At 45.5% G+C, this 138,474-nt stretch overlaps 3 protein-coding genes across 7 annotated transcripts; 2 read left to right on the top strand and 1 right to left on the bottom strand.

Moving 5' to 3' along the window:
- Positions 1 to 20,501: 20,501 nt before the first annotated feature.
- Positions 20,502 to 25,255, top strand: LOC311112831 (stonin-1-like; the record flags this gene model as incomplete). The annotated part of the gene is made up of 6 exons (XM_084155965.1): positions 20,502 to 21,710; positions 21,843 to 22,040; positions 22,379 to 22,519; positions 22,682 to 23,201; positions 23,582 to 23,784; positions 24,246 to 25,255. The coding sequence occupies 6 exons, from the start codon at positions 20,502 to 20,504 to the stop codon at positions 24,309 to 24,311; spliced, it is 2,337 nt and encodes a 778-aa protein (XP_084012091.1). The 3' UTR covers positions 24,312 to 25,255.
- A 404-nt stretch (positions 25,256 to 25,659) lies between these two features.
- On the top strand, positions 25,660 to 52,163 carry gtf2a1l (general transcription factor IIA, 1-like; the record flags this gene model as incomplete). The annotated part of the gene is made up of 12 exons (XM_084157721.1): positions 25,660 to 25,683; positions 25,906 to 26,007; positions 26,415 to 26,544; positions 27,373 to 27,422; positions 41,352 to 41,439; positions 41,723 to 42,258; positions 42,459 to 42,623; positions 42,904 to 43,071; positions 43,322 to 43,439; positions 43,708 to 43,841; positions 51,791 to 51,880; positions 52,056 to 52,163. The coding sequence occupies 12 exons, from the start codon at positions 25,660 to 25,662 to the stop codon at positions 52,161 to 52,163; spliced, it is 1,713 nt and encodes a 570-aa protein (XP_084013847.1).
- A 2,793-nt stretch (positions 52,164 to 54,956) lies between these two features.
- LOC311131275 (lutropin-choriogonadotropic hormone receptor-like) lies at positions 54,957 to 82,836 on the bottom strand. 5 transcript variants are annotated; one of them, XM_084164157.1, is made up of 14 exons: positions 82,529 to 82,836; positions 82,138 to 82,209; positions 68,336 to 68,410; positions 67,708 to 67,782; positions 66,486 to 66,566; positions 62,321 to 62,398; positions 61,886 to 61,954; positions 61,198 to 61,272; positions 60,218 to 60,406; positions 60,050 to 60,115; positions 59,648 to 59,872; positions 59,024 to 59,135; positions 57,235 to 57,492; positions 54,957 to 56,907 (listed from the first exon to the last, which is right to left on the bottom strand). In XM_084164157.1, exons 1-14 carry the CDS (start codon positions 82,732 to 82,734, stop codon positions 56,341 to 56,343), a joined length of 2,148 nt encoding a protein of 715 aa, XP_084020283.1. In that variant the 5' UTR covers positions 82,735 to 82,836; the 3' UTR covers positions 54,957 to 56,340. The 5 variants fall into 5 exon arrangements, with proteins under 5 accessions (XP_084020283.1, XP_084020284.1, XP_084020286.1 ...); XM_084164158.1 differs by lacking the exon at positions 61,886 to 61,954; XM_084164160.1 differs by lacking the exon at positions 66,486 to 66,566.
- Between the last annotated feature and the right edge of the window lie 55,638 nt (positions 82,837 to 138,474).

Genomic DNA, 138,474 nt, shown 5'->3' with positions numbered 1-138,474 from the left:
GTTATCGGCGTGCTAGCAGAGCTACGGTAGTCTACCCCTTGACCCCTTGTCTGGCAGTGTAGTGACTTCTCTAACAAACAGTTCACAATTAACAGCAGGGTTGTGTTCATTAGGGCACACTGTAGCTAAACTTTTAGCAATGGAAAATGAAAGTCCAGTTAGTACGTTGCTGTTTCACCCAGTTTTGGAACATTCTCTTCCATTTTGTACCTCCTGAAAACAACCCTGGACTCTTAATGCTTGTGTGTTCTAGTGACATTTATAGTGTGGCCATTTAAAAGGATAAATCTTATCCTGTGCATCGTTTTTACCAGTTTAGACTGATTTTAATCGGTTTGGACTAGTGTCTGACCGGTGTTGGCCAGTGTCTGACCGGTACTAACCACTTCATTTCAGCCACCAAGTGGACCTTTTATATGATGAGAATTCCAGGTGTTTGTCAACATGCCCTATACTACGGAAACCTGTGTCTTCACAATGTAATCTGACAGTCCAACAGAATGTCCATATGAATGCATATGTGAAAGAAATGAGCTAGCTCAATATTCTTTGTTTTGTGTTAATACTACTAGTAATGGCGCACCACAAATTCAAACTTCAGACTTCTTCAGTATATAGTTTTGACAGGCTACTGATTTATGAAGGTAACTTCCAATGTTATAGGGCAAAATGTTCCCAATCCCAAAGAATTCTACTAATGCTAGCAGCCAGAATCAAACACTCTTTCACTCACACACAAGCACCCATTTACTCAATGATAAAGTTCCAGAATGATCCAGGCTTCTGTTGCCAACTGTACAGGTTCTTCTTCAGCAGAGATAAACTGTAACCCCGATCACGTTCAGTGTAGTCAGTCTGCCCTTGGCCTGCTCTGCTGTGACTGTTCTCATCCAAATACTCCTGCTCTCTGTCCTCTTTCTCTGTGACTGAATGTTGTCATCCAAGCACACTCCCCTTTCTCACTCTCTTTATCTGTCTCTCTGTTTGCTTTGTGTTAGTTTTGGGTCCCAAGTGGCTCAATAACCTCCAAACTTGTCTTTTTAGGCTGTAGGTTGGCCTTAACCCCATAGCCATCCTCTCTGTGAAAGGTGTTATGTTGGCCTCTGTTTAATTCAACTCAAAGGGCTTTATTGGCATGGGAAATTGCAAGTGAAATCGATAAAAGTGAAATAAACAATCAGAAATTAACAGTAAACATTACACTCACAAAAGTAACAATATTTTATGGGACAGACTGGAGGCAAACCACTTCAGTCTCTGTTGTTTTATATCTGGTTTAATACTGAGGAGTGACTTCCGTCTGGCCACTCTACCATAAAGGCCTGATTGGTGGAGTGCTGCAGTGATGGTTGTCCTTCTGGAAGGTTCTCCCATCGGATTCTTGGTCACCTCCCTGACCATGGCCCTTCTCCCCTGCTTGCTCAGTTAGGCCGGGCGGCCAGCTCTAGGAATAGTCTTGGTGGTTCCAAACTTCTTTCATTTAAGAATGATGGAGGCCACTGTGTTCTTGGGGACCTTCAATTTTTTGGTATCCTTCCCCTGATCTGTGCCTCGACACAATCCTGTCTTGGAGCTCTATGGACAATTCCTTTGACCTCATGGCTTTGTTTTTGCTCTGACATGCACTGTCAACTGTGGGACCTTATATAGACAGGTGTGTGCCTTTCCAAATCATGTCCAATCAATTGAATTTACCACAGGTGGGCTCCAAGTTGTAGAAACATCTCAAGGGAGAACATGATGCACCTGAGCTCAAATTCGAGTCTCATACCAAAGGGTCTGAATACTTATGTAAATAAGGTATTTCAGTTTTTATTATTAATACATTTGCAAAAATGTCTAAAAACCTGTTTTTGCTTTGTCATGATGGGGTATTGTGTAGATTGATGAGGAAAACAATTAATTTAATACGTTTTAGAATAAGGCTGAAACGTAACAAAATATGGAAAAAGGGATGGGGTCTGAATACTTTCCGAATGCACTGTAACTCCCTAGGTGTTGAATGTTTATCCTTTTAAGATAGGAAAAGAGACCCTTAAATCAAATCAAATTCTATTTGTCACATGCGCCGAATACAACACCTTACCGTGAAATGCTTACTTACAAGCCCTTAACCAACAATGCAGTTTTAAGAAAAATAAGAGGTTAAGAAAAATATTTACTAAATAAACTAAAGTAAAAAATAAAAGAGCAACAATAAAATAACAATAACGAGGCTATATAATAATATGCCATTTAGCAGACGCTTTTATCCAAAGCGACTTACAGTCATGCGTGCATACATTTTTTTTTTGTGTATGGGTGGTCCCGGGGATCGAACCCACTACCTTGGCGTTATAAGCGCCGTGCTCTACCAGCTGAGCTACAGAGGACCACATATACAGGGGGTACCAAGTCAATGTGCGGGGGTACAGGTTAGTTGAGGTAATTTAGGTAATATGTACATGTAGGTAGGGGTAAAGTGACTATGCATTGATAATAAACAGCGACTTGGACCACACCCACTCCACTGCATAGCAGGCTAGTGATTGCTTTGCAACACTTGCAGTTAGCCACAGATTCCTTCCAAACCACTCATTGTTGAATTTGCAATTTGCAATTTGCAACTTGTGTAATGTTTGTATCCAATGGCTGATGAGCAAGGTTTGAAAAGGATTTGCCAGTAGATTGTTGACATGATTCATGACGATGACTGCTTATCTAGCTAAGATTTTGAAAGTATGGTGTTGACATGATCAGTCCAATCAAAGCTACGGTAGATATAACGTGATTTGACATCATTTTTCTGTGGCCAATGACCTTGAGCCTTCTTGGATGGACACTAATGTAACTCTATGGCAGCACCCAGGGGGCTTGATTTTTCGAGCTCTCCCCGTAGATTTTGCGGTGACGTAGGGTCCCCACGAGTGACAGAACACTGAGCCAATCAGGGCGCAACTAGAGAACATTACCACACTCTCAGTATTTTCCGCTGGCTGCCCCACCACCACAGAAAGCACTGAGCTAGGTGGAAACACCTGCATTTTGGTGCTGCCTTACTCAAGAAAGCAAAAAAGAGAACGTAGATGTGTTCGAATACCCATAGTAACATACTGTATACTACATACTTTTAGTGCATTTTAGTGTACTGTGAACGAACGATATCCTTTCAGTTGAGCATACTAGCGCTACGCCTGTCTACCAGAAGTTGATGCTGTTGTTATGCAGCCTCTTGCTAGCATAACAAATTACTACCTAGACATTTTACGAGTTCGGGTGTGTTCATAAATTCAATCTGGAGTGGCAGAGTATGCTCTGGGCGTTTTTTGCGGACGTTTACTGACAGGCCATATTCAACTGGTGTTTAGCGTTCGTAATTTCATCAGTTATTCTGCGCTTTGGCACACTCAGACGAGGGTGCTCTGAAATCGGAGTAGATAGCCAGAGCGAATTTATGTCCATTTAGAACGCACGACTATACCACTTAGATAAGAATGACGTGAATAATCAAGTCAATAAACGTTTGGTAGTTAGTTAGATGTCATATAGTTAATATACTGGCAAGTTCGATGTATTAGTAGCCAACTAACGTTAGCTAGGTAGCTAGCTAAAATACCGATACCTAGTACTGCTGTAATGCTATGCGGTGCGTAAGGATAGCGTAGCCAACAAATTGTCAGCCAACATAACGTGTAGCGTAAATTATTTCAAAAGGCATTACTTTATTACATTGCTTAACATTTGTCATAATTAGTTAACGCAATGAATTTGTATCTTCTCTAGTCGGACTTCGCCACCGTATTTTCCGCCATTTTCTTCAAATCTGAAAAAGTTGTGAAGCCACGCCCATTCTTATTCAATGAGGTTTAACGGCGGTTGGCATCCAATTTGTTGCATTAACGCCACCTACTAGACTGGAGTACAACTCCCTTATATTTTGCTTGAAAAATAAAATAAAATAAAGAAATACCTTACCAATTCAAAATTATTATTAATAATTAACCCCACCCTTCTCCACTATTTAAATATATTCATTCCTACCTCATGCCCTCAACCTGAAATGATGGGACATCACCACTTAACACTCCCTGTAACTCTCTGATGTCAAGTCTCGCACACCCAAATACCTCTCTGCAGCTGCCACCACAACCTCAATTTTCTTAGACTTACGTTCCATCCCTGCAGTACAATTAATAACCATTTCTATAAACGCTAAAAATCCAATCTTACTGAAACATATCACTTGTTGGCCTATCCCTCTGTACTGGTACATATCTACTTCTCTCTCTCTCTCTCTATCTCTCTCTCTCTCTCTCTCTCTCTCTCTCTCTCTCTCTCTCTCTCCCCCCCCCCCCCCCCCCACCCCTCTTCCTCTACTTTCTTCACTGCCTCAGCATATGACAACTTCTTCTCTTCTCTACTCTTACCCTGGAACCCTCAACCTGCTTCTGTCACACTGGACATTTCTGATCCCCAGCCCCATGGCCACCCCTACAATTAGCACACACCACCACTTTCCCCACTGCTTCACACTCCTTTGTCTCATGCCCTTCTGCACACTTCTCACACCTTGGAATCTCCCTCCTACATACTGCTGCCACATGCCCATAAGTTTGACACCTGTAACATCTTAAGGTATTTGGCACATATGCTTGCACTGGATAACTTATATATCCTAACTTTCTCAGGCAAAGACTCAACTTCAAAACTCAAAAGAACAGACAATGACTCTTCTGTTTCCCCACTTTCGCCACCCTGTTTACGTCGCACCAAACGACGAGCATCACACACAGGGGGAATCATCTCCTTCAGTTGGTCAACTTTTACATTCACTGCTACTCCAGTAATCACTCCTCTCAATTGCGCCCTTTTCTTAAGAGCGAAACAATTCACAATTCTTTCCCCCATTTGTTTAACTCTGAGCGCCTTCTCCCTCTGCCCAACAGAAACACAAACAATTATCACTAGACCACTTCTGGTTACCCTCACCGATTCCACTTTACCCAACGCTCTTTTCACCCATCTTGAAACCACAATTGGATCAGCCAAAAGGCAAGGATCCATTTTTTCCACAAACTTCTCTCCTACGGTCACAGACTCATCTTTATCCTGACCCGCTGTGCAATCCTCGGGCTCCGAGTACTTCACCACACCTTCCACCTCCGATACATCACCCTCATTCACTTCCATTTCTCCTCCTGTCTTCAGCTCACTTTGCTTACATTTCCTACCACGCTTCTTTAACAAACCTTCTCCCTTTTCCCGCCATTTTTAACTTGACTCAAACTCACAATCTTCCTCCATCTCTCTCTTAGACCTCCTCTGCCTCTCTTTTTCCCTCCATTCCTCCTCATTCATCCAAGTATACGTCTCCTTATGATAATACTGCATTTCTCCAAACCTATATCTGTTTCTTGCCTTCTCTAAGGACTCCATTTTCCCCCTCCTTTCCCTTCCCGCGTCTATTCTATCCTCGGCCTTGACCTCTTCATTGCTCTCCTCTTCTGATCCGCTGTCCTCCTCTCCTGAATCACCATCGTCTTCTGATCCCTCATCCGAGCTGTTATCCTCACTATCATTGGGATTTTAAAAAATAATAATTTTGGGGGGGTAGATCAGCTTAATATTGCAGATAGATTGTACATACATACATACATACATACATACATACATACATATACATATAATTTTTAAAAATATATATATTCCCCTTTATTACTTTCCAACCCCGCCACCCTTTCCCCACTTGGAGTGAACTAGTGAACAACAACGCCTAGGCCTCTACTTCCAGCCCATACCCACTATCTACATTTTATGGACACAGTCAATTTTACAGTAATTACATTTTGTTTGTTCTTTCTCCTGAACTTCTTCTACTCTCAACCTCTCCGATCATTTTCATGATGTCCATCCGGTTTGCTTCTATATGCCATATCTTTCTAACTGTGCTCCTTCACAAAAGCTCCCAACCTACAACCCATACACTTATTATGGACACAGCATGCCTACATTATTAGTTATCTTGTTATTGTTTGTTGTTAGTTGTTATTAGTCCCATCCTTCAATTCCATTCAACACCTCCCATCTATCTTTTCACACCATCCATATAGGATTTCTATTTGCCATATATATTTCAACTGTACTGTGATGACTTACAAAAGTTCTGAACCCTTCTATTCTCATTGTTTCTACAGATTGTGAATTGAAAATAAACATTTTTGCTAATAGTATTATTATGTTATTGATCGATTGACTATGACTTTTCAGATCACCCAGTAGTGCTATCTGCAGGGTTAGCTCCAGGTAAATATTGCAATCCTTTAGCCATTCCTGGACCTGTGTCCAAAAACAAGCTACAAATGGACAGTACCAAAACAAATGATCTAATGATTCTGCCAAAACAAAAGATCTAATGATTCTGTCTCTTCGCAGCAAAATCTGCAGAGCTGGGAAGATTGTATCCCCCATATAAATAACATTCTATTGGTAGCAAGAATTTTATATAATAATTTAAATTGAAAGATTCTAAGTTTTGAATCCGGTGTTGTTTTGCGTATCAGTTCATAAACACTATGCCATGGGATCGGTATGTCAAAAATCTCTTCCCAACTATTTTGCAATCTATATGGGACGGCTGTCAATCCTTTGGTCCTTAAATGAAACTGATATACCTTTTTATTTATCACAGTTTTCCTTAACCAATTATGTTCTTTAATGCAAGGCCGACAGACAAGTTCCTTACTTTCTTCTCCTTCCACTTTCCTCTTATATCATTGGTAGGCTGCAATTATTTGGTTATAATTTTGGGTAGAGCAGACATTTCCATATGTTTTTGTTAGCTGCATGTGCGACAACTCCACCAGTCCTACCAATGATATAATTTACAAAGATTATACCTTTTTTAAACATTTTGTCAAAAAAAAGACGGTTTTTTGTCAATTAGTATATTTGAGTTTAACCACAATATTTGTTGCATTATTCGTTCTGTCATTTCTGGAGGATTAAATTGAAATTGCAACCAACTTTCTATGGCTTGTTTTAGAAATAGTGATATTATTTCCTTTTCAAATAACTGAAAGTGAGTGGTTGTAATCTGAATAAAGGGAAAAAGGCCATTCTTGAACATTGGGTGAGACAATCTTACTAATTTGCTAGAGAACCAGTTCGGATTTAAGTATAACTTTTGTATGACTGAAGCTTTTAGTGATAGGTCTAATGCTTTAATATTTAATAATTTCTGTCCTCCGAATTCATATTCATTATATAAATAGGCTCGTTTAATTTTGTCTGGCTTGCCGTTCCAAATAAAATGTAATATTTTTTTCTCATATAATTTAAAAAACTGTTCGCTAGGCGTAGGCAAGACCATAAGCAAATAGGTAAACTGGGATAATACTAAAGAGTTAATCAGGGTGATGTTTCCACAAATTGACAGGCACCCACCTTTCCATGGTAGCAAGATCTTATCTATTTTTGCTAACTTTCTATTATAATTTATTGAAGTGAGATCATTTATTTCCTTTGGGATATGTATTCCGAGTATATCCACATCACAATCAGACCATTTTATTGGTAAACTACATGGCAATGTAAAATTTTTATTTTTTATTGATCCAATACGTAATGTAGTACATTTGTCATAATTTGGTTGTAATCCAGAGCGGTTAGAAAATTTATCTAGATCCTCTATGAGGCTGTGGAGTGATTCTAGTTGTGGATTTAAAAGAAAACATGAATCATCAGCATACAATGACACCTTTGTTTTTAAGACCTGGATTTCTAATCCCCTGATATTATTGTTGGATCTGATTTTAATAGCTAACATCTCGATGGCCACAATAAATAGATATGCCGATAGTGGACAACCTTGTTTCACTCCTCTTGACAGTTTAAAACTTTCTGAGAAATAGCCATTATTTACTATTATACACCTAGGGTTACTATACATGATTTTGACCCATTTTATAAGAGATTCACCAAAATTGAAATGCTCCAGGCATTTATATATAAACCCCAGTCGTACTTTATCAAATACCTTTTCGAAGTCTGCTATGAATAGCAGGCCTGGTTTCTCCGATTTTCCATAATGTTCTATTGTTTCCAATACTTGCCTTATATTATCTCCAATGTATCTTCCATGTAAAAAACCTGTCTGATTAGAATGAATAATATCGGACAATACCTTTTTAATTCTATACATTTTGCTAGAATTTTTGCATCACAACACTGAAGTGTAAGGGGCCTCCAATTTTTTTAATGGACTGTATCTTTATATTTTCCACTTGTATCCTGTTTCAGTAATAATGAGATCTTCTTCTTGAGTGTCAGATAATCTACCATTTACATAGGAGTGGTTAAAACATGCTAATAGCGGTCCTCTTAGTATATCAAAAAAGGTTTGGTATACTTCGACTGGTATGCCATCCAACCCTGGAGTTTTCCCAGACTTAAAGTCTTTAATTGCATCCAGAAGTTCCTCCTCTGTAATTTCACCTTCACATATGAGTCTTTCTGTTTGGCTGTTAATTTTACATTATCAATAGAAAAAAAATCTCTACAATTAGCTTCAGTTAGAGGAGATGGAGGCGACTGAAACAAAAACATATGCTTAAAGTACCTTGTTTCCTCCTTCAAAATATCATTTGGTGAATCATGGGTTACTCCGTCAATTGTAACCAATTTCATTAAATTCTTTTTGGTATCATTCCTATGTTGAAGATTAAAAAAGTATTTGGTGCATTTTTCCCCATATTCCATCCAGTTTGCTTTATTTTTATAATATATTACACTTGATCTTTCTTGAATAAGTTTCTCCATTTCTTTTTGTTTTTCCTCTAATTTATTCTGAGCCTCTATGTTACAGTTTTTATTGCCATCTATCTGTTCTGTTAGACTTTCTATTTCCTTTGTTAGTATAAACTCTTTTGACCTAAATTGCTTTTGTTTTCGAGATGAGTACTGAATTGCATGGCCTCTAAAGGCACATTTAAAGGTGTCCCATACAATAAGGCGATTTGCTGTACCTATGTTATGTCGGAAAAAGTCAGTTATAAATTCCTTTTTTCTAATTATAAATAAATTATCATCCAATAGGCTTTGATTAAATTTCCAATATCCTCGCCCATGTGGAAATTCAGTAAGAGTAATGTATATGCCTATTATATGATGGTCCGACCGCATTCTGTCCCCTATCAACACTTTTTTTTACTTTTGGTGCCAACGAGAATGAGATAAGAAAGAAGTCAAGACGACTAGCTTGATTCAGTCTCCGCCATGTATATCTCACTAGATCAGGATATTTAAGCCTCCATATATCTACTAGTTCTAATGTATCCATGACATTCACGATTTCCTTAAGAACATGTGGGTGATTGTTTGTGGTGTGATTTCCTTTACGGTCCATTGAGCTATTTAAAACAGTATTATAATCCCCCACCATAATAATATTGTTTTGAATTGCTTGCAGGGTTGATAATTTATTATATATATTGTCAAAGAAGTGTGGATCATCATTATTTGGTCAGTAAATGTTAATGAGCCATATCTGTTTATTGTCCAATAACATATTTAAAATAATCCATCTACCTTGCGTATCTATTTGGACAATTTGCACATTCGGATCGAAATTACTATTAATTAATATCATCACCCCTTTTGAATTTCTTTGCCCATGGGAGAAGTATATTTCGCCCCCCCCATTCCTTTTTCCACACAACTTCATCTAGAATTGTTGAATGAGTTTCCTGTAAACAATAGATATTATATTCCTTCTCTTTGAGCCATGTAAATATTGTTATTCTTTTGTTATTATCAGCTAAGCCATTACAATTATAACTGGCTATACTTATTTCACCATACACCATAATGAGATACAAGTTTCAAGTCTATTTATCATTATATATGTTTGTAAATTTACCATTAAAAAAAAAAACTTAATGATTGAGATATTTGCATTGCTACTAAGTATCCCTTCAATTGTTCTCCACTAATTCCCCCGCTAAAGCCCCTCCCCATCCCAAGTTGAGCCATCATCCCAGTGATCGGCATCCCACCCACATCCCTCCGCATCCCCAGGGCCCCGAAAGGCCAGGACCCATCCATCGAAAACAGCACACAGTGCCACGCACAAAACAGAAGCAGTCATTGGGACTCACTCCCTTTCCAACTGCTCGTCTTTTCGCTGAAGACGCCATGCTCCCCGCCGAGTAGGCCGGTGTAAACACAAGTGTCTTCTGGTCGTCCCTAGTTACCACAGCCACCCTCCAACCTCCAAACACGACCTACCAGCTGTAGGCTATATCAATGAATTGCTAAGCCAAATTCTGCGTTTCAATCTAAACTCCCACCTATGAAAACTTTTCCTCTTCTTCTCGAGCAGACCCCCCCCATCCCCCCAACCACGCCTATTTTCGGAAGAATTGCATTATGGACCCTAAAAGCACGGAAATAGCTTGTATACTTCGTATTTTGGCGAATGTAGTATGACATCCGGGAACTTTTGGCATACTAACTCTATCAATACTATGACCAAAAAGCATACTACATACTCAATATACGTCACAAATAGTGCAGTTAGTATGAGTATTCGAACACAACTCATTTTTGTATACGGCTTTATTAACGCAATTATATATATATATATATATATATATATATATATATATATATATATATATATTTATGTTACATTATTTGCAAACTGATATGTGACACGTATTAATGCAAAAACAGGCAACAACAACAAACATTTTACCTGCACTGAATGACGGGTCGCCACTGTGAACATCTGCCAGACTATAACTCAAATCTCTGTCTCTTGCTCTCTTCAGATTTTCTTATTTGGTCATAATTTTAAAACTAGCCTCTCCAGTCTCCATAGCCTGTAATTAGGCCTATCCTACTGATGTACCCTAGTTGACGGGGCTGGGGCTTGGGAAGAGGTTCATTGACAGACACCCTTCGTTGTCCTCATCCAATTTCTCATGAGTTAATCCCATGGAAAGGAAAAAATATTCAGATACGAAAATGTGCTTTATTAGGCTACTTTTGTATTACTGTTGTATGAAGTTAGAGGACAAAATATTGTATTTATAAAGCTTCCAATCAGACTTCTGACAACAAAATGTAGCTATCCAGCTGATTGCAGTGGAAACAATGTAACGCAACAATGTAATATTTAAGGAGGCTAATGTCTGTTTGCACTAGCAACATTGTAGCCTAATGTCAAAGTTGCGTCAATTCAAATCTGGCATTAGGAACAAAAGAGGTCAACACGACTTCTAAGATATACTAGTTACTTTAATTAATGCAAAAACCTTCAATGGTAAATATGATGTTTCGTATATACGGGCTCCCCGATATGCCTCGCAGGGCACTCAGAGAACTAAATCCATTGTTTCAGATTGTTCTTCAAATACTCTTACAGAGAGAGAGTTTCCCACCTCTCTGCTGGCCAATCAGAGTAGAGACTTGAGCGTGGTTTAGACTTACTCAGCCAATCCGTTGACGCACAGGCTAGTCCCCCGCCTCTTAGCGCATCCCTGTTTCCAGGCATACGTTTATCATAACAACCTGTCATAGTGAGAAGAGCCAGCTCCCTTAGACACCATTCCTACGTCCAAGGATGGTTCACAGATCACAAAGGGGCAGTGTTCGTATCTGTGAGAAATACAAGTCTTATCTCATCCTAGCCCCTAACGTTCCTTACATGAATCACAGCCTGTTATGTGAAACAATTTATATCAGTATAGTACAAACCCATGTTTATCATTAATGCATTCCTTCTAAGCCAGGGGTGTCAAACATACGGCCCGCGGGCCGGATCAGGCCCGCAAACGGGTTTAATCCGGCCCGCGAGATGATAAAAAAAAAAAAAAAATAAAAAAAAAAATGTTTTTTTAAGTATAAAAATGCGCTGCAATTTTTCAATAAAATAAACTGCTGTTCCAATTGCGTCCACTGGATGGCGCAATAGCAATTGTGTTAAGCAAGCAAACTGTTTATACCGGGGCAGAGCAAGTAGGTCAAGCACGTGCAGCCAATGAGCTACTTTGTTTTGCCCGCGATATTTATTACGGCTTCTACTTTTAACATTATGTGCTTTGGCACCCTCATTGCCCCAATATGTCTCTGTCAAAAAAGAGAAAAGTGGACGCAGAGTGCAGAGTGTTCCAAGAAAAATGGTCATCCTATTTAATCACGGAATTGAATGGGAAAGCTGTATGTTTGGTGTGTTCAGAGCATGTTGCAGTGCTGAAAGAATATAACCTTCGTCGCCACTATGTGAGTCTTCATGCCGACAGATATGACAACTTTCAAGGACAGCGGAGATGAAAGAAGGTGAATGAACTGTTGGCGGGTCTGAAGAAACAGCAGTCTGTGTTTACTCACAGCCGAGACATCAGTGACGCTGCAGTGAAAGCTAGCTACCTCATTGCTAATGAAATCACAGTGGCTTCAAAACCATTTAGTGAGGGTGAATTTGTAAAAACATGCATTATGAAGGCAGCGGAGATTGTGTGCCCTGAAAAGCGGCAGGCTTTTGCAAATATCAGCCTGACAAGAAACACAGTTGCAGACAGGATTTCCGATCTTTCAGTGGATTTGGACAGCCAGTTGAAGCAAAAAGTAAAGTCATTTATTGCGTTTTCGGTTGCAATTGATGAAAGCACGGACATTACAGATGTTGCACAACTGGCCATTTTTTCATCCGCGGAGTTGATGACACATTGACCGTCACCGAGGAGTTCGTGGAGTTGGTGCCGATGACAGATACAACGACAGCAGCTGATATTTTTACCACACTCGTCGGCGCGCTGGACAGGGTCGGAGTGGACTGGTCCCGCGCTGTCAGCCTGGCTACAGATGGTGCGCCCTCAATGATCGGGAAAAAAGCAGGCGTTGTGACAAAGTTCAGAGAGAAAGTGCAATCTGCAAATGGAGGACGTGATTTTTTGACTTTTCACTGTATTTTGCACCAGGAGGCTTTGTGTTGCAAGTCATTAAAGATGGATAACGTCATGAAGGTGGTCATCCAAACTGTTAATTTCATCCGATCCAGAAGCCTGAATCATCGTCAGTTTGACAGCCTTCTCAGAGAGAAAGACCACATCTATGGCCTGCCATACCACACTGAGGTAAGATGGTTAAGCCGAGGTGCTGTGCTGAGGCGTTTCTTTGATTTACGAGAAGAAATTGAACAGTTCATGGAAGAAAAGGGCAAACCAGTGTTAGAATTTCATTCCGCAGAATGGATGCCGGACCTTGCATTTATGGTGGATGTTACAGAGCACCTGAATAACTTGAACAAACAGCTGCAAGGGCGCAACAAAGTTGTCACGCAGTATTATGACAGCATACGTTCTTTCAAGTTGAAGCTGTCATTGTGGGAGACGCAACTTGCCGGTGGTGATGCAGCTCACTTCCCCTGTCTGAAAAATGTGTGCGCGACCCAACATGTGGCAGACATGAAGCGGTTCAAAGATAAAATAACTGGACTGTTACGGGAGTTTGAGCAACGCTTTCAGATTTATGTTTATATGTTTTTATGTTGATGTGCTATTGTTTTTAATTGATTTTATTTTATTTGTATATTTAACCTATTCTTGACTCTGTGGTTCTTGCACTTGTTTGGGGAACAGGATTTCATTATTTTTATCTACATTTCTGCCTGAGAAATGACACCCTGATATAGTTCTGTGATCTGTGAAACAGTTCTGTTAATCACTGAGGCATTGTGTGTTTGTGTGTTCTTTTTCTTTAGAATTTTCAAATAAACTTGACGTGTTTTATGATTAATAGTGATGTTGTGCTTGTACTATTTTGGACACACTGTCCTCAGGCTCCAGCTTTATGTTGTATGTTGATCGTATTAAAACAAAGAAAACAATCTGAAGTTGTTGTTTTTAAGTTATATATACCATGATTTTTCCGGTCCGGCCCACTTGGGAATAGATTTTCCTCCATGTGGCCCCTGAGCTAAAATGAGTTTGACACCCCTGTTCTAAGCTATTCATCCCATCAATTAGGAGAATAATAAATCCCCCATACTAATGTTTTATTGTTTGTGTAATTGTAGCCAAACCATAAACGTTGTCTACTTCTCAGGCCACTTCTAACATTGGCAAAAACAAACTCCCTGTCACGTCAAAAGCTTCGTCATCGTTCGGTCAGATGAGATGTGCATCCTCCGTCCGTCCTTTCCTTCACACGCTTCACTATTCATTTAGCAGGGACGTCCGTTAGTCTGGAGGGGGAAAAGGCGATAGGAAATCCGCAGCTTTCTTGCCATTTTGAGAGAAAACTGTCATCCTTGCATATTGGGATTTATGCTGTTTTAACTGAAAAATAAGAATCTTGACCTGATTGTTGTTCTTTCGGGATTTGTGGAGAACGTGAGTATTTTGGATTTTGTTGCAAGTTTCCCCTAGAAAGTCAACTGACAACTTCCATCTCATTGCTCTGTCAAAGCAACCTAAAAGAAACAAGCAAGGCTACACAATAGCCGATTACTGTTTTGGGGACAACTTCTGTTAACTGCACTGTGCAAAGTTGTCTATTCTGTTCTATTCACGGCAAATCGAATCTTGAACATTGACTTTTCTTGAACAAACTTCGAGTAGAATTTGCTTTATAACTGAATCAGTAGCCTATAAATTAACAATTTACCTCATTCTCAGTCATATTATTTGCCTTAAAACTACTACAAAACTCATAGGTCGAATGACAAAACAACGAAAGCACAGGTAGGATAATTCTCTTTTCGTGACATTGCATTGCAAAACAGCATCGTTCCTGCCCTGATGTTGAGGCTAGTTTGCTCCGGCGGTAATGAGTCATGGACGATCACAACACGGTTGAATTGTTAGAGACCGCTGCACAGTCTGTGTTGTAACAATACATGGAAAAACAACGATTGTCTCTATGCCATGTTTCACAGAAAAATGGGATGCGGTAGGCCTGCAGGCAACATTTTCTCGTGTAATTATAGCTAATCTGTCAATTTTAAAACCACTAGGTCAGCGGTCACTCAAGTAGGCGTTCTTGTACACTGGACAGACTGACTTGGTTTATCTCACTCAAAAGCAAAAAGTCAGTTATAGCAGAGACAGCTTTAAATAGGTTGGGTCCACACGTGCCTGCTTAACATTTATAGGTTGATCAATATAATGGTAGTTGTATAACAGTTAGTTAATTGACAGATGACATGAAGGAAAATATTCCAACTAAATAAAGGGGCAATCTGCAGTTGCTACATACATTTTTAGATTTTTAAAGTAATGATACCCATTGAGATGTTGAAAAATATAACTTATAGATGACTCATGTGCTTAGTTCAACTGTTGTACCCCATCAGAACCCAAAATATGAGCTGGTTTTACTCCTTTGTTTGTAAATGTAAACAAAAACTCAATACATGGTTCAAACTATATTGTTGATATCATGGTTGGTCAGTCCTTGTATCCATAGCTCTGTTAATGTGGTCCTCTGTAGCTCAATTGGTAGAGCGTGGCGCTTGTAACGCCAGGGTAGTGGGTTCGATCCCCGGGACCACCAATACGTAAAAATGTATGCACACATGACTGTAAGTCGCTTTGGATAAAAGCGTCTGCTAAATGGCATATTATTATTATTATTATTAATGAGTTTGAGAGTGGTTACATTTCTCCAGCCCCTCCCTCAGCTGTGTATGAAATCAGGGGTGGGGAGGATGCTTTGTTATTGTTCGAAATGCAGATTGGCCCTTTAATCAAGTAATTGATTTGTTCTAATCAAGCCATGCTGATTTAAGTTGCCAGGGGGACATCTAGAGGACAGTGTCAGCACAGGGTCAACACAGAGCTATAAAGGCATTATCAAGATCTATAGATCATAGTGTTGTTATCAACACTCTGTTTACATTTGGTGATCATCGGGATGGGAAAGAGATCATAAGAATAGCCACAACTTCACACAAAACATATGCACGCACACACAGACACACAGACACAGACACAGCACAGCAGCACTCACAAGGGTCTTGAATCTCTTTAGTCACAGCAGGGAGTCTTTGATTCCAGATTAAATGGGATATTCTGCTATAAAGAATTCTGTCTGAAAGTTCTGGAGCAAAACGATACGCTCAAACACTCAGAAAACAGTAGTCTAATAGACATTCATGTAAATTCCACTGAACAAGTTAAATAAGGTCACGATTATGTAAATTCCACTGTCTGAACAAGTTAAATAAGGTCACGATGATGTAAATTCCACTGTCTGAACAAGTTAAATAAGGTCACGATGATGTAAATTCCACTGTCTGAACAAGTTAAATAAGGTCACGATGACGTAAATTCCACTGAACAAGTTAAATAAGGTCACGATGACGTAAATTCCACTGAACAAGTTAAATAAGGTCACGATGATGTAATTACCACTGTCTGAGCAAGTTAAATAAGGTCTCGATGACTTAAATTCAACTGTCTGAACAAGTTAAATAAGGTCACGATGACAACCTTTTAAAGGGGCAATCTGAGATTCGACCTGCCACTTGTTTTGGTAAACAGCTGAGTGATGGGGCTGGAGAAATGTAACCACACTCAAATAATGCATATACAGAGCAATGGATGCAAGTGAGAAAATAAATCGGTCCGTGACTCAACTCACCTCAACTCACCTCACCTCCGCAGGATGCGTGTGACATAGTTTAACAGACTACACAACCAGACGGTTCTTTATGTAACAAGGGAAGTCATATTGAGATGTATCTCTTTTCTAAATGTCGCTTGTTTGTCACTTACTCAAATCATTGTCTTGTAGCTATTTGAAAAGAGTCTGTTGGGAAACACATTACCTGAAGTTAAAAAGTCCCATAGCCATCGTGTAGGAGCTTCGGTCTCCCGAGTGGCGCAGTGGTCTAAGGCAATGCATCGCAGTGCTAGCTGTGCCACTAGAGATCCTGGTTCGAATCCAGGCTCTGTCGTAGCTGGCCGCGACTGGGAGACCCATGGGGCGGCGCACAATTGGCCCAGCGTCGTCCAGGGTATGGGAGGGAACGGCCGGCAGGGATGTAGCTCAGTTGGTAGAGCATGGCGTTTGCAATGCCAGGGTTGTGGGTTTGTTTCCCACTGGGGGGGCCAGTATGAAAAATTAAATAAAAAAATAATGTATGCATTCACTACCTGTAAGTCGCTCTGGATAAGAGCGTCTGCTAAATGACTAAAATGTAAATGTAAAAATGTGTTGGCCTCTCTCTTTATCTTGATTCACAGGGGCAGGAGCACTGTCGCTCTCATTTCAAGTCATTATAAAAGGATGATTGATATCATGTGAGACAAACATTACTGGAGCGCGAGCTATCATATGATGCAAACATTATGATCAGATGCTTCTTATTTAGTTATCAGACCACTGAGCATGCTTGCCCTTACAAAAGAGGTTCGTACAGTAAAGGTGGTTTCCCAGAGATTAACCTTAGTCCTGGACTAAAAAGTGAATTAGGATTAGGCTTAATCTGTGTCTGGGGAAATAGCCATCTAAAAGTTCAGGTTTCAATCATAACTCCGCTAACATGAGCAACCAGAAATGAGTGACATCTACAGTACAGTGTAATCAATGTGATCTATATTGTTTGTGAACCCAGTGACAGTGAGTTGTGTGGGAGCAGCAGAGTGGGCTGCTATTTCCTGTGTGCATGTTGCTCTGTCCCTTAGGAATGTCTTTCTTCTGCCTCTGTAGATTTAGTAACCTTTCCCCCTGCTACTAGCCTGGGCCTGAATCCGTTTGTACTCTCATGCCAACTCCAGCTAGCGTGACAATCCATCTGGGACAAGGCTATTTCTCTTTGGAACAGGCTGCTGGAGGTGGCCGTACTGTCTGGAAGTGAACTCGCCTGCAGGAGTTTGCCAGTATTGGCCTGGAGCAAGGTTCAGTTAGCCTCAATACAAGGGTCTTCTTCCCTAAACGCCACTTTCTGTCATTTCAACAGGCCTGAATCAATGGGATTAATTGAAATAACCATTAAACAGCAGGGACAATGGCAGAATGTGGTATTAAGGCTGAAGCACTGTTGAAACCATTCCTCAGTTAGCCTGTAATCCACAAGGTTCTATCTTTCTTGGAACACTGCTAGATCAAACCACAGTTGAGTCCATAAGGAGGGAGAAGCTGAGGGTGAACCCTAACAGACATACCTGCCATATCAAACTTTCTTGGTCCTCATTAGAATGACCCAGCTCTCTAGGCCTTGACAGCCCGATTATCATGCTGGGCCCAGTATGTATCAAACGTCTCAGAGTAGAAGTGCTGATATAGGATCAGGTTTCCCCCTGTCCATGTAATCTTATTCATTATGATCTAAAAGGCAAAACTGATCCTAGATCAGCATTCCTACTCTGAGACACTCCCCTGAGCTCCCTCCATAGTTATTTATAGCATGAAAGGAAGTTTGCCAGTGCCACTGGTTGTCTTCATACATACTGTAGGCTATAACCCATTGGCTGTGGTAAATGTAATGGTGGGGGTAGGGAGTTGGTAAGGAGGCAGAAATTGCAGAATAACTACTGTGCTTTGTTTATTTTTCATAAGTTAGGCCTGTTTCTCTGTGGTGAGGTCGGTGGCTGTGACAGATACAGATTGAAACCGGTGCTCTGCTTCTGTTGACTGGGAATCAATTGCTAGATGGTATGATGATTACAGCGCGTCTGCTCTCCGTTGTGCTGGGGTGGAGGTAGTCTCGCATTGCAAGACATTACACCATACAGTATTCTCTAACATGGGAACCTATAACAGCTAGTGTCGAGGCTATGGTGGAGGGCATGGATGACATCAGAGCTCAGGTTAATGTACTAGCCTATATTTCCAATAGCCTGGTCCCAGATCTGTTAGTGATGTCTTGCAAAAAATATCTGGGAACAGGCTATATTTCCACAGATCTACCAAATGAATCAACTGCTACCACATAATAGACTATGCAGTAATAATTTTATTCGATTTGGCCACCAGCCTGCTCTTTCTCTAGCAGTTAGCCTGGGGATGAGGTTTACAGTATATGATGTGTAACTCATTAAGTCATATGAGTTAAATAGGGACAAGCATTATGCTTGGATGTAATTGTTCCATTGAACCACAGTAATGTCTGTGCCCCATATCTCAGCAGCTGTTCCAGTGTTCCACAGCCTAGTTATCACAGATGGCTTCATACTGATGGCAAATAAAGAGAGGTGATTGGTTCTCTGCTTGAGTGCCATTGACACATTTCCTGAATGCTGCAAAAACTGACTAGAGAGCAGAGCAGTGTTGTCGTATTCATCAGAAAACGTTTTGCAACACAAAACTAAAATAGGTATTTCTTATTGGACAAGTCCAAGGAAACCTTCCCTGTTTCAGTCTGTTTTCTTCCATTTGGCGTAATGAACACTACCCAGGCTTTGTGTTCCCCTCCAACCAACCCCTCCAATTCAGTTCCATTCCATCTCCCACATTTCCTACTAGAACATGGTATTTTCATCCATCTATCTATGTAGAATTTCCAAAACCCTACATTTTATTCCAACTCCAATGTATTCCACTTTTCACCACCTTTTGAATAGGAGGGAGCTGACGTCTGAAGTTCAACCTAAATTGAAATCGACCCCAATTCCTCTGGTAGTTGCTGACAGAGCAGAGCTGCACCTCTCTGCCTTTTCATTCAACAAGGCTGCAGCTGTAGCGTTTAGCCAGATGTGACTCAGCGGTGTCCACTAGCATATTCAGTGTTTCTATGTTTATCCTCCTCAATTCCAGAACGCATGGCTTGTGTGTGTGGCTGGTGACAAGACACAGACACTGCAAAGAGCAAGATGTTAATTTCTTCTCCTCTCTAACTTTATTTATTCCTAGCACAAAGACAGTATTGTTTTCTTGTGTTGGGCTAAATATTACCACATGGAGCTATTTGCTGAATTGCCACAAATAAAAGAAACGAGCCAACACACCAGCTATTAAATAATTAAACCAACAGTCATGTGGGAAATATCATGTCGCCGATTGGCTGAGGGAACATCATCTAACTGCACTGTGTTGCCAGATCCAAAATCCCACTAAAATCTACTAAAAGTAGGGGGCACTCTGGGGTTGTTTATTGGTGTAAATGAGAGATGCCATATATCTTTCATAGCAAATGCACCAATATATAATACCTGTCAGAGGAGGCTGGTGGGAGGAGCTATTGGAGGACAGGCTCATTGTAATGGCTGGAATGGAATTAATGGAACGGTATAAAACACATCAAACATATGGAAACCATATGTTTTACTCCGTTCCATTTATTTCATTCCAGCCATTACAATGAGCCCGTCCTCCTATAGCTCCTCCCACCAGCCTCCACTGATACCTGTAGATTCTACAGAAAAACATTGTATGCTATTACTCTGTGTGTTCTAGTCTATGACTATGTTCTGTTCAGCTTTTCAGCTGGGAAGGCATCTGTGGCGCAGTCTGATGATAACGTCAACAACAGAAGCAGGAAGTACTGACTTGAACCTGGATGCCAAAAAACCACAGCCATGTGCTCCATGAACAATCCAAACTGGGTGACCTTCGAGGATGAGGGTACTATATCTACGACCCCTTCTTTGGCCTCCTTGAAGATCCCAGGGAGTGGGACAAAGTTGGCCTCAACACCCCTGAAGTCACCAGGGGCAAAGACAGGGTCACTCCCTTCCTTTGCCTCTACAGCCCTGAAGACACCCCCAGGTAGTGTGACAATGACAGGGTTAAAAACAGTCCCCCGTCCCAATGGCCTAAAGCTGGTACTCCCCCCAGTGGGAGATCCATCCTGGAGCTTCAGCAGTTCCCTTGAATTCAGCTCCCCTCCAATGCACTTTAACATCAACGGAAGTTCCTGTGTGCCCTGCAACACTCCTCTCTGCACTCCGGTGAGGGAGGCTCCTCCTAGCGGTGCATTACCTTTCCATTGCAGGTGCTGGGATCAGCACGACTTCTTCCGTAGTTTCTCCAGTTCATCCTCTGCCTCTGCCACCATACCTTCTTCTTCTTCTCCTCCCCCAGGCCTAGACCAGGCCACCCCCACTGGCACCACCCCACATCCCCAGAGTGACATCTCTGTCTCCGATGGCCCCGGTCCCTTCCCTTCCTTCCAGGGGGACCCGGGACATTTCAACCAGTTCTGGGAGGGGGCTGGTGGGCATAGCATGGACTCTGGGAGCTCCTCTTCTGACTCTGAGTCTGGAGGTTCTAGTCTGCCTCGCTTCTTCATCAAGCCGAATGACGGCAACGAGCGTCCTCGACCAGACGACTTCCAGAGCTCCTACTCCTACATCTGCCACAAACTGGAGGGCCTGCGGGCTGAGGAAGACCATGATACAGAGGAAGGAGTAGTGGTGGATAGAGGGGAGAGGAGAGGAGTGAGAGACAGGGAGGACGTCAGGGAGGGACCATCGGCAGCCTTCGTCTCTCACAGTCTGTTCCGTAGCGAGAAGAGAGACGGCTGGTCTTTAATGCTGAGGATCCCGGAGAAGAAAAACCGAATGTCGTCCCGACAGTGGGGCCCCATTTACCTGCGTCTGCTGTCTGGAGGGGTGCTCCAGATGTACTATGAGAAAGGACTGGAGAAGCCCTTCAAAGAGTTCCAGCTGCAGCCTCACTGCAGGTTGTCAGATCTCAAGCTGGAGAGCAACGGAGAGCCTCGCAAGATCCAGACAGTGAAGGTGGAATACGTGTCTTACACAGAGAAGAAGCGCTACCACCCTAAGGTAAGAGGGGCAGACACAATTTGTTTTTAAATCACGTTTAAAAAACACCTTTTTATTATTGTTATAGATATCATCGTATTGTTTTACTGTGTGTTGCGATTTTAAATACATCAAGTCTGATTTGATTTGAAGCAGGAGGTGTCCCACGAGGCCGAGGTGGAGCAGCTGCTGAAGTTTGGAACCACGGAACACTGCGACATGGAGGACCTGTTAGAGACCATGGAGGAGGAGATTCTCAGGCTGGCTCCGCCCCTGTCGCAAAAACGGCCCTACGAGGAACAGGAAATGACACTGCAGATCACAGACCACCTCTGGGTGCAGCTGGACAAAGTACATTCACTTCATCTTTCACTACCATACAACTACTGTAAGATAGCACACACATTCTCTTCAGGAAATGTACCTTTGTTAGTGTAGTTCATTGGTATTTCAGCATTATTACAGGTATTACAGGTCATTATTAAAAACTGATGAATGACTTGCTGTTACTTATTATATAAAACATTGATAGCCTAAATAAGAAGGTTATACATTTCTATGAATGTCTTTTTGCTAAAATCTTTCACAAAAAGTATTCCTTACCTCCTATTTTGACATATTGCTCCTTGGGGATCATTTTTTGCCACTCGACCTCTCAATGACTAAAATCTTAAAATACATTTTTCAAGGATGGTGTGGTGATGGACAGGGCAGCCATGACGAGGATCTACTGCCTGGCGTTCCTCAACGGACCAGGGGAGTGCTTCCTGGCTCTCAACGACCTGGGGCTCCTCCGCTTCGACGCCAGCTACGGCTCTGGCTCTGAGGAGGTTGGGTATTAGTTTCTTAACACACATATCAACACAAACATACAATTTAACTTGCATATCAAAAGACAACACGATTAGTAGAATCATCCAGGATGACACAAATAAGTCAAGACTTAGGTCTATTTCCATTCTGGTCCTCTAATTTCCATTGTGGTCTTTTAGGACGACCTCCTGGAGGGCTGGATGGAGATCAGCGACTGCCACTTCCACAAGTGCATCAATGGCTTGGAGTTCCACAGGTCCCGGCTGCTCAAGTTCTCTCCTCCGGACGCCTGTAGAGTAGAGCTGATGCGCTACAAGACGTTAGCCCTGGGATGTACAGAGTTACCGTTCTCCGTCAAAGCCGTGGTGACTGTCCAAGGGGCCTACGTGGAACTCCAAGCCTTTCTCAACATGTCAGCCGCCTTCCCGTCATTTACCGGAGTGTCGGAGACTGAACCGCTCTGCGAGAATGTTCTGATCCGTGTGCCGGTACCGGCGGACTGGGTCAAGGTGTCGCACACTGTGACGTTGCTACGACGGAAGTCACTGACAGCCAGGATGAACCGGAACGTGTGTCTGGGGTCGGTCAGTGCTGTGGAGTCACAGCCGGTCATGCAGGTTACTGTGGGGACAGTCAAGTATGAGAATGTGTACTCAGCCATGGTGTGGAGGATTGACAGACTGCCTGCTAAGAACATGGGTAAGGACTAAGAGGAAGAGTCTGGCTGTCTTTGATGATCGATTGATGATGGAGGTCTATTGATAATCTATTTTTGTATGGAATGCTGGCTTATTCTGACTTGGCTTTATTTTACATGTTACATTTACAACTTACTGAAATATGTTTCAATATAAGCTATGTTCAAATGTAACTTATGTTCCCTAATCAGTTTAGCTAAAATACATAAACTCTTTATAGTATTATGGTTTTTTATACTACAGCTTGGCTAAATAAATACTAAATTCTGTTGTTTGCATTGTGCCAGAGGATGGAGACCTGTATCTTTCAGATTCTGCTCATAGTGCTCCCCCAAGTGCTAGGAATTGTTAACTACACATGATCCCTTTTCCCTCTCACAGCAGTAGAAACTCCCCAAACCTTCTCCTGTAAGTTAGAGCTCGGTTCGGATCAGGAGATCCCCACTGACTGGTATCCGTTTGTCACGATGGAGTGTGAGATGGTGGGTGCCGTGGTCTCACAGACCAGAGTGACGTCACTGGGCACAGACAGTGACGTTCAGCCTCAGAAACATGTCACCAGTAGGACCCACTATCATTGTCAGGTAAGGCCTGAGATATTATTATATTAGATAACAAGTTTAATATCTATAATGTTTTGTATTTATAATGCTGTTTAATATCTATAATGCTGCTGTTGATCTTATTTTTGGTCGTTTCTATTTTGATCTATTTTTGTTAGTTCCCAAGCAGAATCTAGCTTTGCGATTAATAAGGGTACTGGGTATATATTTCAGCCAACACAAAATGTTGTCTGAAATTCCGTAGTTATTACTGTGACACCAGCTGACAAAGCTGGTCCCATACTGCATGTGCTGTCATGTAGCAAACTCTTCTATCGTTCTCCTGCCCCACTGGGCACACACTGGTTGAATCAACGTTGTTTCCACGTCATTTCAATGAAATGATGTTGAACCAACGCGGGAATAGATGTTGAATTGATGTCTGTGGCCATAGTGGTTATTCCATAATGAAACTGAACCGTATCGGTCTGTCCTTTTTATAGGTGGAAATTGAGAAGAAGTGGATTGAGACAGAAGCACAGAGGCAATCAGGCTGCACAACACAGTAATGATGATCATCAAGGAAGTCTTACAGGATCAAGTCTCACATTACCATACTCCCAAGTCTCATTCTTCGTGAGGAAGCCTTGAATCGAGACACAGGATGCCTTGATCCAAGACATTTTGCCAACCGAACTCATCCTCCCTGTTTCAATACAAGGACATAACCTACATTTGGCTGATGAAAACTTGTTTTTATATTGTGTGTTCTTTATGTACATCTTATCACCTATAAGCCTGACATTCCATAATATTGTTTGGCCCTGTTGTAACCCTGTGTATGGTTATTAACATGTTGTAACCTAGCCTGGGTGCCAGACATGACAATTCTGTAAGGAGTTGGCAAGAGAGCAGAAAAAGACTGGCAGCCAGGCTAGGTGTAACCTTACATGGTAGAATAGAAGTAGGCTACAACAAACTAATATATTACTATTGGAGGAACGAAGAACCCAACACAAAGCCCTACCATCACAATGCACTTTACAGTTCTCTCAGAAGATTATTCATTGTGAAATGACAGGAGGTTGCAGAAGCTCTCTTTATAAAAGAGGAAATAACTTGTAACCTTGTAGACTTGCATTTAACACACTCACAGGGCCGGTTTCCCGGTCACAGATTAGGCTAAACCTTGTCCTGGACAAAAAAGCACTTTCAATGGAGATTGTCATTGTGATTGCATTTTAGTCCAGGACAAGGCTCAATCTGTGTCTGAGAAACTGCCCCATTGTGTTTAGGCCTATTTCCAATAACTATTTGGAATGTATTTTCAATGAAGGAAAAATTGGGTTGATCCCCTAATTTGTTGTTTAGCTAGCTGACCATGGCCTTTTTGCACAACTAAGCATGTGCACTCATCTCTTATTTTCCCATAGGTCAATATCATTGATTTATGGTTATATAACCCTAGGGATGCAGGAATGGTCTGCATTCACACAAATAAAACGATATAACTAAAAGTATTAAACGTATTGTATGTGTATATGACTTCAGTGCTAGTTATAAGTAAAACAAATTAAAGAAATTTGTTTTTTATTCATGCGTTCGTGTGAAGAGGGGAGGGGTAGAACAAATGTAGAGGTCAAATGTCACACACCTGTGTTGGCGTGGACAGTCTGCAGTTTGAAGTAGCTAGCTAGCTGTTTGTAGTTCATTAAACCAAGGTCTGCTGTATCAATGTACATCTAGGAAAGAAAGACCAAAACCACAGATGTGTTCATATTGAAATAGATCATTCCCGTCAATATTTTCCGTTTGTGTGCTGTCATCTGCCTAACTAACTAACTAGCTAGCTAGCTATCTTGCTTACCTCGCGCTAGCTTGCCAGACCAAGGCAGCCGATCATCTTAGACCTTCAAAATGCTATCAAATTCAAGTAATGTGGTAAGGAACAAGTAGCCCAGAAACGGATCATTATGTTGTTGTTTTGGTTAGTTAGTACCTTGATCATTTGTCACAACATAGCCATGTCACTAACTTTACTCTTCTTGATTGCCAAACGGTCAATTAGCCAAATAGCTAACGTTAGCAACAACTAGTTAACTACATACTGTTAACTAGCTAACTAATGGTGCTTCCTTGTATCCTCCTTGAAACCCCCTCCAGCCGAAGCTCTACCTGTCCATCATAGATGATGTGATTGAGAGCATGCGGGAGCTGTTTCTGGATGAAGGACTGGAGGACCGTGTCCTTGATGACCTGAGGCAGGTGAGTGGGACTTTACCTGGACCAAGGATTTTAAAAAGCGCGATCTTCTCCCCTAGTACATATCGACTCAATATCGCCATCCTTTGGGATACTTCTCCCATTTCGCCAAGCTGACGTTAGTCCTCCCTGACTGGAATTACTTCACTTTGTCACGCACAGTGGACTAAACTGCCATCTTCACAAAAAATAACTGCAATCATGGAAGTATATAAATACTGCAGAATATACAGTATCACATTGAAGTGTGTAGTTTTGAAGACCTACATGTTGAAATCAAGAAAAGAGCATAGGCCCTACTGCAGTAATACTATTGCTGTGTAACTGGAACTGCAATCATATTTGATATGGCTTATGTTATGTCAAATCAACTAACTAGCGAACCAACATTTTATTTATTTAATCTGTAGCTCTGGGAGTCAAAGATTCTGCAGTCCAAAGCAGTGGATGGCTTGGCCCTCATGAAGAACACCATCAGCTCATCCAACTTTGTGCTGCAGCTCCCTCCAAACTATGGACAGACTTTTACAAAACCTGCAGGTAGTAAGTTGGTCATGTTTTTATGTCCAAGGGTACTTTCAAATTATCTCCTTCCTCCCAAAGTGTGCACTTGTTCACTTCGCTTCACTGGAAATATGGTGGAAACTCCCTCCCATGCCTCCACCAATCCAATGCTTTTAGATTTGTTGGAAGAAGTGTAACAGTGTAAACTTCAGGAAAATTAGGTATTATTGGGACGCACCCAAAGACTTCACTGCACCCATTGCTATCCAGGCCTATGTCACAAATCAATGAGTTGATCCACCATATAGGGTAATGGTTGCATTTTCTACACTGTGAGTGTTATGATTCGTTTCTCGGGTATCAAAGAATCAAGGATGCAAGGATATACTTAGACACTTTGTAGACAGTTAATGCAAATGTTTAATGATCGGTACCGTGTTCATTACAACAATGAACAGAGCTTTGCCCTTGGTGTTACGAACTAACTTGAACAAAGAAGACACTCTACCTTATATACCCTTTATTACCCTCTTCCTGGCATACATCTGGTAAGTCTCCATGGGCACTCCCTGTCTTTGATGTTCATCACCCTTACCCCAAGTCAGTATCCTGTCCATCAATCATGCTGTCCTAAACATCAGTAATCTACTTTGACATAATGGAATGTAGACTTTCTGTCTCCTAACCACTTATCTAGTAACTCTAACCTGTTCCCCACAATACTATGACATGACATCATTACACTATAAAAACATCATATCAGTGAGTTAATCAGGCCAATTGATTATTGAATGCAGATCGCTATGCTACATATTTAATTGATTAGCCTAATCATTCCTTCCCTCTTTCTTCTTTCATCCCCAGCCTCTATGGTGATCCCTGCAGGTCAACACATCCAGAGTTTCACAGCTAAGGCAAGTTACACAAAACTGTCCTACATTTGAAGTACTTAACTTTTGTTGTGCATAATATCTGCAAACCGCTTTTTGGAAGAAGAGCTTACTGGTAGCCTGTAGACAAAATAGCTTACTGGTAGCCTGTAGACAAAATAGCTTACTGGTAGCCTGTAGACAAAATAGCTTACTGGTAGCCTGTAGACAAAAGAGCTTACTGGTAGCCTGTAGACAAAATAGCTTACTGGTAGCCTGTAGACAAAATAGCTTACTGGTAGCCTGTAGACAAAATAGCTTACTGGTAGCCTGTAGACAAAATAGCTTACTGGTAGCCTGTAGACAAAATAGCTTACTGGTAGCCTGTAGACAAAATAGCTTGCTGGTAGCCTGTAGACAAAATAGCTTACTGGTAGCCTGTAGACAAAATAGCTTACTGGTAGCCTGTAGACAAAATAGCTTACTGGTAGCCTGTAGACAAAATAGCTTGCTGGTAGCCTGTAGACAAAATAGCTTACTGGTAGCCTGTAGACAAAATAGCTTACTGGTAGCCTGTAGACAAAATAGCTTGCTGGTAGCCTGTAGACAAAATAGCTTGCTGGTAGAGGTAGATTTAAATTTTTCTCTAGAGCATCCTGTTGGTGGGCGGCCTGGGTTGTCAGTCTCTAGAGCATCCTGTTGGTGGGCAGCCTGGGTTGTCAGTCTCTAGAGCATCCTGTTGTTGGGCAGCCTGGGTTGTCAGTCTCTAGAGCATCCTGTTGGTGGGCGGCCTGGGTTGTCAGTCTCTATAGCATCCTGTAGGTGTTATTGCGGGTGTAGTGAAATGCTTGTGCTTCTAACGCGACAGTGCAGTAATATCTAACAAGTAATATCTAACAATTTCACAACATATTGGTGGGCGGCCTGGGTTGTCAGTCTCTAGAGCAGGGTTTCCAAAACTCGGTCCTCATGACCCCAAGGGGTGCACGTTTTGGTTTTTGCCCTAGCACTACACAGCTAATTCAAAGAATATAAATGAATCATCAAGATTTGATAATTTCATCAGCTGTGTAGTGTTAGGGCAAAAACCAAAACGTGCACCATTTGGGGTCATGAGGACCGAGTTTGGGAAACGCTGCTTTAGAGCATCCTGTTTGTGGGAAGCCAGGGTTTTCCTTCTCCCATCTGCCTCTCCTTTTCAGAGGGGTCTAATTTCATTTGTTAAGTAGCTACCTACAGCACATTTGAGTACATCAGAACAGTCCCAGTTGTTTGACTTTAGCAGGCCTAGTGGCAGGAATCATGTTGTAGGAGTCATATTGAGCTGAACAGAGTCAAGAGTCCTCCTGTGTTGTAGGAGTCATATTGAGCTGAACAGAGTCAAGAGTCCTCCTGTGTTGTAGAAGTCATATTGAGCTGAACAGAGTCAAGAGTCCTCCTGTGTTGTAGAAGTCATATTGAGGTGAACAGAGTCAAGAGTCCTCCTGTGTTGTAGGAGTCATATTGAGCTGAACAGAGTCAAGAGTCCTCCTGTGTTGTAGGAGTCATATTGAGCTGAACAGGAGACTTTCTTACCTGTATGATGACCTACTACAGTAACTCTGTTTTTTGTAAGTCGCTCTGGATAAGAGCGTCTGCTAAATAACTTAAATGTGAATGTTTTATGAAATGAGTCAGGCTAATTGTTATGAGTTTTTAACACTAGAAGGGCCGAGGCAGTCATTTTGACTGCATATTTATTTAAAATGGAAATATCTGCCAAAGATATAAAGTCATGCCCCCCTCCGTCCTTAAGGTTTCCTAAATAAGTCTATTTAACACACATTGTTAGAATGTCTATAACAAACTGAGTCTGTTATAAGCTGTTTTAAGAGGACCTGTTGTTTTTAGACTTCTATATCTATATCTAGCGTTCACCTGGTCAGTCGGTCATGGAAAGAGCAGTAATGTTTTGTACACTCCGTTTTTTTTTTTACACACCTGATATGGTTCATATATAGAATGAAGGCCGGCACCAATGATCAGAGCCATTACATTTTACATTTATAGTCATTTAGCAGACGCTCTTATCCAGAGCGACTTACAGGAGCAATTAGGGTTAAGTGCCTTGCTCAAGGGCACATCGACAGATTTTTCACCTAGTTGGCTCTGGGATTAGAACCAGTGACCTTTCGGTTACTGGCACAACGCTCTTAACCACTAAGCTACCTGCCGCCCTGCCAGGCCGGCACCAATGATCAGAGCCAGGCCGACACCAATGATCAGAGCCAGGCCGGCACCAATGATCAGAGCCAGGCCGGCACCAATGATTGTTTTGTGGCAGTAAGTAAGCTGTTTTGAGTTTGGACACACATACTTGTTCAAGGGTTTTTCTTTATTTTTACAATTTTTTACATGGTAGAATAAAAGTGAAGATATAAACTATGAAATAACACATATGGAATCATGTAGTAACCAAAAAAGTGTTAAACAAATAAAAATATATTTTATATTTGAGATTCTTCAAATAGCCACCCTTTGCCTTGATGACAGCTTTGCACACTCTTGGCATTCTCTCATCCAGCTTCATGAGGTAGTCACTTGGAATGCATTTCAATTAACAGGTGTGCCTTCTTAAAAGTGAATTTGTGGAATTTATTTCCTTCTTAATGCGTTTGAGCCAATCAGTTGTGTTGTGACAAGGTAGTTGGTAAAAGACCAAGTCCATATTATGGCATGAACAGCTCAAATAAGCAGAGGTCAGTCAATACGGAACATTTCAAGAACTTTGAACGTTTCTTCAAGTGCAGTCGCGAAAACCATCAAGCACTATGATGAAACGGGGTCTCATGAGGACCGCCACAGGAAAGGACGAGCCAGAGTTACCTCTGCTGCAGAGGATAAGTTCATTACAGTTACTCGTCTCAGAAATTGCAGCCCAAATAAATGCTTAACAGAGTTCAAGTCACAGACACGTCTCAGCATCAACTGTTCAGAGGGGACTGTGTGAATCAGGCCTTCATGGTCGAATTGCTGCAAAGAAACCACTACTAAAGGACACCAATAAGAAGAAGAGACCTGCTTGGGCCAAGAAACATGAGCAATGGACGTTAGACCGGTGGAAACTTGTCCTTTGGTCTGGAGTCCAAATTTGAGATTTTTAGTTCAAACCGCGGTGTCTTGGTGAGACGGGGTGTGGGTGAACGGATGATCTCCGCATGTGTAGTTCCCACCGTAAAGAATGGAGGAGGAGGTGTTATGGTGTGGGAGTGCTTTGCTGGTGAGTCAGTGATTTATTTAGAATTCAAGGCACACTTAACCAGCATGGCTACCACAGCATTCTGCAGTGATAGGCCATCCCATCTGGTTTGGGCTTAGTGGGACTATAATTTGTTTTTCAACAGGACAATGACACAACACACCTCCAGGCTGTGTAAGGGCTATTTGACCAAGAAGGAGAGTGATGGAGTGCTGCATCAGATGACCTGGCCTCCACAATCCCCCGACCTCAACCTAATTGAGATGGTTTGGGATGAGTTTGACCGCAGAGTGAAGGAAAAGCAGCCAACAAGTGCTAAGCATATGTGGGAACTCCTTCAAGACGTTGCTACGACGGAAGTCACTGATAGCCAGGATGAACCGGAACGTGTGTCTGGGTTCGGTCAGTGCTGTGGAGTCACAGCCGGTCATGCAGGTTACCGTGGGGACAGTCATGTATGAGAATGTGTACTCAGCCATGTTGTGGAGGATTGACAGACTGCCTGCTAAGTACATGGGTAAAGACTAAGAGGAAGAGTCTGGCTGTCTTTGATGATCGATTGATGATGGAGGTCTATTGATAATCTCTTTTTGTATGGAATGCTGGCTTATTCTGACTTGGCTTAATTTTACATGTTACATTTACAACTTACTGAAATATGTTTCAATATAGGCTATGTTTAAATGTAACTTATGTTCCCTAATCAGTTTAGCTAAAATACATAACCTCTTTATATTATTATGGTTTGTTATACTACAGCTTGGCTAAATAAATACTAAATTACGCTGTTTGCAGAGGATGGAGACCTGTATCTTTCAGATTCTGCTCATAGTGCTCCCCCAAGTGGTAGAAATTGTTAATTACACATGATCCCTTTTCCCTCTCACAGCAGTAGAAACTCCCCAAACCTTCTCCTGTAAGTTAGAGCTCGGTTCGGATCAGGAGATCCCCACTGACTGGTATCCGTTTGTCACGATGGAGTGTGAGATGGTGGGTGCCGTGGTCTCACAGATGGGATGAGTTGGACCGCAGAGTGAAGGAAAAGTAGCCAACAAGTGCTCAGCAAATGTGGGAACTCCTTCAAGACTGTTGGAAAAGCATTCCAGGTGAAGCTGGTTGAGAGAATGCCAAGAGTGTGCAAAGCTGTCATCAAGGCAAAGGGTGGCTATTTGTTTAACACTTTTTTTGGTTACTACATGATTCCATATGTGTTATTTCATAGTTTTGATGTCTTCACTTATATTCTACAATGTAGAAAATAGTAAAAATAAAGAAAATGAATGAGTAGGTGTGTCCAAACTTTTGACTGGTATTGTATGTAGAATGATGTTTTCTCATGTGAGTATTAGTCAGCCTCTAGTTTCCTAGGCCTGAACCCAGGACTCCCAGGAAAACAGTGGCAAGTGATGCTGACATGTCTCTCGAGTGGCGCAGTGGTCTAAGGCACTGCATCGCAGTGCTAGCTGTGCCACTAGAGATCCTGGTTCGATTTCAGGCTCTGTCGTAGCCGGTCGTGACCGGGAGACCCATGGGGCGGCGCACAATTAGCCCAGCGTCATCCAGGGTAGGGGAGGGAATGGCCGGCAGGGATGTAGCTCAGTTGGTAGAGCATGGCGTTTGCAACTCCAGGGTTGTGGGTTCGATTCCCACGGGGGGCCAGTATGTATAACTGTAAGTCACTCTGGATAAGAGCGTCTGCTAAATGACTAAAAATGTAAAATGTAACCCAGCAGTCCCATTATTTGTGAAAGAGCAGAGGTCAAAAAGACTTGTAGTTTTTTTTGTGGCTTTCCTTTGCAAATTACTATGAATTAAGACATATTTCCTAAAACGTGTCAATACTAAACATCATATTAAGGTGTGGGACATTCATTGTTTGACAAGAAATAACTAGCAGGTCTATTACGCTCCAGCAGCTAGAATTTGTCCGTCCACAATTCACCTGTGGGAACATGGCGACTCTCAATACCAGACAACAGAAAGAGCTGGCCGCCACTATCCAGGAGATTGTTTGTGTACCTCTGCCCTCGACTTACCATTAAAACAGGTAAATTAATAATTGGCACTGCTCACTGCTGAAGTGGATACTTATTTAACCAAAGTGGAAAGTCTGGAGAAGACAGTCGATGTGACAGAGGTGTGACTCCGTGACCTGGAAAGTGGAAGTTCAGTTGAAAGGGATAATCAAACTCCTAAAAGAGAAAACAGAATCACTCAAGTCATTCCTGTAAATTCTATGTATTTGTATTTATTATGGATCCCCATTAGTTGCTGCCAAGGCAGCAGCTACTCTTCCTGCAGTCCAGCAAAATTAAGGCAGTTCATACAATTTTTAAAACATTACAATACTTTCACAGATTTCACAATACACAGTCCCAGCTGTTCTATAAGGTGTTTTTTAAATCTAATTTTACAACTTGCATCAGTTACTTGATGTGGAATAGAGTTACATGTAGTCATGGCTCTATGTAGTACTGTGTGCCTCACATAGTCTGTTCTGGACTTGGGGACTGTGAAGAGACCTTTGGTGGCATGTCTTGTGTGGGGTATGCATGGGTGACCGAGCTGTGCGCCAGTAGCTCAAACAGACAGCTCGGTGCACCCAACATGTCAACACCTCTCATAAATACAAGTAGTGATGAAGTCAATCTCTCCTCCACTTTGAGCCAGGAGAGATAAACATGCATATTATTAATGTTAGCTCTCTTTGTACATCCAAGGGCCAGCCGTGCTACCCTGTTCTGGGCCAATTGTAATTTTCCTAAGTCCCTCTTTGTGGCACCTGACCACACGACTGAATAGTAGTCCAGTTGTGACAATACCAGGGCCTGTAGGACCTGCCTTGTTGATAGTGTTGTTAAGAAGGCAGAGCAGCGCTTTATTATGGACATACTTCTCCCCATCTTAGGTACTGTTGTATTAATATGTTTTGACCATGATAGTTTACAATCCAGGGTTACTCCAAGCAGTTTAGACACCTCAACTTGCTCAATTTACACATCATTTATTACAATATTTAGTTGAGGTTTAGGGTTTAGTGAATGATTTGTCCCAAAAACATTGCTTTTAGTTTTAGAAATATTTAGGACTAACTTATTCCTTGCCACTCACTCTGAAACTAACTGCAACTCTTTGTTAAGTGTTTCAGTCATTTCAGTCGCTATAGTAGCTGACATTTATAGTGTTGAGTCATCCGCACACATAGACACTCTGGCTTTACTCAAAGCCAGTGGCATGTCATTAGTAAATATTGAATAAAGTAATGGGCCTAGACAGCTGCCCTGGGGAATTCCTGATTCTACCTGGATTATGTTGGAGAGGCTTCCATTAAAGAACACCCTCTGTGTTCTATTAGACAGGTAACTCTGTATCCACAATATAGCAGGTGAAGTAAAGCCATAACACATACGTTTTTCCAGCAGCAGACTATGATCGATAATGTCAAAAGCCACACTGAAGTCTAACTAAACAGCCCCCACAATCTTTTTATCATCTACCCAGAAAGTATACCTCTATTGATATCACATACATTATCAAGCATTTCATACATGTTATCCAGATACTGACTGTTAGCACTTGGTGGTCTATAGCAGCTTCCCACCAGAATGGGCTTTAGGTGAGGCAGATGAACCTGTAGCCATATTACTTCAACAGTATTTAACATGAGATCCTCTCTAATCTTCACAGGAATGTGGTTCTGAATATAAACAGCAACACCTCCACCATTGGCATTTCTATATTTTCTGTAAATGTTATAACCTTGTATTGCTACCACTGTATCATCAAATGTATTTTCTAAGTGAGTTTCAGAGATGGTCAGAATATGAATGTCATCTGTTACTAGCAAATTATTGATTTCATGAACCTTTCTTAAGCTACATATGTTAACGTGGGCTATTTTGAGCACTTTTCTTCTGGGATGCTTACTTGTTTTTATTGCTTTACTGGTAAGCTTAGCAGCAGTAGATGTGCTCATGTTCTTTATGTTAGTGCAGGGTGAGCTGCACACAGTGGCCTTCCTCCTCGGGCACACCGGCTCAGTGCTAACAGTATAAATCTGATTCTTAGGCACATGATTACAGCATACAATAGCTGTAGGATCAGCAGAGGCATTCAGGGCAGTTAGAGGGACATAAATTAAGTTACTTATATTGTGTCTACCGACGTCCCTGGTGTAATGTACATTTGCTGAAGCATTTTGACAACTCTGCATCACAATGGTAGGGATTAGCTGAGTTGGGCTTGAAACTGGTGTGGAAGGGGGCAACCCAACTTCCTTCATGAGCAATCTTTTCTATGAACTGTTCGGGCAGGCTGGATTCCATTTCACCTGATTAACATTGCACACAACACAGGTTAACTCCTTAGTGGCTTTCACTGTATGATTGTACGGATCCACAGCTTTGAAGTCAAGCAGCGAATTGCTCACCTTGCAGCAGAATCTGACCTATGCAGGGAAGAGAATCAGCATCTACCCAGACTTCAGTGCCGAACTGCTGAAACAGAGGGAGACCTACAGTGTCTTTGGAAAGTATTCAGACCCCTTGACTTTTTCCACATTTTGTTACGTTACAGCCTTGTTCTAAAATTGATTAAATGAATACAAATTCAATCTACACACAATACCCCATAATGACAAAGCAAAACAGGTTTTTAGACATTGTTGATAATTTATAAAAATATAACTTAAATATGACATTTACATAAGTATTCAGACTCTTTACTCAGTACTTTGTTGAAGCACCTTTGGCAGCGATTACAGCCTCGAGTCTTCTTGGGTATGACACTACAAGCTTGGCACACCTGTATTTGGGGAGTTTCTCCCATTCTTCTCTGCAGATCCTCTCAAGCTCTTTCAGGTTGGATGGGCACAGCTATTTTCAGGTCTCTCCAGAGATGTTAGATCGGGTTCAAGTCCGGGCTCTGGCTGGGCCACTAAAGGACATTCAGAGACTTGTCCCGAAGCCACTCCTGCTTTGTCTTGGCTGTGTGCTTAGGGTCATTGTCCTGTTGGAAGGTGAACCTTCACCCCAGTCTGAGGTCCTGAGCGCTCTGGAGTAGGTTTTCATCAAGGATCTCTCTGTACTTTGCTCCGTTCATCTTTGCCTCGATCCTGACTAGTCTCCCAGTCCCTGCAGCTGAAAAACATCCCACAGCATGATGCTGCCACCAACATGCTTCACCGTAGGGATGGTGCCAGGTTTCCTCCATATATGGCGCTTGGCATTCAGGCCAAAGAGTTCAATCTTGGTTTCATCAGACCAGAGAATCTTGTTTCTCACTGTCTGAGTCTCTTTAGGTGCCTTTTGGCAAACTCCAAGTGGGCTGTCATGTGCCTTTTACTGAGGAGTGACTTTCATCTGGCCACTCTACCATAAAGGCTTGATTGGTGGAGTGCTGCAGTGATGGGTGTCCTTCTGGAAGGTTCTCCCATCTCCACAGAGGAACTCTGGAGCTCTGTCAGAGTCACCATCGGATTATTGGTCACCTCCCTGACCAAGGCCCTTCTCCCCCGATTGCTCCGTTAGGCTGGGCGGCCAGCTCTAGGAAGATTCTTGGTGGTTCCAAACTTCTTCCATTTAAGAATGATGGAGGCCAATGTGTTCTTGGGGACCTTCAATGCTGCAGAAATGTGTTGGTCAATTTTGAGTCTAATAGCAAAAGGTCTGAATACTTATGTACATTTGCAAAAATGTCTAAACCTGTTTTCGCTTTGTCATTATGGGGTATTGTGTGTAGATTGCTGGAGGGTTTTCTATTTTTTTTAAATCCATTTTCGAATAAGGCTGTAACGTAACAAAATGTGGAAAAAGTCAAGGGGTCTGAATACTTTCCGAAGGCACTGTACAAAGAGGTCAGATCCCAGCTACTCATGCTCTCAAGCTAAACCTGAGATGCGGCTTCATCCACCCGGCAAAACTCCTTTTGACCTTCCAGAACACAACACACACGTTTTCCACTGCCAATGAAGCTCAAGACTTCTTCGAGAAGCACATCAAACCCAACACACAAGGGGACAAGCCGACTAATGGAACCCCACGACTGGCTCATTATTCAGGTATTCTATTCATGCACAATCATGCAGCCTAGCCTATGGCTATGATGCTGCCCTCAGCATAAGACGATGAGGACACCCCTCGTGTTTGGGTACCAGGAACAATATTACTATTATTGCTGAGCTTTGAACTTGTTATAATTCTATTGCCTAAGGTACAATACATTTACACAGTGTTTAAACCATGCAAATGAATGAACAATGGACAATATGTGGATCCTACAGCTATCCTATTTTTGACTGTTTAGTCATTAGGCTTGCATATGTCATCTTTTGTTTTCATTTTCATTTGTTTTTCTTCATACCTACCCTTACTGGTCCAGTCTGCTAACTTCATTACCCACCCTTACTGGTCCAGTCTGCTAACTTCGTTACCCACCCTTACTGGTCCGGTCCGCTAACTTCGTTACCCACCCTTACTGGTCCGGTCCGCTAACTTCGTTACCCACCCTTACTGGTCCAGTCCGCTAACTTCGTTACCCACCCTTACTGGTCCGGTCCGCTAGCTTCGTTACCCATCCCTTACTGGTCCAGTCTGGCGAGAGGGCGGGGGCTGGGGGAACCGGGGAAAGAGGACTGAGGGGAACCGGAGAGAAGGCTTGGGGCTGGAGGGAACCGGAACTGGGGAGAGAGGGCTGTGGCCTGGGGAGGGAAGGGGGAGGGGGAACGGTTTATAGAGGGACTTCTGGGTTGGGAGCGACCAATGGGTGGGTTTCCCTGTGGATTGTGCTTTTTATTTTACATTCATAGGCTAATCAACACTGAAGATAACAATTACATGTTAGAAAACAATGGCAACTAGCTATTCTCTCATGGAATTCGAAAGGGCTTAATATTCGTATCAAACGTTTCAGCTGTCTTGATATTCTAGTAAGAAACCAAATTGATATAGCAATTCTCCCAAAACACACCTGCTGCAAAAGGATACACATATAATAGAAAAGCATTTGAACAAACTGGCTGCTTTTTCATCAGCCCCAAACCAAACTAAGGGTGCAATCATAATGATACATCAGAAACTCTAAATCACCGTCCTTGGTATAGACGAAGACCAAGTAGGCAGAATCACTTTCCTTAAATGTATCCATAATGGAAAGGAAATTGGGTCCTACTTTAAATGACATGCAGCTTATAAAGGCTTCATATACACTACGTAAATGTGTTACAAATAATCTATAACTGTATGTCATGCTTTATAGAGGGTTCATAAATGTGACAACCACCCATGTAAAATGTGACATAACCCACTATGTCAAATAGGACATAAACCTGTGCTTTATAAAAGGTGGAGTAAGCACCGCTAAATAAAGGCCTTATAAATCACATTAAATTGGGCTTCACAAAGCATTTATAACCCTGTCATGCGTCTTGGTAGAGCATTGCAACACCAGGATATTGGGTTCGATTCCCGGGACCACCCATACGTAAAAATGTGTTCACGCATGACTAAGTCGCTTTGGATAAAAGCGTCTGCTAAATTGTATATATTATATTTCACTAAAACATTTCTAGGCTGTCCCAACCTCTTTCCCTCTTGGGTGCATAGCCAATATTGGACCTGACCTCAACTTCCCCCAGAATGCTGTGAAGCAGGATGACACACACTCATGCACAGCTAAATATTTTGGTAGGGCCTTTTTAAAACGTTGCAATTGGCATGCTGACTGCAGTAATGTCCACCAGAGCTGTTGTCAGTACATTGAATGATCATTCATTTACATTTACATCATTTAGCAGACGCTCTTATCCAGAGCGACTTACAAATTGGTGCATTCACCCTATAGCCAGTGGGTTAACCACTTTACAATAATATATATTATTTTTTTTTTTGGGGGGGGAGGGGGTTGAAGGATTACTTTATCCTATCCCAGGTATTCCTTAAAGAGGTGGGGTTTCAAATGTCTCCGGAAGGTGGTGAGTGACTCCGCTGTCCTGGCGTCGTGAGGGAGCTTGTTCCACCATTGGGGTGCCAGAGCAGCGAACAGTTTTGACTGGGCTGAGCGGGAACTATGCTTCCGCAGAGGAAGGGGAGCCAGCAGGCCAGAGGTGGATGAACGCAATGCCCTCGTTTGGGTGTAGGGACTGATCAGAGCCTGAAGGTACGGAGGTGCCGTTCCCCTCACAGCTCCATAGGCAAGCACCATGGTCTTGTAACAGATGCGAGCTTCAACTGGAAGCCAGTGGAGTGTGCGGAGGAGCGGGGTGACGTGAGAGAACTTGGGAAGGTTGAACACCAGACGGGCTGCGGCATTCTGGATGAGTTGTAGGGGTTTAATGGCACAGGCAGGGAGCCCAGCCAACAGCGAGTTGCAGTAATCCAGACGGGAGATGACAAGTGCCTGGATTAGGACCTGTGCCGCTTCCTGTGTAAGGCAGGGTCGTACTCTCCGAATGTTGTAGAGCATGAACCTGCAGGATCGGGTCACCTTCTTGATGTTAGCGGAGAACGACAGGGTGTTGTCCAGGGTCACGCCAAGGCTCTTCGCACCCTGGGAGGAGGACACAACGGAGTTGTCAACCGTGATGGCGAGATCATGGAACGGGCAGTCCTTCCCCGGGAGGAAGAGCAGCTCCGTCTTGCCAGGGTTCAGCTTGAGGTGGTGATCCGTCATCCATACTGATATGTCGGCCAGACATGCAGAGATGCGATTCGCCACCTGGTTATCAGAAGGGGGAAAGGAGAAGATTAGTTGTGTATCGTCAGCGTAGCAATGATAGGAGAGGCCATGTGAGGATATGACAGAGCCAAGTGACTTGGTGTATAGGGAGAAAAGGAGAGGGCCTAGAACTGAGCCCTGGGGGACACCAGTGGTGAGAGCACGTGGTGCGGAGACAGCTTCTCGCCACGCCACTTGGTAGGAGCGACCGGTCAGGTAGGACGCAATCCAGGAGTGAGCCGCGCCGGAGATGCCCAGCTCAGAGAGGGTGGAGAGGAGGATCTGATGGTTCACAGTATCAAAGGCAGCAGACAGGTCTAGAAGGACAAGAGCAGAGGAGAGAGAGTTAGCTTTAGCAGTGCGGAGAGCCTCCGTGACACAGAGAAGAGCAGTCTCGGTTGAATGACCAGACCTGAAACCTGACTGGTTTGGATCAAGAAGGTCATTCTGAGAGAGATAGCATTCCTCTACCATAAGCCGCCTCCAACATCGTTTTAGAGAAATTAGCAGTACGTCCAACCAGCCTCACAAAAGCAGACCACATGTAACCACGCCAGCCCAGGACCTCCACATCCGGCTTCTTCACCTGCGTGATCGTCTGAGACCAGCCACCTGGACAGCTGATGAAACCGTGGGTTTGCACAACCAAATAATTTCTGCACAAACTGTCAGAAACCATCTCCGGGAAGCTCATTTGCGTGCTCGTCGTCCTCACCAGGGTCTTGGCCTGACTGCAGTTCGGCATCGTAACCGACTTCAGTGGGCAAATGCTCACCTTCGATGGCCACTGGCACGCTGGAGAAGTGTGCTCTTCACGGATGAATCCCGGTTTCAACTGTACCAGGTATGGCGTCCTGTGGGCAAGCGGTTTGCTGATGTCAGCGTTGTGAACAGAGTACCTCATGGTGGGGTTATGGTATGGGCAGGCATAAGTTACGGACAACGAACACAATCACATTTTATCGATGGCAATTTGAATCCACAGAGATACTGTGACGAGATCCTGAGGCCCGTTGTCGTGCCATGGACGGAGACATGTTGGGCTGGGGGGAGTGAGATGTTGGGCTGGGGGGAATGTGACGGGGAGCTGGGGGTGAAGTCTGGCTTGGGGGAATGGGACGGGTAGCTGGGGGTGAAGTCTGGCTGGGGGGAATGGGACGGGTAGCTGGGGGTGACGTCTGGCTGGGGGGAATGGGACGGGTAGCTGGGGGTGACGTCTGGCTGGGGGGAATGGGACTGGGAGCTGGGGGTGACGTCGGGCGGGGGGAATGGGACGGGGAGTTGGGGGTGACGTCGGGCGGGGGGAATGGGACGGGGAGTTGAGGGTGACGTCTGGCTGGGGGGAATGGGACGGGAGCTGGGGGGAATGGGATGGGAGCTGGGGGGAATGGGACGGGGAGCTGGGGGGAATGGGACGTCGGGCTGAGGGGAATGGGACGTCGGGCGGAATGGGATGGGGAGGTGGGGGTGACGTCGGGCTGGGGGGAATGGGACGTCGGGAGCTTGGGGGAATGGGACGTCGGGAGCTGGGGGGAATGGGACGTCTGGCTGGGGGGAATGGGACATCTGGCTGGGGGGAATGGGACGTCTGGTTGGGGGGAATGGGACGTCGGGCGGAATGGGATGGGGAGGTGGGGGTGACGTCGAGCTGGGGGGAATGGGACGTCGGGCGGAATGGGATGTGGGGGTGGAGGCACATCTTTTTGTTTCTCTTTTCTTTACCAATTGTATTATTACTAGATCCTGTGTGATCAATATGATCATTTCTCTGTATGTGTTTTTAATTTTGGGTGGCAGTACATGTGGTATAAATTAAGTGTATAAATTGACATGAATATTGTAACTGTAACCCCACCCCCCAAATAAAGGAAAGGAAATATAAATGACTATCTGTGCATTTATTTGATGTCTTTTATGTGGGATCTTGCTGCAATTTCTCTTTTTCTGCGCCAAGTACAGTAAGTCATGTTTTTCATTGAGGGGAGACAATATGTGTAAAGCATCTAATTGTGTTGCAGAACAGCGGTGGGACTCTGGCCACCTTCTCTCTTCCTCCCGGGATGACCTACCCAGTCCAGATCCCTGCAGGGGTCACACTGCAGACGGCCTCTGGTAAGAAGGGCCACAGCATGCGTGAACCTCCACACACACACATGCGTTTTGACAAACTTCATTTAAAAAGAACATTAATCAGTCTCTGTTTCAACACCTATAATATACACTCCCTTGGTGCATGTTTATGGTGCATATGTAGCCACTGGTATGGTTCTGGGCAGAATTAATAATATGATATTAAAATGTCAAGTCCCCATTTAACAACTTAATGTAAAAGAAAGAATGGATACACGTTTCTAGAATAGATCCCTTTACTTATCGATTCCTCTGCCTCCCTAAGGCCAGCTTTATAAGGTCAATGTCCCAGTGATGGTGACCCAGGCTCCAGCCAGCCATCCCCAGCCCCAGCCCCAGCCCCAGCCCCAGCCCAGGCAAGGGGTGCCTGTAGTGGAGTGGAGAGATCACAGCTCAGCTTCCCAGCAGTCAGCCACAGTGGTCCCTTCTACTGTCCTGAAGAACATGGCCCTTCCGAAGACCGAACCGTTCTCCCCACGGCCTGTGGCCCCTCCCAGAGCTGTACCTCAGACCGAACCGTTCTCCTCACGGCCTGTGGCCCCTCCCAGAGCTGTACCTCAGACCGAACCGTTCTCCCCACGGCCTGTGGCCCCTCCCAGAGCTGTACCTCAGACCGAACCGTTCTCCCCACGGCCTGTGGCCCCTCCCAGAGCTGTACCTCAGACCGAACCGTTCTCCCCACGGCCTGTGGCCCCTCCCAGAGCTGTACCTCAGACCGAACCGTTCTCCCCACGGCCTGTGGCCCCTCCCAGAGCTGTACCCCAGACCACAGAGCAGAAGAACCTGATGCCTCTGGTCCAGGTGAATCACCATCTTGATATGTTTTTATTGTGGCACTTTGGGTTTTTGAAACGTGTTTTACAAAACCATAATGTATTTTTCTCCGGCCACCTAATGAGAAGCCTGTGCTTCCTCAACCTGTGGTCCAGCCCACAGTTCAGGAGAATCATCTCCTTCAGCAGCCACAGGTTCCTTCAGCTCAGGCAATCTTTTCTGTGCAGACTCCAGTGTCCTTCCTGTCCCAACCGCCATCTCACCCCCAAGAGAGCCCCTTCGACAGTGGTGATTTCACTCTGGATGGGATTGATTTCGACAGTCCACAGCCAGTAGACATGAGCCTGTCCTCGTCCCTGTCCTGCGGTTCCGCCCACATGCCAAGCCTTCAGGTAGTCAATGACTTGTGGATAATTCCGCCATATCTTCATCAAACAGTCAATAATCTCATGTTATTACAATGGCAAGGCAGTGTACTGCTATATTTCAGAAGACATAGGCTGCCTCCCAAATGGCACCCTTTTCCCTATATACTGCACTGCTTTTGACCATGGCCCATAGGGCGTTAGTCAAAAGTAGTGCACTATATAGGGAAAAGGGTGCCATTTGGGAACAAGAGACCTGAGCCAAGGTTCAACATACAGCTTATATAATCATGTCCATTTTACCCAGGTCAAGATGGAGACGATTCTGTCTGAAGGGTCAGAGTTTATGGGTCAGGGGTCAGAGTTCGAGGCCAGCGAGGTGGGGGTAGAGGAGATTGTGAAACAGGAGGATCATGGAGGAGCGGTGGCTGATATGACAACCCACTTGGAGGGTCTACCTGTGGATGCTACCAAGGTAAGACAGGAGATAGCATCTGGGACTCAGGCCCAATCCCAAATCCACCACTAGAACCTTGTAGATTTGAGAGGATTTCATACTGTAGGTTTAATCAATATGGTGAAACGCCCACCTAACCTGTCAAAGGGCAAGGTGGAGTGTTTGTTATATTGCTAACACCAGTCAAATTCTCTCAGATCTCCAGAAGTATTTAGGGCATCGGGTCTCAATTTGTAGTTCATAACACTTCCTGTTCCTTCTTCCCCAGCTGGAGATGGCCCTGCTGAAAGACTACAACTACAGCGATGCTCTGGCAGACATCATCCAGCTGGACGGGCCTGCGGACAGCAGCTCTGACGTGGAGGAGGTGGAGGAGTTGGAAGGAGGTGTGTAGCATTGTCAACAATAGTTATGCTAGCCAAGGTAAGTGATTGCCTTGTTAGCTAACGATTGCTGCGTCATTCTAATAGGCTGTGTTTAAACAGGCAGCCCAATTCTGATTTTTTTCCCAGTCAGATCAGTTCTGAAAGATGTGAAAAGAGCTGATGTGATTGGTCAAAATACCAATTAGTTGAAAAAATATGAGAATTGGGCTGCCTTTGTAAATGCAGCCATAGAGGAGTTTGCTGATGCATAAACAAAGTGTGGTTACAGGTGCGATGGGAGAGAATGAGTTCCTAGGCATGATGACTGCTGAGGCCCTACAGGAGGCAGAGGGCAGCAGTGATGATGGCAACTCCAGCTCCAGTGGCGACAGTGTGGGGATGGATGAAATCACAGTGGAAGAGGTAAGAAATGGGTCTATAGGGAAAGAGGAGCATCCTGTCCTCATTGTTTTTTTTAAATAAGCCTAGTCCTGTCTGGTTACCTGGACACATCAAGCCTAGTCCTGTCTGGTTACCTGGACACATCAAGCCTAGTCCTGTCTGGTTACCTGGACACATCAAGCCTAGTCCTGTCTGGTTACCTGGACACAGATCAAGCCTAGTCCTGTCTGGTTACCTGGACACATCAAGCCTAGTCCTGTCTGGTTACCTGGACACAGATCAAGCCTAGTCCTGTCTGGTTACCTGGACACAGATCAAGCCTAGTCCTGTCTGGTTACCTGGACACAGATCAAGCCTAGTCCTGACTGGTTACCTGGACACAGATCAAGCCTAGTCCTGACTGGTTACCTGGACACAGATCAAGCCTAGTCCTGACTGGTTACCTGGACACAGATCAAGCCTAGTCCTGACTGGTTACCTGGACACAGATCAAGCCTAGTCCTGTCTGGTTACCTGGACACAGATCAAGCCTAGTCCTGACTGGTTACCTGGACACAGATCAAGCCTAGTCCTGTCTGGTTACCTGGACACAGATCAAGCCTAGTCCTGGACAAACAGGCACTTTAAATGGAGAATCTCTTTTGATAAGTCCCGACGCTTCTGAACCTGTACAAAAGTCTGTAGATGGTGCTGTTGCATCATTTGACACTAATCACTTAATAGTATTTGGGTCCTCCTATGCCTTATTGGCATGAACAAAACCAGAGATTAACCCTGTTTACAGTTTTTGCCCATTGCTTACACACTAAAACCGAATGCTTAGACCAAAGCCTCAATACCTAAACTTCTTGTAGCATACCTTAAACACAGTGTAACCATAGCTTAAACACAATGTCAACTTTGCACTTTGTTTGTAATTCTGTAACACACTTATTGCGAAACACTACACACGTTTTCTTACATTAGACACTTTGTTCAAAAACGAAATGACCTGTTATCATTGGGAAAACACTCTGTTCAAAATGCAAAACTCATCTGGCAATTGTATGCACTTACATACACACCTGAAAACACTTGCACAGAAAACAGAACACCAATCAGTCTTAGCCTTAGCACTACAAATAGGCCTCAGATAAGCCATTTTTAGAACTTTGCAAGCATGGAGGCAATGAGAGTCAGAGTAAGAGGAGGACAAAGAGAGAGAGGAGTCAGATGTGGAAGAGGACATGGAAGAGGACGAGGACCAGTGCGGAGACGTATATCAGATGACATCAGGGCTACTCTGGTGGACCATGTGATAAATCATGGCCTGTCCATGAGGGAGGCGGGGCAAAGAGTCCACCCTAACCTCAGTCGCTACACAGTAGCATCGATAATAAGGACATTCCGACTGGAGAACAGGTATATCTTCAAGTTTCTACTCCAGACTGTACCTACTGTATGTGTCACATGATTCTGTATGATATTACAGTATTACTGTACTAACTATACTATACAAAAATGGGTAGTGCTGTGAAGTACTGTATATGTAAAGGAATACCATTGTGATGTTGCAGTACTGTGTACAGTTTGAAAGTACAGTATGTGAAAAATAACCTAACCAATGACATCTTGTGGTGGCATTTTCTACAGAATGGTTGGACGACCTCCTCAAGGTGGAAGGGAACGGCTCTTCACTCAACAACAAGAGCTTGCCATCATTGAAATGGTACGAGAAAATAATGCAATCCGACTTCGTGAGTTGCAACAACGCATAATTGCAAATGGAAATGAATTCAACAATATCAACAGGGTCAGCATTTCTACACTAAGTCGCATCCTGCAGAAACATAACTTCAGAATGAAGCAGCTGTACAGGGTGCCATTTGAGAGGAACAGTGTCAGGGTCAAGGATCTGCGCCATGATTATGTGCAGGTATGTGTCACTTTACTTTACATACTATATAATGTGATGTGGGAATGAGGGTTTATGCTGCCACCTGCCCTGCCTGTAGCTTGTAGTTTTTGTCTATACTCACCCAACCCAGCCCCTACTTGTGTGAAAATTTAGACATTGTAGTTACTGTATGTGTTTTCAGTAACACTATTCAATATTTTCTGTTACAGACAGTTCTGGAGTTTGATGCTGCCGAACTGCCACATGAGTTCATCTACGTGGATGAGGCAGGCTTCAATCTGGCCAAAACCAGGCGTCGGGGCCGTAACGTAGTTGGACAAAGGGCTGTTGTAAATGTCCCTGGGCAGCGTGGGGGAAATATCACCGTGTGTGCTGCAATTAGTGTCCAAGGAGTCCTGCATCATCATGCCACTCTAGGTCCCTACAATACAGGACAGATCATTGCATTTCTAGATGCACTACGTGCAGTTGTGCAGACAGACCACAGCAGCCCAGGTTTGTTGTCATCTGGGATAATGTTAGTTTCCACCGGGCTGTTCTGGTCCGAGATTGGTTCAACAACCATTATCATTTCACAGTTTTATACCTGCCCCCTTACAACCCCTTTCTAAATGCAATCGAGGAATTATTTTCAGCGTGGCGGTGGAAAGTATATGATCGGCAACCACATGCCCGCATGACTCTTCTGCAAGCAATGGAAGAGGCATGTGGAGTCATTGAGGTGGGATCAATCCAAGGGTGGATTCGGCACACAAGGCAATATTTTCCCCGATGCCTAGCCCGCGAGGACATCGCCTGTGATGTTGACGAGGTCTTGTGGCCAGATCTGAACAGAAGGCGTGATCCATAAGCCCCCCCGCACCCCACCACACACACACGCACGCACGCACACACACACGCACACAAAACAAGTATATGTTTTTTCCCCCAATAGCAATTTATCCAGTAATTGTTTGTTTTTTTACTTTTGTTTTGTTGCTAAATTTGATGTTAAGAATTTCTGTAAGAATATTTGTTTTTTTGTAAACTTTTTTGTAAATACTGTTTGATTACTGCAGACATTCTACTTTTGAGTTTTACAGAAGACAATGACAATAAAATGACAATAAAAATAGAAACACAAAGACTGCAGTGTTTTATATAAAGCCCATCAGTGTGTTGCTGGTGATATGAAAGAGTAATTCAAATGTTGTTTGTGTGTATGGTTTTGTTGCAAGAATTTCATTTTTAGAAAGGAGTGTTACGTTTTGATTGCAGTGTTTCATTTTGGCATATATGTGAGTTGTTAATCTCCAAGTGCTATGTCTGATTGACTTGTGTGTTGAGTTTTGACATAATGAGCCAAATTCTGCAAAAAGTGTGTAAGCAATAGGCCAAAACTGTAAGTCAATGTACTTTAGGAGGATGTGAAGTCTGTTGGCTGTCTTTGACTGCTGAGCTGCCTCTGACATGTTGACTCTGCCTCTGACATGTTGACTCAGGCTCTGACATGTTGACTCAGGCTCTGACATGTTGACTCTGACATGTTGACTCTGCCTCTGACTTTGACTCAGGCTCTGACATGTTGACTCTGCCTCTGACATGTTGACTCTGCCTCTGACATGTTGACTCTGACATGTTGACTCTGACATGTTGACTCTGCCTCTGACATGTTGACTCTGACATGTTGACTCTGCCTCTGACTTTGACTCAGGCTCTGACATGTTGACTCTGCCTCTGACATGTTGACTCTGGCTCTGACATGTTGACTCTGGCTCTGACATGTTGACTCAGGCTCTGACATGTTGACTCTGCCTCTGACATGTTGACTCTGACATGTTGACTCTGCCTCTGACGTTGACTCTGCCTCTGACATGTTGACTAAGGCTCTGACATGTTGCCTCTGCCATGTTGCCTCTGACATGTTGCCTCTGACATGTTGACTCTGACATGTTGACTCTGCCTCTGACTTTGACTCAGGCTCTGACATGTTGACTCTGCCTCTGACATGTTGACTCTGGCTCTGACATGTTGACTCTGGCTCTGACATGTTGACTCAGGCTCTGACATGTTGACTCTGCCTCTGACATGTTGACTCTGACATGTTGACTCTGCCTCTGACGTTGACTCTGCCTCTGACATGTTGACTAAGGCTCTGACATGTTGCCTCTGCCATGTTGCCTCTGACATGTTGACTCTGCCTCTGCCATGTTGCCTCTGCCATGTTGCCTCTGCCATGTTGACTCTGCCATGTTGACTCTGCCTCTGACATGTTGCCTCTGACATGTTGCCTCTGACATGTTGCCTCTGCCTCTGATATGTTGCCTCTGACATGTTGCCTCTAACATGTTGACTCTGACATGTTGACTCTGCCTCTGACATGTTGCCTCTGACATGTTGACTCAGGCTCTGACATGTTGACTAAGGCTCTGACATGTTGACTCAGGCTCTGACATGTTCCCTCTGCCATGTTGCCTCTGACATGTTGACTCTGCCTCTGACATGTTGCCTCTGACATGTTGCCTCTGACATGTTGCCTCTGCCTCTGATATGTTGCCTCTGACATGTTGCCTCTATCATGTTGCCTCTGCCTCTGATATGTTGCCTCTTACATGTTGCCTCTTACATGTTGCCTCTGACATGTTGCCTCTGACATGTTGACTCTGCCTCTGACATGTTGCCTCTGACATGTTGACTCAGGCTCTGACATGTTGACTCAGGCTCTGACATGTTGACTCAGGCTCTGACATGTTGACTCAGGCTCTGACATGTTGTCTCAGGCTCTGACATGTTGTCTCAGGCTCTGACATGTTGACTCTGCCTCTGACATGTTGCCTCTGCCATGTTGCCTCTTACATGTTGACTCTGACATGTTGACTGTGCCTCTGACATGTTGCCTCTGACATGTTGCCTCTGACATGTTGCCTCTGACATGTTGACTCTGCCTCTGACATGTTGCCTCTGAAATGTTGACTTAGGCTCTGACATGTTGACTCAGAATCTGACATGTTGCCTCTGACATGTTGCCTCTGAAATGTTGACTCTGCCTCTGACATGTTGACTCTGCCTCTGTCATGTTGACTCTGCCTCTGTCATGTTGACTCTGCCTCTGTCATGTTGACTCTGACGTGTTGACTCTGACATGTTGACTCTGCCTCTGACATGTTGACTCTGCCTCTGACATGTTGACACTGCCTCTAGCATGTTGACTCTGCCTCTGACATGTTGCCTCTGACATGTTGACTCTGCCTCTGACATGTTGCCTCTGACATGTTGCCTCTGCCTCTGACATGTTCCCTCTGCCATGTTGCCTCTGCCATGTTGCCTCTGCCATGTTGCCTCTGACATGTTGACTCTGCCTCTGACATGTTGCCTCTGACATGTTGCCTCTATCATGTTGCCTCTATCATGTTGCCTCTGCCTCTGATATGTTGCCTCTGACATGTTGCCTCTGACATGTTGACTCAGGCTCTGACATGTTGACTCAGGCTCTGACATGTTGTCTCAAGCTCTGACATGTTGTCTCAAGCTCTGACATGTTGTCTCAGGCTCTGACATGTTGTCTCAGGCTCTGACATGTTGACTCTGCCTCTGACATGTTGCCTCTGCCATGTTGACTCTGACATGTTGACTCTGCCTCTGACATGTTGCCTCTGACATGTTGCCTCTGCCTCTGACATGTTGACTCTGACATGTTGCCTCTGACATGTTGACTCTGCCTCTGACATGTTGCCTCTGCCATGTTGACTCTGACATGTTGACTCTGCCTCTGACATGTTGCCTCTGCCTCTGACATGTTGCCTCTGACATGTTGCCTCTGACATGTTGACTCTGCCTCTGACATGTTGCCTCTGACATGTTGACTCAGGCTCTGACATGTTGACTCTGACATGTTGCCTCTGACATGTTGCCTCTGACATGTTGACTCTGCCTCTGACATGTTGACTCTGACATGTTGACTCTGCCTCTGACATGTTGACTCTGACATGTTGCCTCTGACATGTTGCCTCTGCCTCTGACATGTTGCCTCTGACATGCTGCCTCTGACATGTTGACTCAGGCTCTGACATGTTGCCTCTGACATGTTGACTCTGCCTCTGACATGTTGACTCTGCCTCTGACATGTTGACTCTGCCTCTGACATGTTGACACTGCCTCTGACATGTTGACACTGCCTCTGACATGTTGACTCTGCCTCTGACATGTTGACTCTGACATGTTGACTGCCTCTGACTTGTTGACTCTGCCTCTGACTTGTTGACTCTGCCTCTGACATGTTGACTCTGCCTCTGACATGTTGACTGCCTCTGACATGTTGCCTCTGCTTCTGACATGTTGCCTCTAACATGTTGCCTCTGGCATGTTGACTCTGGCATGTTGACTCTGCCTCTGACATGTTGATTCTGCCTCTGACATGTTGCCTCTAACATGTTGCCTCTGACATGTTGACTTTGGCTCTGACATGTTGACTGCGCCTCTGACATGTTGACTACTCCTCTGACATGTTGACTGTGCCTCTGACATGTTGACTCTGCCTCTGACATGTTGCCTTTTGACATGTTGACTCTGACATGTTCCCTCTGCCTCTGACATGTTGCCTCTGCCTCTGACATGTTGCCTCTGCCTCTGACATGTTGACTCTGCCTCTGACATGTTGACTCTGCCTCTGACATGTTGACTCTGCCTCTGACATGTTGACTGCCTCTGACATGTTGACTGCCTCTGACATGTTGCCTCTGACATGTTGACTCTGCCTCTGACATGTTGACTCTGCCTCTGACATGTTGACTGCCTCTGACATGTTGACTGCCTCTGACATGTTGACTCTGCCTCTGACATGTTGACTCTGCCTCTGACATGTTGTCTCTGACATGTTGACTCTGCCTCTGACATGTTGCCTCTGACATGTTGACTCTGCCTCTGACATATTGCCTCTGACATGTTGACTCTGCCTCTGACATGTTGACTGCCTCTGACATGTTGACTGCCTCTGACATGTTGCCTCTGCCTCTGACATGTTGACTCTGCCTCTGACATGTTGACTCTGCCTCTGACATGTTGACTCTGCCTCTGACATGTTGCCTCTGACATGTTGCCTCTGACAGGTTGCCTCTGACATGTTGCCTCTGACATGTTGCCTCTGTCATGTTGCCTCTGCCTCTGACATGTTGCCTCTGACATGTTGCCTCTGACATGTTGACTCTGCCTCTGACATATTGCCTCTGACATGTTGACTCTGCCTCTGACATATTGCCTCTGACATGTTGACTCCGCCTCTGACATATTGCCTCTGACATGTTGACTCTGCCTCTGACATGTTGCCTCTGACATGTTGACTCTGCCTCTGACATGTTGACTCTGCCTCTGACATGTTGACTGCCTCTGACATGTTGACTCTGCCTCTGACATGTTGACTCTGACATGTTGACTCTGACATGTTGACTCTGACATGTTGACTCTGCCTCTGACATGTTGACTCTGACATGTTGACTCTGACATGTTGACTCTGCCTCTGACATGTTGACTCTGCCTCTGGCATGTTGCCTCTGGCATGTTGCCTCTGACATGTTGACTTAGGCTCTGACATGTTGACTGCGCCTCTGACATGTTGACTACGCCTCTGACATGTTGACTGTGCCTCTGACACCCCACCACTATACAGAGCTGTCATTGACATCTGGGTTGAGGGTGTTTCAGATGTGGAATGAAAGGTTGAACTCTGTTCTGCTTGTTCTATAAATCAAAACAACTAAATACCTTAGTAGACATTTTTATCCAAAGCCATAAAAGTGTCTGCATTTTCAGTTCTTGATCCCACAACCTTGGTGCTAATCATGAGCATCCAGTGTCCCATATAACTCTCTCTCTCTCCCTCCCCCTCTTTCTCTCTGTCTGTCTCGCTCGCTCTCTTTCTCTCTTACATCTCTCTCCCCCTTCTTTCACTGTCCTCCCCTCTTTCTCCCCCCTCTCTCTCTCCTCCCTCTTTCTCTCTCCCCACTCTCTTCCCCCACCCCCCCTCTTTCTCTCCCCTCCTCTCTTTCTCTCCCCTCCCCCCTCTTTCTCTCCCGTCTCTCTCTCTCTCCCTCCATGATAGGATCCTTTAAACTCTGGGGATGACGTGAGTGAGCAGGACATTCCTGATCTCTTTGACACTGACAATGTGATAGTGTGTCAGTATGATAAGGTATGCTTCAGGTTCCTAGTGTTGTAGATAAGGTATGCTTCAGGTTCCTAGTGTTGTAGATAAGGTATGCTTCAGGTTCCTAGTATTGTAGATAAGGTATGTTTCAGCTTCCTAGTGTTGTAGATAAGGTGTTCATGCTTTCTAATGATATACTGTATGTTTTTTACCACTTCAGATTCACCGCAGTAAGAACCGGTGGAAGTTCTATCTGAAGGATGGGGTGATGTGTTACGGAGGAAAGGACTATGTCTTCTCTAAGGCTGTCGGGGAGGCAGAGTGGTGACTGGGTTTGTTATGTTCCAATGTCCATACTAGAATAGTTCACTGAGTCCAAGAGGAGTTTTATACAATACCTCTTGGGATGCAATGACAATACTTTTTAAGTAGCATGCTAGTGTGAATATTGGAACAGAATCTTGGTCTGTATTTCACCCATGCAGATACAGCCTTGACTTGTAGTCATAAACGTGTCCAACGAGGCAAATAAAACATGAACATATTGTGAGAATAATATCATTTGAAGTTAATGGGGGAAACCACAGTTGTTCAGTGAGCTAGAAAAAACAAGTTTGAATCTATACAGGCTTCTAATGTGAAGACAAATGTCTGGATGAGAAGTAATGTTTCCGTCCCACATAGCAACCTATTCCCTATATAGTGCACTATTTTTGACCAGCCACCACAGTGCAGTAAGGGCTTTTTGAATTGTTCATTTCGTTTATGTAACTATTTATTTATATTTTTGTATTTATGTTGTTTAATGCCATTAAAGGAGCACTGAGCACAAGTAGGTCCAAATGGAGCTTAGTAATTTGTAATGATGCTCTGTTTGTTTATGTACCAAATTCATTCATTTTAAGATGTCCGTAATGTGACTTTCTGTTCTCAGCAATGATATAAAATCTATTTCTTTTGTTTATTTTGGAGCAAAACAATGGTCTGAAATGTAAACTCAAATAACTAATTCTGTTTTCACTGCCAATGAAATATAAGCATTAAAATGAACCCTGCTGTTATTTTGTCTGAAGGTGAATTGTCATGAATGAAAATGTACATACAGAACACAGAATCCCCCGATAGACTAGGAAAAATGTCACTCAATAGCTAGGGTTCCATCCAATTAGCGACAGATTTTCATGTGAATATTCAAAAATGATCATAAAGAAATATGCGCATTTTCCCACCAGTGTTGTGGGAAGTTGTTGTGGATAAAAATCAGTGCGTGATGACGTAGTGCACACAATGTACTTTTCATGTACCGAATAAAAATCAAGTTCAATGTGTTTCCATCTCATTTTCAACTCCACCAATAGTTTTGTCACAAACTGTTTTGTTAAATACCAAATGTGCCTACTCTGGTCTTGGCACATGCGCTCTAGCCAACCAGTGGTGGAAAAAGTACCCAATTATCATACTTGAGTCTAAGTAAAGATACCTTAATAGAAAATGACTTAAGTGAAAGTCACCCAGTAAAATACTACTTGAGCAAAAGTCTAAGTATTTATTCAGTTTTAAATATACTAAAGTATCAAAAGTAAGTGTAAAAATATAAATCATTTCAAATTGCTTTTTATTTATTTTTATTTATGGATAGCCAGGGGCACATTCCAACAATCAGACATAATTTACAAACAAAGCATTTGTGTTTAGTGAGTCCACCAGAGCAGAGACAGTAGGGATGACCAGGGATGTTCTCTTGATAAGTGCATGAATTAGATCATTTTCCTGTCAAAATGTAACGAGTACTTTTGGGTGTCAGGGAAAATGTATGGAGTAAAAAGTACATTATATTCTTTAGGAATGTAGTGAAGTAAAAGTAAAGTACAGATACCCCCAAAAAACTACTTAAGCAGTATTTTTACACCATTGTAGCACACCACCTCGCAAATACTGTAGGCTAGACTACATGAGATTATGGATAAGAGCGAGAACATCTTTGTCAAACAGCAGTCAAGCATCGATCATCATGTCACCAGAATAAGACCCTCAGTATTTATTGGAAAGGAGCATCAAGATCACTGTGCACTTTCACCACCCTGTGAAGTTCATCATAACTATTTCATCTGTAGCCTAATAAACTGCATGTTTTCCCGAATCGTTTACTTCGAAATGGTATTCTATCCATATTTGCGCAGAAAGGTATTTCCACCGACATTTCTCACATAATTAATTTTACAGACACAAAGATCCCACCATGTCCAACGAACAAATAATCTGTCAGCATTTTAAAAATTGTACCGAAACTTCCTGTTTCTATGACAGCTGTCGTGATTTTATTTTTAATATACGGTATGACTAACCACATTTCCATCCAGTTATGTGAGTAATGTTCACAGGTTGGTATTCTGATAAAGCCAACCGGACAGCACGTTCTCCAGTCAGTCGCCACTGACTTTTCTACAGTAAATGTTCCATTCTGTTCCAACACAAACCTCAAGGGCTGGGCCCATGTTGACATTAGGAAGCAGAAACACCGCTGGGACTGTCCATGCTGCCCTGTTCTGGACTCTTCTCTGTTTTGGTAGAGTTTGGTTAGCGTAGCTAGCCACTTTAGCTTATGAGGTGGATCTCACGTTTCAGTGTTGGTGGAAGACAAAGGAACACTCATTGGAAGAAACTTGCAGTAAGGAGAAACTCCAGGAATACTGCTGAAACTCGACGAACAAACATTGGGGAAATAGACAGTGGGTGTTTATAGTTGGGCTTTTTCTTGAATCCAATTAGTGTGCCAGTAAGTGTGACTAAAGGGAAAAGGTTATGGGAAATGGATGCTTTACATTACCATTTGTGTCATAAATGACACCCTATATAGTGCACTATTGACCAGAGCCCCATACGGAATAGGTTGCCATTTGGGACATAGCCTATGTCTTTGCATACAGGTTCATGTGATCACACATATTAGCTGCTCAGCTTACTTAATTGAAAGCCAAACAGAACATTTAGCAAATAGCGGAAAGTCAATTTCCATTATGTACGACTCCCAAAAATACATTATTGAAATTGAGTCAATTCTGGTTAAATTCTGCATGCAACACACATTCTTGGGATAGGACAGAGTCAATGGAGACTTCAACTGGGTACAACGCATCACACAAACACAGTTTATTACAAGTTTCAATTAAACATAAGGGAAATGCATGAAAGGCTGTGTTGGTTAATGTAACAGTTAAGTTACACACCAGATAACATGTTACACCAAATGTTGAAAATAGAGGTATAAATCACAGCACTCAGGTTAGGTGAAGCAAGGCACACAGCACACAAGAGGAAGCTACTATAAAGCTACCAATGCATCAGATTTAAGGCAAATACAAACTGGCCTTCCCCTTTAAAATGTACACAAATACAAACTGGCCTTCCCCTTTAAAATGTACACAAATACAAACTGGCCTTCCCCTTTAAAATGTACACAAATACAAACTGGCCTTCCCCTTTAAAATGTACACAAGGAAAAAGACAATACAAACAATGAAAAGGTTGTGCTATACCTTGTTGGGCTCCAAACTACCACACCAAGTTACAAACAATGAAAAGGTTGTGCTATACCTTGTTGGGCTCCAAACTACCACACCAAGTTACAAACAATGAAAAGGTTGTGCTATACCTTGTTGGGCTCCAAACTACCACACCAAGTTACAAACAATGAAAAGGTTGTGCTATACCTTGTTGGGCTCCAAACTACCACACCAAGTTACAAACAATGCACTTTACTTTGTACATTATTACGCTCAACAACAATACTCTAAAACACCTTCACTCCAAACCGACGTGTCAGCTTGGAGACTGGGAGCTGCTTCCTCTCCCTGATCTGGCCTGCCCAGAGAACTCCATGTGCTTGTCTTTTAAAGGGAGGGGCACAGATGCTCAATCACCTTGTTACAGCTGAGATTAAGGCTATGGCCACATTGAGGTGTGGCTTGTGCAAGCCGGAAAACCTCATAGGAGTAGGAGCCTCTCTTGTTTCTGTAGTGTGAAGCAGCTTAATGTACAGTACAACCCCTGTACAGGGCCTGAACAAGGAGATGGATAAACAAGGATTAAATTGTATATGACAATATATATCATTGTCCGTTTTTGCCCGTCAAAAGTTTAACTCATCTCTACTTCTTGAATTGAATACTTATGAAGGCGGACATATTTTGTGTTTTTTTGACAGACAATCTGTTGTCATTCATCTGACAACGGATGACTCCCATTGAAAAACCATTGGCTCAATCTGCAATTTTCATACATAAAGGGTGCGTTCTCTGCTCAGGCTTTGCTGACGCATGCCAGATCTTACAACGTCTGCATAGGCATTTTACTTATCAGCTAACCACATATGTTATAGCGATCTGTCAGTTGACGACACAGTCGATGACGTGGCACGCAACCATTGGTTGATGCATGCAACGTCTGAGCAGGGGAAACGACCAAAATCTCAATGTGGCCGTACCCTCAGTTCTGACTGGCTGAGACTAGTCACGCGCTCCGCCTCCATTGCTGAGGAAGCATCCCTGCATCTTGATGTGGTAGGCATAGAACCTGAAAGAGTGAGGCTTTCTGGGGGATGTAGTCCGACCCTTAGGTGGTATAGTGTGTGTTGCCAGGTTCTGTGCCCTGTAGAACTCCGCTCTGGCATGGCAACAACTACAGCGACTCAACAACAAACACATATCCTTCCGAAACGCTCGAGTAAAGATGGTGTAGAGGAACGGGTTACAGAGGGAGTTGATTGGGTAGAAGAGGACGAGGAGGATCTTGGAGTGGGAGACGGTGATGAGGGGCATGCGGAGAGCCGCCGAGATGGCGAAGAAGGAGATGGGCGCCATGCAGAGGAAGTCGGTGAAGATGAGGACGGCCATGCGCTTGGCGATCTTGGCATCGCCGTGGCGGGTTGCTAGGTCGGGGTTGTGGATGGACAGGTAGATACGTACGTAGCAGTAGCAGACGATGAAGAAGGCGGTGACGTTGAGGAGGAGGAGGGCTACAACATACACCTGGGAGACTAGGGACTCGATGTCCATGGGCAGGCAGATCGACACCTGGAGGATAATACATCAAATCAATCAAATATATTTATAAAGCCCTTTTTACATCAGCAATTGTCATTAAGTTATTTTACAGTGAAAATAAAAATGCTGTGAATGTTCATCTACTATATAACACCATGGCTGTTGTGTGTAAAGTTCATGTTTGTAAACCTGGGCCTGTATTCAAAAGCATCACAGAGTAGGATAGGATCAGTGCTTAGTCCTGGACTAAAAAGCAATGGAGATTGAAAGTGTTTTATAGTCCAGGACTAGCATTCGTCTGTGTCCGGGAAACCGGACGTTAAAAGTGAATAAAAAATATTTTGAAATTCTGCTGACCTTAGTGTAGCTGCTGACCCCCAGGACAGGAAGCAGAGCAGCCAATAGGGAGAAGCACCACCCCCCAGCCATCATGATCACCACATGCCTCAGCCTCAGCCTCTTGTTGATGTGCATGGCGTTGGTGATGGTGTGCCACCGCTCTAACGTTATCATGGTCAGCGTGTAGACAGACAGCTCGCTGGCGAACACGGTCAAGAACCCCGCCACGCCACAGCCCATGCCCGTCTGCCAGTCCGTGGCATGGTTGTAGTACTCCTACAATAAAATACAACTATATTATTGGTTATAGACTAGAACTCCTAAAATAAAATACAACTTTATTGGTTATAGACTAGAACTCCTACAGTGAAATACAACGTTAGTGTTTAAATCGAAAAGAGTCATTACAGAAATACACTGAACTAAAATATAAATGCAACATGCAACAATTTCTAAGATTTTACTGAGTTACACAGTTCATATAAGGAAATCAGTCAATTGAAATAAATTCATTCGGCCCTAATCTATGGATTTCACATGACTGGGAATACAGATGCATCTGATGGTCACAGATACCTTAAAAAAAAGGTAGGGACATGGATCAGAAAACCAGTCAGTATCTGGTGTGACCACCATTTGCCTCATGCAGCAGGACACATCTCCTTCACATTGAGTTGATCAGGCTGTTGATTCAATGGCTGTGCGAAGTTGCTGGATATTGGCGGGAACTGGAACATGCTGTCGTACACATCGATCCAGAGCATCCCAAACATGCTCAATGGATGACATGTCTGGTGAGTATGCAGGTCATGGAAAAACTGGGAAATGTTTTTAGCTTCCAGGAATTGTGTACAGATCCTTGCGACATGGGGCCATGCATTATCATGCTGACACATGAGGTGATGACGGTGGATGATACTGCCAAATTCTCTAAAAAAACTTTGGAGGCGGCTTATGGTAGAAATTAACATTAAAATCTCTGGTAGAGCTAGAGGTGTCACTACAGACCCAGGTTCGATCCCAGGCTGTGTTGCAGCCGGCTGCGACTGGGAGACCGGGAGGCGCACAATTGGCTCAGCGTCGTCTGCGTTAGGGAAGGGTTTGGCCAGCCGGGATGTCTTGTCCCATCGCACTCTAGCGACTCCTTCTGGCGGGCCGGCCGCATGCACGCTGACTTCGGTCACCAGTTGTACGGTGTTTCCTCCGACACATTGGTGCGGCTGGCTTCCGGGTTAAGCGAGCAGTGTGTCAAGAAGCAGTGCGGCTTGGCAGGGTCGTGTTTCGGAGGACACATGACTTTCGACCTTCGCCTCTCCGGAGTCCGTAGGGGACAAGACTGTAACTACCAATTGGGGTAAAAAACGAAATAAAGGAAAAATCTCTGGCAACAGCTCTGGTGGACATTCCTGCAGTCAGCATGCCAATTGCACGCTCCTTCAAAATTTGAGACATCTGTGGCATTGTGTTGTGTGACAAAACTGCACATTTTAGAGTGGCTTTTTATTGTCCCCAGCACAAGGTGCACCTGTGTAATGATCATGCTGTTTAATCAGCTTCTTGATATGGCACACCTGTCAAGTGGATGAATTATCTTGGCAAAGGAGAACATTTCTGGGCTCTTTTATTTCAGCTCATGAAATGTAAATGTAAATGTAAAACATGGGACCAACACTTTACATATTGCGTTTATATTTTTCGTCAGTGTATAAACATTGGAAAGCAAGCATCACAGGGTCAGCCGCAGTGCAGCCCCTCTGGAGCAGTTTAGGAGTCGTGGTGGTAGGTGGTTGTACTACCACTCCCGTACCTTGCGGGAGTGGTAGTCCATGGCTGCGATGAGGAGGAGGTAGAGCCCCATGCAGAGGTCTGCGAAGGCCAGGTTACACATCAGGAACCGGGAGACATTAAGCTTCTGGTGGCTGGTGAGGAGAATGATAAAAAATTGAAAAAAATATCAGCAATCACTTGAATATAATTAGCAATTGAAACATTGTTTTAATTATATTTATCTTATTTAAGCAACATGTCTTAGTAGACCAAACACTGTCAGTTTACGCAAGTGGATAAGAGTTGAGCACATTCTTTCCCATTCATTCCAATTGGACTGGTTTGGAATTTATCCCTGACCAAGATGGCTGCCATTATTCCTACACTCTAAAACTACGTGCGTCTATGCCAGCCAGTCTAGTGTATTATACATCTCTATGTTCTCTCCCTTTACCTGGGTTGTGACTATATGGAATATAGCTACAACCGGAATATACTTTTTGTAGCAGGTTAGGAGATCATTTTAGCTAACCCTTTCCCTAACCTTAACCTAATTCGCCTAACCTGCTACATTCGTTCTACTAACCTGCTGTGTAAGTTTTCCTAAACTGCTACAAAGTCACTTCCTGTCGTAGCTGTAGTACACCTAGTCAGAACCCTTTACCTGGTGATCAGTACGACCAGCACGGCCATGTTCCCGGCCACAGCGAACACGGTGATGAGCCAGGTGACTGAGCGGAGGAAGGAGTACCCAAGCAGGTCCTCACAGGGGTTGAAGGCGTCGGGCTCCGGGGTGCACTGGAAAGGTCCAGGACACAGGCTCAGCTGCAGGTCTGGGTAATGGAGGTTGATGTCATACAGGTCGGTCACATGGTCTGCTGAGAGGTCCCTGGAGAAAAGGGGAAGACAACATGGATTTGAGCAGAGCGGTTGAGACCAAGAAAAGAAAAGAAAATGGGCAAACAAGAGTAAAAAACATTTTGCCAGCCTGTCAACAGCCTGTCAACAGAGACAGCTACATGTGTGCAGAACTTTCCCCTGATACATGCTGGAATAATTGTCTTACATGATTTCATCGTCGTCATCGCACAGCCTTCTGAGGTTCGGAGAGAGTGCAAGGACAACTTTTTCTCTTTGGATGGATAAGGAGAAAAACAGCAAGGTTAGAGTAGACTCTTGAATGACAACCTGTGTGTGTACCTGTGACGTGTACCCGTGTGTGATGTGTACCTACCTGTGTTTGCGTCGCCAGGTGTGGAAGGCACAGCAGTGGCTGGGATAAGTGACCTCTGCCACCTCCAGCTCTAGGAGGCTTTCCAGAGGGGGTAGAGTCTTCAGGTAGGGGGTAGAACGGGCGATCAGGACCTTCAAATGTCCCAAGCCTCGACGGGGGAGGGTGCGGAGAGCTGTGGAGGAGATGTCACTGGACAACACAAACAGTAAACAGTAAACACAAGTCAAATGTTTATTAAATGTTTTACAATACAACTTTATTGTCCATAGTTACAGCGAACATGTTGTGGGGCTCAACGGCCGAACGGTAGGGGATTGTTGTTAGGGTGTGAATCCAGCAGCCCTCCAGTTGCCAGATCAATATCTCCCTTTTTTTCCCCCAGCACCCGGCCCGAGATTCCAACAGGCGACCTTTCGGCTACAAGTCTAACTCCTTAGTCACTGGGCGACCTAACCATAACCTTTCACCCTAACACACTTTTAACACACTTTAAAAAAAATGATATTAACAAAGTCAAGCAGGATGAAAACAAACAATACCACTAGACTAGACAACCATTACAATCTCATAAATACTGAGGTAGACCTGGCCGCCAAATTGTAGATTACAGCATGTCTGTGTCAACGAGCATCAACCTTGTATTGTTGAACAAGGATGAATAATCATTATGCCTAAGAAATCCCTCCAACGCACCATAAACCACAAGGTCTCTATGATAAAATTGATCAGTAGTCAGATTTTGTGTCCATGTAATCTTTGTTAAATGTATAACTCATGTGTATGTTTGAAATTGTCAGTTATAGATAGTGAAACAGGAAATACTGGGGCTCTGTGGAGGTCAGTGTGGCAGGAAGGATGTGAAACAGGAAATACTGGGGCTCTGTGGAGGTCAGTGTGGCAGGAAGGAGGTTTATATTATAGGAATGGACTATAATATTTAAGGTGAATTTTACATTATTGTTGTCAAAGTATTCACTTACAGCACAGTTGGCCCTGAGGCCCCCTCAAAGGCATCTTCATGGATGTTCCTCAGATATCTGTTGTCTTTCAGAATCCTACATGGGAAAACAATCAAACAGATGGGATGAGGTCATGTTTGTCTTCATCACAGATTAGCACAAGCCATGACAGTTATATCCTTGCAATAACTGAGTGAAATATGGGCATTTTGCTGTTGGATTCTGTTTGACCCTTTTGTTTTCTCTTCTGTGAAACCTAATAAGTAGCCTATACTGTTTCTATGGATGCCCAACCGTTCCTCAGCTCAACTAACTAACTAACTTACTAAGCTTTGTTTGTTTAGACTCCTTGAAAGCAATTCTGGTGAGACCAAGACGCCACATTTCACCGCTACCGTCACAGTGTGGCATGTGAGTAAAATAAACAACATGGCACCCAATCAATGTTTTGTCTAACAAGACGTTTATTTACTGGTACATTGAGTTTCTTTGATTAACCCAAGCCTTCGACACCACTCTGAAATAACAGCAAAACAGGCTTAGAAAAAATCCCAACAGCAGCTCCTGCTGAGAGAGAGTATTTGTGTTTGTGTGTGTTTGTGTGTGTTTGTGTGTGTTTGTGTGTGTTTGTGTGTTTCAGGTACTTTGTTGTAAGAACTGAAACTCAGCAGCAGCGGAGGGATGTTGATTGTTTGAGGGGGATACATACAGTTTATCCAGATTTGTTCCATTGAAAGCGTGTGACCTGATTTCCTTGAATCCATTTTTTATAATTTTCCTGTAAGAAAAACATTTCTATGCATTTCATTTCAATTGGTTGTCAATATCATCTTCACCGATTTACAATTGCTTGCATACATACAGCAGAAACTGATTGAAAACCATAATCTACAAGTGCTGTCCTAAACCTGGATTAGATTACAATTATAATGGCTACTGCAACCAATTAGATGAGATTAAATGAAATCAGCTGTGAAACAATTCCTAGGCTACATGAAACACCCAGATGAGAGAATTCTCGAATCAATTATCTAAACACGTGTTGAGACTAAATTAAAGCCTACAAAACTAGTCATAGGGATCCTATAGTATGGCTGTTTGGAGTATGGCAGTAAAGAAGTAATAGTATTGTACTGATACTCACATGTACACAAGCTCCTCTGTGATACCTTGAAAGGCGTTGGCAGGTATGCTGTCGAGATGCATGTTGTCTCCCAACTCACTGCACAGAGAAGAGAAGAGAAGAGAAGAGAAGAGAAGAGAAGAGAAGAGAAGAGAAGAGAAGAGAAGAGAAGAGAAGAGAAGAGAAGAGAAGAGAAGAGAAGAGAAGAGAAGAGAAGAGAAGAGAAGAGAAGAGAAGAGAAGAGAAGAGAAGAGAAGAGAAGAGAAGAGGAGAGGAGAGGAGAGAGCGGAATGAAGCAAAGAGGAGCGAACAGATACTAAATATCAGTCCCTTGCCACTGAACATGTCATGTCACAGACCTTTTCAGTGAGGAAAATTGGATTTGAAATTGCAGGGCCACGCAACACTGGGGTTGGGTGTATATTATCTTAAAATGGGTGTAGCTATATTATCATAACATATTCTCTTAAAATATAAGGTAGACCAAAATCAACTTGTAATCCAGTTTCAGGTGGGTCAAGTTCTTGTTAGGCCTACTGCTGCTAGGTAGCTCTCTCTCTGCTCTCCCCCTCCCCTCTGTCTGTCCTTGATTGCAGGAGTGAAGTCTGGTGTGCGGGAGTCAGGGTTCCAGCTGCAGCTCATTCACCATAATCACCTCAGCCTTTAAGACCCGGTCAAACTTTCCACTCATCGTCAGATCATAGTCAAGACGACCATGTTAGTCTCGCTGCCGACTCAACCTGTTTGTTTTCGCTCTTTGTGTTTTTGGCCTGTTCTATTTACTTTTCTCCTGTGCCACAGATTATGGGAACCTGACTTCTGCCTCCGCTTCACTCCTGCCACCACCATCCTGCTCCCCACTACCGGACCTCCCTTTTGGACTCACCACGGACACTAGGACATTACGGTACCACACCTGCCCTGACCTGGATCTGTTACCCTCCCTGTAACCTGGACTTGCTCTTCCCCTATTATTGGAAACCTGGACTTTTTGAACATTGTAAATAAACCTGTTAAACCTTCTCTGGCTTGGTGTACTTGTCTGCATTTGGGTTCTAATCCAGTTAAATCATGACAGTATGATCTGACCAACATGAACCCAGCAGACAGTAGCTCGGATACCACCCCAGAGTGCACTCAAATTCGGACTGCTATAGCCAATCAGGACATTTTACTTGGCCAACATGATACCCTGTTTAAGACTATTGCTGAGAACAGTCAGGTGCTGTTTAATCAGGTTCAATTACTCACCAATCAGGTGTCTGTCCTTACTACCCAAGTTAATAATGCAACCCTCGGGCATGGCATACAAACTGCCCCTTCTCCTGCTCCACCTGTTTTTCCTGGCCCTCCAGCCCAGATCAGAGAGCCTTTTGTTCCTGCTCCAGAGCGCTATGATGGGAACATGGGAACCTGTGGTGAATTTTTGACTCAATGCTCGTTAGTGTTTGAACAACAGCCCCTCACCTACGCCTCAGAAAGAGCCCGTATTGCCTACCTTATCAACTCTACTAGCGGTTCCGCTCGTGCCTGGGGATCCGCGGTCTGGGAGAGTCAGTCGGACATTTGCAACACTTACGTGGCCTTCTCCACTGAGATGAGGAAGGTTTTTGACCACCCCGTACGGGGCAAGGAGGCTGCGAAACGGTTGTTGTCTCTTCGGCAGGGGGTTCGCAGTGTGGCGGAGATGGCAGTGGAGTTTCGGACGTTAGCGGCGTTGAGCGGTTGGAATGACGAGGCATTACAAGGAGTGTTCATCAATGCTTTGTCTGAGACTTTAAAAGATGAGTTGGTGTCATATGATGTATCGCCTACGCTGGATAAGCGCCACTCACCGCTCTCACCTCCATCGCACGACCGTTCGCTTGGAATGAAGGGGCCGAAGCAGCGTTTGAAGAACTGAAACATCGCTTCGCCTCGGCTCCCATTCTGATGCAGCCGGACCCCGACCGCCAGTTTGTCGTGGAGGTGGATGCATCCAACACTGGGGTAGGTGCGGTGTTGTCACAACGTTCACCGGAAGATAACAAACTGCATCCCTGTGCTTTCCTTTCACGGAAACTTTCTCAGGCAGAGAGGAATTATGATGTTGGCAATCGTGAACTGCTCGCCGTGAAGCTGGCTCTCGAAGAGAGCTGGAGGGGGCGGAACAACCCTTCATCGTTTGGACGGATCATAAGAATCTGGCAAACATCCAGTCAGCGAAGCAGCTCAACCCCCGTCAAGCCAGGTGGGCACTATTTTTTGGTAGATTCAATTTTTCTCTGTCTTACCGTCCTGGGTCACGCAACGTCAAACCTGACGCCCTGTCTCGTGTTTTTTCTGCTGTTGATACTGGTAGTAACCCTGAACCCATCTTGCCTCCTACCTGCAGTATTGCGGCCATTACATGTGACATCGAAGGGATTGTTAGACAGGCTCAACATCATCAAGCTGACCCTGGGAGCGGTCCTCCTAACCGGTTGTTTGTCCCTGAGTCTGTTCGCTCCCAGGTACTTCAGTGGGCTCACTCGTCTCCCCTTACCTGTCACCCTGGAGTTACTCGGACCCTTGACTTTGTGCGACGGAAGTTCTGGTGGCCCAGGATGGAGGTGGACACTCGAGCCTTCATTGCTGCTTGTACGGTATGTGCACGTAGTAAGAACTCCACCCAGGCCAGCGCTGGTCATCTAAGACCTCTGCCAATACCCAGCCGGCCCTGGTCCCATATTGCCTTGGATTTTGTCACTGGACTTCCCCCCTCGTCTGGAAAGACTGTCATTCTTACTGTTATTGATCGTTTTTCTAAGTTTGCTCATTTTTTGGCCCTACCTAAACTGCCCACTGCCAGAGAAACGGCTGATATTTTGGTTGAACATGTGTTCCGCTCTCATGGTCTACCCACGGATATTGTCTCTGACAGGGGTCCCCAGTTTGTCTCCCAGGTTTGGAAGGCTTTCTGTAAAGCTTTGGGCATTACATCCAGCCTGTCCTCTGGATATCACCCCCAGACCAACGGGCAAGCCGAGAGAGCGAACCAGGAGATGGAGACCGCTCTCCGCTGTGTCACAGGGTCTAACCCTGGGTCGTGGAGCTCCATGCTCCCCTGGGTGGAATATGCTCATAACACCTTGACTAACGCTTCCTCTGGCCGTCACCGGTCCCAGGCTCCCGGTTACTCTCCTGGTCAAGAGGTATGGCTTAAGTCACGTGACCTTCCGTTGAAAGTGGAGTCTAAGAAGATGGCGCCTCGTTTTATAGGACCGTTCAAGATACTGTCTATTGTTAACCCCTGCGCGGTTAAGCTACAGCTTCCTGCCTCCCTACGGGTTCATTCCACCTTTCATGTTTCCCAGATTAAGCCTGTGTCGGTTAGCCCTCTGTGCCCGCCCTCTCGTCCCCCTCCTCCGCCTAGGATCGTGGGTGGGGGTCCGGTCTACACTGTCCGGCGACTTCTGGATGTTCGCCGCCGGGGTCGTGGTTTCCAGTACCTGGTGGATTGGGAGGGTTATGGTCCTGAGGAACGTTCCTGGGTGCCCAGGAGCTTCATTGTGGATCCTGCTCTGGTCCGTGAGTTTCATAGGTTACATCCTGATAAACCCTGTCGGTCGCCAGGTGGCGTCCGTAGAGGGGGGGGTACTGTTAGGCCTACTGCTGCTAGGTAGCTCTCTCTCTGCTCTCCCCCTCCCCTCTGTCTGTCCTTGATTGCAGGAGTGAAGTCTGGTGTGCGGGAGTCAGGGTTCCAGCTGCAGCTCATTCACCATAATCACCTCAGCCTTTAAGACCCGGTCAAACTTTCCACTCATCGTCAGATCATAGTCAAGACGACCATGTTAGTCTCGCTGCCGACTCAACCTGTTTGTTTTCGCTCTTTGTGTTTTTGGCCTGTTCTATTTACTTTTCTCCTGTGCCACAGATTATGGGAACCTGACTTCTGCCTCCGCTTCACTCCTGCCACCACCATCCTGCTCCCCACTACCGGACCTCCCTTTTGGACTCACCACGGACACTAGGAGATTACGGTACCACACCTGCCCTGACCTGGATCTGTTACCCTCCCTGTAACCTGGACTTGCTCTTCCCCTATTATTGGAAACCTGGACTTTTTGAACATTGTAAATAAACCTGTTAAACCTTCTCTGGCTTGGTGTACTTGTCTGCATTTGGGTTCTAATCCAGTTAAATCATCACAGTTCTGGATACGTACAGGAAGAAGTTATCCAGTATCACCAAAGAGGAAATGGTGGAGAAGTCAGGAAAGTGTTTTATTCCTGTGTTACAGATACTCCTGGGAGACAGAAAAGAGGGGGAAGAGGAGGAGAGGGAGGAGAGGGGAAGAGGAGGAGAGGGGGAAGAGGATGAGAGGTGGAAAGAGAGGGAGAGGTGGGAAGAGGGTGAGAGGGGCAAAGAGGAAAATAGGGGCAGAGGAGGAGAGAGGGAAAGAGGAAATATGGGGAAAGAGGCGGAGAAGAGGGGGAAAGAGCCGGAGAGGGGGAAAGAGGGGGAAAGAGGAACAGAGGGGGAAAGAGGAACAGAGGGGGAAAGAGGAACAGAGGGGGAAAGAGGAACAGAGGGGGAAAGAGGAACAGAGGGGGAGAGGTGGAGAGGGGGAAAGAGGGGGAGAGGGAGAAAGAGAGGGGAAAGAGGTGGAGAGGGGGGAAAGAGGAGGAGAGGGGGAAAAGAGGCGGAGAGGGGGAAAAAGGAAAAGAGGGGGAAGAGGAGGAGAGGGGGAAAGAGGAGGAGAGGTGGGAAGAGGGGGAGAGGGGCAAAGAGGAAAAAAGGGGGAAAGAGGAGAGGGGGAAAGAGGTATAGGGGGGAAATAGGAAAATAAGGGGAAAGAGGGGGAGAGGGGGAACGGGGAAAGAGGGGGAGAGGGGGAAGAGGAGAAGAGGGGGAAAGGGGGGAGAGGGGGAAAGAGGAGGAGAGGGGGAGAAGGGGAAAGAGGAAAGAGGAGGAGAGGGGGAAAGAGGAAAAGAGGGGGAGAGGGGGAAAGGGGGAAAGAGGAGGGGGGGAAGAGGTGGAGAGGGGAAAAGAGAAGGAGAGGGGGAGAGGGGGAAAGAGGAGGAGAGGGGAAAAGAGGAGGAGAGGGGGAAAGAGGAATAGAGGGGGAAAGAGGAACAGAGGGGGAAAGAGGGGGAAAGAGGAGGAGAGGGGAAGGAGGAGGAGAGGGGGAAAGAGGAAAATAGGGAGAGAGGGGGAAAGAGGAGGAGAGGGGGAAAGAGGGGGAGAGGGGAATTAGGAAAAGAGGGGGAAAGGGGGGGAGAGGGGGGAAGAGGAGGTGAAGAAAGAGGTAGAGGTAAAAAACCTCTGTGACAACATTTCATCAGGTAAATAAAATGACAAAATTGAACATTGACAAACAGGTGTTGTTCCTGGAATTACAGTAGCATGGTAACTAACAATATACTGTAATTGGAATAAAAGCTTACAGGTATCTCAGCCTGGGCAGATCAGTGAAGGCCCCCTTCTCTATACTGATCAGATTTCTGATGTTCTGTATCTGTCTAAGGAATAACAGAAAGCATCACAATATGCTTTAACTTTAACATTGATTTTCATGATGAGTGCACTTGTGAATCATACCTTTAAATGTTTTTCTTACAGTAATATTATATCTAGGAATGAAGAGGATTAAGTAAGTAAGTCATATTCTGCATGCATTGTTGTGTTCAAGGCAGACTACTGGATTTAGAGAATGGCTCATTCAAGGCGGACTACTGGATTTAGATAATGGCTCATTCAAGGCAGACTAATGGATTTAGAGAATGGCTCATTCAAGGCGGACTACTGGATTTAGATAATGGCTCATTCAAGGCAGACTAATGGATTTAGATAATGGCTCATTCAAGGTTCAATGACCCCCACAAAATCTTCACATTAACCAGTGTATTACAGTAACGTCAGAACTTATCAGGGTAGAAGGAGACACAGTCTAATCCATGGCCTCCAATGGAACAAAACGTTATCTCACCAACTGAAACCTTGACAACTTTGAGATGAAAGTTCTGTAATTGGTGTGTGTCTGTGTGTGTGTGGTTGTAAGTGTGTTACACTTACATCTCAGCCAGGCTGTGGAGAGAGAGGAATGCATGGCTTCTTATGTTCCTGATGCAGTCACTCTGAGAGATCTCACTGTGGCAGAGAAAAAGACAGCATAACATAAGTTCCCATTCTAAAGGAATATCCCTTAATCATCAAATAGTGATAGAATGTGCATGGCGTAGACTGCAAATGGATCGCAAAGTGAAATGATAAGGCAAAGGTGAACAGGCTCAGAGAGGAAGAGAAGAGTTATGTAACTTATTTTAAAAACCAACGAATGCAGTGAGGACGGCTCAAGTGACATGCCCTTGACTGTTTCTGGTCTTCCTGATGATGCCCTTGCTACCCTCAACCCATCCCCCATCCCCATCTAGCGTTAACTATAACTTTTTATAGACCTCCCTACGTTTGACCTTTCCAGGCCACCGTACCTCCCACTGATCTGTAATTAACCAACACTTTCCATCTTAAACCAGAGAATAATTAAATCTAGCGACCCACTCTGCTTATATTTTCGCTCAGCCCTGTGTGTGTGTACCTTTCCTCTTAAGTCGTTGTATACCATCTTAATTACCGTTACTTTTGTGAAACGATTAAAAAGCCATTTCATTTCAGAGCGTCATCATCCTTGGAGGAGAGGCTGAGCCATGATTTCCAGCCAATATGAGTCATCCATGACAAGACAGGACCATCTGAACTCCGCCATACTGGCCAGTGTGACCTAGGACTAGATTCAATCAGATTGACATAGTAGTTGTTTTGGAGGTGTCCGAGGTGGAACTGTGTTAGAGCTGTCAAATCCACAAGTGGTTTGTTGCATTACCTTATCGCGGACACTGCCATTGGATGCAACATAACTACATCCTACTATGATCCGACAAATCCCATGCAGCCACGTTAGAAATTCATGCAGCCGCTTTACAAGTTCAAACACTCAAATTAGACTGATATATACACTACCAGTCAAAAGTTTGGACACACCTACTCATTCATGGGTTTTTCTTTATTTTTACTATTTTTTACATTGTAGAATAATAGTGAAGACATCAAAACTATGAAATGACACATATGGAATCATGTAGTAACCAAAAAAGTGTTAAACTTCTTCAAATAGCCACCCTTTGCCTTGATGACAGCTTTGCACACTCTCGATATGTCAGCTCATACCGCTGTTACACCTCCAACACCGCCAGAACATCTGCTTTGCGGATGTCGGCCAATCCTGGTTAACGCTCGATCTGATTTAATTTAGAGCCTAGTGTTGATTTTTCAGTGTAACATTTTGAGAGTTGCAAAGCAACACTGGCTCAGATGACATTTTCCCACTCAAGATTCACAGATTAAACTTCACTTCATCGATATACCACTATGTGCATAACACTCAAACATGATCAGGACAGAAAAATGTACTGGGTCACCACAAACTTGAAGACATGAGTTCAAATGAACACATTTCTTTGAGTACAGGGGTCATGTAGGCTATTTGTTGACCGTGTCACTGTGTCACTGTGTCAGAGGAGAGGAGATTGAAGTAACAGAGACATCACATCATAATGGAAACTATTGCACTCCATCAATGCCCTATCACTTGGATAAAAAATATAATCATATAACATGATGAGAGCTAGACCTGGCCCACATCCGGACCGTAATTCCAAGTGGTAACTGGGCCATGGAGTAAGTGGTAACCTTGCAGATGTGGGCCGGAATACAGCGCATTCGTAAAGTATTCAGACCCCTTGACTTTTTCCAAATTTTTCTACGTTACAGCCTTATTCTAAAATGGATTAAATTGTTTTTTTCCCTCATCAATCTACAACACAATACCCCATAATGACTAAATAAAAACAGGTTTTTAGAAATGTGTGGAAATGTATTAAACATTTAAAACTGAAATATTACATTTACATAAGTATTCAGACCCTTTACTCAGTACTTTGTTGAAGCACGTTTGGCACTGAATACAGTCTTCTTGGCTATTACACTACCAGCATGGCACACCTGTATTTGTGGGAGTTTCTCCCATTCTTCTCTGCAGATCCTCTCAAACTATGTCAGGTCGGATGGGGAGCGTCGCTGCACAGCTACAGTGGCTTGCGAAAGTATTCACCCCCCTTGGCATATTTCCTATTTTGTTGCCTTACAACCTGGAATTAAAATTGATTTTGGGGGGGTTTGTATAATTTGATTTACACAACATGTCTACGACTTTGAAGATGCAAAATATTTTTTCTTGTGAAACAAACAAGAAATAAGACACAAAAACAGAAAACTTGAGCATGCATAACTGTTCACCCCCCCCCCCCCCCCCCCCAAGTCAATACTTTGTAGAGCCACCTTTTGCAGCAATTACAGCTGCAAGTCTCTTGGGGTATGTCTCTATAAGCTTGGCACTTCTAGCCACTGGGATCTTTGCCCATTCTTCAAGGCAAAACTGCTCCAGCTCCTTCAAGTTGGATGGGTTCCGCTGGTGTACAGCAATCTTTAAGTCATACCACAGATTCTCAATTGGATTGAGGTCTGGGCTTTGACTAGGCCATTCCAAGACATTTAAATGTTTCCCCTTAAACCATTCAAGTGTTGTTTTAGCAGTATGATAAGGGTCATTGTCCTGCTGGAAGGTGAACCTCCGTCCCAGTCTCAAATCTCTGGAAGACTGAAACAGGTTTCCCTCAAGAATTTCCCTGTATTTAGCGCCATTCATCCATAAATCCAGCTCTGTGGAGTGTACGGCTTAAAGTGGTCCTATGGACAGATACTCCAATCTCTGCTGTGGAGCTTTGCAGCTCCTTCAGGGTTATCTTTGGTCTCTTTGTTGCCTCTCTGATTAATGCCCTCCTTGCCTGGTCCGTGAGTTTTGGTGGGCGACCCTCTCTTGGCAGGTTTGTTGTGGTGCCATTTTCTTTCAATTTTTTAAATAATGGATTTAATGGTGCTCCGTGGGATGTTCAACATTACTGATATTTTTTTATAACCCAACCCTGATCTGTACTTCTCCACAACTTTGTCCCTGACCTGTTTGGAGAGCTCCTTGGTCTTCATGGTGCCGCTTGCTTGGTGTTGCCCATTGCTTAATGGTGTTGCAGACTCTGGGGCCTTTCAGAACAGGTGTATATATACTGAGATCATGTGACACTTAGATTGCACACAGGTGGACCTTATTTAACTAATTATGTGACTTCTGAAGGTAATTGGTTGCACCAGATCTTATTTAGGGGCTTCATAGCAAAGGGGGTGAATACATATGCACGCACCACTTTTCCGTTATAATTTTTTTTTAGATTTTTTGAAACAAGTTATTATTTTCATTTCACTTCACCAATTTGAACTATTTTGTTTATGTCCATTACATGAAATCCAAATAAAATCTATTTAAATTACAGGTTGTAATGCAACAAAATAGGAAAAAAGGGGATGAATACTTTTGCAAGGCACTGTATATTCAGGTCTCTCCAGAGATGTTTGATCGGGTTCAAGTCCGGGCTCTGGCTGGGCCACTCAGGGACATTCAGAGACTTGTCCCAAAGTCACTCCTGCTTTATCTTGGCTGTGTGCGTAGGGTCGTTGTCCTGTTGGAAGGTGAACCTTCGCCCCAGTCTGAGGTCCTGAGCACTCTGGAGCAGGTTTTCATCAAGGATGTCTCTGTACTTTGCTCCATTCATCTTTCCCTCGATCCTGACTAGTCTTCCAGTCCCTGTCGCTGAAAAACATCCCCACAGCATGATGCTGCCACCACCATGCCTCACCGTAGTGATGGTGCCAGGTTTCCTCCAGACATGACGCTTGGCATTCAGGCCAAAGAGTTCAATCTTGGTTTCATCAGACCAGAGAATCTTGTTTCTCATGGTCTGAGAGTCCTTTAGATGCCTTTTGGCAAACTCCAAACGGGCTGTCATGTACCTTTTACTGAGGAGTGGCTTCTGTCTGGCCACTCGACCATAAAGGCCTGATTGGTGGAGTGCTGCAGAGATGATTGTCCTTCTGGAAGATTCTCCCATCGCCACAGAGGAACTCTGGAGCTCTGTCAGAGTGACCATCGGGTTCTTGGGCACCTCCCTGACCAAGGCCCTTCTCCCCCGATTGCTCAGCTCTAGGAAGAGTCTTGGTGGTTCCAAACTTCTTCCATTTAAGAATGATGGAGGCCACTGTGTTCTTGGGGACCTTCAATGCTGCAGAGATTTTTTGGTACCCTTCCCCTGATCTGTGCCTCGACACAATCCTGTCTCGAAGACAATTCCCTCAACCTCATGGCTTGGTTTTTGCTCTGACATGCACTGTCAACTGTGGGACCTGATATAGACAGGTGTGTGCCTTTCCAAATCATGTCCAATCAATTGAATTTACCACAGGTGGACTCCAATCAAGTTGTAGAAACATCTCAAGGATGATCAATGGAAATTGGATGCACCTGAGCTCAATTTCGTGTCTCATAGCAAAGGGTCTGAATACTTACGTAAATAAGGTATTTATTTCTCTTTTTTGTTTTTAATAAATGTGCTATAATTTCTAAAATTTCACTTTGGGGTATTGTTTGTAGATTGATGAGGGAAAAAAATGATTGTATCCATTTCAGAATAAGGCTGTAACGTAACAATGTGGAAAAAGGAAAGGGGTCTGAATACTTTCCGAATGCACTGTCCATGTGGTGTCTGGTCTGTGCTTACCTTGATGAGCTCATAAGCTTGGGGTGAACCTTTCTTGGAGAGTGTTCAGTGTCCAGTTCCTTAACCTCAATCGAAACCTCAACCAGTCACTAATTGAGTTATCAATAAGGGGACAGCTGCATCCCGACCAGATCAGATTAGGGTAAACGTGGTTCCCTGACCATAGGAATTGGCAAGACAGCACAAACAGATCTGGAACCAGGCAAGAGTGGATGAAATACCGTAATAGGAGTCTTGCTAATGGGCTTGTGAGCAGCTAGGGGTCCTTGACTCCAAGCCAAGCTGGGGTAAAGCTGTCAGCCCAGATGTCAGCCCAGATGAGGGAATGACTCAGTTATGAATGCAATGCATTGGGGTGGATGGGATCTGGATGTAACTGGAATGAGGTGGTTGCCCACCGCCCCCTTCCCTGTCCTTCGCTACAGCTGAAGTTATGCTCTGTGATCACCTTGCTGTCATCTCCCATCAACTCAAATCATATCAGATTTGATTTGTCACATGCTTGGTAAACAACAGGTGTAGACTAACAGTGAAATGCTTGGTAAACAACAGGTGTAGACTAACAGTGAAATGTTTACTTACGAGCCCTTCCCATCAATGCATAGAGAAAGAAAAGAAAAGTTAAACACATAATAATAAAGTAATAACAGATATACAATGAGTAGATATACAATGAGTTTGGTCCTCTGTAGCTCAGCTGGTAGAGCACGGCGCTTATAACGCCAGGGTAGTGGGTTCGATCCCCGGGACCACCCATACGTAAAAACGTATGCACGCATGACTGTAAGTCGCTTTGGATAAAAGCGTCTGCTAAATGGCATATTTATATTTTATTCATTTAATGATAACTTGGCTATATACAGTGGGGAAAAAAAGTATTTAGTCAGCCACCAATTGTGCAAGTTCTCCCACTTAAGAAGATGAGAGAGGCCTGTAATTTTCATCATAGGTACACGTCAACTATGACAGACAAATTGAGGATTTTTTTTCTCCAGAAAATCACATTGTAGGATTTTTAATGAATTTATTTGCAAATTATGGTGGAAAATAAGTATTTGGTCACCTACAAACAAGCAAGATTTCTGGCTCTCACAGACCTGTAACTTCTTCTTTAAGAGGCTCCTCTGTCCTCCACTCGTTACCTGTATTAATGGCACCTGTTTGAACTTGTTATCAGCATAAAAGACACCTGTCCACAACCTCAAACAGTCACACTCCAAACTCCACTATGGCCAAGACCAAAGAGCTGTCAAAGGACACCAGAAACAAAATTGTAGACCTGCACCAGGCTGGGAAGACTGAATCTGAAATAGGTAAGCAGCTTGGTTTGAAGAAATCAACTGTGGGAGCAATTATTAGGAAATGGAAGACATACAAGACAACTGATAATCTCCCTCGATCTGGGACTCCACGCAAGATCTCACCCTGTGGGGTCAAAATGATCACAAGAACGGTGAGCAAAAATCCCAGAACCACATGGGGGGACCTAGTGAATGACCTGCAGAGAGCTGGGACCAAAGTAACAAAGCCTACCATCAGTAACACACTACGCCGCCAGGGACTCAAATCCTGCAGTGCCAGACGTGTCCCTCTGCTTAAGCCAGTACATGTCCAGGCCCGTCTGAAGTTTGCTAGAGTGCATTTGGATGATCCAGAAGAGGATTGGGAGAATGTCATATGGTCAGATGAAACCAAAATAGAACTTTTTGGTAAAAACTCAACTCGTCGTGTTTGGAGGACAAAGAATGCTGAGTTGCATCCAAAGAACACCATACCTACTGTGAAGCATGGGGGTGGAAACATCATGCTTTGGGGCTGTTTTTCTGCAAAGGGACCAGGACGACTGATCCGTGTAAAGGAAAGAATGAATGGGGCCATGTATCGTGAGATTTTGAGTGAAAACCTCCTTCCATCAGCAAGGGCATTGAAGATGAAACGTGGCTGGGTCTTTCAGCATGACAATGATCCCAAATACACCGCCCGGGCAACGAAGGAGTGGCTTCGTAAGAAGCATTTCAAGGTCCTGGAGTGGCCTAGCCAGTCTCCAGATCTCAACCCCATAGAAAATCTTTGGAGGGAGTTGAAAGTCCGTGTTGCCCAGCGACAGCCCCAAAACATCACTGCTCTAGAGGAGATCTGCATGGAGGAATGGGCCAAAATACCAGCAACAGTGTGTGAAAACCTTGTGAAGACTTACAGAAAACGTTTGACCTGTGTCATTGCCAACAAAGGGTATATAACAAAGTATTGAGAAACTTTTGTTATTGACCAAATACTTATTTTCCACCATAATTTGCAAATAAATTCATAAAAAATCCTACAATGTGATTTTCAGGATTTTTTTTCCTCATTTTGTCTGTCATAGTTGACGTGTACCTATGATGAAAATTACAGGCCTCTCTCATCTTTTTAAGTGGGAGAACTTGCACAATTGGTGGCTGACTAAATACTTTTTTTCCCCACTGTACATGGGGTATGTCACGGTTTCGGCCGAGGCTGCTCCTCCTCCTTGTTCGGGCAGGCTTCGGCGGTCGTCGTACCCGGAGTACTAGCTGCCACCGTTCGATGTTTCATGTTTGTTTGGTTTTGTCTGTTTGTACACCTGTCCCTTGTTAGTGTTTGATTTTGTTTCCTATTTAGTTATCGTGTGTTGGGTCAGGTGTTATGTGTGATTGTTATGTCAGCTGTTGCTGTTGATGGGTTTTCTCTCTCATATTTGTTTGTGTAGAGAGTCCGCACTGCGTGCGCCTTTTCTTGTTTTTACGCACTGTTGTGTGTGTGCGTAATTTTGTTCATGCCTCCCGGTTGGGTTGGCTATCCACCTGTTTGGAGTTCTATTTTTGATTACTAAAGTCTGTTGACGAACACCCTTGTTCCTGCGCTTGATTCCCTGCACCACATCCACACTCAGCGTTCTGACAGAATCACACATCACACATGGAATCAGCAGGAGCAACCCCGCCAACAGAGACCATGGAGGACCGTCTTCGTGGGCAGGAGGACAGGATCAACCAGATCGGTCACGCCCTGGATCGGGTGATGAACACTCTCCACCGATGGGAAAGCAGCGGGGTACCCACGCCCCCACCTACCTGACCATCCCCATCGGTCAGTCCTCCTGTCCACCTTCCGGAAACCAGTGGGATTCGGCTCTCGCTCCCGAGGGCGTACGACGGCTCCGCTGCCGGGTGTCAAGGGTTCCTGCTGCAAGTGGAGCTCTACCTCGCCACCGTACACCTGGCGCCCTCGGGACACGAGAGCGTCTCCGCCCTCATCTCCTGTCTCACCGGCAAGGCGTTGGAGTGGGCCAACGCCGAATGGAGGAGAATGGACGCCGCTACCGTTACCTATGCGGAGTTCTCCCGCCGCTTCCGTGCCGTGTTTGACCATCCACCAGAAGGGAAGGCGGCGGGGGAGCGTCTGTTCTACCTCCGACAGGGGATGAGGAGCGCCCAGGATTTTGCTCTGGAATTCCGGACTCTAGCGGCAGATGCAGGGTGGAATGAGCGGGCCCTCATAGACCACTTCCGCTGCAGCCTCCGGGAGGACGTCCAGAGAGAGTTGGCGTGCAGGGATACCACGTTGTCGTTTGACCAACTGGTCGACATGGCCATTCGGCTGGACACCCTGCTCGCCACCCGTGGACGTCCCGGGTGGGGGTCGCCCATTTCACCCTCCAGCACCTCCGAGCCGAGCCCTATGGAGCTCGGGGGTGCTGGCGCTAGAGAACGGAGGAGTAGGAACCCGAGGGGGGCCGTTCCCTGCACTAACTGTGGCCGTGGAGGGCACACCGCGGCTAGGTGTTGGGGAGGGTCCCCCGGTGGGGGTGAAGGCAGGCCACGCATTGGGGGGTCCCCCCAGGTGAGTAGGCGCCCTACTTACCCAGAGCTTTCTGTCGTTCACTTAACCTTGCCTGTTTGTTTTCCACAGGTTGCACCTCGTTCCCAGCATAAGGCGCTAGTAGATTCAGGCGCAGCTGGGAATTTTGTAGATCGCCAGTTCTATGTAGAGTTAGGGATTCCTGTCCTTCCCGTTGATAAGCCTTTCCCTGTACATGCCCTAGATAGCCGTCCGTTAGGATCTGGGTTGATTAGGGAGGTCACAGCGCCCCTTAAGATGGTGACGCAGGGGGGTCATGAGGAGACGATTCAGCTCTATCTGATTGACTCTCCTGCGTATCCGGTGGTGCTGGGGCTTCCCTGGTTGATTACCCATGACCCTACGATTTCGTGGCGAGAGAAAGCTCTTAAAGGGTGGTCTGCTCAGTGTGAGAGGATGTGTCTGGGTGTTTCCATAGGGGCGACCTCGGTGGAAAGTCCGAATCTAATGCCAGCACTGCATATTCCCCCCGAGTATGAGGATTTGAAACTGGTGTTTAGTAAGACTAGGGCGGCGCAGCTGCCGCCTCATAGACAGGGGGATTGTGTGATAGATCTCCAGTCAGGAGCAGCCCTCCCGCGGAGCCATGTGTATCCCTTGTCTCAAGAGGAGAGGAAGGCAATGGAAACTTACATCGCCGAGTCTCTGAGACAGGGATACATACGGGCCTCCACTTCACCCGCTTCCTCAAGCTTCTTTTTTGTGAAGAAAAAAGATGGAGGTCTGCGCCCGTGTATTGATTACCGCGGTCTCAATCAGATTACGGTGAAGTACAGCTATCCACTTCCTCTGATTGCGACTATGACGGAGTCATTACACGGTGCTCAGTTCTTCACAAAATTGGATCTCAGGAGCGCATATAACTTGGTACGCATTAGAGAGGGCGATGAATGGAAGACGGCGTTTAGCACGACCTCCGGACATTACGAGTATCTCGTCATGCCATATGGGTTAATGAATGCTCCCTCAGTCTTCCAATCCTTCGTCGATGAGATTTTCCGGGACATGCAGGGACAGGGAGTAGTCGTGTACATAGACGATATTCTGGTGTACAGTTCTACCCGAGCAGAGCATGTAGCCCTGGTGCGCCGAGTGTTGAGGAGGCTGTTGGAGCATGACCTATATGTCAAGGCAGAGAAATGTCTGTTCTTTCAGAAGTCGGTCTCCTTTTTGGGTTATCAGTTGTCTGCGTCAGGGGTGAAGATGGAGGTTGACCGGGTGTCAGCTGTGCGTAATTGGCAGACCCCAACCACTGTGAAAGAGGTGCAACAGTTCTTGGGTTTTGCGAATTATTACCGGAGGTTTATCCGGGGTTTTGGACAGGTGGCAGCTCCCATAACGTCTCTGTTGAAGGGGGGTCCGGTGCGCTTGCGGTGGTCAGCTGAGGCGGACAGGGCTTTTGGGAAACTGAAGGACCTGTTTACCTCGGCGCCGGTGTTGGCGCATCCGGATCCCGCTTTACCTTTCCAGGTAGAGATAGACGCGTCCGAGGCCGGTATAGGGGCCGTTCTCTCACAACGGTCTGGCACACCACCTAAACTCCGCCCCTGTGCTTTTTATTCTAAGAAGCTCAGTCCGGCGGAGCGGAATTATGACGTAGGGGACAGGGAGCTGTTAGCCGTGGTACAGGCCCTAAAGGTGTGGAGGCATTGGCTTGAGGGGGCTCAACACCCTTTCCTCATTCTAACTGACCACCGTAACCTGGAATACATCCGGGCAGCTAGGAGACTGAATCCTCGCCAGGCCCGCTGGACTATGTTTCTAGCCCGGTTTGTGTTTAAAATCACTTACATCCCTGGGTCCCAGAACGAGAAGGCAGATGCCCTGTCTCGGCGGTATGACACGGAGGAGAGGTCCGTTGAGCCCACTCCCATACTACCAAAGTCTTGTCTGGTTGCACCGGTGGTATGGGAGGTCGATGCCGAGATCGAGCGGGCGTTACGCACCGACCCAAGTCCTCCACAGTGTCCAGTGGGTCGGACGTACGTTCCGCTCGAGGTACGCGATCGCCTCATTTATTGGGCTCATACGTCCCCCTCCTCTGGACATCCAGGTATCGGCCGGACAGTTCACTGCCTTAGCACTAAGTACTGGTGGCCAACGTTAGCCAGGGATGTGAGGATTTATGTCTCCTCCTGTTCGGTGTGTGCCCAGTGTAAGGCGCCCAGACATTTGCCCAGGGGTAAGCTACAACCCCTGCCCGTTCCACAACGACCCTGGTCCCACCTCTCAGTGGATTTTGTTACAGACCTTCCCCCCTCACAGGGGAATACTACCATCCTGGTCGTTGTGGATCGGTTCTCGAAGGCCTGTCGTCTCCTTCCCATGCCGGGTCTACCTACTGCCCTACAGACCGCTGAGGCTCTGTTTACCCATGTCTTCCGGCATTACGGGGTACCCGAGGATATAGTGTCTGATCGAGGCCCCCAGTTCACCTCCAGAGTGTGGAGAGCGTTTATGGAACGGTTGGGGGTTTCGGTGAGCCTTACCTCGGGTTACCACCCGGAGAGTAATGGGCAGGTTGAACGTGTTAACCAGGATGTGGGTAGGTTTCTGAGGTCTTATTGCCAGGGCCGGCCGGAGGAGTGGGCGAGATACGTTCCTTGGGCCGAGATGGCACAGAACTCTCTCCGCCACTCCTCCACCCAACTAACCCCTTTCCACTGTGTGTTAGGGTACCAGCCGGTTCTGGCACCTTGGCACGAGAGCCAGATCGAGGCCCCTGCGGTGGATGAGTGGGTGCGGCGCTCGGAGGAGACATGGAACGCTGCCCACGTTCATCTGCAGCGGGCCATCCGTCGGCAGAAGACGAGCGCCGATCTCCACCGCAGTGAGGGGCCTGTGTACGCACCTGGAGATCGAGTCTGGCTCTCGACCAGAAACCTGCCCCTCCGCCTGCCCTGCCGGAAGCTGGGTCGGCGGTTTGTGGGGCCATTTAAAGTCCTGAGGAGGTTGAACGAGGTGTGTTACAGGTTAGAACTGCCTATTGATTATAGGAATATTAACCCCTCGTTCCATGTGTCTCTCCTCAGGCCGGTGGTAGCTGGTCCACTCCAGGACTATGAGATAGAAGAGACTCCTCCGCCCCCGTTGGACATCGAGGGGGCTCCGGCGTACACTGTGAGGTCCATCCTTGATTCGAGACGCCGGATGGGGGGTCTCCAATATCTCGTGGAGTGGGAGGGGTACGGCCCGGAGGAGCGGTGCTGGGTGCCGAGGAGGGACATATTAGACCAGTCCCTGCTGACCGAGTTCCATCGGGGTCATCCTACGCGCCCTGCTCCGCGTCGTCCTGGTCGTCCCCGAGGCCGGGATCGGCGCACGGCTGGAGCCGCGCGTCAAGGGGGGGGTACTGTCATGGTTTCGGCCGAGGCTGCTCCTCCTCCTTGTTCGGGCAGGCTTCGGCGGTCGTCGTCCCCGGAGTACTAGCTGCCACCGTTCGATGTTTCAGGTTTGTTTGGTTTTGTCTGTTTGTACACCTGTCCCTTGTTAGTGTTTGATTTTGTTTCCTATTTAGTTATCGTGTGTTGGGTCAGGTGTTATGTGTGATTGTTATGTCAGCTGTTGCTGTTGATGGGTTTTCTCTCTCATATTTGTTTGTGTAGAGAGTCCGCACTGCGTGCGCCTTTTCTTGTTTTTACGCACTGTTGTGTGTGTGCGTAATTTTGTTCATGCCTCCCGGTTGGGTTGGCTATCCACCTGTTTGGAGTTCTATTTTTGATTACTAAAGTCTGTTGACGAACACCCTTGTTCCTGCGCTTGATTCCCTGCACCACATCCACACTCAGCGTTCTGACAGGGTACCAGTCCCATGTAGCTCAGTTGGTAGAGCATGGTGCTTGCAACGCCAGGGTTGTGGGTTCGATTCCCACGGGGGACCAGTATGAAAAAATATATATGTATGCACTCACTAACTGTAAGTTGCTCTGGATAAGAGCATCTGCTAAATGACTAAAATGTAAATGTACTGAGTAATGATAACTTGGCTATATACATGGGGTACCAGTACAGAGTCCATGTGCAGGGGTACGAGGTCATTGAGCTAGATATGTACATATAACTCGGAATAAAGTGACAGATAATAAACAGTAGCAGCAGCGTATGTGATGAGTCCAAAAAGTTAGTGCAAAAAGGGTCAATGCAGATAGTCTGGGTAGCTATTTGGTTAACTATTTAGCAGTCTTATGGCTTGGGGGTAGAAGCTGTTCAGGGTCTTGCTGGTTCCATACTTGGTGCTCCGGTACTGCTTGCCGTGCGGTAGCAGAGAGAACAGTCTATGACTAGGGTGGCTAAGATGAATGCACTAACTGTAAGTTGTTCTGGATAAGAATGTCTACTAAATGACTAAAATGTAAATTCACATTCACAGCTTTAGTTCGGTGTGCTAACACAGTCTTGTGTCACACAAGAAACCAGGGTTTGATATCCAATCAGTCACATTCTGAGACTTTATTGTGTGTCTATGAGATTCAAAAACAAAAGTGATGAATGAAATTCATAATGAAAACTTCAATTTGATTTCTAAATGGTAAATGGCTGTGTGATTCTATTCCTATCCACACAATGCCTCATATTCACACCAAGACCCTCTATGCTGTTAAATGTTTGTGTTTGTGTTTAAGTTAACACATATACAGATACACTACTGACATATAAGGCAAAACATACAAAATCTTACCAGATACAAATAATCTTATTCTGCTGTACAAGATCCTTATTTGTTTTTCATGATTATATCCATATGGGTTGGCTTGTGCAAGCCGGAACAGGTTTCTGTAGCATGAAGCAGTTTGATGTACAAGTACTCCCCCTGGACAGGATGTTAGTCTATCATATGAATTGACATGCTTTTAATCTCCTAAATAGTGGGTGAAAGGTAATAATACATCAGAAATAAATGTAGGCCAAACTACTTCCTCTAAAAGGATATGTGTATAGGTAACTCTTCCAAAGCTACCCATCCAAAGTGGACATCTCCTTTCCTCTTCTTAACATGCATTTTGAGTCATTTTTCATACAATCTAATATTAGATTATCACACTTTTCATAACAGCTAGCAGAATGTGTTCCACAACACAAATACGTTTATAACTGTGCTCAAATCGAGTTTAAACAGCCTCATACAACCCATGAAGCTTTGTAGATCTATAACTCTGAAAAGGCAACCCCAGAGTTAAACTAAAAACTAGTAATAGGGCTAATGGCACACTGACGATATATGTCATTGGTGAAAACGGTTTAATAAATACATTTAATTGATTGATTGACACTCACATTCTGGACACGTTGATCAGTCCCCTGAAGGCATTGCTTGAAACTTCTGTCAATGGCAGATGAGTTAGTCTTCTAAAAATAATACACAAAGAAAAAACTTGTTTTAAAACGTGTATCCTAAGGTATTATGATGAAGGCAAAGCACAATCAGTAGATACTGTACTACACACTTGGTACTATACTGATGCCAGGCCCTCATTGTAAATAGGAATTTGTTTCTTAATCGACTGGTTGAATTTAAAGGTTAAATAAATTAACAAATAATAAAATAATAAATAATCAGCTCGACAAACGTGCATTTTAACAAACAATGGATATATATTGACGCTATAATTTCCTAATATCTGCACAATTCCTCCTCAAAAACTGAATGAAATTGTAGGCTACTTACACGTTTCGAATAAATGATGGAGCGACCCGGGACCTTAGTTGCGTTTCCCTTGTGCAGCTGAGTTTCTCTCGCGTTTCTGTGGAACATGTATCGCTCTTCATTGAACATTCGCAAATGGAAGGACAAGTAAAAGTACAACAGGAGCGCACATTCAGGACACCGTACAGCGCGAGAAGAACCCACACCGTCTGCGGGGCTGGTGCCATCCTGTAGTCTATGCTACCTGGGCACTTCGTCAACCGCTCCCGCTTTCCCCCAACTGTCACTTTCTCAAGAGAAAACCAATAGAACCGTCCTCAGGCACTAACCTAGGCAGCCTACTTGACAAAGAGGAGAAGAGAGGACTGGTATCGTTTCCACCTGCTGTACTTGTACCTACTGTATCTTGTGTGCGTCACTCAGTCATTAGTCACTCAGCACTCAACAAGGTTACAGTTTGAGCCCAGTCCTGACAGGGTCACAACATAACCGCTCTACTATCCTCCCAACCCCAACTCATGGCAGTTTGAATGTGTTATGCATTACATCATGTGAACATCAGTGTGGTTTTATGAGGGGTGTATGAAACCTTGGCGAGGCAGCTGTGTGGATATATAACCCTCATGAATTCAGCCTTCAGTCCTGTCAAGCAGTGGACTTCTTCCTTAAAACCTCCTAGAGTCAGTTTAAGCTAGAGATATCCTTTATTTGCTGCATCTCAATCAACCGCATCCACCTATGGCGGCCTTCCGCATCTGCGGTGCAAGGTGGCCGAGCTACAGTGGTGTTTGCCAGACCATGAGACATCCCGAAAATCCTTCTTCTCACGAAAACGGCTGTAGCGTTGGAACGGTTTGGCCTACAAACTAATATTACCACTCTCACGAACACCATGGTGGTCTTTACTTTATGACTGCCACATGACTAGTCTAAAGTCTGTACCATAGATGTGCCAACTTCTGTTTGTAAAGTCCGAACCATTTGTCCTATAAACTAATGTGACCCCACTGTGGAAAGAGGAGATTCTCACGAACACTATGTTATTCTCCGTTTTGCACTACCACCCCCCACAACCCGTGAAGGTAACTGTACTGGTTTTAAAAACAAATGGAAGTATGGAGGTAGATTTGTGCCTACCCAAAAAAAGGGGTTAAATATGTGTACAAAATTATATACAGTACCAGTCAAAAGTTTGGACACAAGTACTACATGATTCCATGTGTTATTTGATAGTTTTGATGTCTTCACTATTATTCTACAATGTAGAAAATAGTCAAAATAAATTAAAACCCTTGAATGAGTAGGTGTGTCCAAACTTTTGACTGGTACTGTATATATAATTTCTGAGCTTTCAGATACTTCAACATTTTTTGTATATATTTTTATATACCTAAAGGGGTCCTAAAATTCTAAATCAAATAGCTAAATGATCCATGGTATGACATTCATAAGGATTACTTTTATACTATTCCAGGTATTCCTTAAAGAGGTAGGGTTTCAAGTGTCTCCGGAAGGTGGTCAGTGACTCCGCTGTCCTGGCGTCGTGAGGGAGCTTGTTCCACCATTGGGGTGCCAGAGCAGCGAATAGTTTTGACTGGGCTGAGTGGAAACTGTGCTTCCGTAGAGGTAGGGGGGCTAGCAGGCCAGAGGTGGATGAACGTAGTGCCCTCATTTGGGTGTAGGGTCTGATCAGAGCCTGAAGGTAAGGAGGTGCCGTTCCCCTCACAGCTCCGTAGGCAAGCACCATGGTTTTGTAGTAGATGCGAGCTTCAACTGAAAGCCAGTGGAGTGTGCGGAGGAGCGGGGTGACATGAGAGAACTTGGGAAGGTTGAACACCAGACGGGCTGCAGCATTCTGGATAAGTTGTAGGGGTTTAATGGCACAGGCAGGGAGCCCAGCCAACAGCGAGTTGCAGTAATCCAGACGGGAGATGACAAGTGCCTGGATTAGGACCTGTGCCGCTTTCTGTGTAAGGTAGGGTCGTACTCTGCGAATGTTGTAGAGCATGAACCTGCAGGATCGGGTCACCGCTTTGATGTTAGCGGAGAACGACAGGGTGTTGTCCAGGGACACGCCAAGGTTCTTTGCACGAATTGGAACGGCGACTGTGAGCCAGGCCTAATCGCCCAACATCAGTGCCCGACCTCATTAATGCTCTTTTGGAGTAATGGAAGCAAGTCCCCTCAGCAATGTTCCAACATCTAGTGGAAAGCTTTCTCAGAAGAGTGGAGGTTGTTATAGCAGTAAAGGGGAGACCAACTCCATATTAATGGCCATGATTTTGGAATGAGATGTTCAGCAGGTGTCCACATACTTTTGGTCATGTAGTGTATTTCCTGATCTGTCTTGTATCTCTCAGATATAGTACAGACACTTTAAAACAAACGTCCTTTTGATTTATTTTTTGACTATCTGTTTTCCCATTTATGAATTCAGTATGTTTCTATTTGCTAATAGCAGTAAGGCCAAATGCAATGTTTCATCAAATCTTTTTTTTGTATATTTTTGGGGACACTTAAAGGGGTCCTAAAATTCTAAATCAAATAGCTAAATGATCCATGGTATGACCATCTGAAAACAATTCCATACATCTTAGACACCTAAGGATTAAGAGAGGAGTTTTATGGAGCAATACCACAGTTTAACAGTTTGGAACAGATGTACAGGGCCAAAGATAAATGACAAAAGACACAGTTTAATGAAATTTGCTCAAATGTAATGAGGCAAATGTCCACAGGTTAAGCCAACCTTAAGGGCCCGGGAATATAAATAATATTATAACATTTATATTACATTATTATATTATAGGTAGAAGGGAGGGGATGAGAGGAGAGGTGGAGGGGAGGAGAGGTGGAAGGGAGGAGAGGTAGAGGGGAGGAGAGGTGGAAGGGAGGAGAGGAGAGGTAGAGGGGAGGAGAGGTGGAGGGGAGGAGAGGTGGAGGGGAGGAGAGGTAGAGGGGAGGAGAGGTGGAGGGGAGGAGAGGTGGAGAGGTGGAAGGGAGGAGAGGTGGAGGGGAGGAGAGGTGGAAGGGAGGAGAGGTGGAGGGGAGGAGAGGTGGAAGGGAGGAGAGGTGGAGGGGAGGAGAGGTGGAGTGGAGGAGAGGTGGAGGGGAGGAGAGGTGGAGAGGTGGAAGGGAGGAGAGGTGAAAGGGAGGAGAGGTGGAGGGGAGGAGAGGTGGAAGGGAGGAGAGGTGGAGGGGAGGAGAGGTGGAGGGGAGGAGAGGTGGAAGGGAGGAGAGGTGGAGGGGAGGAGAGGTGGAAGGGAGGAGAGGTTGAAGGGAGGAGAGGTGGAGGGGATGATACATGGAGGGGAGGAGAAAGCAGGAAGTCCTTAATTTTTCATCCAGTCAGAAGGCATCGTTATGCTAAGAGCCTGTCATTATGTAGAGAGAGGAAAGAGAGAGAGAGGGGGGGAGAGAGAGAGAGAGAGAGAGAGAGAGAGAGAGTGAGAGAGAGAGAGAGAGAGAGAGAGAGAGAGAGAGAGAGAGAGAGAGAGAGAGAGAGAGAGAGAGAGAGAGACAGAAGGAAGGAAGGAAGGAAGGACAGAGAGAGAGAGAGAGAGAGACAGTCACAACCTTGACCTGAGCAGGTTCACCTAGTTCTTCTGAGAGGTAAATCTAAAAGTACTGACCAATAATGCACGCCAGCCATTTAGCCCATTAGAAGGCCTTGAGTCGCTACACACACACACACACACACTGAAGGGTCTGTGTGTGTGTGTGTGTGTGCATGGCTTACGTGTCTTTTTGTAGAGCAGCACTTTTTGTGGAAGGTACTACAGCGCGCACAGACCCCCTCGTGCACTCAACTTTGTCGAGTTTCCTTGTAGGCCTATTTGGCGGGGAAACTGTGAAGCTGTATATATAGCCTGTTTCTGTTTAGGAGTCTTTTATTAAGGAATGTGAAACAATGTTGTTTCTGTTTGATCCTTTTCATTACATCATGTAGAGATTCTTTATATGGCCTAAAATAAATGTGTTCATATGGGTAGAATATTATCTATCGGTTATATAATTTTTATCAGTTGTGAAAAATAGTTGTGAAATAAAACATTTAATGTGGAAAAAATGGATCTGGTAAACGCCGACATTTCAATTAAGAAAAGACTGGATGGATGGCTTCGATAGTCCAGCAATCGAATTGCAAGTCCTTCATATGCTAATAATCCAAATATTCTGCTTAAAAAGATCTGCTATCCTCAGTATTCATTATTCTCAGAGGAGCAGCACAATGGAACCCAACAGTATCCTCTCTTGTGTGTGTAAAAAATATCCTGGAGCATGAAGGCTACATCTACAGATGGGAATGACAGACCACAAATAAGTCATTCTGGAAGTGCACAGAATATTATGCTTTCGATGTCACGCTCGTCGGGAACAGAGGAAGACCAAGGCGCAGCGTTGAATGCGAACATATTTATTTATATAATGATCACACGATCCAAAACAACAAAACGATGACGTGACAGTCAATGGTCAAACACAAACCAACACGAACAAGAAACCACAATGAATGAATGCCTAACGGCTACCTAAGTATGACTCCCAATCAGAGACAACGAGCTACAGCCGTCTCTGATTGGGAGCCACCCTGGCCAACATAGAATTACAACAACTAGCACCAACACACATGAAAACTCACACCCTGGCTCAACATACTAGAGTCCCCAGAGCCAGGGCGTGACAGTACCCCCCCCCCTAAAGGCGCGGACTCCGACCGCGCCAACCAAATACCACAGGGGAGGGACCGGGTGGGCACTCCGCCTTGGCGGCGGATCCGGCTCCGGGCATGATCCCCACTCGCTCTCTAACCCCCCAAAGTACCCCTGGTCCGGTCTGGCCCTGCTGACCGGAGCTGGACTGCACACTGGTGGAGCGGATTGCTCTAGCTCCGGCGTGAAGCAGCTGACCCGTGCTGAACCAGGCACCAGTGGAACAGGCACGGGCTGTGCCGGACTGACGATGCACACCACTGGCTTGGTGTGGGGAGCAGGAACGGCCCGAGCCGGGCTGACGAAACGCACCCCTGACTTGGTGCGGGGAGCAGGAGCGGGCCGAACCGGGCTGACGAAGCGCACCACTGACTTGGTGCGGGGAGCAGGAACGGGCCGAGCCGGGCTGACGAAGCGCACCACTGACTTGGTGCGGGGAGCAGGAACGGGCCGAGCCGGGCTGACGAAGCGCACCACCGACTTGGTGCGGGGAGCAGGAACGGGCCGAGCCGGGCTGACGAAGCGCACCACAGACTTGGTGCGGGGAGCAGGAACGGGCCGAGCTGGGCTGACGAAGCGCACCACTGACTTGGTGCGGGGAGCAGGAACGGGCCGAGCCGGGCTGACGAAGCGCACCACTGACTTGGTGCGGGGAGCAGGAACGGGCCGAGCCGGGCTGACGAAGCGCACCACTGACTTGGTGCGGGGAGCAGGAACGGGCCGAGCCGGGCTGACGAAGCGCACCACTGACTTGGTGCGGGGAGCAGGAACAGGCCGGACCGTACTGGGGACACACACCACTGGTCCTACGCAGGGATCTGGAATGGGCCGGACCGGACTGGTAACACACCCCAGTACCTCTCGCCGTGCCTCTACACCTTCCATCCCCTCTTCGACCAGTGGCCCCCGTAACCTGGCGGCCTCCTCTGCCAACCCGCTGGGCCGCTCTGCCGCGGTCTCCTGCTGGCCCGTCGTCCACGGCGTTAGCCCCCCCCTAAAAATTTTCTGGGCGTCTCTCCTACCCGTGGACCAGGTCTCCATGTCCCTCGCCAGCCTTTCGCCCTTCTGCTTCCATGTCAAGCCCTTCTCCTCCTCTCCCGGCTTGACCCAGTCGAGGAGGTGAAGGAGATCTGCTAGAGATCTCCCTGGCGATGGCTCCTGGACACGCTGCTTGGTCCAGTCTTGGTGGTTTCTTCTGTCACGCTCGTCGGGAACAGGAGTTGAATGCGAACATATTTATTTATATAATGATCACACGATCCAAAACGATGACGTGACAGTCAATGGTCAAACACAAACCAACACGAACAAGAAACCACAATGAATGAATGCCTAACGGCTACCTAAGTATGACTCCCAATCAGAGACAACGAGCTACAGCCGTCTCTGATTGGGAGCCACCCTGGCCAACGTAGAATTACAACAACTAGCACCAACACACATGAAAACTCACACCCTGGCTCAACATACTAGAGTCCCCAGAGCCAGGGCGTGACATTCGAATGCCTGAGACCGGGTTATCTCCAAGTTACCCGACCAATTTTCATACATAGGAGGCCGCTACAGTAACGGGTTGATAGCAACAATTGATAACCTTTCAGACAATTAAAAAAAGTGCTGTATCAGAAGCGTCTGTCTGTACTTTTTCAGACAGTAGAATTCTGCTCTGGCATAGAATGTTTGGTATTGTTTCCCCAACAACTTTGCTGATTGATGTGCTGTTGTGTTGTTTTTCTGCTGTTTTTTATGGTAGGGTAGATAGGTGTGTTTTCTTTCTACTAAATGTATTGGTAAGTCATTGTACCCATATGAATGAATGTATATAGGCCTAGGCTACAACATTCTGCAATTATGAACAACATTTATATAGGCTACAATATTCTGCCCATATGAAAAGCATTTATTTTAGGACATAACAACATTTGTAGCCATACATTATTTAATGAAAAGCAGTAAACATACACCTTTAATAACAGACTCATGAACACAATCATGCAATAGATAGCAATAGTTAACATGCACAACATTGTTTCACATTCTTTAATAACTCATACACACGATCATGAAATGGGCTACAGCTGGCTTCACAGTTTCACCTGGGAAACTCTATTGTAGCCTCATGGCGAGGAAAGAGTAGGGGAGAAGAAGTTGGCTTCTGCTGCAGTGTTCACTGTAAAATATTATGCGTTGTGGCGGTGCTTTGGTGTGCATGGAACACAGCCTAGCATACAGTGCATTGGGAAAGTAAACAGACCCATTGACTTCTTCCACATTTTGTTACGTTACAGCCTTATTCTATAACTGATTAAATACATTTTTCCCCTCATCAATCTACACACAATACCCCATAAGGACAAAGCGAAAACAGTTTTTAAAAGAAATTTTTGCAAATGTATTAAAAATAAAAAACAGAAATAGCTTATTTACATAAGGACGCTCCCCATCCAACCTGACAGAGCTTGAGAGGATCTGCAGAGAAGACTGGGAGAAACTCCCCAAATACAGGTGTGCCAAGCATGTAGCATCATCATTTTCATTAAGGATCTCTCTGTACTTTGCTCCGTTCATCTTTCCCTCGATCCTGACTAGTCACCCAGTCCCTGCCGCTGAAAAACATCCCCACAGCATGATGCTGCCACCACCATACTTCACCGTAGGGATGGTGCCAGGTTTCCTCCAGAAGTGACACTTGGCATTTAGGCCAAAGAGTTCAATCTTGGTTTCATCAGACCAGAGAATCTTGTTTCTCATGGTCTGAGAGTCTTTAGTTGCCTTTTGGCAAACTCCAAGTGGGCTGTCATGTGCCTTTTACTGAGGAGTGACTTCCGTCTGGCCACTCTACCATAAAGGCCTGATTGGTGGAGTGCTGCAGAGATGGTTGTCCTTCTGGAAGGTTCTCCCATCTCCACAGAGGAACTCTGGATTCTGTCATAGTGACCATCAAGGTTCTTGGTCACCTCCCTGACCAAGGCAATGCATTCTCTCCCGATTGTTCAGTTTGGCCGGGCGGCCAGCTCTAGGAAGAGTTTTGGTGGTTCCAAACTTCTTCCATTTAAGAATGCTGGAGGCCACTGTGTTCTTAGGGACCTTCAATGCTGCAGACCTTTTTTGGTACCTTTCCCCAGATCTGTGCCTCGACACAATCCTGTCTCGGAGCTCTACTGACAATTCCTTCAACCTCATGGCTTGGTTTTGCTCTGACATGCACTGTCAACTGTGTGACCTTATATAGACAGGTGTGTGCCTTTCCAAATCATGTCCAATCAATTGAATTTACCACAGATGGACTCCAATCAAGTTGTAGAAACATCTCAAGGATGATCAAAGGAAACAGGATGCACCTGAGTTCAATTTCGAGTTTCATAGCAAAGGTATTTTTTATTTTTATTTTTTATTTTTAATAAATTACCAAAATGTCTAAAAACCTGTTTTCGCTTTGTCCTTATGGGGTATTGTGTGTAGATTGATGAGGATTTTTATTTATTAAATCAATTTTAGAATAAGGCTGTAACGTAACAAAATGTGAAAAAAGTCAAGAGGTCTGAATACTTCCTGAAGGCACTGTAATCACGTATCAAATAGATTTTATCCGCAACTCTTTTGTCACAAGTGTACTATTTCTATGGTGCTTCCTACCTAACATGCTTACCATCTAACTGAATCAAACCATGCTTGTTTAACTACCCCTTACTGTACCATTGTACCAGTGGAGGCTCCTCAGAGGAGGAAGGGGAGGACCATCCTCCTCAGTGAATGTAATAAAAAAAAATAGTGAAACATTAAAAAAGTTATTATTTTTTAGATAAAACACTCCTAAATATATTCACATATCACCAAATAATTGATTAAAACACGTTGTTTTAAAATGAAGGTCTCTGTAGCTCAATTGGTAGAGCATGGCGCTTGTAACGCCAGGGTAGTGGGTTCGATCCCCGGGACCACCCATACGTAAAAATTTATGTAAGTCGCTTTGGATAAAAGCGTCTGCGAAATGGCATATTATTATTTTTATTATAAAAGCACTCTGTAGGGCCACAGGGCAACCACACTTTAACCATGCTCCAATAAACATATGGTTCTTTAAACAAAGGATTACCAATTCTCATTTTGATAAACTTATTAATAGGCCACTATTTCATCCCTCCATGAGAATATAAAATCTAGGATTGCTAGCCAAGCCGGCTGGTCGTTCGTTCGATTGGCATCGTTGCCAACCAAACCCGCTGGTCGTCCATTTTATTGTCAGGTTGGTTGTTATGCAGGGAACTCACTAATCAAATCAAATCAAACTTTATTGGTCACATACACATGTTTAGCAGATGTTATTGCTTGTGTAGCGAAATGCTTGTGCTTCTAGCTTCGACAGTGCCGTAATATCTAACAAGTAATATCTAACAATTTCACATCATAAACCCAATACACACAAATCTAAGTAAGGAATTAATTAAGAATATATACATATATGGACGAGTGATGTTAGAGCGGCATGGACTAAGATACAGTAGAATACTATAGAATACAGTATATCCATATGAGATGAGTAATGCAAGATATTTAAACATGATTAAAGTGGCTAATGTTCCATTTATTAAAGTGGCCAGTGATTTCTAGTCTATGTCTATAGGCAGCAGCCTCTAATGTGCTAGTGATGGCTGTTTAACAGTCTGATGGCCTTGAGATAGAAGCTGTTTTTCAGTCTCTCGGTCCCAGCTTTGATGCATCTGTACTGACATCGCCTGATAGCGGGGTGAACAGGCAGTGGCTCGGGTGGTTGATGTCCTTGATGATTTTTTTGGCCGTCCTGTGACATCGGGTGCTGTAGGTGTCCTGGAGGGAGGGTAGTTTGCCCCCAGTAATACGTTGTAAAGGGGGTGCACCCTCTGCTGTTTCCTGAAGTCCACGATCATCTCCTTTGTTTTGTTGACGTTGAGTGAGAGGTTATTTTCCTGGCACCACACTCCCAGAGCCCTCACCTCCTCCCTGTAGGCTGTCTCGTCATCAAGCCTACTTCTGTTGTGTCTTCTGCAAACTTGATGATTGAGTTGGAGGTGTGCTTGGCCACGCAGTCATGGGTGAACAGGGAGTACAGGAGTGGGCTGAGCACTCACCCTTGTGGGACCCAGTCACGAGAATTTCTATCTCTATTTAATCAAACTTAATGCTTTGAATAATTCCCAGAGGGTGTAAGACTCTGGTTTAATCATTAATTAAACGAAGGTCCACAACCAGCAAGAATGATCTGTATGTTTAATCGTGGAGAGCTCTGCCGCCAAAAAATACATATACAGCTTTTATACCCCTTGACACACAAAGGCACTTTGCTCCGCCCATCTTTAGGAGGCTTTTAAACAGTTTCTCAGTCCCATTCACCCTGGAATGTTTTCTCAGCAGTTTCTAACTCCCCCCTCTGTTAGTTGGTTAACACTACATTATAACTCTAACACCGTTCACACATTTATACTGTATTTGGGTGTCACGGTTTCGGCCGAGGCTGCCTCTCTCCCTTGTTCGGGCAGGCTTCGGCGTTCGTCGTCTCCGGAATTCTAGCTGCCACCGCTAGATGTTTCATGTTCGTTTGCTTTTGTCTGTTTGTTTCCACACCTGTTTCGGTTTTGACGTAATTAGTGTCCTATAAGTTTCTCGTTGTGTTTGTCTAGTGTTGTGTGTGATTGTTTCCGTCAGTGTTGTGTTTTGCTCGGTTGAGCGTATTTCTCCACTGTGCTGGAGCTTATTTTGCACTTGTGTGTGCACTGTTACATTTTGTCGCACCTGTTAGTGCGCATTTACCTTTCGCCTTCGTGCGGGTTTTGCTGTCGGGCTTAGTTGTCCTGTTGCCTGTGTTGGGCCAGTAATACAGCCTTTGGAACATTCAGTCTGCGTCCTGCGTTTGATTCCTACACTACACCTACAACACGCCCTGACAGAATCACACACCAACAATGGAATCAGCAGGAGCCGAAGCAGCCCAGACGAGACTGGAAGCCCAGGTTCGGGACCAGCAAGAGCAGCTCCTGCAGATGGGGACCGCCCTGCAGGAGGTGATTACCACACTCCGAGGCTGGGGTTCGCCTCCACCGCCGCCCGCCCTGCCAGCACCATCGGCCAGCCCGCCCATTCCAGCGCCGGAACCTCGTGGAGTCCGACTATCTCTCCCGAGGGCCTACGACGGGACCGCGGCTGGGTGTCAGGGATTCCTGCTCCAGGTAGAGCTATACCTGGCCACAGTGCACCCGGCACCTTCAGGGCATGAGAGCGTGTCCGCCCTGATCTCCTGCCTGGCCGGAAAAGCGTTGGAGTGGGCCAACGCGGAGTGGAGGAAGATCGACGCCACGACGATTACGTACACCGAGTTCTCCCGCCGCTTCAGGGCGGTGTTTGACCATCCCCCGGAGGGGAAAGCGGCGGGGGAGCGTCTGGTCTTCCTCCGGCAGGGGAGGAGAAGTGCCCAGGAATTCGCGCTCGAATTCCGTACTCTGGCGGCAGATGCAGGGTGGAATGATCGGGCCCTCATCGATCTATACCGATGCAGCCTATGAGAGGACGTCCGTCGGGAGCTGGCTTGTAGGGACACCAGCCTCACTTTCGACCAGCTGGTTGATATGTCCATCAGGCTGGATACCCTGCTGGCTACCCGCGGACGTCCTGCGGAGGGTCCGTCCATTCCACCCTCCAGCGTCTCCGAGCCTTGTCCTATGGAGCTCGGGGGCGCTGGCGCTAGAGAGAGGAGGAGTCGGCAGGCTAGGGGGTCCATCCACTGCACCAACTGTGGTCGGGGAGGACACACCGCGGCTAGGTGCTGGGGATGGCCTCCTAGGGGAGATGACGACAGGTCCCGCACTGGGGATTCCCTCCAGGTGAGTAGGCGCCCCACTCACCCAGAGCTCACTGTTGCCCATTTTTGTATGCCTGTACGTTTTCCACAGGTAGCACCTCATTCCCAGCATAAGGCGCTGGTAGATTCAGGCGCGGCTGGGAATTTTATTGATAAAAAGTTTTGTTTAGCGTTAGGGATTCCCCTCATTCCTGTTGATGTTCCTTTTCCCGTTCACGCCCTAGATAGTCGTCCGTTGGGTACGGGCTTAATCAGGGAGGTCACGGCGCCACTTAGGATGTGTGCGCAGGGGGATCATCAGGAGATGATTCAGCTGTTCCTGATTGACTCTCCTGCGTATCCGGTGGTGCTGGGCATGCCCTGGTTGAGTACCCATAACCCAGCGATTTCGTGGCAGGAGAGGGCTCTGATGGAGTGGTCTGCTCAGTGTGTGGGTAGATGTTTGGGCGTTTCCGTAGGGGCTACCTCGGTGGAGAGTCCAAACCAGGTGCCCGCATTGCACGTTCCACCTGAGTATGGGGATTTGGCTATTGCGTTTAGTAAGGCGAGGGCGACGCGGTTGCCACCCCATAGGCAGGGGGATTGTGCGATAAACCTCCAGGCAGGAGCTGCGCTCCCACGGAGCCATGTGTATCCTCTGTCTCAGGAGGAGAAGAAAGCTATGGAGATTTACATAGACGAATCGCTGAGACAAGGATACATACGGCCGTCCACTTCCCCCGCGTCCTCGAGTTTCTTTTTCGTGAAGAAAAAGGATGGTGGTTTGCGTCCGTGCATCGATTACCGTGGTCTCAATCAGATTACGGTGAAGTATAGTTATCCACTCCCGCTGATTGCGACCATGACTGAGTCGTTGCATGGGGCGCGTTTCTTCACGAAATTAGATCTCAGGAGCGCGTACAACTTGGTGCGCATCAGGGAGGGTGATGAATGGAAAACAGCCTTTAGTACCACCTCGGGCCATTACGAGTATCTGGTCATGCCATACGGGTTGATGAACGCTCCATCAGTTTTCCAATCATTTGTGGATGAGATCTTCAGGGACATGCAGGGGCAGGGGGTGGTGGTGTACATTGATGACATTCTCGTGTACTCACCTACCCGTGTCGAGCATGTGGCCCTGGTGCGCAGGGTGTTGCGGAGGCTGGTGGAGCACGACCTGTATGTGAAGGCAGAGAAGTGTCTGTTTTTCCAGGAGTCGGTCTCCTTTTTGGGTTATCAGTTGTCTGCGTCAGGGGTGAAGATGGAGGTAGACCGGGTGTCGGCCGTGCGTAATTGGCAAACACCAACCACTGTGAAGGAGGTGCAGCAGTTTTTGGGGTTTGCAAATTACTACAGGAGGTTTATCCGGGGTTTTGGACAGGTGGCAGCTCCCATCACGTCTCTGTTGAAGGGGGGTCCGGTGCGTCTGCAGTGGTCGGCCGAGGCGGACAGGGCGTTTGGGAGGCTGAAGGACCTGTTTACCTCGGCCCCGGTGCTGGCGCATCCGGATCCCTCTTTGCCGTTCCAAGTAGAGGTGGACGCGTCGGAGGCCGGTTTAGGAGCCGTGCTTTCACAACGGTCTGGCGCGCCACCTAAACTCCGCCCCTGTGCTTTTTATTCTAAGAAGCTCAGTCCGGCGGAGCGGAACTATGACGTAGGGGACAGGGAGCTGTTAGCCGTGGTACAGGCTCTAAAGGTGTGGAGGCACTGGCTTGAGGGGGCTCAACACCCTTTCCTCATTTTGACGGACCACCGTAACCTGGAGTACATCCGGGCGGCGAGGAGGCTGAACCCTCGCCAGGCAAGATGGAGTATGTTCTTGACCAGGTTTACTTTTAAGATCACGTACATCCCTGGGTCACAGAATGGCAAGGCAGATGCGCTGTCTCGGCGGTATGACGCGGAGGAGAGGTCCGTGGAGCCCACTCCCATACTGCCTGAGTCGTGTCTGGTGGCACCGGTAGTGTGGGAGGTCGATGCTGAACTCGAGCGGGCGTTACGCACCGACCCTAGTCCACCACAGTGCCCGGAGGGTCGGAAGTACGTTCCGCTCGAGGTTCGGGATCGATTGATCTATTGGGCTCACACGTCACCCTCCTCTGGACATCCGGGTATCGGCCGGACAGTGCACTGTCTTAGTGCCAAGTACTGGTGGCCCACGTTGGCAAGGGATGTGAGGGTTTATGTTTCCTCCTGCTCGGTGTGCGCCCAGTGTAAGGCGCCTAGACATCTACCTAGGGGTAAGTTGCTACCCCTGCCCGTTCCACAACGGCCATGGTCCCACCTATCAGTGGACTTTATAACAGACCTTCCCCTCTCCCAAGGGAATACTACCATCCTGGTCGTTGTGGACCGGTTCTCTAAGGCCTGTCGTTTGCTCCCCATGCCGGGTCTTCCTACGGCCCTGCAAACTGCCGAGGCACTGTTTACCCATGTGTTCCGGCACTACGGGGTACCCGAGGACATTGTGGCTGATCGGGGTCCCCAATTCACCTCCAGAGTCTGGAGAGCGTTTATGGAGCGGTTGGGGGTCTCGGTGAGCCTCACCTCGGGTTACCACCCGGAGAGCAATGGGCAGGTGGAACGCGTAAACCAGGATGTGGGTAGGTTTCTCAGAACATACTGCCAGGACCGGCCGGAGGAGTGGTCAAGGTACGTTCCCTGGGCCGAGATGGCCCAGAATTCCCTACGCCATTCCTCCACTAACCTAACTCCATTTCAATGTGTGTTAGGTTACCAGCCGGTTCTGGCACCCTGGCAGCAGAGCCAGATCGAGGCTCCTGCGGTGGATGAGTGGGCGCGGCGCTCGGAGGAGACTTGGAACGCTGCACACGTCCACCTGCAGCGGGCCCTCCGACGTCAGAAGGCGAGCGCTGTTCTCCACCGCAGTGAGGCACCGGTGTACGCACCTGGTGATCGAGTCTGGCTCTCTACCAGAAACCTGCCCCTCCGCCTGCCCTGTCGGAAACTGGGTCGGCGGTTTGTAGGGCCATTTAAAGTCCTGAGAAGGTTGAACGAGGTATGTTATAGATTACAGCTACCTGTGGAGTATAAGTGTATTAACCCCTCGTTCCATGTGTCCCTTCTCAGGCCGGTGGTAGCGGGCCCACTCCAAGAAGATGAGATCTTGGAGACTCCTCCGCCCCCGTTGGACATCGAGGGGGCACCGGCGTACTCCGTGAGATCCATCTTGGATTCGAGACGTCGGATGGGGGGTCTCCAGTATCTAGTGGAGTGGGAGGGGTACGGTCCGGAGGAGCAGTGCTGGGTGCCGAGGAGAGACGTGTTGGACCCGTCGCTCCTGACGGAGTTCCATCGGAGGCATCCGACGCGCCCTGCGCCGCGTCCCCCTGGTCGTCCCCGAGGCCGGAGTCGGCGCACGTCTGGAGCCGCGCGTCAAGGGGGGGGTACTGTCACGGTTTCGGCCGAGGCTGCCTCTCTCCCTTGTTCGGGCAGGCTTCGGCGTTCGTCGTCTCCGGAATTCTAGCTGCCACCGCTAGATGTTTCATGTTCGTTTGCTTTTGTCTGTTTGTTTCCACACCTGTTTCGGTTTTGACGTAATTAGTGTCCTATAAGTTTCTCGTTGTGTTTGTCTAGTGTTGTGTGTGATTGTTTCCGTCAGTGTTGTGTTTTGCTCGGTTGAGCGTATTTCTCCACTGTGCTGGAGCTTATTTTGCACTTGTGTGTGCACCGTTACATTTTGTCGCACCTGTTAGTGCGCATTTACCTTTCGCCTTCGTGCGGGTTTTGCTGTCGGGCTTAGTTGTCCTGTTGCCTGTGTTGGGCCAGTAATACAGCCTTTGGAACATTCAGTCTGCGTCCTGCGTTTGATTCCTACACTACACCTACAACACGCCCTGACATTGGGGTGAAATCCTTTAGTCATTATTCTTAAAATACAAATTAATCTATCAATCCACCCCTTTGACTAAATGTTTTCACATTCAGGATAAATGTATTTACAAGCATGATTATTCTCAGAGATTAGTTCTATTTATCTACTTCCAATCATAGGTCTTCTTTTTAAGATTTTCCCTATGACCTTCATACGTCAGAACCAATAAACGTTTCATCCAATTGCGGTCTTTCAGGGTCAAAGTCCTCGTTATCCCCCAAGCCTGGAGGATCGTATTTCCCACTCTCCTGGTCAGAGTCCGGAGTCGGTCCATCTCTCATCATTTGGTGAGATACTGCATTCACCAACGCCTTACTCACCAATCCTCGGACACAGGGAACAAAACAACAACCACATAATACAAGAATACCCATACAAACGCTGACTGCCCCTAAGATGGTGGCTGATATATTTTTCCATTTACCAAACATGGTATCAAACCACCCTGTCCAAGATGTACTAACTCCTGAGTTTTCAGCTCATTCTTCACCAGAGCTCTTGCAGTTAATCCTGCAAGAGCTCTGGTGACCGTCCCCTCCGGTGTGGTGTTGTTAGGGATAAATGTGCAACAATGGCTTATCATTCTATAGACACCGCCCCTTTCTGCCTGATCTAGAGCCAACCTCTTTTCCTAAGTCATGAGTGAGATGGCGGATAATTGTTCAGAGATCCCTTTTACTGCATCCCTAGTCTGGCCAATAAATCGTTGTTGGTCATAATAGATATAATTAATCCAATCCACAATTTTGTTTATTGTCACCCACCAAAAGAACGTGGTAGTAAATCCTTCCCCTAATTCTTTCATAGCTTGGTATCCATCCGATACCCCCCTTGGTATCCCAATCGCATCCATCTAAATAGGGCTATTCTCCTTCTTGTTAAAACTCCTCCTACGTCTGTTTAACCCTTTCCTTGGTTCCTGGTGACTAATTCTAATTAGCTGAATCAGTAGAACCAGGGCGCACGTATCTAGCCACCCTTTTGGTATTCTCTGCCTTATACTGCCTTTACTGGCACACGCCCACCACCCATCGGTTACAGGGGCTGTAAGGTTCAGAATTCTCTCCTGTGCTTCTGAACTTAAGTCAATCACATTACTACTATCTCCAATTGATAATTGGTAATGTCTTTGTTTCTCTTTACCCCCCATCTGGATGTTCAGTCCCGCCCGGTCTCATATCCCCATCCCCAAGTGTGTTTAAACACTTGAGTCTAGGAACAATCCGCCATGGGGGCCGAACACGAATATAATGGGATTTTATAATCCCAAATTGCTTATTGACATGTACCCCACCCATTGGCTACGTCCCTAACCTTTATTTTGAATCCTACAGTCTGCCCTTCTCTGACTCCCATTTTGTAGGCCACTCGTCCTTGACGGTCAGTATGTCGGGTCGCTTCTCTTCTCTTTTACTTCTTAACAATGGTAAGGGCATAGCGTAATTGGTGGTGGATCTTGACATTTCAAGACCATTGCCGAGACTATGATGCAGCTCAAGTCACCCCATTCCCAAAAACCGCCAACCCTCTCCTGTCCTCAGTCTTTCTGCTTGGTATTACCCCATACTCACACCCTGAGAACACACTACAGTATTGATAGGTCGGGGTAGGAGATCTTCGTTAACAGAGGTGATCCCCAGACCCTATTTGTCCAGTTATTCTCTCTAACTCTGCGTGTGTTCAGTGGTGCTTGTATGTGTTCTTACCTTTTTGCAGTGGGTAACGTGGACCCAGGTTGCTCTTTCTGCTATTCTAATGGCAAAGGCAGTGACCAATATAACCTGATAGGGCCCTTCCTGTCACGATCGTTAGACGGAGTAGACCAAGGCGCAGCGTGATGAACGAACATCTTACTTTATTTAATGAAATACACGATAAACAAAACAACAAACGATGACGTGACGTCCTAGGTTAACAACCAACACGGAAACAAACCAAACGGAACATGAAACATAGATCGGTGGCAGCTAGTACTCCGGGGACGACGACCGCCGAAGCCTGCCCGAACCAGGAGGAGGAGCAGCCTCGGCCGAAACCGTGACAGTACCCCCCCCTTGACGCGCGGCTCCAGCCGTGCGCCGACCCCGGCCTCGGGGACGACCAGGAGGACGCGGAGCAGGGCGCGCGGGATGGTCCCGGTGGAACTCCGACAGGAGAGATGGGTCTAGGATGTCCCTCCGCGGCACCCAGCACCGCTCCTCCGGGCCGTACCCCTCCCACTCCACGAGATACTGGAGACCCCCCATCCGGCGTCTTGAGTCCAAGATGGACCGAACGGTGTACGCCGGAGCCCCCTCGATGTCCAGTGGGGGCGGAGGAGTCTCCCCTATCTCATTGTCCTGGAGTGGACCAGCTACCACCGGCCTGAGAAGAGACACATGGAACGAGGGGTTAATATTCTTATACTCAACAGGTAGATGTAACCTATAACACACCTCGTTCAATCTTCTCAGGACTTTAAAGGGCCCCCACAAACCGCCGACCCAGCTTCCGGCAGGGCAGGCGGAGGGGTAGGTTTCTGGTAGAGAGCCAGACTCGATCTCCGGGTGCGTACACCGGCCCCTCACTGCGGTGGAGATCGGCGCTCGCCTTGTGACGAAGGACGGCCCGCTGCAGGTGGACGTGGGCAGCGTTCCACGTCTCTTCCGAGCGCCTCATCCAATCATCCACCGCAGGGGCCTCGATCTGGCTCTGCTGCCAAGGTGCCAGAACCGGCTGGTAACCTAACACACATTGGAAGGGGGTTAGGTTGGTAGAGGAGTGGTGGAGAGAGTTCTGGGCCATCTCGGCCCAGGGAATGTACCGTGCCCACTCCTCCGGCCGGCCCTGGCAATACGACCTCAGAAACCTACCCACATCCTGGTTGACACGTTCTACCTGCCCGTTACTCTCCGGGTGGTACCCTGAGGTAAGGCTAACCGAGACCCCCAAACGCTCCACGAACGCTCTCCAAACACGGGAGGTAAACTGGGGGCCTCGATCAGACACTATATCCTCGGGTACCCCGTAATGCCGGAAGACGTGGGTAAATAGGGCCTCAGCGGTCTGTAGGGCAGTAGGAAGACCCGACATAGGGAGAAGACGACAGGCCTTAGAGAACCGGTCCACAACGACCAGGATGGTGGTATTCCCCTGAGAGAGGGGAAGGTCTGTCACAAAATCCACCGAGAGGTGGGACCATGGTCGTTGTGGAACGGGCAGGGGTTGTAACTTACCCCTTGGGCAGGTGTCTGGGCGCCTTACACTGGGAGCACACCGAGCAGGAGGAGACATAAACCCTCACATCCCTAGCCAAAGTGGGCCACCAGTATTTAGTGCTAAGGCAATGCACTGTCCGGCCAATACCTGGATGTCCAGAGGAGGGTGACGTGTGAGCCCAGTAAATGAGTCGATCCCGAATCTCGAGCGGAACGTACTTCCGACCCTCAGGACACTGTGGAGGGCTGGGGTCGGTACGCAACGCTCGCTCGATTTCGGCATCGACCTCCCACACCACCGGTGCCACAAGGCAAGACTCCGGTAGTATGGGAGTAGGCTCAACGGACCTCTCCTCCGTGTCACACCGCCGGGACAGCGCATCTGCCTTACCATTATGGGACCCAGGGATGTACGTGATTTTAAATACGAACCTGGTGAGAAACATACTCCATCGAGCTTGGCGAGGGTTCAGTCTCCTCGCTGCCCGGATGTACTCCAGGTTCCGATGGTCAGTCAAAATGAGGAAAGGGTGTTGAGCCCCCTCAAGCCAATGCCTCCACACCTTAAGGGCTTGAACTACAGCTAACAGCTCCCTGTCCCCAACGTCATAGTTACGCTCCGCCGGCTGAGCTTTTTTGAGTAAAAAGCACAGGGGCGGAGTTTAGGTGGCGTGCCGGACCGTTGAGAGAGAACGGCCCCTATACCAGCCTCAGACGCGTCTACCTCAACCTGAAAGGGTAATGCGGGATCCGGATGCGCCAGCACCGGAGCCGACGTAAACAGGTCCTTCAGTCTCCTAAAGGCCCTGTCCGCATCAGCTGACCACTGCAGGCGCACTGGACCCCCTTTCAGAAGGGACGTGATGGGAGCTGCCACCTGTCCAAAACCCCGGATAAACCTCCGGTAGTAATTCGCAAAGCCCAAGAACTGCTGCACCTCTTTTACAGTGGTTGGGGTTTGCCAATTACGCACAGCGGACACACGATCCACCTCCATTCTCACCCCTGACGCGGACAACCGATAACCTAAAAAGGAGACCGACTCCTGGAAAAACAGACATTTCTCTGCCTTGACATATAGGTCGTGCTCCAACAGCCTCCTCAATACACGACGCACCAGGGTTATATGCTCGGCTCGGGTAGACAAGTACACCAGAATGTCATCAATGTACACGACCACCCCTTGTCCCTGCATATCCCGCAAAATGTCATCTACGAAGGATTGGAAGACTGATGGAGCATTCATCAACCCATATGGCATGACGAGATATTCGAAATGACCTGACGTGGTACTAAACGCTGTCTTCCATTTGTCGCCCTCCCTAATGCGCACCAAGTTATACGCGCTCCTGAGATCCAATTTTGTGAAAAGCCGCGCTCCATGCAATGACTCTGTCATGGTCGCAATCAGAGGGAGTGGATAACTGTATTTCACAGTAATCTGATTGAGACCACGGTAATCAATGCACGGGCGCAACCCTCCATCTTTCTTCTTCACAAAAAAGAAACTCGAGGAGGCGGGAGAAGTGGAGGGCCGAATGTATCCCTGTCTCAAAGATTCGGCTATGTAAGTCTCCATAGCTTTTCTCTCCTCTTGAGACAAAGGATACACGTGGCTCCGTGGGAGCGCTGCTCCTGCCTGGAGATCAATCGCACAATCCCCCTGTCTATGAGGAGGCAACTGCGTCGCCCTAGTTTTACTAAACACGAGAGCTAAATCCCCATATTCAGGCGGAATGTGCAGTGCGGGCACTTGGTTTGGACTTTCCACCGAAGTCGCCCCCACGGAAACACCCAGACATCGCCCCTCGCACTGAGCAGACCACCCATCGAGAGCCCTCTGTTGCCACGAAATAGCAGGGTTATGGGTGCTTAACCAGGGAATTCCCAGCACCACCGGGTACGCAGGAGAGTCGATCAGATACAGCTGTATAGTCTCTTCATGACCCCCCTGCGCACACATCCTAAGTGGTGCTGTGATCTCCCTAATCAACCCCGACGCCAACGGGCGGCTATCTAAGGCATGAACGGGAAAAGGTTTGTCAACAGGTAGGAGAGGGATCCCTAAATCTAAACAAAACTTCCGATCAACAAAATTCCCAGCTGCGCCTGAATCTACTAGCGCCTTATGCTGGGAATGAGGTGCAACCTGTGGAAAACACACAGGTATACAAAAGTGCGCAACAGAAAGCTCTGGGTAAGTGGGACGTCTACTCACCTGGGAGGCCCCCCCAGTGCGTGGCCTGTTGTCTTCTCCCCCGGAGAACCCTCCCCAGCACCTGGCCGCAGTGTGCCCTCCACGACCGCACTTGGTGCAGGAGACAGGCCCCCTCGGGCTCCTCCTCCTTCTTTCTCTAGCGCCGGCACCCCCGAGCTCCATAGGGCTCGGCTCGGAGGTGCCGGAGGGCGGAATGGACGGACCCCCCTCGGGACGTCCACGGGTGACCAGCAGGGTGTCCAGACGGATGGACATATCGACCAACTGGTCGAAGGTGAGATGGGTATCCCTGCAGGCCAACTCACGTTGAACGTCCTCCCGTAGGCTACATCGAAAATGGTCGATGAGGGCCCGTTCATTCCACCCTGCGTCCGCCGCTAGAGTCCGGAACTCTAGAGCAAACGCCTGTGCGCTCCTCCTCCCCTGTCTCAGGTGGACTAGACGCTCCCCCGCCGCTTTGCCCTCAGGTGGATGGTCGAACACGGCCTTGAAACGGCGGGAGAACTCGGCGTAGGAGATGGTGTTGGCGTCCATCTTCCTCCACTCGGCGTTAGCCCACTCCAACGCCTTGCCCGTGAGACAGGAGATGAGGGCGGAAACGCTCTCGTGTCCCGAGGGCACCGGGTGTACAGTGGCCAGGTAGAGCTCCACCTGCAGGAGGAACCCCTGACACCCGGAAGCTGTTCCGTCATACGCCCTCGGGAGCGAGAGCCGAATCCCTCTGGGTTCCGGACCTGGGACTGGTGGACCGGCCGATGGGGTTGGCAGGGTAGGTGGAGGTGTGGGTACCCCGCTGGCCTCCCATCGGTGCAGGGTATTGATGACGTCCTGTAGAGCGGTCCCCAGTTGTCGTATCTGGTCATCTTGGCCGCGAACATGCTCCTCGAGCGACTCAGGCGTAACTGCAGATCCTGCTGATTCCATTTTGGTGGGATCTTCTGTCACGATCGTTAGACGGAGTAGACCAAGGCGCAGCGTGATGAACGAACATCTTACTTTATTTAATGAAATACACGATAAACAAAACAACAAACGATGACGTGACGTCCTAGGTTAACAACCAACACGGAAACAAACCAAACGGAACATGAAACATAGATCGGTGGCAGCTAGTACTCCGGGGACGACGACCGCCGAAGCCTGCCTGAACCAGGAGGAGGAGCAGCCTCGGCCGAAACCGTGACACTTCCCAAAAGGCCTGCTTCCAGTCTTTCTTCTTTAGGGACTGGATGCTCACCAGTCACCTGGTTAGATAGAGTGGGTCACCTTCTCCTTTAGTTCACCTGTGGGGCACAAAACCTCTGACATACCGGTGTGGTTAATAAACTACCTTCTCACGTTTTCTGCTAAGGTGCTCTTAATTTCTATTTCTGCCTGCTCCGGTCCTCCTAACTCGGGCATTCTATATGGTCTACCAAATCCCTTCTCCAATGGCAATAACCCTTCTTCATCTGGAGTTCTCCTGATCGTCATTAATACTATCGGTAGACCTTGTAACCCATTTCTTCCTGCTCTCCTGTGTGTTTTCCTTAACCCCTCTCTAATCATACCGTTCACATCAGTATTCTCTTTCTAGACTGTATCTAATTATTTATTTTTTTAAGTATTTGGTCCTCTCCTTCGTATATTTATTATTTAATCCTACTACTACCCTCTTCGCCCCTCTTGACACATGTTCTGCTCATGTGTCAATATTACCACCTACCTAAACAATCACTTAGGTCATATTGGTAATTTACCATCCAATTGCCATCCCCTATTTACTTTTGAGACTGTCCCTTGCTTATTTATTGCTCCTCCCACTTCCTTTGTCTTTTATGGCGGCTAAATTCGACTTTCATTCAGTTCAGAATCAATAGTAATCCAATCAATCAATCCCTTATCTTGTAAAAACACTCATGTTTAGTTCAAACTCTGTTCTACCCCGGCTCTCCCGGGCTTGACCTGAAGACTGATGGTTGGACATGACAGGTCCATACTTAAATCTTTCAAACCTAACACAAACCCCCCTTCATGCTGTAATCAATCAAGAAGATAGCAAAGGAGAGACAAAGGTTTTAGCCTGAACTCTGCTCAACCCTGGCAGCTTTTTCCTCTCTGTTTGAGGAGAGAAGCAAAAGGCTCCCTTCTGCTTTCATTCACTGATAACGTAGGACAACCATAGGACTTAAGTAAGAGAGAAATTTGACCCTAGGACACCTTTCACTTCACCCACACGCTGAAATAACCCAACTAAGCCTTCCGCCTAGCAACAAAGAATTAAAAAACTCTATGTTCGTGATTAACCCAGTTATAGCTAATAGTCCACTAAAAAAACTCCCTCATCACCATCTTTAAATCACGACCAATGTCATATATCCCTCTTTACTCTACCATTTGGGTAAAATCCCTGTTATATGTAGGAAAAGCTAAGACTGTTTGGGAAGTGAGCAACTTTTTTATCTTCATAAATTGTTCCTCCTCCTCAGAGTTCCAAATTATTTTACCATGGGCTGCCATTGCCTTCCCATAGATACGATCACTTAATTTACCAGTATGCAGTACATAATGGAGTACCCAAGCTCTACAGTAGTCTATCATTCCCAAAAAGCTCATCATTTGTTTCTTGTTTAACGGTTTTTGTACTTGAAGTATAGAAGAACACTTCACAACTCTTTCTGTATTTCATCTCTGCATTTATTCCTTAACTCATCCTTCTTCATCTATTTCTGGACAGCTAGTCCCTATCTTAAATTCTCCTATCCAGCTTCCTATTATTACTATCTTCCTGATCTTATTACTAAATCAATTATCTAGGCAATAGCTGTTTCGCATTAGATTGTGTCTTCCTCTGATTACTGCAGCTCATTGCATTAATTTAGTTTCAAATACCAACTTGTTGTTTATTAAAGCATAATAACAATGAAATTTAAATGACAACATTTGATAATATCTCAACTTACTTCTATCCCGTAAAAGTAATCCAAGATTAGTACAATTGACTAGCAACAGGTATCCCTCATTCAGGGAAAGCTCTCTCCCTCTTCTGTTATTTTATGGTTCAAATCCTATTATTACCAAATTATAATCTTCTTCACACTTTTCACAGCACTATAAATTACCCTCAACTTGATAAAATAAACCATCCCAAAGTCCTCCTCTCATGTCCCCAGAACCACCAGTGTGGATGACCAATCAACACCAGAAAGTCAAAACAGAGCCCAGAGGCCATTGAAATCACCCAACAAACCGTTCCATCCCACAGCATAGTAAACACCAAGTCCTCATGACATCCACTCCCACAAGAAATCATGCACACTCCAAACTCAGTCAAAAACCAAAAGACTCCATAAAATTCACAGTGTGTGCTCCTTTAAGACCCATCACCTATGAACTGTTGAAAAAACCCTAAATTCAACATAACAACCCCCTTTATAAACATCATACTAGGTGTGTTGTTTTTTATTTGAAAAACCCAATTGAAAAACAACAACCAAAAATAGCCAGGCCCCACTTAATTTGGTAGCTCCCTTTTACGACCTAAATACTGCCTAACTTCACTACTGCTCCCCCTAGCCCTGGGCAACATTCCAATGAGATAAGCTAATCTCTTTCTCCTGGTTATACATTTTGTTAACCTTCAATTACCATCAGTAATCTAAAGATGGTAAGTACACACAAAACATGATACAGATATCCCCAGTCCTAACTCATCAATAATCGTTTGTATCAATCTAATTCCTCATAACTAATCTCACAATGATTATTGAACCCCTAAATCTGCTCCATGTGATCACATCTCAAATGATCCATTATCAATTATTTTACCAACACCATAGGAAAATCTGTCTCCCCTTCTATTGTTCCTTTCGCCCCTGTAAATGTCATATTTGTCACGGTTTCGGCCGAGGCTGCTCCTCCTCCTTGTTCGGGCAGGCTTCGGCGGTCGTCGTCCCCGGAGTACTAGCTGCCACCGTTCGATGTTTCATGTTTGTTTAGTTTTGTCTGTTTGTACACCTGTCCCTTGTTAGTGTTTGATTTTGTTTCCAATTTAGATATCGTGTGTTGGGTCAGGTGTTATGTGTGATTGTTATGTCAGCTGTTAGCTGTTGGTGGGTTTTCCTCTCATGTTGTTTGTTTTTTGAGAGTCCGCACTGCGTGCGCGTTTCTACTATTTTACGCACTGTTGTGTGTGTGCGTAATTGTTCATGCCTCCCGGTTGGGTTGGCCAGTTACCTGTTTGGAGTTATATTTTTGGATCACTAAAGTCTGTTGACGAACGCCCTTGTTCCTGCGCTTGATTTCTCGCACCACATCCACACTCAGCATTCTTGACAGAATCACACATCACACCATGGAATCAGCAGGAGCAACCGCGCCAACGGACATCATGGAGACCGTCTTCGTGGGCAGGAGGACAGGATCAACCAGATCGGTCACGCCCTGGATCGGGTGATGAACACTCTCCACCGATGGGAAAGCAGCGGGGTACCCACGCCCCCACCTACCGGACCATCCCCATCGGTCAGTCCTCCTGTTCCCCTTCCGGAACCCAGCGGGATTCGGCTCTCGCTCCCGAGGGCGTACGATGGCTCCGCTGCCGGGTGTCAAGGGTTCCTGCTGCAAGTGGAGCTCTACCTCGCCACCGTACACCCGGCGCCCTCGGGACACGAGAGCGTCTCCGCCCTCATCTCCTGTCTCACCGGCAAGGCGTTGGAGTGGGCCAACGCCGAATGGAGGAGAATAGACGCCGCTAATATTACCTATGCGGAGTTCTCCCGCCGCTTCCGTGCCGTGTTTGACCATCCACCAGAAGGGAAGGCGGCGGGGGAGCGTCTGTTCTACCTCCGACAGGGGATGAGGAGCGCACAGGATTTTGCTTTGGAGTTCCGGACTCTAGCGGCAGATGCAGGGTGGAATGAGCGGGCCCTCATAGACCACTTCCGCTGCAGCCTCCGGGAGGACGTCCAGAGAGAGTTGGCGTGCAGGGATACCACGTTGTCGTTTGACCAACTGGTCGACATGGCCATTCGGCTGGACACCCTGCTCGCCACCCGTGGATGTCCCGGGTGGGGGTTGCCCATTCCACCCTCCGGCACCTCCGAGCCGAGCCCTATGGAGCTCGGAGGTGCTGGCGCTAGAGAACGGAGGAGTAGGAACCCGAGGGGGGCCGTTCCCTGCACCAACTGTGGCCGTGGAGGGCACACCGCGGCTAGGTGTTGGGGAGGGTCCCCCGGTGGAGGTGAAGGCAGGCCACGCATTGGGGAGTCCTCCCAGGTGAGTAGGCGCCCTACTTACCCAGAGCTTTCTGTCGTTCACATAACCTTGCCTGTTTGTTTTCCACAGGTTGCACCTCGTTCCCAGCATAAGGCGCTAGTAGATTCAGGCGCAGCTGGGAATTTTGTAGATCGCCAGTTCTGTGTAGAGTTAGGGATTCCTCTCCTTCCCGTTGATAAGCCTTTCCCTGTACATGCCCTAGATAGCCGTCCGTTAGGATCTGGGTTAATTAGGGAGGTCACAGCGCCCCTTAGGATGAAGACGCAGGGGGGTCATGAGGAGACGATTCAGCTCTATCTGATTGACTCTCCTGCGTATCCGGTGGTGCTGGGACTTCCCTGGTTGATTACCCATGATCCTACTATTTCGTGGCGAGAGAAAGCTCTTAAAGGGTGGTCTGTTCAGTGTGAGGGGCTATGTCTGAGTGTTTCCATAGGGGCGACCTCGGTGGAGAGTCCAAATCAAATGCCCGCACTGCATATTCCCCCCGAGTATGAGGATTTGACACTGGTGTTTAGTAAGACAAGGGCGGCGCAGCTGCCGCCTCATAGACAGGGGGATTGTGCGATAGATCTCCAGTTAGGAGCAGCACTCCTGCGGAGCCATGTGTATCCCTTGTCTCAAGAGGAGAGGAAGGCGATGGAAACTTACATCGCCGAGTCTCTGAGACAGGGATACATACGGGCCTCCACTTCACCCGCTTCCTCGAGCTTCTTTTTTGTGAAGAAAAAAGATGGAGGTTTGCGCCCGTGTATTGATTACCGCGGTCTCAATCAGATTACGGTGAAGTACAGTTATCCACTTCCTCTGATTGCGACTATGACGGAGTCATTACACGGTGCTCAGTTCTTCACAAAATTGGATCTCAGGAGCGCATATAACTTGGTGCGCATTAGAGAGGGCGATGAATGGAAGACAGCATTTAGCACGACCTCCGGTCATTACGAGTATCTCGTCATGCCATATGGGTTAATGAATGCTCCCTCAGTCTTCCAATCCTTTGTAGATGAGATTTTCCGGGACATGCAGGGGCAGGGAGTAGTCGTGTACATAGACGATATTCTGGTGTACAGTTCTACCCGAGCTGAGCATGTAGCCCTGGTGCGCCGAGTATTGAGGAGGCTGTTGGAGCATGACCTATATGTCAAGGCAGAGAAATGTCTGTTCTTTCAGGAGTCGGTCTCCTTTTTGGGGTATCAGTTGTCTGCGTCAGGGGTGAAGATGGAGGTTGACCAGGTGTCAGCTGTGCGTAATTGGCAAACCCCAACCACTGTGAAAGAGGTGCAACAGTTCTTGGGTTTTGCGAATTACTACCGGAGGTTTATCCGGGGTTTTGGACAGGTGGCAGCTCCCATAACGTCCCTGTTGAAGGGGGGTCCGGTGCGCTTGCGGTGGTCAGCTGAGGCGGACAGGGCTTTTGGGAGACTGAAGGACCTGTTTACCTCGGCGCCGGTGCTGGCGCATCCGGATCCCGCTTTACCATTCCAGGTAGAGGTAGACGCGTCTGAAGCCGGTATCGGGGCCGTTCTCTCACAACGGTCTGGCACACCACCTAAACTCCGCCCCTGTGCTTTTATTCTAAGAAGCTCAGTCTGGCGGAGCGGAATTATGACGTAGGGGACAGGGAGCTGTTAGCCGTGGTACAAGCCCTAAAGGTGTGGAGGCATTGGCTTGAGGGGGCTCAACACCCTTTCCTCATTTTGACCGACCACCGTAACCTGGAATACATCCGGGCAGCTAGGAGACTGAATCCTCGCCAGGCTCGCTGGACTATGTTTCTAGCCCGGTTTGTATTTAAAATCACTTACATCCCTGGGTCCCAGAACGGGAAGGCAGATGCCCTGTCTCGGCGGTATGACACGGAGGAGAGGTCCGTTGAGCCCACTCCCATACTACCAAAGTCTTGTCTGGTGGCACCGGTGGTATGGGAGGTCGATGCAGAGATCGAGCGGGCGTTACGCACCGACCCAAGTCCTCCACAGTGTCCAGTGGGTCGGACGTACGTTCCGCTCGAGGTACGCGATCGCCTCATTTATTGGGCTCATACGTCCCCCTCCTCTGGACATCCAGGTATCGGCCGGACAGTTCACTGCCTTAGCACTAAGTACTGGTGGCCAACGTTAGCCAGGGATGTGAGGGTTTATGTCTCCTCCTGTTCGGTGTGTGCCCAGTGTAAGGCGCCCAGACATTTGCCCAGGGGTAAGCTACAACCCCTGCCCGTTCCGCAACGACCCTGGTCCCACCTCTCGGTGGACTTTGTTACAGACCTTCCCCCCTCACAGGGGAATACTACCATCCTGGTCGTTGTGGATCGGTTCTCGAAGGCCTGTCGTCTCCTTCCCATGCCGGGTCTCCCTACTGCCCTACAGACCGCTGAGGCTCTGTTTACCCATGTCTTCCGGCATTACGGGGTACCCGAGGATATAGTGTCTGATCGAGGCCCCCAGTTCACCTCCAGAGTGTGGAGAGCCTTTATGGAACGGTTGGGGGTTTCGGTGAGCCTTACCTCGGGTTACCACCCGGAGAGTAATGGGCAGGTTGAACGTGTCAACCAGGATGTGGGTAGGTTTCTGAGGTCATATTGCCAGGGCCGGCCGGAGGAGTGGGCGAGATATGTTCCCTGGGCCGAAATGGCACAAAACTCTCTCCGCCACTCCTCCACCAAACTAACCCCTTTCCAGTGTGTGTTAGGGTACCAGCCGGTTCTGGCACCTTGGCATGAGAGCCAGATCGAGGCCCCTGCGGTGGATGAGTGGGTGCGGCGCTCGGAGGAGACGTGGAACGCTGCCCACGTTCATCTGCAGCGGGCCATCCGTCGACATAAGACGAGCGCCGATCTCCACTGCAGTGAGGGGCCTGTGTACGCACCTGGAGATCGAGTCTGGCTCTCGACCAGAAACCTGCCCCTCCGCCTGCCCTGCCGGAAGCTGGGTCGGCGGTTTGTAGGGCCGTTCAAAGTCCTGAGGAGGTTGAACGAGGTGTGTTACAGGTTAGAACTGCCCATTGATTACAAGAATATTAACCCCTCGTTCCATGTGTCTCTCCTCAGGCCGGTGGTAGCTGGTCCACTCCAGGACTATGAGATAGAAGAGACTCCTCCGCCCCCGTTGGACATCGAGGGGGCTCCGGCGTACACCGTTAGGTCCATCCTTGATTCGAGACGCCGGATGGGGGGTCTCCAATATCTCGTGGAGTGGGAGGGGTACGGCCCGGAGGAGCGGTGCTGGGTGCCGAGGAGGGACATATTAGACCTGTCTCTTCTGACCGAGTTCCATCGGGGTCATCCTACGCGCCCTGCTCCGCGTCTTCCTGGTCGTCCCCGAGGCCGGGGTCGGCGCACGGCTGGAGCCGCGCGTCAAGGGGGGGGTACTGTCACTGTTTCGGCCGAGGCTGCTCCTCCTCCTTGTTCGGGCAGGCTTCGGCGGTCGTCGTCCCCGGAGTACTAGCTGCCACCGTTCGATGTTTCATGTTTGTTTGGTTTTGTCTGTTTGTACACCTGTCCCTTGTTAGTGTTTGATTTTGTTTCCTATTTAGTTATCGTGTGTTGGGTCAGGTGTTATGTGTGATTGTTATGTCAGCTGTTAGCTGTTGGTGGGTTTTCCTCTCATGTTGTTTGTTTTTTGAGAGTCCGCACTGCGTGCGCGTTTCTACTATTTTACGCACTGTTGTGTGTGTGCGTAATTGTTCATGCCTCCCGGTTGGGTTGGCCAGTTACCTGTTTGGAGTTATATTTTTGGATCACTAAAGTCTGTTGACGAACGCCCTTGTTCCTGCGCTTGATTTCTCGCACCACATCCACACTCAGCATTCTTGACAATATTTCACTCATTAGCCAATACAATCACACTCTGTGTAAGTAAGACATTATATTTTATTCCAGGCATCCCCTTAACATAATGCGATAGGAGACTTCCATCAATCCTGGAAGACACTATATAATACCACGTTTCATTAAGTTCAATACACCTTCTAATATAACCCTATAACCCCTTTCTATTAATTTAATCATCGCAACCTGTTGCATTGATGTTTTTAAAATATAAACCTATTGTTTAATAACTTCATACTTATAACCAATGTTTATTCAAATCATCATCCTAATAGTCACAACTATATCCCATTGTTTAGCGTACCATAAACAGATTATCGTTTTAGAAATCACCAATTATTTTCATACACCACTGGTGTTACCCAACCTATACAATAAAGTAATAACCATTAGACTTCGTCAAATAAATGCTTTTCATTCAACTATTAAAACTTCTGCTCGATCTAGTCATCAAGTACATAAATTATTTCAACAACTGAAATAATTTTCACAGCTCTATCGCAATTTCAGTTCGCTATTCAATTTCTTTAACTGTTCTCTCTGATTAGGCCCTAATTAATAAAACAAATACTTGCTATCGTTGATAAGCATACATTTAATTATATTCCTATCATTTGATCTATGTACTGTCTCTCACCCCTTCCCCCCCCTGCTCCTTCCTACACAACGGGGGAGGCGCGGGGACCTGCCCTAATCATCTTCCTTCTTAGGAAATAATGTCATTCGTACTTGTAACATATTTTCATAGACCTTTCTAGAATACTTCTAAAGCTATCTAATTCAACTTTTCACATTTCTCAATCCACGTAGTAATCTAGGTCCATAGCCCCAATGCGAAAGCTTTACCCACTGTCCCTACCTGGGTTCGAACCAGGGACCCTCTAAATACAGTGGGGAAAAAAAGTATTTAGTCAGCCACCAATTGTGCAAGTTCTCCCACTTAAAAAGATGAGAGAGGCCTGTAATTTTCATCATAGGTACACGTCAACTATGACAGACAAAATGAGAAAAAATCCAGAAAATCACATTGTAGGATTTTTTATGAATTTATTTGCAAATTATGGTGGAAAATAAGTATTTGGTCAATAACAAAAGTTTCTCAATACTTTGTTATATACCCTTTGTTGGCAATGACACAGGTCAAACGTTTTCTGTAAGTCTTCACAAGGTTTTCACACACTGTTGCTGGTATTTTGGCCCATTCCTCCATGCAGATCTCCTCTAGAGCAGTGATGTTTTGGGGCTGTCGCTGGGCAACATGGACTTTCAACTCCCTCCAAAGATTTTCTATGGGCCTGGACATGTACTGGCTTAAGCAGGGGGACACGTCTGCCACTGCAGGATTTGAGTCCCTGGCGGCGTAGTGTGTTACTGATGGTAGGCTTTGTTACTTTTGTCCCAGCTCTCTGCAGGTCATTCACTAGGTCCCCCCGTGTGGTTCTGGGATTTTTGCTCACCGTTCTTGTGATCATTTTGACCCCACGGGTGAGATCTTGCGTGGAGCCCCAGATCGAGGGAGATTATCAGTGGTCTTGTATGTCTTCCATTTCCTAATAATTGCTCCCAGAGTTGATTTCTTCAAACCAAGCTGCTTACCTATTGCATATTCAGTCTTCCCAGCCTGGTGCAGGTCTACAATTTAGTTTCTGGTGTCCTTTGACAGCTCTTTGGTCTTGGCCATAGTGGAGTTTGGAGTGTGACTGTTTGAGGTTGTGAACAGGTGTCTTTTATACTGATAACAAGTTCAAACAGGTGCCATTAATACAGGTAACGAGTGGAGGACAGAGGAGCCTCTTAAAGAAGAAGTTACAGGTCTGTGAGAGCCAGAAATCTTGCTTGTTTGTAAGTGACCAAATACTTATTTTCCACCATAATTTGCAAATAAATTCATTAAAAATCCTACAATGTGATTTTCTGGAAAAAAAATCCTCAATTTGTCTGTCATAGTTGACGTGTACCTATGATGAAAATTACAGGCCTCTCTCATCTTTTTAAGTGGGAGAACTTGCACAATTGGTGGCTGACTAAATACTTTTTTTCCCCACTGTACATCGCCAGTCACTCTACAAAATCTGCGATTCTTTCAAAGCAACTACTTCCAGTTCATAGAGCAAGTGACGTCACCAAATGAAAACCGCACTAGCTCTCACCTCATTCAGCAACACAAAAACTATCTCTCCCTGCACCTATTCCCGTTGAATAAGTGAGTCTTTCTATTTAACTCAAACCACGCTACAAATCTTCCATTCAACATCACCAAACCAAATACTCAGTAGTATCCGGTTACCACCCATACCAGCCGTTGAATTCACTCATACACACAGATTTCACCTTATGCCATTGAAATGCCCAATAAACCATAATAGTTCAATGGAACCCTCTATTGGCTCTCTACTATTTATACATTACTTCTATAACCACATTAGTTATGGTCCAATTACCCATTAAACCTTATCACATGATCAAACAACAGCACAACCTTAAACTCATATGGGGTGGCAGGTAGCTTAGTGACCAAGAGCGCCGTGCCAGCAACCGAGAGGTCGCCGGTTCCAATCCCCGAGCCGACCAGGTGAAAAACCTGTCGATGTTCCCCCGAGCAAGGCACTCAACCCCAATCGCTCCTGTAAGTCGCTCTGGACAAGAGCGTCTGCCAAATGACCGCAAATGTAAATATTCTCTACTTTCTCACCCATGACGTACGTCTACGTTTGGGTGAGAAAGTTCATACGTATATATCGTTAGAAACGTATAGGTACCTCTCAAATAATCGCTTCGTGGTGTTTTTAGCCAATTCTTAATCGACACAAATCACTTCTTCAAACATTTTACCCGTGGAACCAAAAAATAGACTGTCATTTCTCGGACACTGCCCTTTCCTTTATCTCTGCAGTAGCGATGGTTATGACCTGTTTTGTTACAGTATTTACAGCAAAATTCTCTAGTCTTTCCTGACTCTCCAAAAGCCATACTCTCGCTGTCTCTAGTCCCTCCCCTCGCTGTTTCTTCAAATCCGTTCCACAGTTTATATGCATCTGCCTAATTATAGCCTCTAATTTCTCCACATCGAGATGCCCAATATATCCATACCTCTTCTCCCAAATGGATCCATAAAACATATATCTTTCATCCCCCGTTAATTCTCGGACCTCTTTAGAATATTTATTTCCCATGGTAGAAAAATAAGAAATCCCCCCGTTTAGTAATAATTCAATCAAGAATCATTTTCTTTGGGACTTATTATGTGGTGCGACTTTTGAGCAAATGTTTATGATCTGCTTTTGTAATCAACCATTTAAATTATCCAACCCGTAACCCAGAGTTTTTTAAGACACCAGTTTCATGAAACGGATGGGACCACCATTTTTTTCTCACGCGACCTATTTTATACCCTTCCTTGAAACTATTATCACGTATTTCGATGGATCATTAGGTCTCACACTTATACAACCTTATACATTTTTTTACTAACACTATCCGTAACCAAGAGGTCGTTTTATGAAATAGACAGAGTTAGAGCAAATCCCCAGTTGTTTATGACTCTTGACTTGTTTAATGTATCTATCTCACACAATGATAATTATCTCCCTTCCTGTTTATATTGTAAAGACTGAATGTCGTACAATCTCAATATTAACTAGTTTATTTTGGTAATGGCCATTTACCTAGAGTCATTTTCGGACCCCCCTTCCTTCCTTTATACCCTTATGAGATTTTGGTAACTATTCTCTGCCCTTCACAAGAATTACTATCCTTATACAAGTTCAAATAATTCCACCAAAAACTATGAATAAAAATAACTGACCTCATCCTTGCAGTTGGGATTTCAATGCTTTTTCAGATCTCGTCAACGTCTTTATCGTTCATAAGATTCATCACCGGCCTGTTTATAACCTTAACGTTGAAGGCCAGGTCTATTCTATACGGATGCTATCATCCGCCCGTGCACGGTTTTCGGTGTCTTCAGAACAATAAAGACGTATTTTGAGATCCGGCTCGAAGGACCATTTTTCACGAGAATTTCTATCTCTAATTAATCAAACTTAATGCTTTGAATAATTCCCAGAGGGTGTAAGACTCTGGTTTAATCATGAATTAAACGAAGGTCCACAACCAGCAAAAATGATCTGTATGTTTAATCGTGGAGAGCTCTGCCGCCAAAAAATACATATACAGCTTTTATACCCCTTGACACACAAAGGCACTTTGCTCCGCCCATCTTTAGGAGGCTTTTAAACAGTTTCTCAGTCCCATTCACCCTGGAATGTTTTCTCAGCAGTTTCTAACTCCCCCCTCTGTTAGTTGGTTAACACTACATTATAACTCTAACACCGTTCACACATTTATACTGTATTTGGGGTGAAATCCTTTAGTCATTATTCTTAAAATAAAAATTAATCTATCAGGCCCCAGTGTTGAGGATCAGCGAAGTGGAGGTGTTGTTTCCTACCTTCACAACCTGGGGGCGGCCCATCAGGAAGTCCATGACCCAGTTGAACAGGGCGGGGTTCAGACCCAGGGCCTCGAGCTTAATGATGAGCTTGGAGGGTACTATGGTGTTGAATGCTGAGCTATAGTCAATGAACAGCTTTCTTACATAGGTATTCCTCTTGTCCAGATGGGATAGGGCATTGTGCAGAGTGATGGTGATTGCATCGTTTGTGGATCTATTGGGACGGTAAGCAAATTGAAGTGGGTCTAGGGTGGCAGGTAAGATAAAGGTGATACAGTGGTGGAAAAAAAGTATTTGATCCCCTGCTGATTTTGTACGTTTGCCCACTGACAAAGAAATGATCAGTCTATAATTTTAATGGTAGGTTTATTTGAACAGTGAGAGACAGAATAACAACAAAAAAATCCAGAAAAACGCATGTCAAAAATGTTATAAATTGATTTGCATTTTAATGAGGGAAATAAGTATTTGACCCCCTCTCAATCAGAAAGATTTCTGGCTCCCAGGTGTCTTTTATACAGGTAACGAGCTGAGATTAGGAGCACACTCTTAAAGGGAGTGCTCCTAATCTCAGCTTGTTACCTGCATAAAAGACACCTGTCCACAGAAGCAATCAATCAATCACATTCCAAACTCTCCACCATGGCCAAGACCGAAGAGCTCTCCAAGGATGTCAAGGACAAGATTGTAGACCTACACAAGGCTGGAATGGGCTACAAGACCATCGCCAAGCAGCTTGGTGAGAAGGTGACAACAGTTGGTGCGATTATTCGTAAATGGAAGAAACACAAAATAACTGTCAATCTCCCTCGGCCTGGGGCTCCATGCAAGATCTCACCTCGTGGAGTTGCAATGATCATGAAAACAGTGAGGAATCAGCCCAGAACTACACGGGAGGATCTTGTCAATGATCTCAAGGCAGCTGGGACCATAGTCACCAAGAAAACAATTGGTAACACACTACGCCGTGAAGGACTGAAATCCTGCAGCACACGCAAGGTCCCCCTGCTCAAGAAAGCACATATACAGGGCCGTCTGAAGTTTGCCAATGAACAGCTGAATGATTCAGAGGAGAACTGGGTGAAAGTGTTGTGGTCAGATGAGACCAAAATGGAGTTCTTTGGCATCAACTCAACTCTCCGTGTTTGGAGGAGGAGGAATGCTGCCTATGACCCCAAGAACAGCACCCCCACCGTCAAACATGGAGGTGGAAACATTATTCTTTGGGGGTGTTTTTCTGCTAAGGGGACAGGACAACTTCACCGCATCAAAGGGACGATGGACGGGGCCATGTACCGTCAAATCTTGGGTGAGAACCTCCTTCCCTCAGCCAGGGCATTGAAAATGGGTCGTGGATGGGTATTCCAGCATGACAATGACCCAAAACACACGGCCAAGGCAACAAAGGAGTGGCTCAAGAAGAAGCACATTAAGGTCCTGGAGTGGCCTAGCCAGTCTCCAGACCTTAATTCCATAGAAAATCTGTGGAGGCAGCTGAAGGTTTGATTTGCCAAACGTCAGCCTCGAAACCTTAATGACTTGGAGAAGATCTGCAAAGAGGAGTGGAACGAAATCCCTCCTGAGATGTGTGCAAACCTGGTGGCCAACTACAAGAAACATCTGACCTCTGTGGGGGTTTTGCCTACCAAGTACTAAGTCATGTTTTGCAGAGGGGTCAAATACTTATTTCCCTCATTAAAATGCAAATCAATTGATAACATTTTTGACATGCGTTTTTCTGGATTTTTTTTATGTTATTCTGTCTCTCACTGTTCAAATAAACCTAGCATTAAAATTATAGACAGATCATGTCTTTGGGCAAACGTACAAAATCAGCAGGGGATCAAATACTTTTTTCACTCACTGTAGAACTTCGGCAGCCTATTCCTCAAATTTGCTTTGTTAAAATCTCCAGCTACCATAAATGCAGCCTCAGGATATGTGGTTTCCAGTTTGCATATAGTCGAGTTAAGTTCTTTGAGGGCCGTCATGATATCGGCTTGAGGGGGGATATAAACGGGTGTGACTATAACGGAGGAAAATTCTCTTGGGAGAAAATACGGTCGGCATTTGATTGTGAGGTATTCTAGGACGGGTGAACAAAAGGACTTGAGTTCCTGTATGTTACTACAATTACACCATAAGTCGTGAATCATGAAACACACACCTTCGCCCTTCTGCTTCCCGGAGAGATATTTATTCCTATCTGCACGATGAACTAAGAATCCCTCTGGCTGGACCGATTCCGACAGAGTATCCCGAGAGAGCCATGTTTCCGTGAAACAAAGTATGTTACAGGCCCTGATGTCTCTCTGGAAAGAAATCCTTGCCCTGAGCTCATCAACTTTGTTATCCAAAGACTGAACATTAGCGAGTAATATACTCGTAAGCGGTGGGTGGTGTACGTGCCTCCTAAGTTATCTCCCTCACTAACTTTAAGCATCAGTTGTCAGAGCACCTTACCGATCACTGCACCTGTACACAGCCCATCTGAAATTAGCCCGCCCAACTACCTCATCCCTATATTGTTATTTATTTTGCTCATTTGTACCCCAGTATCTCTATTTGCACATCATCTCTTGCACATCATTCCAGTGTTAATACTAAATTGTAATTATTTTGCACTATAGCCTATTTTATTGCCTTACCTCCATAACTTGCTAAATTTGCACACTGTATATTATATGTATTTCTGTTGTATTTTTGACTTTGTTTTGTTTTACCCCATATGTAACTCTGTGTTGTTGTTTTTATCGCACTGCTTTGCTTTATCTTGGCCAGGTCGCAGTTGTAAATGAGAACTTGTTCTCAACTGGTTTACCTGGTTAAATAAAGGTGAAAAAAAACAAAAAAACAAACAAAGTTGAACCAGCAGACCGCCTCGAGTGCCTCTCCTCCGCCGGCGATGTTTTGGGTTGGCCTCTGGAATCAGTTCAATTGCTCTGGAACTCTGGAACTCTGGAACAAAGGATCTGCTTCGGGAAAGTCGTATTCCTGGTCGTAATAATGTAAAAAAATAATACATAAAAAACAAAATACCGCAAAGTTTCCTAAGAGCTAGCCGTGAGGCCACCATCTCCGTCGGTGCCATCTCACTACTGGCGCTGTCCGTGGTGCTGAATTTAGCGTATCAATCATCATGCTCATCAAGCAGTAATAGGCTATAGCTTACACACCTACTGCTAGACCATTTTACAGAAAGGGGAATTATTGTAATCATAACACTGACAATGTATGTATTTCAATCACCCACTAGTCAATGCTACAGTATGCATGCTCTTCCCTCTTGCTAGCTAGCCAACTACACAGCTAACACAATCACTTCAAACTGAAGCCGGAGAGACAGCAAACCAGCTGTATTTCATTTCGTTTTACCAGTTATTCTATTGACAAAATCTGTCTGTCTCGTCCCAACACGTTCATTCTCTATGCGACGGTGGACATCCCTATAATTTTGTACAACATTTTTTGCAGAGGTCAGAGAGGCAAACAGCAACGTTTGTACAAACCCTTGTTGTTGCAAACCAAATGCTAGGCTAGAAGCAAGGGGAAATAATGTCTAGATTATTTTGTACAGTTAATGAGTTGCCTGGCTGGGCTGATAGGACAGGAGTTGATCAGTGATTTCTCAGATAGAACAGAAAAAAAGCTGCCTATTTTTTGCGTCATAGGCCTACCAGATAGCATGACTAAAAAACCAACCAGTTGTAGAAAGAACGTTTTGTGCTAACTGGGTACTCTCCTGTTGGATCGCACAGATGGCCATTGCCCCATTGTAAAATATCTGTCAATCTTGCATTACATTTCTTTAGTATTACATTACTATTGCATTACCTTAATGAACATGGAATTAGTGATGTTCATTTCATTGACTGATGGTGTCAATGATACACTGAACAAAAATATAAACGCAACATGCAACAATTTCAAAGATATTACTCAGTTACAGTTCATATAAGGAAATCAGTCAATTGAAATAAATAAATTAGGCCCTAATCTATGGATTTCACATGACTGGGAATACAGATATGCATCTGTTGGTCACTGATACCTTTAGAAAAAGGTAGTGTCGTGGATCAGAAAACCAGTCAGTATCTGGTGTGACCTCCATTTGCTGGATATTGGCATGAACTGGAACACGCTGTCGTACATGTCGATCCAGAGCATCCCAAACCTGCCCAATGGGTGACATGTCTGGTGAAGAACTGGGACATTGGAAGAACTGGGACATTTACAGGAATTGGGTACAGATCCTTGCGACAAGGGGCTGTGCATTACCATGCTGAAACATGAGGTGATGGCAGCGGATGAATGGAATGACAATAGGCCTCAGGATCTCGTCACGATATCTCTGTGCATTCAAATTGCCATTGATAAAATGCAATTGTGTTCGTTGTCCATAGCTTATGCCTGACCATACCACAACCGCACCATGGGGTACTCTGTTCACAACGTTGACATCAGCAAACCGCTCGCCCGCATGACGCCGTACAAGCTCTCTGCCATCTGCCCGGTACAGTTGAAACCGGGATTCATCCGTGAAGAGCACACTTCTCCAGCATGCCAGTGGCAATCGAAGGTGAGCATTTGCCCACTGAAGTTGGTTATGACGCCAAACTATATTCAGGTCAAGAGCCTAGTGTGGACGACGAGCACGAAGATGAGCATCCCTGAGACGGTTTCTGACAGTTTGTGGACAAATTCTTCGGTTGTACAAACCCACAGTTTCATCAGCTGTCTGGGTGGCTGGTCTCAGATGATCCCGCAGGTGAAGGTGCCGGATGTGGAGGTCCTGGGCTGGCGTGGTTACACGTGGTCTGCGGTTGTGAGGCCGGTTGGACGTACTGACAAATTCTCTAAAACGACGTTGGAGGTGGCTTATAGTAGAGAAATGAACATAAAATTCTCTGGCAACGGCTCTGGTGGACATTCCTGCAGTCAGCATGCCAATTGCACGCTCTCTTAAAACTTGAGATATCTGTGGCATTGTGTTGTGTGACAAAGCTGCACATTTTAGAGTGGCCTGTTATTGTCCCCAGCACAAGGTGCACCTGTGTAATGATCATGCTGTTTAATTAGTTTATTGATATGCCACACCTGTCAGGTGGATGGATTATCTTGGCAAAGTAGAAATGCTCACTAACAGTGCTGGAAACTTTTTTTGCCACAAAATCTTAGAGAAATAAGCTTTTTTTGAGTATGGAAGGAACATTTCTGGGATCTTTTATTTTGGCTCATGAAACATAGGACCAACACTTTACAACATGGGACCAACACTTTATATTTTCGTTCAGGGCATTTAGGTGCAGGTGCTCCACAATACTTTTTGAGATAATATTCTATAAGAGGATCAGGAGCTCAAGCAGTAGAACATTTGATGTGCCGGTACTCAGCTCCGGTGAGCTCCTGCCCAAGTCAAGCACTGAGCCATAACATATATTGTAGAGCCATGTATACATAACATACACTATATTACCAAAAGTATGTGGACACCTGCTTGTTGAACATCTCATTCCAAAATCATGGGCATTAATATGGAGTTGTTCGCCCCCTTTCTGCTATAACAGCCTCCACTCTTCTGGGAAGGCTTTCCACTAGATCTTGAAACATTGCTGCAGGGACTTGCTTCCATTCAGCCACAAGAGCATTAGTGGGGTTGGGCACTGATGTTGGGCGATTAGGCCTGGCTCGCAGTCGATGTTCCAATTAATCCCAAAAGTGTTTGATGGGGTTGAGGTCAGGTTTCTGTGCAGGCCAGTCAAGTTCTTCCAAACCGATCTCACAAACCATTTTTGTATGGACCTCGCTTTGTGCACGGGGGCATTGTAATGCTGAAACAGGAAAGGGCCTTCCCCAAACTGTTACCACAAAGTTGGAAGCACAGAATCGTCAAGTTGCATCTTGTAGCGTAAAGATTTTTCTTCACTGGAGTTAAATAGCCGCAGACCATTATTCCTTCTCCACCAAACTTTACAGTTGGCACTATGCATTGGGGCAGGTAGCGTTCTCCTGGCATCCGCCAAACCCAGATTCGTCCATCGGACTGCCAGATGGTGAAGCGTGACTCATCACTCCAGAGAACGCGTTTCCACTGCTCCAGAGTCCAATGGAGGCGAGCTTTACACCACTCCAGATAACGCTTGGCATTGCGTATGGTGATCGTAGGCTTGTGTGGGACTGCTCGGCCATGGAAACCCTTTTCATGAAGCTCCCGACAAACAGTTATTGTGCTGACATTGCTTCCAGAGGTAATTTGGAACTCGGTAGTGAGCGTTGCAACCAAGGACAAATTATTTTTACGCGCTTCAGCACTCGGCAGTCCCGTTCTGTGAGCTTGTGTGGCCTACCACTTTGTGGCTGAGCCATTGTTGCTCCTAAACGTTTCCACTTCACAATAACATCACTTACAGTTGACCGGGGCACCTATAGCAGGGCAGGAATTTGACGAACTGACTTGTTGGAAAGGTGGCATCCTATGAAGGTGCCACGTTGAGTCACTGAGATCTTCAGTAAGGTCATTCTACTGCCAATGTTTATCTATGGCGATTGCATGGCTGTGTGCTCGATGTTATACACCTGTCAGCAACGGTTGTGGCTGAAATAGCCGAATCCACAAAATTGAAGGGGTGTCCACATACTTTTGTATATATAGCCATGTATACATGAGATATATTGTAGAGCCATGTACACATGAGATATATTGTAGAGCCATGTATACATGAGATATATTGTAGAGCCATGTACACATGAGATATATTTTATAGCCATGTATACATGAGACATATTGTAGAGCCATGACATGTATACAAGAGATATATTGTAGAGCCATGTATACATAACATATAATGTAGAGCCATGTATACATGAGATATACTGTAGAGCCATGTATATATGAGATATATTGCAGAGCCATGGATATATGAGATATATTGTACAGCCACATATACATGAGATATATTGTAGAGCCATGTACACATGAGATATATTGTATAGCCATGTATACATGAGACATATTGTAGAGACATGTATACATGAGATATATTGTAGAGACATGTATACATTAGATATATTGCAGAGTCATGAATACATTAGATATATTGCAGAGACATGTATACATGATATATATTGTAGAGACATGTATACATGAGATATATTGTAGAGACATGTATACATGATATATATTGTAGAGCCATGTACACATGAGATATATTTTATAGCCATGTATACATGAGACATATTGTAGAGCCATGACATGTATACAAGAGATATATTGTAGAGCCATGTATACATAACATATAATGTAGAGCCATGTATACATGAGATATACTGTAGAGCCATGTATATATGAGATATATTGCAGAGCCATGGATATATGAGATATATTGTACAGCCACGTATACATGAGATATATTGTAGAGCCATGTACACATGAGATATATTGTATAGCCATGTATACATGAGACATATTGTAGAGACATGTATACATGAGATATATTGTAGAGACATGTATACATTAGATATATTGCAGAGTCATGAATACATTAGATATATTGCAGAGACATGTATACATGATATATATTGTAGAGACATGTATACATGGTACATGTGTAGAGACATGTATACATGAGATATATTGTAGAGACATGTATACATGGTACATGTTTATAGCCAGGAATACATGAGATATATTGTAGAGTCATGTACACATAACATATATTGTAGCGCCATGTACACATGATATATATTGTAGACCAATGTCTTCATGATATATATTGTAGAGCCATGTATACATGAGATATATTGCAGAGACATGTATACATGAGATATATTGTAGAGTCATGTACACATAACCTATACAGTGGGGAAAAAAAGTATTTAGTCAGCCATCAATTGTGCAAATTCTCCCACTTAAAAAGATGAGAGAGGCCTGTAATTTTCATCATGGGTACACGTCAACTATGACAGACAAAATGAGAAAAAATATCCAGAAAATCACATTGTAGGATTTTTTATGAATTTATTTGCAAATTATGGTGGAAAATAAGTATTTGGTCAATAACAAAAGTTTCTCAATACTTTGTTATATACCCTTTGTTGGCAATCACACAGGTCAAACGTTTTCTGTAAGTCTTCACAAGGTTTTCACACACTGTTGCTGGTATTTTGGCCCATTCCTCCATGCAGATCTCCTCTAGAGCAGTGATGTTTTGGGGCTGTTGCTGGGCAACACTGTCACGCCCTGGCTCTGGGACTCTGTTATGTTGAGACAGGGTGGGTTGTTTCTATGTGTTTTGTGTGCTAGGTTGTTTATCTAGTTCATTTGTTTCTATGTTGGCCGGTGTGGTTCTCAATCAGAGGCAACGTGAATCAGCTGTTGCTTGTTGTCTCTGATTGGGAACCATACTTAGGTAGCCTGTTTTGCCACAGTCTTTGTGGGATCTTGTTCCGTGTTTGGTTAGTGTCTATTGCCAAAGACGTCACGTATCGTTTTGTTTGTGTGATCATTAAAAATCAAAGTATGTTCGCATTCCACGCTGCGCCTTGGTCCTCTGTGTTCGACGATCGTGACAAATACAGACTTTCAACTCCCTCCAAATATTTTCTATGGGGTTGAGATCTGGAGACTGGCTAGGCCACTCCAGGACCTTGAAATGCTTCTTACGAAGCCACTCATTCGTTGCCCGGGCGGTGTGTTTGGGATCATTGTCATGCTGAAAGACCCAGCCACGTTTCATCTTCAATGCCCTTGTTGATGGAAGGAGGTTTTCACTCAAAATCTCACGATACATGGCCCCATTCATTCTTTCCTTTACACGGATCAGTCGTCCTGGTCCCTTTGCAGAAAAACAGCCCCAAAGCATGATGTTTCCACCCCCATGCTTCACAGTAGGTATGGTGTTCTTTGGATGCAACTCAGCATTCTTTGTCCTCCAAACACGACGAGTTGAGTTTTTACCAAAAAGTTCTATTTTGGTTTCATCTGACCATATGACATTCTCCCAATCCTCTTCTGGATCATCCAAATGCACTCTAGCAAACTTCAGACGGGCCTGGACATGTACTGGCTTAAGCAGGCGGACACGTCTGGCACTGCAGGATTTGAGTCCCTGGCGGCGTAGTGTGTTACTGATGGTAGGCTTTGTTACTTTGGTCCCAGCTCTCTGCAGGTCATTCACTAGGTCCCCCCGTGTGGTTCTGGATTTTTGCTCACCGTTCTTGTGATCATTTTGACCCCACGGGGTAAGATCTTGCGTGGAGCCCCAGATCGAGGGAGATTATCAGTGGTCTTGTATGTCTTCCATTTCCTAATAATTGTTCCAACAGTTGATTTCTTCAAACCAAGCTGCTTACCTTTTGCAGATTCAGTCTTCCCAGCCTGGTGCAGGTCTACAATTTTGTTTCTGGTGTCCTTTGACAGCTCTTTGGTCTTGGCCTTAGTGGAGTTTGGAGTGTGACTGTTTGAGGTTGTGGACAGGTGTCTTTTATGCTGATAACAAGTTCAAACAGGTGCCATTAATACAGGTAACGAGTGGAGGACAGAGGAGCCTCTTAAAGAAGAAGTTACAGGTCTGTGAGAGCCAGAAATCTTGCTTGTTTGTAGGTGACCAAATACTTATTTTCCACCATAATTTGCAAATAAATTCATTAAAAATCCTACAATGTGATTTTCTGGAGAAAAAAAATCCTCAATTTGTCTGTCATAGTTGACGTGTACCAATGATGAAAATTACAGGCCTCTCTCATCTTTTTAAGTGGGAGAACTTGCACAATTGGTGGCTGACTAAATACTTTTTTCCCCCACTGTATATGTTCCCATGTAGTCCATTAGTGTTGACATTGGAATATACTGTTATATGTTCCCATGTAGTCCATTAGTGTTGACAGGCGAAGATACTGTTATTTGTTCCCATGTAGTCCATTAGTGTTGACATGGGAAGATACTGTTATTTGTTCCCATGTAGTCCATTAGTGTTGACAGGGGTATATACTTTTATTTATTCCCATGTAGTCCATTAGTGTTGACAGAAAAAGATACTGTTATATGTTCCCATGTAGTCCATTAGTGTTGACAGGGGAAGATACTGTTATATGTTCCCATGTTATCCATTAGTGTTGACAGGTTAAGATACTGTTATTTGTTCCCATGTTTTCCATTAGTGTTGACAGGTTAAGATACTGTTATTTGTTCCCATGTTGTCCATTAGTGTTGACAGGGAAAGATACTGTTATATATTCCCATGTAGTCCATTAGTGTTGAAAGGAGAAGATAATGTTATATGTTCCCATGCAGTCCATTAGTCTTGACTGGGAAATATAATGTTATTTGTTCACATGTAATCCATTAGTGTTGACAGAGGAAGATACTGTTATTTGTTCCCATGTAGTCCGTTAGTGTTGACAGTAAAAGATACTGTTAATTGTTCCCATGTTGTCCATTAGTGTTGACAGGTTAAGATACTGTTATTTGTTCCCTAGTAGTCCATTAGTGTTGAAAGGGGTAGATACTGTTATTTGTTCCCATGTAGTCCATTAGTGTTGACAGGAGAAGATACTGTTTTTTGTTCCCATGTAGTCCATTAGTGTTGACAGGTTAGAAACTTTTATTTGTTCTTAGTCCATTAGTGTTGACAGGGGAAGATACTGTTATTTGGTCCCATGTAGTCCATTATTGTTGACAGGGCTAGATACTGTTACTTGTTCCCATGTTGTCCATTAGTGTTGACAGAGGTAGATACTGTTACTTGTTCCAATGTTGTCCATTAGTGTTGACAGGGTAGATACTGTTATTTGTTCCCATGTAGTCCATTAGTATTGACAGGAGAATATACTGTTTTTTGTTCCCATGTAGTCCATTAATGTTGACAGGGTTAGATACTGTTATTTGTTCTTTGTCCATTAGTGTTGACAGGGTAGACACTGTTATTTGTTCCCATGTAGTCCATTAGTGTTGACAGGGATTGATACTGTTACTTGTTCCCATGTTGTCCATTAGTGTTGACAGGGGTAGATACTGTTACTTGTTCCAATGTTGTCCATTAGTGTTGACAGGGGTAGATACTGTTATTTGTTCCCATGTAGTCCATTAGTGTTGACATGGGAAGATACTGTTATGTGTTCCCATGTAGTCTATTAATGTTGACAGGAGCAGATACTGTTATTTGTTCCCATGTAGTCTAATAGTGTTGACAGGGTAGGATACTGTTATTTGTTCCCATGTTGTCCATTAGTGTTGACAGGGGTAGATACTGTTATATATTCCCATGTAGTCCATTAGTGTTGACAGGGGTAGATACTGTTATTTGTTCCCATGTAGTCCATTAGTGTTGACATGGGAAGATACTGTTATGTGTTCCCATGTAGTCTATTAATGTTGACAGGATTAGATACTGTTATTTGTTCACATGTAGTCCATTAGTGTTGACAGAGGAAGATACTGTTATTTGTTCCCATGTAGTCCATTAGTGTTGACAGGGGAAGATACTGTTATTTGTTCCCATGTTGTCCATTAGTTTTGACAGGGGTAGATACTGTTATACAGTATGTTCCCATGCAGTCCATTAGTGTTGACAGGGGTAGATACTGTTATTTGTTCCCATGTAGTCCATTAGTGTTGACAGGGGTAGATACTGTTATTTGTTCTTAGTCCATTAGTGTTGACAGGAGAAGATACTGTTATTTGTTCCCATGTAGTCCATTAGTGTTGACAGGGGAAGATACTGTTATTTGTTCCCATGTAGTCCATTAGTGTTGACAGGGGAAGATACTGTTATTTGTTCCCATTTAGTCCATTAGTGTTGACAGGGGTAGATACTGTTATTTGTTCCTTTGTAGTCCTTTCGTGTTGACAGTATAATATACTGTTATTTGTTCCCATGTTGTCCATTAGTGTTGATTGGGGAAGATACTGTTATATGTTCCCATGTAGTCCATTAGTGTTGACATGGGAAGATACTGTAATTTGTTCCCATGTAGTCCATTAGTGTTGACATGGGAAGATACTGTTATTTGTTCCCATGTAGTCCATTAGTGTTGACATGGGTAGATACTGTTATTTGTTCCTTTGTTGTCCATTAGTGTTGACATGGGAAGATACTGTTATTGTTCCCATGTAGACCATTAGTGTTGACAGTATAATATACTGTTATTTGTTCCCATGTTGTCCATTAGTGTTGACAGGGAAATATACTGTTCTTTGTTCTCAGATCATTAGTGTTACCAGGGATTCCCACTGTCACTCAGCATTAGACCAGGGATTCACACTGTTACTCAACATTAGACTTGGGATTCTGTTATTTGTTCACACTGGATTCACACTGTCGCTCAGCATTAGGCCAGGGATTCACACTGTCCCTCAGCATTAGACCAGATTTTCACACTGTCACTCAGCATTATACCAGGGATTTATACGTTCCTGGAGAGCAACCGTCCTGTAGGTTTTCACTCCAACAGGTGAGCTTGATTAGGGTTGGGTTGGATTTAAATCCTATAAGATGGTAGCTCTCTAGGTACAAGGTTCGAGAACCGTGGGGTTATGTAAAACACAGGGAAGATCTCAATCATACTCTTTGCGTCTTCTCACCTTCTCAAAACACACAGGAGATGAGGAGAGAGGACGTGAGGAGAGAGGACGTATGGAGAATGCAGTTGAGATCTTCCCACAGAATCCTACTCATTACTCCATGTGCTGGCTCAGCCTGGGAGGCAGCCCGGTTCCAGAACTTCACCCGGTGCAAAACACCCGGGCCAGATTAATCAAATCCCCTCATTGAATTGAAGTTCCCATTCAAGACAATGATGGCGTAATTGATGGACTGCCGGCCATTGCGAGTGAACCCATACGAGCAAAGCAGGAAGTAAAAGCATAAAGTAAAAGCAGGAAGTGTACCCATCAATCTGTGCTGTGATTTGTTGAATCAACTCAACTGACATTACTTAACATACATTCCATTGCATGAGCCACATCAGTTAGCATCATTTGAATGAACATTCCACATTACCATGTAAATTATTGCATCACGCACGGCAAGCGGTACCGATGCACCAAGTCTGGAACCAACAGGACCCTCAACAGCTTCTACCCCCAAGCCATAAGACTGCTAAATAGTTAACCAAATAGCTACCCGGACTATCTGCATTGACCCTTTTTGCACCAACTTTTTTGAGTCATCACATACGCTGCTGCTACTGTTTACTATCTGTCACTTTATTCCTAGTTATATGTACATATCTATCTCAATTACCTCGTACCCCTGCACATCGACTCTGTACTAGTACCCTGTTTATATAGCCAAGTTATTACCTCGTACCCCTGAACATCGACTCGGGACTGGTACCCTGTTTATATAGCCAAGTTATTACCTCGTACCCCTGCACATCGACTCAGTACTGGTACCCCGTGTTTATAGCCAAGTTATCGTTACTCATTGTGTATTTCTTATTACGTGTTTTACTTTTCTATTATTTCTCTATTTTCTTTCTCTCTGCATTGTTGGGAAGGGCCCGTAAGTAAGCATTTCACTGTTAGTCTCCTCCTGTTGTTTACGAAGCATGTGACAAATAACATTTGTCCAGGCAGCCATTGCTGAGTTGACCAGTCAAATCGCCAGGGTTAGAGGTTCGAAGCCTGTTCTATTCATTCTGATTTCTATGCCCATGAGTTTACTGGAATGAATAAACCCCTGAGGTAGAGAATGGTGCTGTTCCAGGTGGTCTACATAGCAGTCACCCCTGAGGTAGAGAATGGTGCTGTTCCAGGTGGTCTACATAGCAGTCACACTGCAGGCAGCTACCAATGATTATTGATGGCGTTCCAAAACATCACACTGCCATCATTATGCTAGCTAAAGTTAGTTGCAAAGTTAGGCTGAAACATTTTGCCACCAGCTCCTCCTTGGTTGTTTTTTCCACCGGGGCGATGTTGGGAGGTAGGTCTGGTGTCCACCGGGGCGATGTTGGGAGGTAGGTCTGGTGTCCACCGGGGCGATGTTGGGAGGTAGGTCTGGTGTCCACCAGGGTGATGTTGGGAGGTAGGTCTGGTGTTCACCAGGGTGATGTTGGGAGGTAGGTCTGGTGTGTCAACTTTAAAGTCTGGGTCTTTGTATATGATCTGTTTATCTTCCAGCCGCTTGACAGCCTGCTGGACCAATCGGGTTCTAAAGTTTAATGTTTTCTGTTCAGACAGTCTTCTCTACCCAGTCCTTGGCCTGTTTGGAATACTCCACACGGCTTCTGGATCTACTGAAAGATGTGTAACAGAATAAAAAAATTGGTCTTTCCTCGCATCCTCCTGGTTGGACGAGGCATGAGAGGAACATTGGGTCCCCTCTTTGAAAAGGATATAAAGATAGAAGATGTGAGAAATGTAACAAAGATCAAGTCTGAGACAGTATGGTTCATTGTCCTATTCTCATGTCTGTTCTACCACCCCTCTCCTTCTTCCATTCCCTCCCAGGCAGGTAGAAACAGAAAGAGTGATTGTGTGACGTGTACTGAGTATACGAAGAGGCAGGACGCAGACGCAGGAATTAACAAGGTCAAGGTTTACTTAACAATGACAAAGAGAAATAAAAAAGATAGAGTAAATGACACGAAGCTAAACAATCACACACAACATCATACCAAACAGTCCAGGACTAAATAGGGGTGATGATGAGGTGCAGGTGCGCTGGAGGTGATTAGGGTGCGTTGGGTTTCCATCCCGGTGTTGCCGAGGTGGTGCGCTCAGACCGGTGGCTCAGTAGACCGGCGAATCAGAAGGGGAGCAACGGGAGGAGACGTGACAGAATGGTGTTGTTAGCTGGTATAAAACAGAGAATCAGTCATTACATGTCAATTCAGGGCATGAACTAATATTCTAATCTAATTGATTTAATTGAAATAATGTAAAGGTTGGGCTAGTTTGTTGTCATTACAACTCATGCACCAGCTAGGGCAGAGCCATATATTTATCTATATGGCCCTGGCCAGGGCTGTGTCCTACTCATGGACCTTAACTAGGGCTAGTCATTTTCTGCAATCAATAGCACTACAGAAAACTGTGATGCCTATTAGAAAATAATATACTATTTCTGATCAGTAATGTTATAATGAAAAAGGGAATTGCATCACAAAGCTAAATAAACAAAACAGTCAGTAGGACAGGATAATGTTACCGTTACAGCACCGTTACAGTAGTAGCTATGCTAAAAATACCACAAACTAGTTCAGGGAATGGCAAACAAATAATGTTATAAATTACTTTGTGGTGACTAGCTACAGGTGTTACAGTGGGGGAAAAAAGTATTTAGTCAGCCACCAATTGTGCAAGTTCTCCCACTTAAAAAGATGAGAGAGGCCTGTAATTTTCATCATAGGTACACGTCAACTATGACAGACAAATTGAGGAAAAAAATTCCAGAAAATCACATTGTAGGATTTTTAATGAATTTATTTGCAAATTATGGTGGAAAATAAGTATTTGGTCACCTACAAACAAGCAAGAGTTCTGGCTCTCACAGACCTGTAACTTCTTCTTTAAGAGGCTCCTCTGTCCTCCACTCGTTACCTGTATTAATGGCACCTGTTTGAACTTGTTATCAGTATAAAAGACACCTGTCCACAACCTCAAACAGTCACACTCCAAACTCCACTATGGCCAAGACCAAAGAGCTGTCAAAGGACACCAGAAACAAAATTGTAGACCTGCACCAGGCTGGGAAGACTGAATCTGCAATAGGTAAGCAGCTTGGTTTGAAGAAATCAACTGTGGGAGCAATTATTAGGAAATTAGGAAGACATACAAGACCACTGATAATCTCCCTTGATCTGGGGCTCCACGCAAGATCTCACCCCGTGGGGTCAAAATGATCACAAGAACGGTGAGCAAAAATCCCAGAACCACACGGGGGGGACCTAGTGAATGACCTGCAGAGAGCTGGGACCAAAGTAACAAAGCCTACCATCAGTAACACACTACGCCGCCAGGGACTCAAATCCTGTAGTGCCAGACGTGTCCCCCTGCTTAAGCCAGTACATGTCCAGGCCCGTCTGAAGTTTGCTCGAGTGCATTTGGATGATCCAGAAGAGGATTGGGAGAATGTCATATGGTCAGATGAAACCAAAATAGAACTTTTTGGTAAAAACTCAACTCGTCGTGTTTGGAGGACAAAGAATGCTGAGTTGCATCCAAAGAGCACCATACCTACTGTGAAGCATGGTGGTGGAAACATCATGCTTTGGGGCTGTTTTTCTGCAAAGGGACCAGGACGACTGATCCGTGTAAAGGAAAGAATGAATGGGGCCATGTATCGTGAGATTTTGAGTGAAAACCTCCTTCCATCAGCAAGGGCATTGAAGATGAAACGTGGCTGGGTCTTTCAGCATGACAATGATCCCAAACACACCGCCCGGGCAACGAAGGAGTGGCTTCGTAAGAAGCATTTCAAGGTCCTGGAGTGGCCTAACCAGTCTCCAGATCTCAACCCCGTAGAAAATCTTTGGAGGGAGTTGAAAGTCTGTGTTGCCCAGCGACAGCCCCAAAACATCACTGCTCTAGAGGAGATCTGCATGGAGGAATGGGCCAAAATACCAGCAACAGTGTGTGAAAACCTTGTGAAGACTTACAGAAAACGTTTGACCTGTGTCATTGCCAACAAAGGGTATATAACAAAGTATTGAGAAACTTTTGTTATTGACCAAATACTTATTTTCCACCATAATTTGCAAATAAATTCATAAAAAATCCTACAATGTGATTGTCTGCATTTTTTCCCCTCATTTTGTCTGTCATAGTTGACGTATACCTATGATGAAAATTACAGGCCTCTCTCATCTTTTTAAGTGGGAGAACATGCACAATTGGTGGCTGACTAAATACTTTTTCCCCCACTGTAACAACTTAGCTAGCTAGCAACATACTGTACCTTGAATGGTTGGAGCTTTCCCGTCCATGGTGGAAAGACCCCAATATAGTCAGTGGCCACAAGGTGATCACTGGACATGGTCAACCGCAGCTTGTGAATGACTTCAGGTGTCGTATCGATGCCCTGACACAAAGCTCCATTGTGCTCAGGAAAAGAGTGGAAAGGTATAATGTTTTTTTATTTTTTATTTCACCTTTATTTAACCAGGTAGGCTAGTTGAGAACAAGTTCTCATTTACAACTGCGACCTGGCCAAGATAAAGCAGAAGCAGTGCGATACAAACAACAACAACACATGGGAGTTACACATGGGATAAACAAAACATACAGTCAATAACTGATAGAGGAATTTGGTAATGACTAATTATTACACCCCGAAACCGTGTGAAATGTGTTAGAATCATAAGACTATAATCTGATAATATGTGTAGCTTAGTTAGAAGTACAATGAGGCAGTCAGAATATTGTGAGAACAGCGATAAACTATGTATTGTAGTAGAGAAAAAATGCAGCCTGCCTGAGCAAGGAGTAGACTATGATAAGAACATGTGTGTGTGTGGGTGTGACCTGATGGTCAGGAGAGCAGAGAATAACAACATGAGCTAAACCCAGGTGTGAGTTTACAGGATGTGTACGGTGGAAAAATACAGCCCGCATAAAGCGGGGTGGGATTTTTCCTCTGACGTGTGTGTATAAAAATATTGTACGTCCATTTTGTGGCAGAGCGCTCTCAATGAATAAAGGCTGACCATTGCAGAATTGGGTCTTTGTTTAATTTATTTAAACTAGAGATTTACACCTCTGGGAATTATTCAAAGATTTAAGAAGTGTTTGACTTCAACCATTGAGATAACAAAATTATTGTGACAATAACACAATAGAAAATCTATATACAGTGTGTGCAAATGTAGTTATGAAGGTAAGGCAATAAATAGGCCATAGTGCAAAATAATTATGGTTTAGTATTAACACTGGAGTGATAGATGTGCAGAAGATGATGTGCAAAAAGAGATACTTGGGTGCAAATGAGCAAAATAAATAACGATATGGGGATGAGGTAGTTGGGTGGGCTAATTACAGATGGGCTGTGTACAGGTGCAGTGATTGGTAAGCTGCTCTGACAACTGATGCTTAAAGTTAGTGAGGCAGATAAGAGTCTCCAGCTTCAGAGATTTTTGTAGATTGTTCCAGTCATTAGCAGCAGAGAACTGGAAGGAATGGCGGCCAAAGGAGGTGTTGGCTTTGGGGATGACCAGTGAGATATACCTGCTGGAGCACATACTACGGCTGGGTGTTGCTATGGTGACCAATGAGCCAAGATAAGGCAGGGATTTGCCTAGCAGTGATTTATAGATGACCTGGAGCCAGTGGGTTTGGCGACTAATATGTAGTGAGGGCCAGCCAACGAGAGCGTACAGGTCACAATGCTGGGTAGTATATGGGGCTTTGGTGACAAAACGGATGGCACTGTGATAAACTACATCCAATGTTGGAGGCTATTTTGTAAATGACATCGCCGAATTCGAGGATCGGTAGGATAGTCAGTTTTACGAGGGCATGTTTGGCAGCATGAGTGAAGGAGGCTTTGTTGCGAAATAGGAAGCTGATTCTAGATGTAACTTTTAATTGGAGATGCTTAATGTGACTCTGGAAGGAGAGTTTACGGTCTAACCAGACACCTAGGTATTTGTAGTTGTCCACATATTCTAAATCAGACGCGCCGAGAGTAGTGATTCTAGTCAGGCGGGCGGGTGCAAGCAGCGTTCGATTGAAGAGCATGCATTTAGTTTTACTAGTGTTTAAGAGCAGTTGGAGGCTACGGAAGGAGTGTTGTATGGCATTGAAGCTCGTTTGGAGGTTAGTTAACACAGTGTCCAATGAAGGGCCAGATGTATACAAAATTGTGTCGTCTGCATAGAGGTGGAACTGAGAGTCACCAGCAGCTAGAGCGACATCATTGATTTACACAGAGAATAGAGTCGGCCTGAGAATTGAACCCTGTGGCACCCCCATAGAGACTGCCAGAGGTCCAGACAACAGGCCCTCCGATTTGACACATTGAACTCTATCTGAGAAGTAGTTGGTGAATCAGTCGAAAGCCATGGCCAGGTCGATGAAGACGGCTGCACAGTACTGTCTTTTATCGATCAAGGTTATTATATCGTTTAGGACCTTGAGCGTGGCTGAGGTGCACCCATGACCAGCTCGGAAACCAGATTGCATAGCGGAGAAGGTACGGTGGGATTCGAAATGGTCGGTGATCTGTTTGTTAACTTGGCTTTCAAATACTTTTGAAAGGCAGGGCAGGATGGATATAGGTCTGTAACAGTTTGGATCTAGAGTGTCACCCCCTTTGAAGAGGGGGATGACCACGGCAGCTTTCCAATCTCTGGGGATCTCAGATGATACGAAAGAGAAGTTGAACAGGCTAGTAATGGGGGTTGCTACAATTTCTGCGGCTAATTTTAGAAAGAAAGGGTCCAAATTGTCTAGCCCAGCTGATTTGTAGGGGTCCAGATTTTGCAGCTCTTTCAGAACATCAGCTATCTGAATTTGGGTGAAGGAGAAGTGGGGTGGGGGGCATGGGCAAGTTGCAGCAGAGGGTGCAGAGCTGGTGGCCGGGGTAGGGGTAGCCAGGTGGAAAGCATGGCCAGCCGTAGCAAAATATTTATTGAAATTCTCGATTATCGTAGATTTATCGGTGGTGACAATGTGTCCTAGCCTCAATGCAGTGGGCAGCTGGGAGGAGGTGCTCTTATTCTCCATGGACTTTACAGTGTCCCAAAACTTTTTGGAGTTAGTGCTACAGGATGCACATTTCTGTTTGAAAAGGCTAGCCTTTGCTTTCCTAACTGATTGTGTATATTGGTTCTTGACTTCCCTGAAAAGTTGCATATCGCGGGGGCTGTTTGATGCTAATGCAGTATGTCACAGGATGTTTTTGTGCTGGTCAAGGGTAGTCAAGTCTGGGGTGAACCAGGGTCTATATCTGTTCTTAGTTCTGAATTTTTTGAATGGGGCATGCTTATTTAAGATGGAGAGGAAAGCACTTTTAAAGAACAACCAGGCATCCTCTACTAATGGAATGAGGTCAATATCCATCCAGGATACCTGGGCCAGGTCAATTAGAAAGGCCTGCTCGCTGAAGTGTTTTAGGGAGCGTTTGACAGTGATGAGGGGTGGTCGTTTGACCGCGGACCCATTACGGACACAGGATATGAGGCAGTGATCGCTGAGATCCTGTTTGAAGACAGCAGAGGTGTATTTAGATGGTACATTTATCAGGATGATATCTATGAGGGTGCCCATGTTTACGGATTTAGGGTTGTACCTGGTAGGTTCCTTTATAATTTGTGTGAGATTGAGGGCATCTAGTTTAGATTGTAGGATGGCCGGGGTGTTAATCATATCCCACTTTAGGTCACCAAGCAGTACGAACGCTGATGATAGATGGGGGGCAAGCAATTCACATATGGTGTCCAGAGCACAGCTGGGGGCTGAGGGGGGTATGTAGCAAGCGGCAACAGTGATAGACTTATTTCTGGAAAGGTGGATTTTTAGAAGTAGAAGCTCAAACTGTTTGGGCACAGACCTGAATAGTATGATAGCGCTCTTCAGGCTATCTCTACAGTAGATTGCAACTCTGCCCCCTTTGGCAGTTCTATCTAGACGGAACATTTTGTAGTTGGGGATGGACATTTCAGAGTTTTTGATGGACTTCCTAAGCCAGGATTCAGACACTGCCAGAACATCAGGTTTGGCGGAGTGTGCTAATGCAGTGAAATACTCAAACTTAGGGAGGAGGCTTCTGATGTTAACATACAAGAAACCAAGGCTTTTACGGTTACAGAAGTCAGCAAATGATAGTGCCTGGGGAGTAGGAGTGATACTGGGGGCTACAGGGCCTGGGTTAACCTCTACATCACCAGAGGAACAGATGAGGAGTAGAATAAGGATAAGGCTAAAGGCTTTAAGAACTGGTCTTCTAATGCGTTGGGTACAGAGAATAAAAGAGGCAGATTTCCGGGCGTTGTAGAATAGATTCAGGGCATTATGTACAGACAAGGATATGGAAGGATATTAGTACAGTCGAGGTAAACCTAAGCGTTGGGTAACGATGAAAGAGATAGCATCACTGGAGGCACCGATTGAGCCGGTCTCCGCGTGTATGGGGGTGGGACAAAGAAGCTATCTGAGGCAGGTTGAGCGGGACTGGGGGCTCTACAATGAAATTGTATAATAAGAGAGAGAGCCGTCAGTTACAGCAGCAAGCTACATGGACGTGATTTATATATGCTAATAATAGCCATTTTAGAACATTGACTAATTAATTTCCATGAGAAGTTTGAACAAAAGTGAGGTTGGTTGTGGGGATGGTGTGTGTGTGTACCTGTCTGCCTGAAAGCATGTATGTCAATGTCAGTGTGCCTGTGAGGTCTCATTGCCCGTACGCTCCGCATCAGCAGTAGAGGGACCTTGAGGTGCAGTCAGAGCAGTGAAGAATTACCATCAGACAGACATGATGTTCTCTATATCCCTCTTCTCATGTAAATGATGTGACCAGTTTAGGGAGACCCCACTGAGGAACATTAATGTGTGTGTGTGTGTGTGTATGTATGTATGTGTGTGTGTGTGTGTGTATGTGTGTGTGTGTATGTGTGTATGTATGTATGTGTGTGTGTGTGTGTGTGTG

Source organism: Coregonus lavaretus (assembly GCF_964263955.1).
Source record: "Coregonus lavaretus genome assembly, chromosome: 1".
Classification (NCBI taxonomy): domain Eukaryota; kingdom Metazoa; phylum Chordata; class Actinopteri; order Salmoniformes; family Salmonidae; genus Coregonus; species Coregonus lavaretus.
The sequence above is the reverse complement of the archived record's forward strand: the minus strand, read 5'-3'. Positions and strand labels throughout refer to the sequence as shown.

What these genes read in the sequence shown, in the direction of transcription:
- LOC311131275 (XM_084164157.1), bottom strand. Translation starts at nt 82,734, where the DNA reads ATGGCACCAGCCCCGCAGACGGTGTGGGTTCTTCTCGCGCTGTACGGT. An exon ending in ATACTGGATAACTTCTTCCT is followed by an intron (nt 62,399 to 66,485) that starts GTACGTATCCAG and finishes TTCTCTGTGCAG; the next exon opens with TGAGTTGGGAGACAACATGC. An exon ending in TGGACTACCACTCCCGCAAG is followed by an intron (nt 57,493 to 59,023) that starts GTACGGGAGTGG and finishes ATTTTATTGTAG; the next exon opens with GAGTACTACAACCATGCCAC.